Source organism: Pongo pygmaeus, chromosome 1 (assembly GCF_028885625.2).
Source record: "Pongo pygmaeus isolate AG05252 chromosome 1, NHGRI_mPonPyg2-v2.0_pri, whole genome shotgun sequence".
NCBI lineage: Eukaryota > Metazoa > Chordata > Mammalia > Primates > Hominidae > Pongo > Pongo pygmaeus.
In genome coordinates, this window is record NC_072373.2 from 200,613,671 (window position 1) to 200,757,849 (window position 144,179).

Consider the following 144,179-nt stretch of genomic DNA (forward strand, 5'->3'; position numbering starts at 1 on the left):
TGCCTCAGTCTCTCCTTCTGCCTATGCCTCTGAATTGAATTCTTTGCTGAGGAGGCAAGAATTGAGGTTGCTGCAGACCTGTACGGATACCCAAAGCCATGTCCCTAGCACTGGAGCACGGCTTTCTGAGTGAGACTCGCCTGGGGCTGAATCCCAACTCAGCCACACACTGGCTGTGACCTCGGGCAGGTGGCTTTACTGTTCTGAATGTCAGTTTCCCAAACTACTAAAGGTGGATTTTAATAACCACTGAGCAAATGTTATTGTGAAAAATAAATCATACATTTAATGCAAAGCCCCTGGTGTGGTGCCTGGCATGTCTCTGTCCCCTCTGCTCCCGTGGCCCCTCCAAGGCTGCTGTCATGGAAGAAGTTCCAGCTATGAACTTCCAAGTGTACTTACTTTCCTTCCTTTCCTTTCTACTCTAAAGCTTTTTATTAAACTTTCACTCCTGCTCTAAAACTTGCCTCGGTCTCTCCTGCCTTATGCCCCTCGGTCGAATTCTATCTTCTGAGGAGGCAAGGATTGAGATTGCTGCAGACCGATACAGATATGGATTCGTTCCACTGCTAACATACTTTGTAGACCCGTGACTTGGATACTTTCCGCTGCTAACAATTTGTCATGTCATGCATGGCCTCTCCTTTGCCAGGGGACTTTCGTGACACCCGCATCTCACACAGCAACCCCCATACCTCTCTGTCCCTCTGACACTGCTTCATTTTCCTTCGTGGTACATGTCACCTGACATAGTTCCTATTTAATGACTATATTCAGGCATCACTGTCACCTCCACATGCACCCAGAATGACTGGGCCCTGGGTCCTGGGGGCTCAGTTAGCCTTGATCCCTGCTGTGTCCCTGGGGGTTTCCAGGGCAAGACTGAACTTGAGGGCAGGCATTTTTGGGACTTGGGTAAATCAGTTCCCATGTGATCTATTGAGGTCTACCTGGCTAGAACTCTCCTGTGGCTGCTGATTACTCTAGAGATAAGCACCACAGTCCTCCATGAAGCCTGCACTCCTGTCTGCCTCTGCCCAGCCCCATCTGGCACTGCCCGCTCACTTCCTGTCTGGGCCGAGCCCCTCTGGCTGTTTTCCTGTTCTTTGTCCTTGCTTTGCTGCCTCTTGCCCCAGGGCCTTTGCACATGCTCCCTTGGGTTCAGCATGTTGTCTGGCACATAGTAGGTGCTCAATAAATGAGTGGATGGGAGTGAATGGATGAATGAGTGAATAAATGAATGGCATTGCCTCAGGTGCAGCTGGGAGAAGGCTGACAGGTGTGTCCCTGTAACATCTGTGTGGCAAAGCTCAGGACACAGGGGAAAGAGAGGAAGATGGGCATTCGGAGGAGGGGGGCCCAGCAGAGGACAGGGACAGGGAGTCGCCCCCCTCTTTCAGCCTTGCAGGCAAACCCAGTCTCTTCACCCAAGACTGAGTACCAATGAGTTTATCACATCTCCTTTCCCTCTGTTCACCCTCAATCTTGCTGCAGTGTTCCTTAGAACAGGTGCCCAGATTTCATGATACAGATGCTCCATCTGTTCCTTAACCACTGCCTGTCCATGGATACTCGTTTGTTTCTGATTTTCTCAGTTATATACAGGGCTGCAGTGACTGATTCTGGGCATCCGTGCTCAGGTGACTTTTGAAGTGGAGTCTGGTAACTTATCACATAAAATGTCTTTATACATCCAGCACTACCACCATCACTATGTAAGAGGTGTGTGGAGAAGCAGAAAGAGCCCTGGGAAGGCAGACAGGGGATATGACCTCCTTCCTGGCAGTGTCTCATCCTCCCAGAAGCCGCCCCTGGTGGTCCCAGACTGCATGGACTTCATTCCTGCTTCCTTTGCATTGTGTCTGCACCTTCCACACACTTCCCTGCTTGTCCATTTCATGGTAAATGGCAAAACATAATTTATATTGGAACACCCACCAATACCCTCCTCTCCAAGAACTGGGAAGTTCTTCAGGGTAGGAGCTCTGTCTGATTCATTTCTGTATCCTCAGCCCCTGATGATTGTTTGACCCTCAAGTGTAATGAACAGTTTACTATAGACAAGCCACTGCCCTGCCCCATGCCTCAGTTTCCCCTTCTGTGAGATGGGATTCTTCCTGGAGGGCATGTCCCTAAGGTCCTTCCCACTCTAGGATTCCATGGTCTAATTGATAAGTCAGTAACTTCTTGGAGCCTCAGTTTCTCTTTCTGTAACACAACGTGGTAATAACACCCATCTCACCGAGTGCTGTGAGAGGGGCTGGTAGGGTGGCTCACGCATGGAATCCCAGCACTTTGGGAGGCTGAGGTGGGCGGATTACTTGACATCGGGAGTTTGAGACCAGCATCACCAACGTGGTGAAACACTGTCTCTACTAAAAATACAAAAATTAGCTGGGTGTGGTGGCGGGTACCTGTAATCCCAGCTACTCAAGAGGCTGAGGTAGGAGAATTGCTTGAGCCCCAGGCTATAGTAAGCTAAGATTGGGCCACTGCGCTCCAGCCTGGGAGACAGAGCAAGACTCCCTTACAAAAAAAAAAAAAAAAAAAAAAGGCAGTGAGGATACCTGTGTGAAGTGCTCAGCTCCTCACTCAGGAGGACAAGAGGGGCTGCTGCTGCGATGGGCACTTGTTCTGATGGGTGTGGCCACTGCTATAATGGGAGGGGCTGCTCCTCTGGTGGGCGTGGTCACTGCTATAGTGGGAGGGGCTGCTGCTCTGATGGGTGTGGTCACTGCTAAAATGGGAGGGGCTGCTGCTCTGATGGGTGTGGTCACTACTATAATGGGAGGGATTGCTGCTCTGATGAGCCTAGCTGCAGACATCTGTCTGGAGCCTCTGACCTACTTCTCACTCCACCCATCTCCACCCAAAATATTTGCTGTCAGTTCCTGGAAGCTGCTCTGAGTCATCACTGGTCTACGCTTTTCAGCAGCATTTTACCATTTTGTCCCCACAACCCACAGAAGGGCTGAGATAAAGGTCTTAAGCAATTTGTTTGAAATGCAAAACACTCCTGTCCTCCCTCTGTTTAAAGCCTCTCAGAGGCTCCCACTTTTCCTAAAGCAAAGACCCAAACCTTGAGCTCTGCTGTCAAAGCCCTGTGAGGCCCAGCTCCCACCCGGGCCCCTCCAGCCTCATTCACAGCAATTCAGGTGTGGAAACTGAGGCTCACCCAAGGCCATTCTGTCTGGAGATGGCAGAGTCCTATTCAAACCCAGGCCTGTCAGGGATCAGTCCTGGGGAATTACTGGCTGGCAGTTGGTTCTGAAACACCTGCCTCCTGGTACCCATCCTGTGACCCTTTTAAAAGCAAACAAAGGCTGTTTCTACTCGTCTATCTGGGTTTGATGATCACACATGGCTCCAAGGGCAGCAAAAATACTGTCCAGGCCAGGGTGTTTATTGATCAGAATGAATGGATGGCCTCATCCATGTAGGCCCCCTGATGGATTGGTTTCCATGCACCCAGCCGTCCCTGTAGCCCCAGCTCACCCTGATTTGTTTTCCTCCCGACAGCTGCACATCTATTGATTTAGAGGGAATCTGGCAAAAGGCACTGAGAGGCTCTGATCTGTCGTGGCTACGTACAGTAAGAACTCGAGAGTCTTTGAAGGAGATTAGTAATTCATAATCACTGTGATTTGGGTCCCAGGCCCACAGTCCAAGGAGATGCTCCCTCGGCTCCTCATTAAAGAGCTAACTGTGTAATTTGACAGCGCGGCTGTTGTGTCTCCACTGCCCTTTGCTGAGTCTTTAGAGACATTTAGATGAAGGCATGTGGGCAACTCTGCAGCAGTGTATTGGGAGTGGAGACCTCTGGGCAGCCTTGCTGGCATAGACAGCAGCCCAGAGCCCAGCTCAGCTGGCAGGGGCTCCAGTCAGCCCACTAGAAACGTGGACACTGAGCCCGTGGGAGCTCTTTGCTTATGCTTGCTTCCTCCTACAGACCTTCATGCAGCCAATATCCCTGGGCATCCACTGAGCTCCACTGAGTATTAACAAACCAGGATTCGAGGCTGCACACAGCTTCTCTTTTCCTTTGTTCATTATTGATCTGGTAGGGAGGGTGTCCTTAGGCCCTGGGTTTGGGGGATATAGGGATACAATTTAGGGTGTCCACCCTCAGGAGCTCATCATCTGATGGTGGAGGAAGGTGCCTGAGTGGAGAAGCGTGAGGCAGACTGATAATGGGGATAAGAGAGGGATTGTATTTTAGTGGCACTGGAGTGAGGTGGTAAGGCTCAGAGGTACATGGGCTTGAGACAGCTCTGTCACCAGCTGGCTGTGGGAGTCTGGGACAGTCACTTACCTCACTGAGCCTTGGTTTCTCATCCCTACAATAAGGATCAGTTTGGGATTTGAGGGATTTGGATTAGTTGATGCAGTTAAGTGCTTGGCACAGGGGCTGGCACACAGTAGGTGCCTACTAAACAGTAGCTTGCCTTTATGCATCTAGTAAGCAGGTGTTTAGTGAGCACCGGCTGCGTGCCAGGCCCTGCTCAGGGAACTGAGAATTCAATGGTGAAGAAAACTAGATGCAGACCTGGTCCTCAGGGACCTTAGAGTCTAGTGGAGGAGGGGGAGGCCATTGATTAAAGAATCCCAGAGCTGAATTCAAATCACAAACAGAGATCAGCTCCGAAGAGGAAAGGTGGGACCTAGGGGGTGCCTATTGCAAAGGATCTGGGCCTAGCCCTGGGGCAGGAGTCCTCCCCAAGAAGATGACAGGTCAACCAAAATCTGCAGTAATTAGACATTTACTATGTGCAGGGGTGAGAAATAAAATTCTAGATCTGCAGTGCCCCTGTGGCAGAGGAACCCCTGACATCTTCTTGGCTGAGAAGTGGCTGCTATGGCTGGAAAGCAGAGGGCGGGGGTGAGTGGGGAGGGAGGGTGTGGGGAAGCAGGTGCCCCAGGGTGCCTGGGTCACACTGAGGCTTCCGTCTTGTGCTGGGAGCAGGGGGAGAGTGGCGGGGTGGTGTTTCCATACTGTCCCTCCGGCTGCTGTGGGAAATTGGCAGGGGTAGACAGCAGGTGGGGAGGGCGGGGCCAGGTGGGCGCCAAGGCAGTGGCCAGGCCAGAGGTACTAGTAATGGAGAGGAGAGGACAGATTCCGAGACATGAGGGGTACACGGGCAGGACTGAATGCCAGGTTGGGTGAGACAGCAGAGGAAGTATCAAAGGGAGGAAAATGTTCCAGAAAGAAAGATCAGCTCAGAGATGGAAAGAAGTCTCCTGGCTGGGGTGACTGTATGGATGGTGGCACCAGACGTGGGAAGAAGGGACCCAGAGAGGGCTCATTTCTGGGGAACGTGGAGCTCATGAGTCTGGACCTGTGCACGTCCAGTCTGTGATGCCTTTGAGATTCCACACCTGAAGCAGAGTTGGGGGCTGGGTCTTTCTCTGTGGACCCCTAGCTGGGAGGCCATGAGGGTATTCAGAAGAGAACGGTCCAGCTCTGCTCTCAGGGACTCACACATGGGGACTCCATGGATCATCACAGGTAAAGGTTGTTGTTAAGGACAGTGGACACCCCTATGCTATGGGGTTGTGGGATGGAGGTCAAGGTCAGCTCTGAGGGTCACCTCTGAGCTGAATCCTAGAGGATGAACAAAATTCACCAGGCACAGATGGGGAAGGACACCAACGGCTGAAGGGCAGGTTCAAGGGAGACTGTGGTGTTGGTGTCCAGGAGGGGAAGCAGCACAGGAGGCCAGAAGCCACAGGGGTCAGAGCAGGAGGGGCCTTGAATGCCGGGTGCAGGGTTTGCTCGTTATCCTACAGGCCCATTCCAGTTTCAGCAGGACGATGTGCTCAGGGCTGCAACATTTTGGGAAGGCAAAATGTTGCAGGAGGGAGGCTCTGGCAGCAAATCAATCAGTTAAGAGGCCTGTGATGGTACAGGTGACAGACGAGGGCAGGACAGACACTGTGGGAATGGTGTTACGCTGGTGGACAGGAGTGGCCTCAGCCAAGGACGAGAGGACTTGAGCCAGTGAAAGGCATAGTGTGGACTATGTTCAGAGGGCTCAGAAACTGTGGAAGAGCAATAATACTGGAGTGGTCCGTGGGCCACCAGTGGGAATGACAGACACCTTCCTGCAGGGCCACCTTGCAGGGTATCAAGCCATACAACATGGGTTTGAGACAGGACATCATTATATGGACACCTGTAATAAGCCTCCTAGCAATCCTGGAAGGTAGGTTCTGCTGTTACCACTATTTTCTAGATGAGCAGAGACACAGAGAGGTACAGAATCACTGGGAGGGCTAGAGAGCCAGGCTCAGGGGTTGTGGCATCAGTACAGATGCCCCAAATCAACGCACAGACAACAGCATCTTGACCTCCTCCACCAAGGTCTGCCCCCAACAGCTTGCACCACCTTCACTACCACCACTGACCCTGCAGGCTACAGGTGGACCCCTGCCATCTTGTTTCCCATGGACTGTGGTTGGACATGTGCCAGCCTCAGCTGCCATCATCAGCTCCATTGCCAGAATAGGCTCAGCAAGGAAAACCACTTCCCACTGGACTTCTGGCCCAAAGTCTAGACTGGGAGGTGGGGCGATCTGATTGGAGAAGCCTCGTCATGTGACTTCACCCAAGCTGTAAAGGAGGCTGGGAAAGAACATCTCTGGCTATTTCAGGCTTTGTCTCCTAAGTGGAGAATTAACTAATTATAGGGATTTCTGTGGCTGGGCTACTTATGTTTGTGTGTGTATATATGCATATGGGACTGATGGTGGCTCATATTGTGCTGTATCCTCTGTAAATTTGATCTCTTGGTTGAGTGATGGCAGCTGAGGATGCCATCCATGATTCTGCTAACAGACATTTTCTGGGCAGTGTCAGAGACAGAGGTGGCAGCCTCCATTATCCCCTCTGCCCTAATCAGCTGCCTGACTGCCTAGGTGCTGGCTGCTGGCAGGCTGCTCTTCTGCTCCTCTGCGGCTTCTGAGGTATAAAAATAGACAACCACCCCTCCTTGTCTCTCCGCAGGTGAGAAGAAAGCAAGGGCAGGACAATGTCTTCCAGGAGATGCCAGTGTGAATGAATTTAGCCTGAGGTAGAGGTACATATCTATTTCTGGTGTGTAGAAAGACCTAAGCTCCCCACTCATTCATGACTTCATGCAACTGATGTTTATTTTGTGCCTACTATACCCCAGACCCTCAAGATGTCTCTGTTCCTCAATCCACCCCATCCCTGCCTTTTGTCCTGATATCTGTCACCTACAAAATAATTTCCACAAAACAACTACAACCACAAATTATAATTGCTTTGGGACCACACATTGCCATGGAATGCTATGAAGCCTCCTCAGGGGCTTCAGTGCAGGGATAGGGGACAAAGAGGCTGCTGTGGTGTCCAGCAGGAGCTTGACAAACTTGCAGCAACCAGTAGAAGCAGTGATCGCTGGCAGAGGGGGGTGTGTGCATGTGTGTATGTTTCAGTACTGGTGGGTAGGAAAACCGGAAGTAAATGGTAGATGCTACTGGATAGCTCATTGGAAAGTTGACCAGTCCTGTCAGGAACCATGTGAAATATTCTCCAGAGAAGCTGAGGATGCTTTGCTGGAGACTTGGATTTTTTCAGGCATACATAGATGGGACAAAAGCCAAGGAAACATGATGGATGGGTGGTGGGTGGGTGGATGGATGGATGTAATAGATGAATGAATGGATAGATGGGATGGGTGAGATGGATGGATGGTTGGGTAAATGGGTGAATAAATGGTAAGAGGGTTGGAGGAGAGAAAAATTATGGCAGTATGTGAGAAGAAAAATGGAAAAGGAATGGATGAATGAATGAATAAGTAGGGGGTGGATGGATGGTGGGGTGAGTGGATATAGACTTAGATGAAGCAGGAGTGATAATTATCTTCAGATAATGGAAATATAGATACAAGGAGTTTGTAGCATATTCTAATAAAGATGGCAGCATCACGGAGAACAACAACCCTTGCTTTTTAATCATCATCACTCCTTTCCTGCAGTCATTCCACGCAATATTGACATCTGCTCTGTCCCAGCTTGTGGAACAAGCTGCAGCATTAAAGAGGAGCTCACTCTCTGGTGAAAAAAGCAGACAGACAGACAGTGAACCCGAGCCTCATGCTACATGCTGAGACTATGAGAGCAGCATGCTCAGAGCTCCCGGGGAAGTCTGGCGGGCGTGGTGGAGCATGGGCCCGCCCCTTCTCTGAGCACTGCTCCTACACACCCTTTGTCGATGGTGTTGCCATTGCTTACTGGTTATGTGGTTCTCCTCCTTTGGCCACACTGGCTGGCCCAGGAGTGGACCTCTGGGCATCTCTTCAGCTGCATTTCATTTTAGCCATACCAAAAGTATATGTGTAGTGGGACTGTGGCCACCATTTTCAACCATATGCACAATGACATAGAAGATCTGTTGTGAGAAGCAGAGACAAGGCTCTATATGACCCCAAGGGAGAGGGGAAGAAGGAGAGAGACACTGTCTCAATTTCTTTGCCTTCCCACGCTTGGTACCCATGAGGTCCACTTGTGTTCTGTTTCCATCAGAAGTAGCAGCAAACATTATTAAATACCTATGCATTGGAGCTGGCTCTTGACACCAAAGAACCTTGAGTAAGATGGCAGCAGTATGAAGGGGAGACTAATTCCACCAGAGAAGGGGAGGGTTTAAGTGATCGGAGAAAGCCTCATGGGAGCTGTGACATTTGGGGTGGGTTTTGAAGCATGACTAAGAGTTCTGAGAAGAAAGATCAAGACATTTCAGCCGGAAAATACATGCATGGTGAGCACATTCCTTTGGTTGAATATAGTTTGCATTGAAAGTTTAGATGATGAGGAGGAAGAATAAGAAGCTACCATTTGTTGAACTCTTACCAGATGCCACAGATGGCACAAGGTGCTTTTCATATATCATCTCTTTTCATCTTCACAATTGCCCCCTAAGCCAGGTAATTTTTCCCCCATTTTACAGACAAGGGAAGTGAGGCTCAAAGATGTTGGTCAAGGATGTAATAAAGGCATAATTTGAACCCAGATCTGCAGACCGAAGCCCGTGCCCACTCTACATAACCACAGCACTGTGTCCAGGCCAGGGCAGGCAGGCTGGGGCCAACTTCAAAAGGCTCAGCATTCCCCCTCTGTCAACTGCTCTGTAACTTGAGGACACATCCACCCTCTGCAGGAGAAGCCCAAGGCTGGTGGTCCTTCTCCAGGAAGCAGCAGATGCCAGGGCGCAGAGCTGAGTGTACTGCTGAGATAGACTCTGTCTTACTGGACTGATGGATGACCTTAGGTTGAGTTGTTCTGTTCAGAAAAAAGTGTGTTGCACAGGCCCCGTCCAAACAGCCGAAGGCAGTAGCTAATTAGAAGGGAGAGATGGAGTGTCATTTTTTTTCTGGCAGCAAGCCCAGTGGCAGAAGTTTTTAGCAAAGAGCCTTCAGTGCAACTTGAGAGGCCTGCAGGCTGGAGATAAGGGTCATCTCTCCAGAGTGGCCAGAGGGACTCCCTGGAGGGAACAGAAAGAGGAAAGAGAGGAAAGATGGACTAAAGGAAAGAAGATGGAGGTGGGAGAAAGGGAAGAAGGAAAAGACAGGAGGAGAACTAGAGAAGAGAAAAGAGGGTGAGAGGAGGAGAAGTGATGGAAAAGAAGGAGTAAAGAAGGGGAAGAAGGGGGAAGGGACAGGGAGAGGAGGAAGAGGGAAGAAGAGAGGAGAGAAGGAGATAGAGAAGACGAAAACGAGGAAGGAGAGAAAGGGGCCAGTAATAGCAGTGAGAGGAGTAAGAGAAAATGATGGATATAGGAGGAGGAGGGGTGGGAGAAAAAGACTGTAGGAAAGAGGGAGGGGGAGGGGCTGCTACCACAGCTGGCTTCCAAAGGTCCACCCCCGCTGAGCTCTCCCAACTGGGGATGCTTTCAGCATCTCTAAGATGAAATGCTGCATAGCCAGCAACCCAGGCAGCTGGGAGAGAAGGGGCCCCTGTGGTCTAACTGGCACCTGTTTAATGGCTCTCAGTGGCAACAGCATCAGCACCTCCCACTCTGGTCATACTCAGGAAACAGCTCAGCTTGACTCAAGCAGGGTCAAGTCCACCGCAGCCCTCTCCTTCCACCCACGCCAGGACAGTCTGCGGGGGCAGAGCCAGAGTCCAAACCTACAGACACCAGTGGTGGAAAGGGTGCTTGGCTGGGCGTTAGAATATTTGAATTCTAAAACCAAGTCTGCCACAAATTAATAAGGGTGACCTTAATCACTCTGGACCAGTTTTCTGTCCATTTACAGATGGTTCTTGACTTACAATGGTTCCATTTATGGTTTGTGATATCATGATGTCACAATGATACAATGATACACATTCAGTAAAACTCATACTTCAAGTACCCATATAACTACTTTGTTGTTTATTTTTAGTACAGTATTCAATAAATTACATGAGATATTCGACAATAGGCTTTGTGTTAGTTGATTTTGTCCAACTGTAGGCTAATGAAAGCATTCTGGGCACGTTTAAGGCAGGTGAGGCTAAGCTATGACATTCGGTAGGTTAGGTGTATTAAATGCACTTTCAACTTAGAACATTATCAATTTACAATGGGTTTATTGGGATGCAACCTCATTGTAAATTGAAGGGCATCTGGATAGGGTTTTTTTCCCATTTAATTTCTCACAACAACTCTACTACTCTTATTGTTCACATTTTTCAGACGAGGACACTCAAACTCTCCAGAGATGAAGTGTCACCTCGAGGCCACACAGATAATCAACAGAGAAGCAGGCCCTACACTCTGCTGTAGTGTGAGCTCCACAGCAGCAGGGATACTATTGTCCTGGTTCACCCCTGGGTCCCAAATCCCAGGACAGTGGGGGCACCAAGGAGATGCCCCCATAAACTGTGTGGACTGAATAAGTGGCCTCAGTCTGTCCAAGATCAAAATCTGTCCTGCCACTGTCATTCCCCCATTGCTTGCCTGAATCACCCTATGAATTAGTCAGGGTCGAGTCAGAAGACAGAAACCTCACCAGTAATTGGAACAGGGAAAATTTAGTGTAAAGAATTATTAACTTGCGAAAGATGGTTAACGACCAACAGGAGTCAAGGAGGACCCTCTGGAAGACAGGAATAGCAAATGCACAAAACAGCTACTACCTCTATGCTGAGGGAGAGAGAACAAGGAAAGAAAGAACTAAGAACTCAGAGGAGGCCCCCATCACCACCACCAAGGCTGAGGTTTGGGTCCCGTTGGAGAAGTTCTTGCTGCACAGGAACATGTAGCATGCCAGTGGCTTCAGAACGTGATGGAAGGTGCAGTTCAGAGGTGGTCAGTAGGACCAGCCAGCCAGTTGGATGAGACACTTACTAGAGGGTGTAGGACACCAGAGGTGGTTTATAGGAAGTGGCCCACTGGGGTGGCAGAAATATTGGGTGGACACCACTGATCATCTCACATACTGCTGACAGCCACATAGAAGGTGGAGAAATACAACATAACCAGGAAGAGGAGCCCCTTCCTTTGCTACAGCATAGCATTCCCCCTGCCCCAAGTGCCATATGTTGAGAAAGAATAATATTGTGCTGAAGGAGAAATGCTTACAGGGTCCAGCTCCAGTATCAATATACAAAGCAAAAAGGGAGAATTTGGAGCTGAGAGACAATATTTTGATCCGTGGCACAGCCCATCCCTTTAGCTACCTGACATGCAAGTGTGCCCTCTACATACTTCACCTTCCACACAAACACCTCAAGGCCACACAGATAACAACTCATGTTTCCAATTAAGACAATGCAGCTATCTTTTGTATAAGTGGAAAAATTCTTACTCTTTCACCAAAATGAAGAGACAAAGAGTCCTGGCCACTATTGTTTCAATTGCTAACAATACTCATTACTCCTTAAATTCTGCCACAGTACCTAAAGGCTAAATTGAGGTTCTCCTCCAACAACTTGAATATAAAATAGTAAGAGAGAAAGGATATAGTTAATTGATACATATACATATGTACACATAACATGTGCAAAGAGAAAATATGCAAAGCTACAACCGTCCTCTTTGTAGAAACTGCTCACAAGCGCATAGTATTTGTGACTTCCTTCTTCCACTACCCTTTCCATATTTTCTTTGCCCTCAACTAGAACCTCAGTTGGGCAGGTTCTTTATCTGACAGAGTAACCCAACTGGTCATTCCTTAAGAGTTTGTGTCCTCACCAGGCTCAGTCACTTGCACCTGTAATCCCAGCACTTTGGGAGGCCGAAGCGGGCAGATCACTTGAAGCCAGGAGTTTGAGACCAGCCTGGCTAACATGGTCACACCTCGTCTCCACTAAAGATACAAAAATTAGCCTGGTGTCATGGCATACACCTGTAATCCCAGCTACTCAGGAGTCTGAGGCAGAAGAATGGCTTGAACCCAGGAGGTGAAGGTTGCAGTGAGCCGAGATTGCACCACTGCACTTCAGCCTGGGTGACACAGTGAAACTCTGTCTCAAAAAAAAAAAAAGAGTCTATGTCCTTAATGGTCCTTTCTTGGATGCTGTAGTTTTCAGGAACCTTTACTCTGGGACACAGAGGAACTTAGAAGGGCCCCCAGAGAGTCCCCTAAGTTCTAGGCAAAGCCTTCTTTCCCCCAAATTGTATAGCAACCAACCAATTTCCCCTTGGTAATGTGGCTCAATCACTGTAATCAGCACAGTAACCTCTTTTTCTTCTTGTTGATTTAGGGGCATCAGAAGCCCCAAATAGAGAAGCGGCAGTCTCATTTCCAATGCAGTGGAAAATGCAAGTGGGGAAGAGCAAGCCCTTAGGAGCCAGCCAGGTAGGCTGGGCCCACGTATCCGGGGCTTTAGGCACATGTGGCTAATCTGTGCCAGACCGGCCCAACACTGCCTCAGACCAACCTGGGTTCAAATTGTGGTTGTACCGAGGACTAACAATCTCCCTACTGAGACCCTTCTCTGTGTCAGGACAGTGTTGGGGGCTCTAACACAAGTCACTGCATTTAATCCTAAAACAATCCTGTAGGCAGATGCTATTGTTCTCGTGTACAGATGGGAAAACTGATACTCAGCACAACAAGCCAACTCGCCCAGAACCACCCTCCATGAAGTGGCAGAGATGGGATTACGTTCTGGCTGTCTGACCTAGAAGTCAGAGGTGCTTTGACAATAGACCTGGGTGTAGCCATCTAACTGCTCTAAACTTTGCTTTCCCCATCTGTAAAATGGGAGTTCATTCAGCAGATATTTTTTGGAGCAGTCATAGAGCTATGAATAGGCCCAGAGCTTTGGGAATTATAGTCCCTGCTCCATATGGTTTGTGTGTGGATTAAATAAAATGAATTGATAACTTTACTATCCCTGTATCAGACACAAACTGTATTTACCTTCCCTTTTGCATTTTATAACATTTTTTCCTCTACATCAGGATGTGTCATATTCCACAGGAGACGCTGCCAGTTTTTCCTCTTAGAGTAAAAGTAGTTTGAGATTTTCTGTGAAAGATGCTGGTTTGATGCGTGTAGGAGACAATGTAGATTTTGTCTTCTGCTCTGATGGCTAGTAAGTTGGAATAGCGAGAGCATCTGAAACTCACTTTCTGGGGTCCATCTGCCCTCCCACACAGGATTTCCCACCTGGTTTAGTGGGGCCTGTTGAGCCTGCTCCGTCATGGATGCATTCGCAGAACAGTTCTGTACTTGATGTGCTGATGTGGTTTTAACACATTTATAAACATTTGGCTATCTCCTGCAGTCACTATCTTTTAGAGGAAAATAAATTGTCTTCCTGATCTGACAAGCTTGCTGCTGCCTGAGGCTGGAGTGTGGTGCGGCAGGGATGGATGCTCCCAGGAGCTAGGAGAGGCTTGCCTTCACTTCCTAGGGCTGCGGTAACAAATTCACACAAACTGGGGGCTGCAAACAACAGGTATGCTTTCTCTCACAGTTCTGGAGTCTCACGTCTGAAACTGATGTGTGGGCAGGCTTGGTTCCCTCTAGTGGCTCTGAGGCCTCGCTCACCTTCTGGGCGCTGCCTGCAATCCTTGCTGTCCCTTGGCTTCAAGAGGCATCCTTCCCGTCTTTGCCCCACCCTCACAGCACCATCTTCTCTATGTGTGTCTTCTTTTCTGTCTCTTCTATGCACGCTTATCTTCTATGCACACTTCCCTGGACCCTCTAAGCCAGGAAAATCTCACCTTGAAATCTTCATTTTAATTATATCTGCAAAGACCCTTCTTCCAAATAAGATTGGATATTGAGGTTCTCTTTTGGGAAACCACTGTTCAATCTAGGTACCCTGTGTTCCAGTTCGAGCTGGGTCAATACTTTGCTGCCTGGCCTTGAGCAAGTCACTTTGCCTTTCTGGGTCTCAGTTTCTCTTAGATCGTCTCCTACATTGCTTACAGGTAGAATGTGCCAATAGAGTGAGGGGTCCCAGGAAATGGTTCAGACCAAGCTTCCTTCAACAGTGATGCTCCTGCTCTGTACTGGCCTCAGTGCTGTATCCCAGGGAGGCAGACGACCCCGAGCCTTGTACCTCCAGCCATTAAGAACAAAGTTTAGAGGGAAAGCAGACCTTGGAGTAGGTGATTACAACAGACTAGAATGGGTGCTTTGAAAGGTCAGCGCCTTGCTTCATTCACACCATAAAAGTCCTGGCACCATTTTTAATTGATGAATCATTTTAAATGGAAATATTTTGCAGCCAGGGAGAGCTATGAGAGGACACAACCTGAGTGTTTGTTGGAGCACAGAGGAAAGGCAACTGGTCTTGTCTTGGAGGATCCAGATGGGTTCCTAGCAGAAATAGGGTCCAAATAGAGGCCTGAAGGACAAGTGAGTGTGAGATGAGGGAGGGGATGGGGTGCTGCTCCAGGTACAACCATAGCACGTGCATGGGGCAGAGGTGAGAGAGAGCCTGTTCCCCGCCAGGATGGATAAGTGGCTTATAATGACAGTATAACTGCCCAAGGTCACACACCTCTTAAGAGGCAGAGCTAAGACTTGACTCCAAGAAGTCAGATTCTAGAGCCAAAGTATGATAACGTGTTGAGGAAATGTGGTGTTGTCCATCAGAAACCATTTAATAAATTCTATTCAGATTGGCTTAAATGCTCATGTCAACTATATACTAATTAACTGAAATTTATTTTAGTGCACTTAAGTAATTTTTTAAGTTGATTTTAAAATTATTGGAAAAATAAAAATAGAAATGTCTTAAAAATTATCAGCATACGGCCAGGTGCAGTGGCTCATGCCTGTAATCCCAGCACTTTGGGAGGCCGAGGCGGGTGGATCACAAGGTCAGGAGTTCAAGACCAGCCTGGCCAAGATGGTGAAACCCCGTCTCTACTAAAAATACAAAAATTAACTGGGTGTGGTGCCAGGAACCTGTAATCCCAGCTACTTGGGAGGCTGAGGCAGGAGAATCGCTTGAACCCGGGAGGCGGAGGTTGCAGTGAGCTGAGATCACTCCACTGCACTCTAGCCTGGGTGACAGAGCAAGACTCCATCTCAAAAAAAAAAAAAAAAAAAAAAATTGTCAGCATACATTTTTGCCTGGATTTAGTGGTCAGTTTTATCTTTGTCTCTAAGGTGTTTCCAAGGCTTTAAGATGTCAGGGTTTGATCCAAAGGTTATGAAACTACAAACCCAGCCTAAAATAGAATAATCTTTCTTTGTGCAATTCTTTGAAGAGTAACATTAATGTAATATTATTGGTTTAATGAAAACAGCTGTAGCTTCTAAATTATCAGCAAGATATTTATATATTTAATTTTTAGAGTCCTACTTAGGTAACACCTGTTATTCACAGGATTATAAAAATGGTTACCAGGGAAATAGCTTGAAATGATGACTGTCTTTGTCTAATATCTCAGTTTTAATAAATACTGCAAGTGTAATTGTTAAAAATAAATAAGTTATGTAAATGTAAATGGGATGTTTATAAATGAAATTTTTGTGTAATTGAAAACCTTAAAGTTACTTTATTGTAAATTAAAGAATAAATATTCATTAAGTGTCTGTGTCATTTCCAAATAAGAAAAGAACTGAAATAAAATGCTGAGCATACATATATCTTTGTTTTGGCTTCACAAATTTTATAACAAAAGTAAATACATTTGGGTCTATTAATGTGCATTACAATTATGTTACAGCAAAACATTTTTTAAAGAATATAAAGTGGTTATTGTGATAGATAATTCAAAACCTTTAGCTTTGTAGGTTTTCACTGAAAATCAAGGTTACTATGAGTTACATTTCTAATTCATGTATGTAATTCTGTGTACAGAATGTACCAAAAGATGTTTTTAATTTGAAAATTATAAAAATGCACTAAAACGTGTTCTTTATTTTGAAAAAAATAATAATTTTGTCTAATTCAAAGGTTAGTTTGTTTCAAAATATGGATTTTAGGAATTAAATAGAAACAAGAATAGAAAGGACCCAGTAAGTAGGAGGAAGAGGTGAAGAAAGTTATGCATATGAAGATGTATTTTTGGTCAGGAGGGTCAAAAAGAAAAGAGGATAATTTTGTATAAGAAAGAATATTGTGTGGTAAATTCTTTTCCTAAAGTAAAATGACCGGTTATTTTAAAAAGGGGAAGTATAGGACAAAGCAGAAAGTTTAAGCATGTAGTCAATTGTCTGTGTAAGTTATAATAAAGTTCATGAGGGACGAATTTACAAGAGGAATTTAGTGTATAATCAGGTTGGCAATAATTAGAAGGAAATTATTTATGAGCCTTTCTAAAGATTGAGCTTTGATATTAAAAATATGCCAATACAAAACTAAAAATTTGACTCCCTGTATTAGAACAAGGTTTTATTGAAATATTTGTCTGCTTTTAACAAAAACTGCAAGAGGTTTTACATTTTTAATTCTGAAATCTATTCCTTTAACACTCAACTTCCAAATTGTGGCTTTCTTCTATTTTACAGTTTCCATATCATTTCTCTAGTTTTAGGTTAGAAATGCTGTCTTTTCTTTCAAAATAGTAATTTCATTTCTTGAGGTAAAGTTTTTCTTTTAAGTCTACTGAGATTCATATCTCAGAAGCTCAACTTTTGCTCTATCTCATAGCCCATGATTTGTAGGTCATGAATCATTACCATCAGCTCTTTCTCCCTTAAGAAGGTTTAGGGTGATAACTCTCTCCAACTTTTTAATCAGCTACTGTAACTTTTTTCTCTGGTTCCAACTCTGCTGTTATGACTTGACCCTGAAACTTTGTGTCTTGAAAGACCTAGAAAAGCAATGTTTTCCTCTAATATAACTTGATTCTGTACTCTTGGTTTTTTTTAAATATGTCTGAATTTTTCCATGTAACCAGGAAACCTCACATGCTCTTACCTTTACTAAGAGCCATGTATTCCCCTGCTTGAGTGAGCAGTTTTGTTGTTTACATTCCTTTGTAGTACTGTGTACACTTATAACCTTGGGCACACATTCTTCATGTGTCTGATTAAATTCAAGTACTTAAAAAAAAATCAGATTCAATGTCCAGGATATTTAAATGGGCTTTCCATGAGGAGAAACAATCACACTGGAAGAGGTCTTTTTAAACTCTTTTAAATAACTTGCCCCCAAGATAAAAGGAATTTATGTTTTATCAATATATAACTGAGGTTTGAAAGTGTTAAGGTTTTTTAAGTCTATGCAACTTCCTGTATTGCTTCTAAAGCTTTTTGATTAACACTCTGGTTTAATGAATGATTATTATTTCACAGTGACCGGTGATCCGATTTTTATCAAGTGTTTTGTATCTTTTGACAGCTTTGGTAGGCTTCCCCAAGATCAAAATTCTAAATTAAGATTTTTTGACCTAGAATTAACTTTTGGATGTTCCAGTTGGCCTCCTAAAGTGCCTCAAAGAATGCCTCTCTTGTCTTTTAGAGGTATTGAATTTTTAGGATTATTTGGTAAATTGTATGGGAAACTTGTCAAATGATAAGGGACTCTAGATCTTCTTTCAGTTACATTTATGGGCGTGTTCTTGATATGAATGTTCCAAAATTGTTTAAAACTCTTAGAAATATATCATTAGTTATAATTCTGGGTATTATGTTGTATGCCACAAAAGTAACTACATTTCTTTGTCAGTTGCTGATTGTAATGAGCTTTCATCAGAACTTAATCATGGGCATCCTAAGCTTTTGTCATCCATAGTTATTGTTTTGATTTTTCTTGAAAAGTATTTGCAATCAGCTATTATCCAAAATTGCTTTTCGTGGAAAAGACTCTAGCAAGTACTCTTAAATATAGTTTTTTGATAACTTTAAGATTAATGGACTAAATAAGATTTTTTCAAAACTCTAATGAAGAAACTTACGGGTTCATGAAATGACTAATCAAGATCAAGCAGAGCAAAAGTTAATTACATGAGATTAAGCAACATAAATATGTTTTTATGACTTTCATTTAAAACATTGTTGGTTATTTACTTAAATGTTTTATTTTCCACTTTTATGAAAATTTTCTCTCTGAAACTACAATTTACAACAACTTGGTAAAAAGCATGCTTTTGTGAACAAAAATGGAAGCATTTGCTTTTTCTATCTACTTGAGTTCATCAAAATTTGGAAACTATTGATGAGTATTCTTGTAGCAATATATTTTTCCCATAAGTCTAAAAAAATCTGCTCTCTTTTTATAACAATATACAATTGGAAACATTTGTTTTATTATTTTAAGGCTTTGACTGGAATATCACATTTGGGAATGTGTCTAGAATACCTGGCTTCAGGCCAGGTGCGGTGGCTCACGCCTGTAATCCCACCACTTTGGGAGGCCAAGCCAGGCCAGGCGGATCACAAGGTCAGGAGATCGAGACCATCCTGGCTAACACAGTGAAACTTCATCTCTATTAAAAATACAAAAAATTAGCTGGGCATCGTGGCGGGTGCCTGTAGTCCCAGCTGCTTGGGAGGCTGAGGCAGGAGAATGGCGTGAACCCGGGAGGCGGAGCTTGCAGTGAGCCGAGATCATGCCACTGCACTCCAGCCTGGGCGATAGAGCAACGAGACTCCGTCTCAAAAAAAAGAATACCTGGCTTGAAGGGTTCCTAGTCTTATAGTAAGTTAAAAAAAAATTATCACTTCCTGGCAGATCCAAAAACCTTAAGACTTTTCGCTTTAAAAATATTTGTCTTCCTTTACCTCCCTGAATACATAAACAGTTTACTATGGCAAATATATTTCAATTGCAATGTCCTATTCCTGAGTAAATATTATTTTCTTTTAGAGATCTCTCTCTATTTGCTATTTAAGTTGACATTTTCTACGTCTCCTTCCATTGTCTTCTCTGGCCCTCCTGCCTCCCTCTTACAAGGCGTTTTGTGATTACACTGGGCCTTCTCAGATAATCCAGGATAATCTCCTATCTCAAGAACCTCGACTTAGTCACATCTGCAAAGTTCCTTTTGCCACGTAAGATAACATGTTGAGAAGTTCCAGGGAGTGGGTTGTGAGCCTCTTTGGGAGGCCATTATTGAGTCTATCATATGAGGCACAAAGATGGTTAAGATGTACGTCTCAAGATTTAGACCTATAATTAGGATACAGAATGCTTAATCACTGTCCCCCATTTCTTCCCTTCTCACCTACAGGAAAATTCTGATCTGCCTGATGAACCACAGCCTCATTTCAGACTCAGATGGTAGATCCAAGTGTTAGGGTCTTCCGGAGCACCTGGCCAGTGGGGCAGGGCTGACAAATGTTGCAACAACTAGTGTATTTGAAGTGCATGATCTTGCCAAGCTGGGATGTTCCTGACTTAGAGAACTGGCTGATGAGGTGCCACTCCTCCTGTGTGACAGGTTGGAGAGGTGACACCCCACCATGCCAGGAGACACTTCCCAGAGCCACAGGGACCAACTAGACATCCCAGGTACCAAAAGGATTCTCCATAGATCCAGCCTCCATTGAGAGTGGCCCTAAGAACAGGGAAGAATAGGAAAAATATTCCAAGCCTGTACTCAGCAGGCTGCAGAGCACTGGATGCTCATGCTGCCCTTGACAGTTCACACATGCCTTGGGAGAATCCTCAAAACCTCCCTGCGATGTAGGTGAGATGGGGATATTGCTTTCCCCTTGAAGATGTGGCTGTAGCAGGAACATGCACCGTACCCCAGCCTCTGCAGGACTCGTTAAGAGCCTCCAATGTATGCAGCAGGATTTATTTTGTAACTTTGGAAGGGGGTGGGGCAGGGAGCTTTCTGAGCCAGCTCAGGAGCACAGGCCAAAGGGAGAGAAAGGAGGAGAATCAACACCAGGCAGGTGTCAAATGGTGAGTGCAACTCCCCAGCCCAGGTGACATCCTTACTCAGCAGCCCATGGCAGGTCCTAGGCCTTTCTCCTCCCTATGAACCGAGAGTCTGGTCTAAGGCCTGGCACCAGGCAGGGTTCTGTAATGGTTGAAGAATGAATGAATGAATGAATGAGCAAGAGAGGGAAAACACCACGAAGGTTTGGAGAACAGACTCTGGAACTAGGCCTCGGTTTGAATCTTCACTCTATCATTTATTAGTTGTGACCTTGAGCCAGTTACTCTGTCTCCTCCTCTGAACCTCAGTTTTCTCATCTGTAAAATGAGAATGAGAATAATAGCCTTTATCTCACAGGGCTATTTCGAGACTTACAGCAGCCCATGTGTGAAAGTGCTTAGAACCGGGCCTAGCGTATCACGTGCCTTCAGTAAATGCTAGCTATTATTAGAACAAGAACTATTTCTAGATTTTTGCTAAACCTTAAATACTATAGCAACTGATAAATCGCAGCAGAAAGGATGTCCTTCCTGGTGTCTAACCTAAAGTCTTCATGCTGCAGCTTCATCACTGTGCCTCTTCCTTACCAGCTATGTTTTTCAAACTCAGGCCTGCCAGGAGGGCAGTTTTAGAACCAACTGTGTCTGCAGCATAGATCACGTCAAAAGGCCCAATCAATCAATGTGTCTGCAGCCCTGAAGTGACTCCTCCCTCAAATCAATGATGTTTACAAAGTTGGGTGGGAAGGCTATGATGCTTTTTTATTTCCTTCTCCCACATCCTTTCTGGGATAATCAACCATGTCTCTTGCAAATAAATGCCTGTCTGTGCCCACTTCTGCGGCCCTGGAAGGGTGGTGGGCTTTTCTCTCAGGGTGGACCTTCATGTCTTGTTGCCAGCTCTATAACTGGAGTGAGCCCCAGGAGGGGCCTTTCACACACAAGATGTCACCTACTCCCTGCAGCAAGGGGTTTGAGTCACTTACTCAAGAATGCACAGCCAGGAAGCAGCAGTGTCTCAATTTGAGCACAGAACTAACTGATGACACACAGCAGCTAACATTAAGTGAGGACCTCTACTGTTTTAAATACCTGTATTCAGTAATGCTGAGTGGTCATTTTACGCTGACAAAGCTGAGGCACAGAGAGATAGAACACGTTACCCCATCCCCCAGCGGTAAATGGATTTGCCAGCATTCAAACTCAAGCACCTGGGCTCCCAAATCCCTGCTCTAAACCCCCAGGCTTCCACTGCTTGGCAAGAGTCCACGCTCAGCCTACTGGCCCACACCATCCCACCCACTTTTCTCTAATCTAGAATTGCCTCTCGGGAGCCTGTGCTTGCCCCCAGTGACTGGGGTGCTCACCAGTATCTGGAGAGCAGTGGGTGCTTCACAAAGGGCAACTGGCAATAACAGTGATGACACAGGCCTGGCAAGTGAGCTACCAGTTAAGGATGTACAAAGAGTCCAGGATGCCTCTGACTCCCTACCTCCACCAAAAATTAATTCTGCCTTTAAAAAGCTCCATTCCCCTAGAGGAAGAACCACTTCATTAGAGAGGCCCTTCTCCACGAAGATGGAACAAGCAGGCCAATAAAACTCACTGGGTTTTGGCATACTTTGGAAATCAACACGCTATGATTGCGAATCCGGCGTCTGTCAGCAGCTGCCTAATTTTAGCTGGATCTTTGCAAGCGTCTAGCCCTGTTCATCTGCCCCCATGGACGAGCAGAGAGATTCCAAGAAGCATCATCAATCTTTCAGCTAAAGTGTCCTAATGAAATACAAATCTGTTGTCACTTAAAGAGCCGTCTGTCATGGTGGCACAGAAGAAATGCTACCAGGAGGACAATAACCATAATTTCATTTTAAGATCCAGCCTTCTTCCCCTTTCCCTTCCAGAGAAAAATCGATATTTTTGACTGTTTCATTTTGTCACAGAGCAATAGGAGGAAAAGCCATCAATAGGGTGTTAAAGATATTTCCAATTATGTGTAAGTTCCCTATTACAAGGGCTCTTGGCTTCTTGCAGTGAATTAACACCTATTTGCATGAGGTAGAGTTAGCAGGAGGATGATTTAGTGTTGCTGTCCCTGGCATGCAGCACTGCTTACATGGCTAAGGAGGCAGAATGAGTGCAGGGTTCCCAGAGGGCAGGGGTCCTAGGAAATGGAAGCACCAGCCTTAAATAGCATCAGACCATTCCTGGGTGGGGTGGTCAGAACTAGCACACGGAGCCCAGGCAGCGGAGGTTACCGGGAAAGAGGAAGGAGGGAAACTGGAGGGGGAGGGTGGGTGGCACGATATATTCCAGGCAGGGCAGGGTCAACAGCCTCTGAGGGTCCAATCGCCTCATCTTTCAAGTGGGGCCTTTGAGACACAGGGAAAAACAATTGACTTCAATGCCCCCCAGCTAGTTACTAGCAAAAAGAGAGAAGCTGAAGCTCCTTCTCATCTGCTCCTTAATGGGAGCTGTTTCTCTGGACATAAAATGTTGGGGAAATGCAACAGGTTTCCCCAGACTGCATTTTATACGCCCAAGAGTCTGGACTCATGTTGGAAGCCGCTTTAGGTATGTGTTTTTCAAAGTCAGCTTTATTGACATAATGTAGATATAATAAAATGTAGCAACTTTAAGTATATAATTTGGTGAGTTTTGACATATGTATATAGGTTTTTAACCACCTCCACAATCACAATGTGAACATTTCCATTAAACCCCAAATATTTGCTTGTGTTTCTTTTCAGTAATGACTTCCACAAGCCACAGCTTTTGCCACCTATTTTGCCCTCTGCCATTATGGTTTTGCCTCTTCTAAAATTTCATATAAATGAAATCATACAGTATTCAGTCTTTTGTATCTGCTTTTTTAAAAAAAAAAATTCAGGACAATGTCTTTAAGATTCACCCATGATGTTGTGCATATCAGTTGTTTATACATCTTATTACTGAGTAGTATTCCATTGTATGGATTTACCTTGTTTTGTTTATTCACCAGTTGATGGGCACTTTTGCCAGTTTTTGGCTATGATGAATGAAGGGGCTACAATTGCTCACATACAAGTCTTTATGTGGACATGTGTATTCTTTTCTTTTAGTAAATACCTTGCAGTAGAATGGATAGATGCATGTTTGACTTTTTAAGAAATTGCCAAATGATTTCTAAAGATTCTGTTCCATTTTGCATTTATACCACAATGTATAAGAATTACAGTCAACATTTGTTATTGTCAGGTTTTAATTTTAGCCATTCTAGTGGGTATATGGCACTATCTCACTGTGGCTATCATTTACATTTCCCTGATGATTAATTATGTTAAATATCTTCTGAATACTTATTTGTCATTATATATTTTCCTTGGTGAATTATTAATTCAAATCTTCTACCACTTATTTTGTTGTTTACTTACTAATGCTCTTTATATATCCAGATGCAAGTAATTTATTAGCTCTATGCTTTGCAAATAAACTGCCACTTGCCTTTTCACTTTCTTTAAATGTTTCTTTTGAATAGCACGTTTTTAATTTAAAAAACTTTTCTACATACCAAATAAAACCTTTATTACCTTAAAAAATTGGCCTGCTCACATCAATACATTTTAAGAATTGTAAATATGCAGAGAGCTCTAAGTAGAGCCTTTGGGTTTGACTTTCACTCTTCAGGATTAGTTTGGCTTTTCATAGGCTTCACTAGCCCTGGAATGTGGCAGCAGCTCCCATCTCAGGGGCAGCAGCATGGCCTGGGAGACTGTCTCCTCTCCATCGTGGGTGGCCTCAGGTGACTTAGGCCAACCCCATCCAAGGTGCCCATGTCTCAACCTCCCAGCTTCTGTAACAACACATTGGAAAGGCTGTTTTCCCTTTGGTGGTTTAACTTTTACTTGAAACCTCCTTTCCACACCTATGGACTTTATTAGAAGTGTAAAAATCCTAAATTAATTGGCAGGTCCAAGAATGGCTTGGTCAATACGACCTGGGAATGGCCTGAGCACTGGCACTGTCTATGCCCCTTCTGGCCAGCAGACCAGCCAAGGACAGGAGCAGACCATAGGTGGGGCTGGTCCTTCTGTGATAAACCCTAGAGGAGGAAATCCACTCCAGCTTGTGCCAAAGAACAAATATAAACAGCACAGAGAATGCCACTCTATGTCAATTTACACCATTTGTGGTTCTGAACTGAAGGTGACTCATCCAATAGAATAAACGTCCTAGATATGCAAAAGTCTTCAAGGCCTGTGGTCACAATTTAGAAGAAAAACTGTCTTTCTGCAAGTGTAAGCACAGAACTCACAGCTAGGGGCCTACAGTGTTGGGCACACCCTCTCCCACTGAGGTGCAAAGCTCTTCTCAGTGGAACAAACAGTGCCCTAGATAAGGACCTTTCCTGGGATGCTAGTAGCAAATGTGTGCCCCAGCATCTCAGCATGCAATGCTGTGCGTCTGTTGTGCCAGAGACCGTCTTGCACTGGGTGTGCTCCATGGAGATCTCTGTGTCTCAAATCACATCTTCCAAGAAGACCTGGTGATACCCAGAATGCCTTCATGAAGAGCCTTTGGGTATGACCAGCCTTCCCCAGCCCACTGGTGTGAACAGGAGTGAACACGGCGGCCAGGCACTGAAGCAGCACAGGAACATCTACATTTTTTTTTATTTTGATGAAGTCTAGTGTATCATTTTTTTCTTTTAACAATTCATACTTTCCATGCTTTTTTGCCTAAATCAAAGTCACAAAATTTTTCTTCATGTTTTCTTCTGAAAGTTTTAGTTTTAGCACTTACCTTTAAATCTATTATTTATTTCAAGTTAAATTTCTAAGAGGTGTGAGATCAAGGTTGAGAATGGTTGTGTGTTTCCCCCCTTCTCAGTAGTTTGCTGAGAAGACAAACAATTCTTTCCCCACGGAATTAACTTTCCATTTTTGTAGAAAATCAACTTATATTTGTGGACCTTTTTTCCTATTCTCTATTTTGTTCCATTGTTCTATATGTCTATCCTTATACCAATTATGCACTGTTTTGATTATGGTAGCTTTATAATTTACTTGAAACCAGCTAATATAAATCAACTCTTCTACTTTTTCAAACGGTTTTGGATATTCCAGGTCCGTTGTGTTTCCACATGTGTTTTGCAATCAGTTTGTCCATTTCAACAAAAAGTCAGGTGAGATTTTGTCTGTGATCATGTTATACCCATAGATAACTTTTCAGAGAATTTACGTGTTCACAACATTGAGTCTTCAGTTCTGACATATCTCAATCCTCTTTTTGTCAGCAATTTGTTTTTTAGTTTTCACATATTTTGTGAAATTTATCTCTAGATATATTTTATGATAGATATAATATATATTATGATTTTAATGCATTTATTAATGGTTTTTTGACAATCTTAGACTTTTCAGTTGAATTTTTGGATCATTTCATGTAAGATGATAGTAGATAAGGTTAAATTTAAACATATTATATTGCTATTTGTTTCTGTTTGTTCTTTTTGTTCATTGCATCTTTATCCCACTTGTCCTGCCTTCTCCTGAATTAATCGAATTTTTAATAAGTTCATTTTAATCTCCACTATTGGTTTGTTGGTAATATCGCTTTCTTTTACTTATTTGTATTCTTACAAGTTGCTCAAGCATTTAGAATATACATCTTTAATCTGTCAGTATACCTGCAAATAATGTAATACTAGTATGAGAGCTTTTTAACAGTAAATTTTCACTTCCCCCATCCTTTGTGCTATTATTTCTTACATTTTATTTTTAGATATATTTCAAACCCCACAATACATCGTTGTTGTTAGTACTTTAAGCAGTCAATTATCTTAAAGGGTAAAATATGAGAGACACAAAAAATCATCTTTATTGTTCTAGCTTCTATCGTTTCTTTATGTAGATCCTAATTTCTATTTTTATAATTTTTCTTGTACCCAAAAGACTTTCATCGACGTTTTTTTTGAGAGACCATTCTGCTGATGTTGAATTCTTTCATCTTTTTCTGAAGCAGTCTTCATTTCTTGCATGTTTAAGTGACATTTCCACTGGATATAGAATTCTATGCTCCTATCTTAAATTTCTTCTTCTGCTACTTTAAAGATGTTGCTCCATTGTTTTATGCCTTGTATGGTTTCTAACACGACATCTTCTATCTTCTTATCTTTGTTTCCCTGTCCATTTATCTCTCTTTCTTTTTCTGGCTCCTTTTGAGATTTTTCTCTTTATTGCTGGCTTTCTGAATTTGACTGTGATGTGCTTTAGTGTGATTTACTTTATATTTCTTTTGCTTTGGTGTTGTTAAGATTTTGGATGTTCAGGCTTATAATTCTTATCAAATTTAGAAAAACTGTGGCCATTATTTCTTAAAATATTTCTTCTGCCCCCATTCTTCTCCCATATCCTCTCCTCTGGAGCGTCAGTTTTATGTTAGGACATTGGATATTGTTCTACAGGTTACTGATGTTTTGTTCATTCTTCAGGTGTTTCCCTCCTTTGCTCTATTTTGGATAGTTTCTTTTGCTATGTATTCAATTTCACTGACCTTTTCTGTTGCAGAACACAATCTGCATGTTAATCCCATCACGTGTAATTTTTTTCAATTCAGAAATTGTATTTTTCTGCTATGGATATTCCATTTGGGTTATTAAAACTCAGCCTGTTAATTTTCTTTTGTCTTCTTAAACAGCAGAGTGTATTTATAATAGCTATTTTATTATCCTTAGTGGTTCCAAAACAGCCACCATTTTCGGATTCCTTTATATTAATATGTTTTTCCTTCTGATCATAGGTCCTACTTTCTTGCTTCTTTCCACCTAGTGATTTTTTATTAGATGCTGGACATTGTGATTTTATGTTGTTGGTTATTAATTTTGTTCTATTTCTTTAAATAGTGCTGGATTTTGTTCTGGGAAGCAGTTATTTTGAGTCAGTTGGATAATTTTGAAGCTTTAAGTTTACTAGAGAAGATATAGAGCAGAGTTTATTTAGGGTTAATTAATGCCCACTTCTAATCCAGTAGCCTTCTGAGGATTCTACCTGATACTCTGTTTGCTATGAAGTCTTTCCACTGTTCCCGGTGGGAACAAAAGCTACCCCCTAGCCCCCAACCTTGTGTGAGCTTTGAGAATACCTCTGCATCCCCTATTCTGGTGTTTTTGTTTCCCCTGGCTCCAGATACTTTTTTCACGTATGTGTAAATCATTACTTAGATGGATTCTTGAGGGGACCCCTCTCAAGTCTTTGGAGGTTGCTTTCTGTGCAGCACCCTCTTCAATATTCTGTCTTTCAAATTCTAGCCACCTTGGCCTTCTCAAACTCTGTTCTCTTTCTCCTCACATCATCAAAGCTACCAGACTCTGTTGCAGTTCCTCCCTCCTTGCTTTGCAGTCTGGAAGCCATTTCCAGAGAGCGATCTGCGGCAGCTGAAGGGCATGGCTCACTTGCTCACTTTCTCTCTCTGCTTACATGCCTGTGTGGCCAGCTGTTGAATGTCCAACACAGCTGTTTAATGTGTTTCGTCCACTTTTCTGGTTGCTTGAGGTAGGAGGGTAAACTCCATTCCTGTTAGTTCATCATGGCCAGAAGCAAAAATATAACTGATGCAGTTTTCTAATTTTCTAATGCACCTTTGAATACTATTATCATTAAGAGTCAAACACTTTTTTTTTCCAAATTGATTCTGACATGGAACCCCCACCAAATCTAAAGCTGATAGCAGTGGACCTTCTTAGAGTGAAAGAGAGACTGAGGCTGTCTGTCTTTGTTCTCTCCTCACAGGGGCACCTCTGACCCCTGAGGTCCCTCAAGGGAGGCATATCAGTGAAAACCACTGGCTCCCAGGATAACATTTATCCTCCTTAGCATGATATTCAAGGGCCTTGATTGCATGTTCCTGCCAACTCCCTCACCTCATCTCCTGTCCCTCTCCTCCCCTCTTCTCACCCCATACTTGATGCTCCATCCCCACGGAGACTTTTACGATGCTCATACTGTTCCTCCTCTCCAGACTGACTCTACACCCCCAGGCTCCCAGCCTCTGCTTTTCCACCAAGCCAGGGCTTAGAGTCGAGTCTAACATGGGGGCAGGCTGTGAAGTCAGGACATACCACTAAAACTGGCAAAGAGCCTTGGACAAAATTGTCTACACTCCTTATATCACTATATTTTTCTTTTTTAAAATTTTATTTTGCTTCACACAATACAGTTGGAGTCACAGAAATATCCTTCGTGTACACTGGTTGCTGAACTCTTTAGTGTCTGATTCAAGGATCATATTTGCAGCTCCTAACTACAAATCTGACACATAGTAGTTTGTCAATAAATATCTGTAGGATAAATGAAGGGAAGGGAAAGGGAGTTCAGGAGGAAGTAATGATATGAGCAAAGGAAAGCAGGGGAGAATAAACGTGGCTGCATCAGGGAGTGGCTGGAACAAAGCACAGAGCAGATTTGAGACAATTTGAGAGACGATGGGCACAGCATTCAGTCAGCATTCACCCTGACCTGTGCGCATCCAGACTCTGACTCTGTCACTTTCTGTGTGATTTTGGGCAAGTGGTTTAGCCTCTTGCCTTTGTTTTTCATAAAATAAGGATCTTAATGTCTACCTCACGGGGTTATTGTGGTGATGATATAAGGCAATTGGATTGATTGAACAATTGAGCATTAGATTGAACAATATGAAATTGTTGGGTTTTGATCATCTTTGATCTCTAAATGGTATGGAAGCCTAAAGCCCAGGCCACAGATCCCAGGAGGCCGGTGTCCCCTTGCAGCCCTGACCGGCCCTTCCAGGGATGAACTGTGCATTTGAATCATTAAGAGTCATGGCTGCTCTGCTCGGAAGCCAACACATTTCCTGTCCCCGATTTAACCTTCCCCTGCTGACCCACTCAGAGCCTGGTGTCATCTCAGGTGGCACCAAAGAGCCTGTGGCCTGGGAAGCCCAGAGGATTTCCAAGGTGTTCGCACAAGGCAGCTGCCACTAGTGTGGCAGAGCTAGGCTTGAAGGGCTTCTATTTTCTTTATTTTTTCAGACAATGTAAGCCTTTCAGCTGAAAACTCGCCTTGGACCAGGTTAATATGGGAACTGGGAGCAGGCGGGCAAACCCAGGAGGGAGAAGGAAGAGGAGGCAATGGATTCCAAGTGGATCTGGTTGCTCTCATTCATTCCAGGCGACTGTTGAATGGGACAGAATGATCCTCAAATCCCCTTTCTCTCCATTAAGTCCTTCCAGGGATCTACTTGACATTTTAGGGGAAAAAACTGTAAAAGCAAATGGTACATGATACTCTCTGTAGAAACTGTAGGACGGAGAAATCTCAGTGACCTTGTGTTCTATGTGTCCTCAGATCTCCAAAATAAAATCAGATGAGGTGAGAAGGCAAGTCTGACACCAGCCCTCCTGTACCACTATATGCTCCAGGAGCCCCCCTACAGGAGGCCTGGCCCTCATGTTCTCCTCACACCTGCTTCCCACCCCCATTGCAGCCTGGACTGCTTTTCCTTTTCAGCCCCTGTGGCCCTCCTATCCCCTTGGACTGCCTGCAAAACAGTCCTCTTCAGGCTGAACAAATGCACCTCCACCCTCCCCTTTACCTCCACCCTCCCCTTTATTCTCAGTGGTGTTTCAAACTTCATCAAGCAGAGAGGGGTAAGTTCTGGTACTCAGCCACAGCCTCTGGAGTTAAACAAGGGCTTTGTACTTGTGCTGTAGGACTGCTCGGCCAGGTCCCTATCTGTTGAGGGACCCCACAACACCATGAGGCACAGACTATAGACTCAGCTGGAGAAGGGTCTTCAGCCCAACCCAGAGAGAGATGAACTGCTTTGGGGCTTGAGACCCTCTGACTGAGCAGAAAGCATTTTATTTATTTAGAGAATGGCTCAGGTAGTTATGCAGACTGAGAAGTCTCACAGTCAGTCATCTGCAAGGTAGAGAACCAGGAGAGCCGGTAGTGTAATTCAGTCTGAGTTGAAAGGCCTGAGAAACAGGGGGGCTGATGGTGTAAGTCCAGAAGTCCAAAGGCCCAAGAACCAGGAGCGCCAACATCCGAGAGCAGGAGAAGACGGATGTCCCAGTTCCAGCAGATAGAATGAATTTGCCCTTCCTCTGATGGGCTGTGCTATTCAGGTCTTTGATGGACTGATTGGATGACACCTTGTCTACATTGATGAGGGCAGATCTTCTTTTTTCAGTCTACTGATTCAAATGCTAATCTTGTCCAGAAACACCCTCACAGGCTCACCCAGACATAATATTTTACCAGCTATGTAGGCATCCCTTAGCCCAGTCAAGTTGATACCAATAATTAACCAGCACAAGAGCAGTCCATGGAACACATGCTATTCAGTTTAATGAAGTGGTGTCCTGGGAACCATGCCCATGCCCATAGGAGCATTTCTTGGAGGGGAACTTATCAAACTGAACCCTCCAGATGAAGTACCCACCTGCTCCACCATGTATCTGAGTGACTGCAGGCAAAAGATTTCATCTCTCTGATCACACAAGGAAACATATTAAAGATAACAGGAGATATGGTTCTCACCATCAGAGGAAGGAGTGACAAATATAAGGAAGAGAGTAAACTTGGAGCAATCCCAATTACAGAGCTCAATTTCCTCCTTTGGAAAATGGGGATGGTGATAGCATCCATCTCCTAGGGCCGTTGGGTCAACTCATAGAAACACTTGATCATGTATTTGCTGCTTCTTGACCTTCACCTTCCTCTCATACCACGTAGGCCCTCACCCGGTTTCTATCATCACTGAAGTCTACTCCAGGCCAATGAGTTTCTGAATTTATGCATATTAATACGACAGGCGCTCTTCACAATCTTGCTGACACTTTCACATGGTTCAGTGAAATATTGTTCACAGATGCATGAACTTCAGGCCTGATTCATGGTGAATGGTGAGTGACTGGGTTCTGCTAATCTTCCCACATCTATTTGCTCATTTAATAATAATGTAATTATCATAAATCACCATAGGCACTGTGCTAGGGGTTGCAGATAACCAACATTCATTCATTCATTCATTCACTTATTCCTCCAAATAAACAGTTAGTAAATGCCTCCCACATGCAGGGTACAAATGACCCCAGAGGGATAGGGGGCAGCCACACGGGTGATGTGGCATGGCGCATGGGAGACTGAGAAGGCTGCGATAGATTGATTTCAAACAGGGAGATAATGAGAGCCAGGGTTCTTTTCATGTGTCCTAAGATCAAAATAAAATCAGATGAGAAGGAGAAAGAAGTTAAAAACATGGAAAACTAGAGTCAACCCTGTTTACAAAATTCTTCAGTGCAGAACCAGAGGGCGTAGAGCAGTGAAAATGCTTCAAATAACGGATTTTGTAGCAGAGGCAACTTTGCTAAAAATAAGAGACAAACTGGGAAGCGCTGCCTTGACCCGCCCTCAGGTGCTGAGCCTTGGAAGGATGCTGCCCATGGGCAGCTCTCTCTGGGGCAGCCCTGGGGCCCTGACTAGCCCTCTGTGGTTTGACTTCCCAGTTTCCTGACCATGAGCTCTCACAAGCCAGGCGACTCTGCTCCTGCTCAGGAGGGGCTGCTCAGTAGGGGCTCCATGCCTCACCTGGGCTCATCACGTCTCTCCAGGAAACCCTTCAGCCCCAGCCTTGGTCTCCTGGGATCCCTCTTCGTGCAGCTTCCCTGGAGAGCAGGGAATGAAGAATGTGTATTAGGATGTGCTCCTGGGGTCCACACCTGTGGAAGGCAGGGAAAGAAGCAGGCCTGGGCAGGCCAGAGGGAGACCACTGACCCCACAGGGAGCCACAAAGCAAACAGGCTGCTGGAGAGGCCTGCCTGGGGCCTGACCGGCTGGCACGCATACCCCACCTCTGTCAGTCAATCGTAGCATGGGGTACTCTGGGAGGGAGTGGCAGTGGTAGAAGTACTGTTTGCCACTGGGGCAGCCCCTAAAGTGGGGACAGTTAAAGGCTGTGTGGTGACAGTCAACCCTGTCCCCTGGGACAGCGAGTTCCTTCCTGGACTGAGCATCCGGGCAGCACATCACAGTGTCCCTGAGAGATGCTGCGGCCAGTGACTAAGAGGCTCTGCCCTCACGCAGACCTGGTTTTCAGCTCCTGTTCCCTGTGTCTGCTCCAGGCCTCAGTCTCCTTATCCATAAAGCAGGATGAATGCAGGACTCTGTCAGCTACAAATGGGATGACACGGATTCCAGAAGGCTTTGTACACCATAGCGTGCGGCTGTGTAGACTGTAGAGTGGCGAGCACAGTGTGGCCTTGCATAGCGGAGTACGTGGGCAGCCACAGGGAGAGCGGCCAGGAGCTGGCGCCGAGGCCCCTCAGACCTGACGACATCTATGACTGTGTCACTGAATTCTTACAAACCCTCCATGAGGCGAGTTTTATTATTTCTGCTTTTAACAATATTTTCCACTATTTCATTTTTTAACAAATGAATATTTTTAAAATAAAGTAAATTACAGAGAATGATAGAGAATAGAGAGATGCTATAATGTAACAAGTGGTTAAGAACCTTGACTCAGGGGCTAGGCAGCCTGGGCTGGAATCTAGAGCCCTATTGTAGAAGCTGTGCGATCTTGGGCAGGTTACTTAACCTCTCTGTGCATTACCTTCATCATCTGTAAACAAGGAATAATTATAGCACCTGCCTTAGAGCTGTTAATACAGATAAATCCCCTGGCATAGGGAAACCTATGAGTAGTTGTTTTTAATTATCATTACTACTGCAAACACAAATACCCACCAAGGAGATTTCATAAAAGTTTATTTATTCAATTCAGATTCTTCACTTCTTTTCCCTGATCTTGAAATAACTAGTAATTCTGAAATAACTGTAGATTCACAGGAAGTTGAAAAATAGCACAGAGAGGTCCCATGTAACCTATACCCAGCTTTCCTCAAGGCTGATATCTCACATAACGATGATACGATATCAAAATCAGGGGTCCAACCAACCCTGGCATGATTGTATTAACTAGACTACGGACCTTATTCAGATTACAGCAGTTTTTTTTTATATGCACTCATTTGTGTTCCTCTGTGTGTGTGTTGTATGTGAAGTTCTCACAGTTTATCACTTGTATAAATTCATAAATTTACCATCACAATCAACATACAAAACATCCATTGCCATAAAGGAACTTTGAGCACCATGCTGAGTTGTTCACATACAGTGATATGTTCACTCCTTACCACAACCTAGGTGTTGTTATCCCCAGTCTTCAGGTAAGAAAACTGAGGAACAAAGAGGTCAAGGTAACTTGTACAAGATCTCACAGCTGGAAAGCAACAGTGCTGGCCTTGAACCTGCGTCTGTCATCGGTATTCTATCCGGACGCATCGCTTTTTGTCTCATCATTGCGTGCAGGAGATTCACACAGGTTGATACCTGTGGACTTAATTCATGAATGTTAACCACTCTGTAGTCTTAGCTTTTATAATTTTTTTTTTCTGAGACAGGGTCTTGCTCTGTCACCCAGGCTGGAGTGTAGTGGTAGGATCTTGGCTTACTGCAACCTCTGCCTGCCAGCTTCAAGCGATTCTCTTGCCTCACTCTCCCAAGTAGCTGGGACTACAGGCACGCACCCTACACCTGGCTAATTTTTGTATTTTTAGTAGAGATGGGGTTTCACTATGTTAGCCAGGCTGGTCTCGAACTCTTGACCTCAAGTGATCTGCCCACTTTGGCCTCCTAAAGTGCTGGGATTACAGGCATGAGCGCCCATGCCCGGCCCCTTTTATGATTATACAGCTTATATAACCATGTTCCTATTGACGATGTTACATTTTCTCTACTGCACACAATGCAAGTACCAGCCTGTCTGTATCTCCTTCTGCATTTGTGTCTCAGCCCCTCTGTGGTTGATACCTACAGGTGGAATTGCTGAGTCGTTGAGTACATGGGTCTTCAACGTCAGAGGATGTTGCCAGGTCTCAAAATGTTTGCAACAATTTATACTTCCACCTGCTGTGCATGAGAACATGAGATGATATATGATTATTTTAATTTACATTTCTCTGGTTTCTAGTAACGTTGAACATGTCTCTTTTGATTATTGGCCATGCATGTTTTCTCTGTGTACATTTTTCTGTTGGGTAGTTTGTCATTTTTAAATAATGTTTAGGAATTCTTTACATATTCTGGAGGATAGTTTTTTATTGATTATATGCATGGCCAATATCTTCTTCCAGTCTGTGTCTTGCCTTTTTAAAAAACTTTCATTATGGTATCTTTTATCATAGAAAAGCGTTCCACTGTAGTCAGTTTTATCAGTCTCTCCCCTAACAGTTTGTGCTTTTGTGTGTTTTATGTAAAAAATTACTTTCTACTTCATGGTCATAAAGATTTTTTTCTTAATTTTTCTAATTGTTTTAAAGTTTTATTTTTTCATGGTTTTCTGCAGTAGAGTTTCACTTTATACAGTTATTTTCTATGTAAGATGTGAATTTCACCACCCCCCGTCCCCCGCCCGCTCCGCAACATCTAGCCAATTTCCTAGCGTTATTTGTTGAGTCATCCACCTCTCCCCTCCTCTTTGCAGCACCTCCTCCACATATGTGGAGTTTCTGTGTCCATCTGAGTCTGTGTCTGGTTTCTCCAGTGGCCTATTTACCTTGTACAATGCTAACACCCACAATCGAAAATGCTAGAACTTAATCATAAATCTTGGTGTTGGGAAAGGTAAGTTGTTCTTGCCCTTCAAAATTATTTTCCCTGGAAACTTTTGAATCAGCCTATCATGTTCACTTGAAGTTCTGTTGGGATTTTAAAAAATTATTATTGTATTGTGTTTATGGATTAGCATGGGGATAATTGACATCTTTAGAATATTAGTCCTTCCTACCCATTAGCATGTTATATCTCTCCCCCTATTCAGTTTTCCTTTTATGTCCTTCAGTAAAATTTCATAATTTTCCCTTTAAAGGTCTTGCACGTCGTTTACTAGATTTATTTCTTGGTACCTTATATTGTTTATCAGAGCTCTGGAGTGAGGCATAACTCATGTTGTAGCTCAGCTATTTACAATCTGCATGATCCTAGTCAAGTCTCTTAAATGGCTCAATCCTCAGTTTCCTCATAAATAATTGTACCTACAGCATAAAGTAGATGTAAGGATTAATGAAATAAAGAATGTGATACTTTTAGAACACTCTAAATATCCAATAAATGTTAGCTCATCCTGGATTTGGCATAAATTTGGAGTTGCATTTCTGAATAGTTGTGTATCAGTGAATGAATGAGCTTGGGATATGGTCCCCAGGCAGAAACAGGTTAAATGTAACAGAATTTGATCTGTAAGTAATTGGCAGACAACCTACTCCCCCTCCTCCAACACCTAATAAAGTGCTTTCAAAATACATATATAATAAAACCAAAACTCCTACTAAATCTCAAAGCAAGGATAATTAAGTTAGATTTTGAAGCCATTCTGGTTAACTTAGAAAACCAACAAAAAGAGAAAATTAATTGTAAAGATTTTTTTATGTTCAAAATTTAGTGTGGCTTATTAGCATAATTGTTGTTCTAGTTTTTTTCAGCTAAAACTATTTAAACTGGGTTTCATTTTTAAAGGTTTTGTTTTTAAACGATAAATGTTTTATCATAAACATTTCATACATTAAAGTACAAACGTGCAAAAATTTCTCCAAATCATACCACCCAAATAGCATTGCTCACATTTTGGTTCATATCATTTTTTGTCTTTCTTGATGTCAATAAATGGGCTTCTGGGTTCGTGCTCACTTTTTATTTTCCCTCAACAGGATGCTGTAGATGTGTTTCCATTTTAATAGTTGCAGAATTACATCGTTTGACATCATCACATTATATTCCATTTTATAGATTTGCACTAACTTAGCAAATCAATTCCCTATTTGGTGCCATTTGGTCTTATAAAGTAAATCATGCTCCAATAAACTACGCTGCATACTTCTTTTTGGTTAACTTGTGTGACCACCTCCATCAATAAAATCCTTGGGAATGGGATTATCAGGATAAAAAGCATGCTCCCTTTACATTTTCACATGTATTGCCAACTGCCTTCCTGAAAAGGTCAAATTAATTAGCACCATTGTCATCTGTGCCTAAGAGTGTCCATTTTCCAATAAGCTAAGTGGGTTTGTCAGTTTTCTTAGTCTTTACCTGTCTGGCAAGCAGAAAACAAGCCTCTCTCTGCATATGCATTTCCTTGATTAGTAGAGAACCTAAACATCTTTTCATCTGTTTATTGGCTCTTTGAATTTCCTTTTCTGGATTGCCTCCATGAGTGCTTTGCAGCTTTGCATGTTCATCTTGTTGTCTTATAAGAGTTCCTGTTTATTAACATTGTTTGTAACATTGTGTGCATTAATGTTAATTAATCCCTTGCCATGGGTGTGGAAAATATCTGCCGTATAAACCTTGTTTATGGCATATCTTTAATGTTTAATAGAAAAGTGTATATATATATAGTAAACAGCAATATATCAGATAGCATTACCAGGGCCCCAGAAGCCCCTGGATCCCCCACCGAGTTCCTGCATTCTATCAAGAGTAAAGTGGGTTTTTTTGTTTGTTTGTTCTGGTCAATGGTTCCATTGACATACAGAAATTTCCAATTTTGTGTTATTTAATCTCTCTTACCCTTATAGTCTCCAGGCTTCTTGATACGCTTAGGAAGTTGTTTTCCATCCCACAGTTATAAAAATAATCTTCTCTTGCCTGATTGCCATGGCCAGAATTTCCTAATTGTCTCTGTTTGCATATGACATGATTGTATATTTAGAAAACCTCATTGTCTCAGCCCAAAATCTCCTTAAGCTGATAAGCAACTTCAGTAGTCTCAGGATACAAAAATCAATGTGCAAAAATCACAAGCATTTTTGTACAGCAATAATAGACAGAGAGACAAATCATGAGTGAGCTCCTATTCACAATTGCTGCAAAGAGAATAAAACATCTAGGAATACAACCTACAAGGCATGTGAAGAACCTCTTCAAGGAGAACTAAAAACCACTGCTCAAGGAAATAAGAGAGGACACAAACAAATGGAAAAACATTCCATGCTCATGGATGGAATCAATATCGTGAAAATGGCCATACTGCCCAAAGTAATTTATAGATGCAATGCTATCCCTATCAAGCTACCATTGACTTTCTTCACATAATTAGAAAAAAACTACTTTAAATTTCATATGGAACCAAAAAAAAGCTTGTATAGCCAAGACAATTCTAAGCAAAAACAACGAAGCCGTAGGCATCATGCTACGTGACTTCGAACTACACTACAAGGCTACAGTAACCAAAACAGCATGGTACTGGTACCAAAACAGATATATAGACTAATGGAACAGAACAGAGGCCTCAGAAATAACTTGACATATCTACAACCATCTAGTTTTTGACAAACCTGACGAAAACAAGCAATGGGGAAAAGATTCCCTATTTAATAAATGGTGTTGGGAAAACTGGCTAGCCATATGCAGAAAACTGAAACTGGATCCATTCTTTAACTTATAAAAAAATTAACTAAAGATGGATTAAAGACTTAAATGTAAGATCTAAAACCATAGAAACCCTAGAAGAAAACCTAGGCAATGCCATTCAGGATGTACGCATGGGCAAAGACTTAATGACTAAAACACCAAAAGTAATGGCAACAAAACCCAAAATTGACAAATGGGATCTAGTTAAACTAAAGAGCTTCTGCACAGCAAAAGAAACTATTATCAGAGTGAACAGGCAACCCACAAAATGGGAGAAAATTTTTGCAATCTATCCACCTGACAAAGGGCTAATATCCAGGATCTACAAGGATCTTCACCAAATTTACAAGAAAAAAACAAACAACCCCATCAAAAAGTGAGTGAAGGATATGAACAGACACTTCTCAAAAGATGACATTTATGTGGCCAACAAACATATGAAAAAAAGCTCATCACCACTGATCATTAGAGAAATGCAAATCAAAACCACAGTGAGATACCATCTCATGCCAGTTAGAATGGCAATCATTAAAGTCAGGAAACAACAGATGCTGGAGAGGATGTGGAGAAATAGGAACACTATTACACTATTGGTGGGGGTGTAAATTAGTTCAACCATTGTGGAAGACAGTGTGGTGATTCCTCAAGGATCTAGAACCAGAAATACCATTTGACCTAGCAATCCCATTACTGGGTATATACCCAAAGGATTATAAATCATTCTGCTATACAGACACATGCACATTTATGTTTATTGTGGCACTATTCACAATAGCAAAGACTTGGAACCAACCCAAGTGCCCATCAATGATAGCCTGGGTAAAGAAAATGTAGCACATATATACCATGGAATACTATACAACCATAAAAAGGATGAGTTCATGTCCTTTGCAGGGACATGAATGAAGCTGGAAACCATCATTCTCAGCAAACTAAGACAGGAACAGAAAACCAAACACTGCATGTTCTCACTCATAAGTGGGAATTGAACAATGAAAACACATGGACACAGGGAGGGGAACATCACACACCAGGGCCTGTTGGGTGGTGGGGGGCTAGGGGAGGGATAACATTAGGAGAAATATCTAATGTAGATGACGGGTTGATGGGTGCAGCAAACCACCATGGCACATGTACACTGTCAGGCCTCTGAGCCCAAGCCAAGCCATGGCATCCCCTGTGACTTGCACGTATACACCCAGATGGCCCGAAGTAACTGAAGAATCACAAAAGAAGTGAAAAGGCCCTGCCCTGCCTTAACTGATGACATTCCACCATTGTGATTTGTTCCTGCCCCACCTTAACTGAGTGATTAACCCTGTGAATTTCCTTCTCCTGGCTCAGAAGCTCCCCCACTGAGCACCTTGTGACCCCCCACCCCTGCCCACCAGAGAACAACCCCCTTTGACTGCAATTTTCCATTACCTTCCCAAATCCTATAAAACGGCCCCACCCCTATCTCCCTTCGCTGACTCTCTTTTCGGACTCAGCCCACCTGCACCCAGGTGAAATAAACAGCCATGTTGCTCACACAAAGCCTGTTGGTGGTCTCTTCACATGGACACACATGAAATTTGGTGCCGTGACTCGGATCGGGGGACCTCCCTTGGGAGATCAATCCCCCGTCCTCCTGCTCTTTGCTCCGTGAGAAAGATCCACCTATGACCTCAGATCCTCAGACCGACCAGCCCAAGAAACATCTCACCAATTTCAAATCTGGTAAGTGGCCTCTTTTTACTCTCTTCTCCAACCTCCCTCACTATCCCCTCAACCTCTTTCTTCTTTCAATCTTGGCGCCACACTTCAATCTCTCCCTTCTCTTAATTTCAATTCCTTTCATTTTCTGGTAGAGACAAAGGAGACACGTTTTATCCATGGACCCAAAACTCCAGCACCAGTCACGGACTGGGAAGGCAGCCTTCCCTTGGTGTTTAATAATTGCAGGGACGTCTCTCTGATTATACACCCACATTTCAAGGGTGTCAGACCACGCAGGGATGCCTGCCTTGGTCCTTCACCCTTAGTGGCAAGTCCCGTTTTTCTGGGGAAGGGGCAAGTACCCCAACCCCTTCTCTCCTTGTCTCTACCCCTTCTCTGCCTTTCCTGGGGCAGAGGCAAGTACCCCTCAACCCCTTCTCCTTCACCCTTAGCGGCAAGTCCCGCTTTCCTGGGGCAGGGGCAAGTACCCCTCAACCCCTTCTCCTTCACCCTTAGCGGCAAGTCCCGCTTTCCTGGGGAAGGGGCAAGTACCCCTCAACCCCTTCTCCTTCACCCTTAGCAGCAAGTCCCACTTTCCTGCAGCAGGGGCAAGTACCCCTCAACCCCTTCTCCTTCACCCTTAGCGGCAAGTCCCACTTTCCTGGGGCAGGGGCAAGTACCCCTCAACCTCTTCTTCTTCACCCTTAGCGGCAAGTCCCGCTTTCCTGGGGCAGGGGCAAGTACCCCTCAACCCCTTCTCTTTCACCCTTAGTGGCAAGTCCCGCTTTCCTAGGGGGCAAGAACCCCCCAATCGCTTATTTCTGCACCCCAACCTCTTATCTCTTTGCCCCAATCCCTTATTTCTGCACCCTGACCTCTTATCTCTGTGCCCCAATCCCTTATTTCCGTGCTCCAACCCCTTCTCTGCTTTTCTGGAGGGCAAGAACCCCCCACCCCTTCTCCGTGTCTCTACTCTTTTCTCTAGGCTTGCCTCCTTCACTATGGGCAAGCTTCCACATTGCATTCCTCCTTCTTCTCCCTTAGCCTGTGTTCTCAAAAACTTAAAACCTCTTCAACTCAAACCTGACCTAAAACCTAAATGCCTTATTTTCTTCTGCAATGCTGCTTGACCCCAATACAAACTCGACAGTAGTTCCAAATAGCTGGAAAACGGCACTTTCAATTTTTCCATCCTACAAGATCTAAATAATTCTTGTCGTAAAACGGGCAAATAGTCTGAGGTGCCTGACGTCCAGGCATTCTTTTACACATCAGTCCCTTCCTAGTCTCTGTGCCCAGTGCAACTCATCCCAAATCTTTCTTTCCCTCCCACCTGTCCCCTCAGTCCCAACCCCAAGCGTTGCTGAGTCTTTCTAATCTTCCTTTTCTACAGACCCATCTGACCTCTCCCCTCCTCGCCAGTGCAAGCTAGGTCCCAATTCTTCCTCAGCCTCCGCTCCTCCACCCTGTAATCTTTTTATCGCCTCCCCTCCTCACACCTGGTCTGGCTTACAGTTTTGTTCTGTGACTAGCCCTCCCCACCTGCCCAGCAATTTACTCTTAAAAAAGTGGCTAGAGCTAAAGGCATAGTCAAGGTTAATGCTCCTTTTTCCTTATCCCAAATCAGATAGCGTTTAGGCTCTTTTTCATCAAATATAAAAATCCAGCCCAGTTCATGGCTCATTTGGCAGCAACCCTGAGAGGCTTTACAGCCCTAGACCCTAAAAGGTCAAAACGCCATCTTATTCTCAATATACATTTTATTACCCAATCTGCTCCCGACATTAAATAAAACTCCAAAAATTGGAATCTGGCCCTCAAACCCCACAACAGGACTTAATTAACCTCACCTTCAAGGTGTACCATAACAGAAAAAAGTTGCAATTCCTTGCCTCCACTGTGAGACAAACCTCAGCCACATCTCCAGCACACAAGAACTTCCAAATGCCTGAACCGTAGCAGCCAGGTGCTCCTCCAGAACCCCCTCCCCCAGGAGCTTCCTACACATGCCGGAAATCTGGCCACTGGGCCAAGGAATGCCCGCAGCCCGGGATTCCTCCTAAGCCGCGTCCCATCTGTGTGGGACGCCACTGAAATCGGACTGTTCAACTCACCTGGCAGCCACTCCCAGAGCCCCTGGAACTCTGGCCCAAGGCTGTCTGACTGACTCCTTCTCAGCTTAGCGGCTGAAGACTGACGCTGCCCGATCGCCTCAAAAGCCCTGTAGACCATCACGGACGCCGAGCTTTAGGTAACTCTCACAGTGGAAGGTAAGCCCGTCCCCTTCTTAATCAATACGGAGGCTACCCACTCCACATTACCTTCTTTTCAAGGGCCTGTTTCCCTTGCCTCCATAACTGTTGTGGGTATTGACGGCCAGGCTTCTAAACCTCTTAAAACTCCCCAACTCTGGTGCCAACTTGGACAACACTCTTTTATGCACTCTTTTTTTAGTTATCCCCACCTGCCCAGTTCCCTTATTAGGCCGAGATATTTTAACCAAATTATCTGCTTCCCTGACTATTCCTGGACTACAGCCACATCTCATTGCCGCCCTTCTCCCCAACCCAAAGCCTCCTTCGTGTCTTCCTCTCATATCCCCCCACCTTAACCCACAAGTATGGGACATCTCTACTCCTTCCCTGGCAACCAATCACATGCCCATTACCATCCCATTAAAACCTAATCACCCTCACCCCGCTCGACGCCAATATCCCATCCCACAGCATGCTTTAAAAGGATTAAAGCCTGTTATCACTCGCTTGCTACAGCATGGGCTTCTAAAACCTATAAAATCTCCTTACCATTCCCCCATTTTACCTGTCCTAAAACCAGACAAGCCTTACAAGTTAGTTGAGGATCTATGCCTTATCAACCAAATTGTTTTGCCTGTCCACCCAGTGGTGCCAAACTCATATACTCTCCTATCCTCAATGCCTCCCTCCACAATCCATTATTCTGTTCTGGGTCTTAAATGTGCTTTCTTTACTATTCCTTTGCACCCATCATCCCAGCCTCTCTTTGCTTTCGCTTGGACTGACCCTGACACCCATCAGGCTCAGCAAATCACCTGGGCTATACTGCCGCAAGGCTTCACGGACATACCCCGTTACTTCAGTCAAGCCCAAATTTCATCCTCATCTGTTACCTATCTCGGCATAATTCTCGTAAAAACACACGTGCTCTCCCTGCTGATCGTGTCCGATTAATCTCCCAAACCTCAATCCCTTACAAAAGAACAATTCCTTTCCTTCCTAGGCAAGGTTAGTGCGCTCAGAATTCTTACACAAGAGCCAGGACCACACCATGTAGGCTTTCTGTGCAAACAACTTGACCTTACTGTTTTAGCCCAGCCCCCATGTCTGCGTGCAGCGGCTGCCGCTGCTTTAATACTGTTAGAGGCCCTAAAAATCACAAACTATGCTCAACTCACTCTCTACATTTCTCATAACTTCCAAAATCTATTTTCTTCCTCATACCTGACACACATACTTTCTGCTCCCTGGCTTCTTCAGCTGTACTCACTCTTTGTTAAGTCCCACAATTACCATTGTTCCTGGCCCGGACTTCAATCAGGCCTCCCACATTATTCCTGATACCACACCTGACCCCCATGACTGTATCTCTCTGATCCACCTGATATTCACCCCATTTCCCCATATTTCCTTCTTTCCTGTTCCTCACCCTGATCACGCTTGATTTATTGATGGCAGTTCCACCAGGCCTAATTGCCACACATCAGCAAAGGCAGGCTATACTATAGTATAAGCCACTAGCCCACCTCTCAGAACCTCTCATTTCCTTTCCATTGTGGAAATCTATCCTCAAGGAAATAACTTCTCAGTGTGCCATCTGCTATTCTACTACTTCTCAGGGATTATTTAGGCCCCCTCCCTTCCCTACACATCAAGCTTGAGGATTTGCCCCCACCTAGGACTGGCAAATTAGCTTTACTCAACATGTCCCGAGTTAGGAAACTAAAATACCTCTTAGTCTAGATAGACACTTTCACTGAATAAGTAAAGGCCTTTCCTACAGGGTCTGAGAAGGCCGCCACCGTCATTTCTTCCCTTTTGTCAGACATAATTCCTCAGTTTAGCCTTCCCACCTCTATACAGTCTGATAACAGACCAGCCTTTATTAGTCAAATCAGCCAAGCAGTTTTTCAGGCTCTTAGTATTCAGTGAAACCTTTATATCCCTTACGGTCCTCCATCTTCAAGAAAAGTAGAACGGACTAAAGGTCTTTTAAAAACACACCTCACCAATCTCAGCCACCAACTTAAAAAGGACTGGACAATACTTTTACCACTTTCGCTTCTCAGAATTCAGGCCTGTCCTCAGAATGCTACAAGGTACAGCCCATTTGAGCTCCTTTTTATTAGGCCCCAGTCTCATTCTAGACACCGGACCAACTTAGACTGTGCCCCCCAAAAAACTTGTCATCCCTACTATTTTCTGTTTAGTCATACTCCTATTCTCCATTCTCAACTACTCATACATGCCCTGCTCTTGTTTACACTGCCAGTTTACACTGTTTCTCCAAGCCATCACAGCTGATATCTCCTCGTGCTATCCCCAAACTGCCACTCTTAACTCTTGAAGTAAATAAATAATCTTTGCTGGCAGGACTATGCTGAATCTCCTTAAGCACTCTCTAATCAGATGTCCTAGGTCCTCCCAATTCTTAGACCTTTGATATCTGTTTTCCTCCTTATTCCATTTAGTTTTTCAATTCATACAAAACCATATCCAGGCCATCACCAATAATTCTACACGACAAGTGTTTCTTCTAACAACCCCACAACATCACCCCTTACCACAAAATCTTCCTTAAGCTTAATCTCTCCCACTCTAGGTTCCCACGCCGCCCCTAATCCCGCTTGAAGCAGCCCTGAGAAACATCGCCCATTCTCTTTCTCCATACCACCCCCCCAAAAATTTTTGCCGCCCCAACACTTCAACACTATTTTGTTTTATTTTTCTTATTAATATAAGAAGGCAGGAATGTCAGGCCTCTGAGCCCAAGCCAAGCCATCGCATCCCCTGTGACTTGCACATATATGCCCAGATGGCCTGAAGTAACTGAAGAATCACAAAAGAAGAGAAAAGGCCCTGCCCCGCCTTAACTGATGACATTCCACCATTGTGATTTGTTCCTGCCCCACCTTAACTGAGTGATTAACCCTGTGAATTTCCTTCTCCTGGCTCAGAAGCTCCCCCACTGAGCACCTTGTGACCCCCCCACCCCTGCCCACCAGAGAACAACCCCCTTTGACTGTAATTTTCCATTACCTTCCCAAATCCTATAAAACGGCCCCACCCCTATCTCCCTTCGCTGACTCTCTTTTCGGACTCAGCCCACCTGCACCCAGGTGAAATAAACAGCCATGTTGCTCACACAAAGCCTGTTTGGTGATCTCTTCACAAGGACGAGCATGAAATATACCTATGTAACAAACCTGCTGTTCTGCACATGTATCCCAGAACTTAAAGTATAATAAAATATATATATATAAAGGAATTATGCCCATATGTGTTATTAAAATAGGTATTTATTTGAAATTAAAAAAAGAAATAATCTTCTATCAAAGCTTCAATTCTGTTTTTTGTGTTTCACAGAGCCAGGCCACTTGTCACAATTCACATTCAATGACTAATCATTCCCTTGAGTTGAAACATACACATTTAATTTGCATGTCTGTCTATGTACTTAACATATGCACATATCTGAGTGTATTTTTTGATTCTTCATTATTTGTCTGTTCTGTTATTTTGAAAATCATGCCCTGCATCTCTTGCGTTGATAAGCTTTTCAATTGATAGACTGTGAGTCATTTCTCAAGTCTATCAATATCTGCTTTGATTTAATTTCAGTAGGACTTTTCCTATCTATTTTCACATAGTCACTCTTCCATACAAATTTAAGACAATTGTATGAATAAGAGTCTACCTTATTTACCTTCTCTCTGAGGATTAAGCTCTGATTTTTTTTCTTATCTTGCCCAAATTCCTGTCTAACGGGATCTAGGGAGTCATGCCCTACAAACCATAAGTTCTCCTCAGATGGGTTTTATTTAACCCTGTATATTGTGACTTACTTTCCAATCCGACTCTGGTGTAACATGATGTGACAAAGAAGAAAATCAAAATATTTTACCCCAAAACATGTTTCTTTTCCATGTTTTGAAAGGACCCTGCAAAGCTGTCCTTCGTGGGGAAAATTTGCATCTCTAAAGAATCTCTATTAACATAGGTAGAGCTTTTTCTTCCAGGCCCTCCCAATCCTGAAGAGATTAACTAAGAGTCTAGCACCTTTTAAAGGTCTGAATAGGAAGCATTTGTCATCTATTGTCTCTATGGGCAGCCACTATGAGACTTTAAAAGAACCTTGGTCTCCATAATCTTTTATCTTAACCTGAACATTTCCTTTCTATTGATCTTCAGGTCTTTAGACAAACTCAACCAACGTCAACCAGGAAATGTTTAAATTTACCTATAGCCTGGAAGTCCCCCTGCTTTGAATTGTCCAGCTCTTCTGGGCCAAACTAATGTATTTCACAAATGTATTTGATTGATGTCTCATGACTCTCTAAAATGTATAAAACCAAGCTGCACCCTGACCACTTTGGGCGCATGCTGTCAGGACGTCCTGAGGGCTGTGTCAAGGACCATGGCCACTCATATTTGGCTCAGAATAAATCTCTTCAAATATTTTACAGAGTTTGACTCTTTTCATTGACACTCTGTCCACCCTATGAATCTGCACTATAACCTCAGAGAATGTGGAGAGCGCTGTTTCCACATACTGAAGTTTATTGGCATTTTCTTTGGGATATAATATTTGATCCATTTAATAGACATACATTTTTAAAAGATATATTTCTTGTTTGCAGTGTAAAGAGTAATCTATCAATCTTATTAATTATCCTACTTATGTCCTCAAATAATCTTAGTTCTTTCTTCTTGATATGTTACCAATAGAGGAAGACTGGCAGTTTCCCATTGATACTATGTTTCGGTTGGATTTTTCTTTGTATTTCCTTCAGCTATTATTTCATATACTGTATCTTAACTTTATATCATTTGTTCATGTTGATTAAAGGACATTCTATCTTCACTGTGATTATATCCTTAATATAATTTAAAAGTAGTCCTCTGTATTCCATTCTTGCACTGTAACAAAGAACTACCTGAGACTGGGTAATTTATAAAGAAAAGAGGTTTAATTGGCTCATGGCTCTGCAGGCTATACAGGAAGCATGGCGGCATCTGCTTCTGGGGAGGCCTCAGGGTGCTTTTACTCATGGAGAAAGGCAAAGTGGGAACAGGCATCTTGCATGGCAGGAGCAGGACCAAGGGGAGGAGTGGGAAGTAAACAACCAGATCCCATGAGAACGCTATCACAAGAACAGCACCAAAGGGATGGTGCTAAACCATTGCAACAATTTATACTTCCATCTGCTGTGTATGAGAATATGGATGATTTCTCATTATTTTAATTTGCATTTCTATGGTTTCTGGTAAGGTTGAACATGTGTCAACCACCTTTCTCATGAAGGAGGATCCCCATGATCCAATCACCTCCCATCAGGCCCCACCTCCAACACTGATTACACTGAACAGAAGATTAGGGTGGGGACGTAGATCTAAACCACATCATTGTTTCCCTGGCCCCTCCCAAATCTCATGTCCTTCTCACATTTCAAGATATAATTGTGCCTTCCCAATAGTCCCCCAAAGTCTTAACTCATTCCAGCATCAACTCAAACCTCCACAGTCCAAAGTGTCATCCGAGACAAGGCAATTCTCTCCTGCTATGAGTCTGTAAAATCAAAAGCAAGTTAGTTACTTCCAAGATACAATGGCAATAAAGGCATTGGATAAATACTCTTTCCAAAAGGGAGAAATCAACCAAAAGAAAGGGGCTACAGGCCCTGCACAAGTCTGAAACCCAGCAGGGCAGTCATTAAATCTCAAAGCTCCAAAATAATCCCCTTTGACTCCATGTCTCACATCCAGGGCGTACTTGGTGCAAGGGGTGGGCTCTCAAGGTCTTGAGCAGCTCCACCTCTGTGGCTTTGTAGGGGTCAGCCCTTACAGTTGCTTTCAAGGGCTGGTGTTGGGTGCCTGTGTTTTTCCAAGAGCAATGTGCAAGCTGCTTGTGGATCTACCATTCTGGGGTCTGGAGGATGGTGGCCCTCTTCTCACACTTCCACTGGACGGTCCCCCAGTGGGTACTCTGTGTGAGGGCTCCAACCCCACATTTCCCCATCACTCTGCCCTAGCAGAGGTTCTCCATGAGGGCTCTGCCCCTGCAACAGGCTTCTGTCTGGACATTCAGGCTTTTCCATACATCCTCCAAAAACTAGGCAGAGACTCCCAACCCTCAACTCTTGCATCCTGTGTACCTATAGGCTTAGCACCACAGACAGGCTGCCATGGCTTACAGCTTGCACCCTCTAAAGCAGTGGCCCAAGCTGTACCTGGGCATCTCCTAGCCATAGCTGGAGCTGGAGCAGCTGGGATGCAGGAAGCACGGTCCTAAGGCTGCACAGGGAGATGGAGCCCTGAGCCTGGCCAACAAACCATTCTGTCTTCCTAGGCCTCAGGGCCTATGATGGCAAGGACTGTTGTGAAGGTCTCTGAAATGCCTTCAAGGCCTTCTCTCCATTGTCTTGGCTATCAGCACTTGTCTTTCTTTTAGTTATGCAAATATTTGCAGATTGCTTGAATTCCTCCTCTGAAAATGGGCTTTTTTTTTTTTTTTTTCCCACATGGCCAGGCTACAAATCTTCCAAACTTTTATACTCTACTTCCCTTTTAAATATACGTTCAAGTTTCAGGTCATTGATTTGCTCATGCACACGAGCATAGGCTGTTCAAAGCAGCCAAGTCACATCTTGAATGCTTTGCTGCTTGGAAATTTCTTCTGCCAGATACCCTGAATCAAAACTCTCAAGCTCAAAGTTCCACAGATTCCTAGATCAGGGGCACAATGCATCCAGGCTCTTTGCTAAAGCATAGCAAAAGTGACCTTAACTCCAGTTCCCGGTAAGTTCCTCATATCCATCTGAGACCTCAGCCTGGCCTTCACTGTTCATAAAACTATCAGCATTTTGGTCACAAACTTTCAACAAGTCTCTAGGAAGTTCCAAACCTTCCCTCATCTTCCTATCATTTTCTGAACCCTCCACACTCTTCCAAACTCTGCCCATTTCCCAGTTCCAAAATTACTTCCACATTTTAAGGTATCTTTATAACAATATCCCACTCCTTGTACCAATTTTCCATATTAGTCTATTCTTTCACTGCTATAAAGAAATACTTGAGACTGGGTAATTTATAAAGAAAAGAGGTTTAATTGGCTCACAGTCCCACAGGCTGTACAGGAAGCATGGCGGCCCTGCTTCTGGGGAGGCCTCAGAGAGCTTTTACTCATAGAGGCCAAGTGGGAGCAGGCATCTTACATGACAGAAGCAAGAAAAAGACGGGTGGCAGAGGTGCCACACACTTTTAAACAACCAGATTACATTAGAATTCTATTGTGAAAACAGCATCAAAGGGATGGTGCTAAACCATTCATGAAGGATCCACTCCCATGATTCAATCACCTACCAGCAGGCCCCACCTTGACAGTGGGGATTACAATTGAACATGAGAGTTGGGTGGGGACACAGATCCAAACCATATCACCCTCTTTATCCATTTAATTTCATTTTTTTCCCCACTGGCCTGATCTCTCTTTCCTTGAATTCATTATTTACATTAGACTCTTTACATTTCTGGTGTTGCTTTTTGTTGGTCTATCTTTTTGCCCATCATTAGGGGTGTTTCTGGCAGAGAACACAAAAATAGGAAATGTTTTAACCCAATGTGAGAGAATACATTACCAGCTTTATTTATCTTGTATCTAATTACCATTATAGCAGATATTTCAGGTTGTGTTTCTCTCACTAATTTCCATATGAAAAATTTATTCTTTTGTGATGCTTCATTCACCATTTATTTGCTTTATGATTTATTTTTATTTGTCCTTCCCTCTCACTTTTTTTGTTTTTTTGAGACAGAGTCTTATTCTGTCACCCAGGCTGGAGTGCAGTGGCACAATCTCGGCTCACTGCAAACTCTGCCTCCCGGGTTCATGCTATTCTCCTGCCTCAGCCTCCTGAGTAGCTGGGACTGCAGGCACCCACCACCATGCCTGGCTAATTTTTTGTATTTTTACCAGAGACGGGGTCTCACTGTGTTAGCCAGGATGGTCTCCATCCCCTGACCTCATGATCTGCCTGCCTCGGCCTCCCAAAGTGCTGGGATTACAGGTGTGAGCCACCTTGCCCAGCCCCACCCTCCCTTCTTTTATAATTTGGTTGGTATGTGCTCTGGTTTAAATATTATTTTTATACTTTTAAATCATGGGTTTAGACAGATCAGCTTTGTGCCTATCGATTATCCACCATGGAAGAAGAGACATGAAGACACATTGCCTCATTTCCTGCACCATCCCTCTCATTTGTTAGTGGGATTTTTGTTCCAGTGTATGATCATCAAATTATTATTTACTATTGTATAGCTTTTCTTTCAAGAGCCATAAAAATTATGTCCGGTTTTGTAATCATAATTACTGTTTGACTTAATTTCATGTTTAAAATGATTCAGTATTTCCAATCTTTCCATACCACAGCTTTAGCAGTGTGAGTTCTTCATTTTGAATTCTCTTTCAGTTGAGTGGTTCAAGTCTCCATGTAGATTCTTCTGAAAGGTTATGTGAAAGCCCCGTTTCCTGAGTCCTTATTTCCATTGCCTTAGCAAGGCTGGAAGTTTGGCTTTATATGCAACCCTTGAGTAAAACTATTTCTCCCAATGCAGCTTTGCTATTTAAACCTTGAATCCACTGCTTGGAGCCTGTATGTAAGAATGAGGGAAGAGGTCTAGCGAGAAGACAAAACACCTGGTTTAGTCTTCACTCAGGGTGGCCTACTGAAACACTGGCCCAGTTCCTTATCCCTCTCAGTCTTTCTTCTTGCCACATAATTGATTTCCCATTTCCTTGACTTTGGACTTGGCCATGGGGCTTGCCTTGGCCAATGAGATATTAGCAGATGTGATTCAAGCAAAGGTTTTTAAATGCGTGTGGCTGGGTTTTCCCTCTTGAGCTTCTGCCAACCCCATGAAAGTTGATGCCTTGGACAGCCTGCTGGTCTCAGAAGGAAGAGAAACTCACAGAGCAGATCTGAACCAAACCTGTGGTCTGGAGCCAAGCCGAGCTGAGCCCAGCCAAAATCAGCAAAGTCGTAGCTGCCAGCCACATACAGTGTGAAAATAAATGACTGTGGTGTTAAGCCAGGAGTTGGGACTGGTTTGTCACGCAGCAGCATTATGAGAAGGTGACTGATGCACCGTGTCCTTCTCTTGCTCCTGTCATGGTCTTGTACACGTCACCCCCCTTCTCTGGGCCTCAGTTTCTTTGAATATGACATGAAGGAGTTGATCACTGGGTGACTTCTAGGGTCTCTTCTAATACTAAGATTCTGGATTTCAATACAGAGTTGTGAGAGGGAAGTTGGTAGTGAGAGGGAAGGAGAGTGTTCTAGCACAGGGGTGCAAAGAAGGCTATGTTGGAAAGGGAATGGGAGGGGGACGTGTTTGTCCCACTGGAACAAGAGACCTGAGAGATGCAGGCAGGGGGGGTTGGGGGATTGGAGGCCTGATGTGGAAATGCTCGTGCTTGGGCTTCCCAGGAAGCTGTACCTGCTCAATCCCCACCTGCTCCTTAACCTCTTGTAAATCAGCTTCAGACCCCACCATGCTGCTGAAACTGCCTTCTCACTTAGGACTTCTCATTACCAAATCCTCACTCTTACTTGATGCCTCCTCCAAGCCCTCTTCCTTGTCTGCTGCCCCCACACCCTACTGGCACTCCCCTGCTCCATCTGCCCACCCTCTTTCTATCTTCTTCAATGAGTCTACTCTGAAGGGATCTCCCAAGGCTCCTCTGCTTTTCTTCCCAACCTAGGAATGGGCGTGGAATTCAGGGGTATGGATCCCAGGCAGAGAACCTGTGTACCACAGGTCAGAGTTCCAGGCAAGCCACCCAGAGGGTACCAAAAGCAATCATCATCTGGGTACCCCCAAAAAGTAAACAGTCCTTTCCTATTGTTCTAAATAACCTAAAGCCTTAGGAAGAGAGCTTTGGACAAACACAAAGAGGCTCAGTGCTGGGCTCAGATCACTACTGAGTATTATATTTGTACGGCCACTTGGCATCTCCAGCACGATCATTCTTACATAGGATATTCTATGCTTACAGCTACAATAGATGATCTGAGCAGGGGTGGTGAGACTTCTCAGGCCAACTTAAAGCAAAGGTAGTCAGTTTGCATTTCTCTCTCTCTCTCCTTTTTTTGAGACAGAGTCCCACTGTGTGGCCCAGACTGGAGTGCAGTGGCATCATCTCTGCTCACTGCAAACTCTGCCTCCCAGGTCCAAGCAATTCTGTCTCAGCCTCCTGAGTAACTGGGATTACAGGCGTGTGTCACCAGGTCCGGCTAATTTTTGTATTTTTAGTAGAGATGGGGTTTCACCATGTTGGCCAGGCTGGTCTGGAACTCCTGACCTCAGGGGATCCTCCTGCCTTGGCCTCCCAAAGTGCTGGGATTACAGGAGTGAGCCACTGTGCCCAGCCTGCATTTCACTTATTTTCCACACAGGATGGTCTTCAAAATGCTCTTCCTCCAAAAACCTATTTCCCCCTTTCCTCAGGCACTTGTCCCCTCTCTCTCACTGCTGGCCTCTGCCATTGTCCTGTGGTCCTGACTTCTTAGCACATCCTGGACACCAGCCTGTGGCTTGAAGGATGCTCCATGGTTCATCTTGCAATAGCCTCTACCTTGGAACACAGCTTTGCTTAATAAATGTGCTTGCCGTTCTTCTTATAAGCCCCTTTCTACCTGTGTAGGAAACCATTCCTAGACAAAGCCTTTGAAGCCTATGTGCATCCCACAGGTTCTCAGCGATCCCCCACCCCATAAGAACCAGACCCCTCATAATTAACCCTGCTGAAAAATACCTGGGATTTATCACCAGTGGGACTTTCACTTACAGAGCTGATAGGCATCTTCAAGCTTATGTGAGACCGGAAAGCAGCATGTTCAAGGAAAAAAAGGATGAACTTGGAAGCAGATACACCTGGCTTCAGATTCTGGCTCTGTCCTTTGCTGGTCATGGGCACGTCACTCTCAACCCTCTAGTCACACACAACAACGCACAATGTCTGACACATCATTGGCATTCAATACGTCATGGTCTTTCCTCCATAGGACCTAATCCTGCCTCTGGTTTTTAAATTAGCATCAGTCCTATTTCTGCTATTTTAATCTAATTGTCTGCTTAATTGCTTGTACCCTGCCCCAGGTCACTTAGATTCTGCACCCTTAGTCCAGTGCCTGCCACAAAGTGGGTGCACAGTGAAAATAGCCTGATGTAGGAGAATATATTGGAGTTCTGTGAAAAACTCTGTCTGTGTATTCTGTTTTTCAGAAGCACTCTGCATATCCCAGATCTTCTTCTCTGTCTTCCATGTCCCTTGTCCTCACTGTTTTTGTTATTACAACTTCATTCTTTCCCATTTTAAGTTGAGTAATTTCCTCTCCATTTCCCCGATGGAATTTCCAGTGATGATTTATCATCTTGGGGTTGACTTTTACGTGGCATTCATCTCTGTTAATGTTTTCATCTGTTTTGTTTCTCCCCCACAATGTACTAGCTCATTTTTCTCCTCTCATTTTATAACTTCCATGGATAATTCTTCTTTGAATTATGACTCTTTTCTCTGAGTCTGAGTTTTTGTCATCCTGCCTTTGGTTCTTGGGTGATTCCTCTTGGGAGGCAGTTTCCTCCTTTCTTCGCTCTTGTGCTCATCCTCTTTATCAGAGAGGCATTTCCTGTGTCAGGGGGCTGGGGTCCTGTTTTGCTCCTTGCTGGTCTTTACAAATCTCAAGGGGGTGGCCATTTGTTGGGGGGCAGGGGAACTGAGCTGGGTAGTCCTCAACTCCAATGTGGGATCATCATCTCAAAACCTTCAGAGAAAACACATAATTTCCTTTGCCCTGGGTGTGGGGTGTTCTTTCTTCCTCACTTTTCAGGGTCAAGACGTTGTTGCTACTTTTGGCAAAGCTTATTAAGTCTCCAGGTCTCTGTGAACCATGGCCCTGGGTCCCCCCTCCTCCCTCCTTCAGAATTCTCCTCATTGCGTAACCAGGGGGTCAGGTGTGGAGAATGTCTATGGCTTGCCACCCTGGTGCCTCCTCTGCTCATCACCCCTGCCATGCTGAATTGGGGAACTGAGTCCCTTGCAGCCTGCCCCAGATTCACCTCTCCTCTCTCCAATCAAATAGTTAAAAGGTCACCAGACTTTTAATGTTGCAGAACTTAGATTTCATTTTTCCTGCCTAGTGAATGACCACTCCATTGCAACAGTACCCTGGACCAAAAGTCTTGCAGTCATCCCTGATTCCTCTTTTTCTCTCATGCCCACATCCAACCCACCAGTTAACCCTGCTAGCTCCTCTCTCAACACAGGTCCAGCATCTGGCCCCTCTCACCACCACTGCACTGCACTGTCCCACGCTGGCCCATGCCACCATCCTCCCTCCCCTGGCAGCACTGCAGCAGCTTCTCCCCTGGTCCCTGCTTCCTCCCTGCCCTGGTTTCTTCTCATACAATGGGTAGAGTGGCCCTGCACAGACATGAGGCCATGTCCTGACACTCCTCTCTACAGAGGTCCAGGAGACCCTCATGGTTCACCCCTTTGCCCCCAGTGCCTTCTTCTGTTGCTGAATGTCTTGCTTCAAGAAGCTTGCCAGCTGTTCCTTCTGCCTGGAATGCCCTTCCTCATTGCCTGCTGAACTTTAATTCAGCCACTGTTATAGAATGAATGTTCATCTCCCTCTAAAATTCATATAACTAGGGCCCTTTTGAAAGAGACCCCAGAGAGCTCCTTTGCCCCTTCTGCCACATGAGGACGCAGTGAGAAGGCTATGAGTTAGGAAGCTGGCCCTCACCAGACACTGAATCTGCGGGCACCTAGATCTTGAACTTCCCACCCTCCACAACTGTGAGAAATAAATTTTTATTGTTTACTAGCCACGCAGCCTCTGGTATTCTTTTATAGTGTCCCAAATAGACCAATGCAATAACTGTAATGGTTTGCTACGGCTGCCTGAACAAACTGCCATGAACTGGGCATCTGAAACAACAGGAATTTATTATCTCACAGTGCAGGAGGCTAGACATTCAAGATCAAGGTGTTGGCAAAATTGATTCCTTCTCTAGGCTCTGAGGAAGATCTTGTTCCAGGTGTTTCAAGTCTCTCTCCTTTTCTGGTGGTTTTCTGGCAATCTGGGGTTCCTTTGCTTGGAGATGCCTCACCCTGTTCTCTGCTTCGATGATCACATGGTGCTCTCCCTGTGTGCATGTCTCTGAAAAATCCCCTTTTATAGGAGGACACCAGTTGATACGGTTTAGATGTTTTGTCCCCTCCAAATCTCATGTTGAAATGTGATCCCCACACTGTCGAAGGTGGAACCAGGTGGGACGTGATTGGATCATGGGGGTGGATCCTTCATAAGTGGTTTAGCACCATCTCCTTGGTGATGAGTGAGTTCACGTGAGATCTGGTTGTTTAAATGTCTGATGCTTTTCTCATCTCTCTTGCTCCCGCTCTCACCATGTGATATGCTGGCTCTCCTTTGCCTTCCACCATGATTGTAGCCTCCAGAGGCCTCACCAAAAGCAGATGCTGGTGCCATGCTTCCTGTATAGCCTGCAGAACCGTGAGCCAAGTAAACCTCTCTTCTTTATACATTACCCAGCCTCAGGTATTCCTTTTAGTAACGCAAAAACAGCCTACCACACCCTGTGTGATGTGGCTTGGCTGTGTTCCCACCCAAATCTCCACTGGAATTGTGCCTCCCAGAGTTCCCACATGTTGTGGGAGGGACCCAGGGGGAGGTAATTGAATCATGGGGTCCAGTCATTCCCATGCTATTCTCCTGATAGTGAATAAGTCTCACGAGATTTGATGGGTTTATCAGGGTTTCTGCTTTTGCTTCATCCTCATTTTTCTATTGCCACCACCATATAAGAAGTTCTTTTCACCTCCCACCATGATTCTGAGGCCTCCCTAGCCATGTGGAACTGTAAGTCCAATTAAACCTCTTTTTGCTTGCATTTTTGGGTGTGTCTTTATCAACAGCATGAAAACAAACTAATGCAGTACATGGAGCGTTATGGAAAAGATATCCAAAAATGTGGAAGCAACTTTGTAACTGGGTAACTGTCTGGAGGGCTCCAAAGAAGCTAGGAAAATGTGGGAAACTTTGAAACTTCCTAGAGACTTTTTGAATGGCTTTGACCAAAATGCTGATAATGATATGAATAATAAGGTGCAGGCTGAGGTGGTCTCTGATGGAGATGAGGAACTTTTTGGGAACTGGAGCAAAGGTGACTGTTGTTATGTTTTAGCAAAGAGACTGGTAGCATTTTGCCCCTGCCCTAGAGATTTGTGGAAGTTTGACCTCAAGAAGGATGATTTAGGGCATCTGACAGAAGAAACTTATAAGCAGAAAAGCATTCAAGAGGTGACTTGGCTACTGTTAAAAGCATTCAGTTTTATAAGGGAAGCAAAGCATAAAAATTTGGAAAACTTGCAGCCTGTCTATGCAATAGAAAAGAGAAACCCATTTTCTGGGGAGTAATTCAAGCTGGCTGCAGAAATTTGCATAAGTAGCAAGGAGCCTAATATTAATCCCAAGACCATGGGGAAAATGTCTCCAGGCCATGTCAGAGAGCTTCATGGCAGCCCCTCCCATCACAGGCCCAGAGGCCCAGGAGGAAAAAGTGGTTTTGTGGGCCAGGCCCAGGGTCCCCATGCTATGTGGAGCCTACAGATTTGGTGCCCTGTGTCCCAGCCACTCCAGCCATGGGTGAAAGGGGCCAACGTACAGCTCGGGCTCTAGCTTCAGAGGGTGGAATCCCCAAGGCTTGGCAGCTTCCATGTGGTGTTGGGCATTCAAGTGCACAGAAGCTAAGAACTGAGGTTTGGGAACCTCCACCTAGATTTCAGAAGATGTACAGAAACGCCTGGATGCCCAGGCAAAAGTTTGCTGCAGGGGTGGGGCCCTCATGGAGAACCTCTGCCAGGGCAGTGAGGAAGGGAAGTGTGGGGTTGGAGCCCCCACCAGAGTCCCTTCTGGGACACTGCCTGGTGGAGCTGTGAGAAGAGGGCCACTATCCTTCAGACCCCAGAATGGTAGATCAACCAACAGCTTGCACCATACACCTGGAAAAACCACAGACACTCAATGCCAGCCTGTGAAAGCAGCCAGGAGGGAGGCTGTACCTGGCAAAGCCATGGAAGGGGAGCTGCCCAAGACCATGGGCACCTACCTCTCGCATCAGTGTGACCTGGATGTGAGTCATGGAGTCAAAGGAGATCATTTTGGAGCTTTAAAATTTGACTGCCCAGCTGGATTTCAGACTTGCATGGGCCCTGTAGCCCCTTTGTTTTGGCCAATTTCTTCCATTTGGAATGGCTCTATTTACCCAATACCTGTACCCTAATTATATCTAGGAAGTAACTAGCTTGCTTTTGATTTTACAGGCTCATAGGCAGAAGGGACTTGCTTTGTCTCAGATGAGACTTTGGACTGTGGACTTTTGGGTTAATGCTGAAATGAGTTAAGACTTTGAGGGACTGTTGGGAAGGCATGATTGGTTTTGGAATATGAGGACATGAGATTTGGAGGGGCCAGGGGTGGAATGATGTAGTTTGGCTGTGTCCCCACCCAAATCTCAACTTGAATTGTATCTCCCAGAATTCCCATGTGTTGTGGGAGGGACCCAGGGGGAGGTAACTGAATCATGGTGGCCAGTCTTTCCCATGCTATTCTCATGAGAGTGAATAAGTCTCATGAGGTCTTATGGGTTTATCAGGGGTTTCTGCTTTTGCTTCCTCCTCATTTTTCTCCTGCCACCACCATGTAAGAAGTCCCTTTCACCTCCTGCCATGATTCTGAGGCCTCCCCAGTAAATCCAGTTAAAGCTCTTTTTGGTCCCAGTTGCCAGCGTGTCTTTATCAGCAGTGTGAAAATGAACTAATACACTGTGTTAGGGTCATGTTGGATTAAGACCCACCCTAATAACCTCATTTTACCTTGATTACCTATGTAAAGACCCTATCTCCAAATAAGATCACATACCTTACCAAATAAGGTATGGGTGGGCTAGGGCTTTAGCATATGGATTTCAGAGGTGGGGCACACTTCAGTGCTCAACAGTCACATTCCCAATTTATAGCTGCAGAAATGCCGTGAATAGCCATAAGAATTTTGAAAAAGAACAAAATTAAAGGTCTTATACTTCCAGACTTCAAAACTTACTATAAAACTACAGTAATCACCAGGCACAATGGCTCACATCTATAATCGGAGCACTTTGGGAGGCTGAGACAGGAGGATTGCTTGAGCCCAGGAGTCTGAGACCAGCCTGGGCAACATAGCGGTACCTCATGTTGTAACCCCAGCCACCCAACCCTTGGTTCTACTTGTATCATGGAAGTTGGAGTTTACTCCTCCAATTTTTAATTGCTTTTTTGTAGTTTTAATGAATTTCCATCTTAAGTCAAAACAAAACAAACATCACCCATATAGCTCAGGGTCATCTCCCCCAGCCCAGAGCCCCCCACATCACAGGCCCTATGCCTGCCTCGACCCCAGGGCTCATGTCCAGTCCAACTTGCATGGATGCTGCAGGAGGGTGGGGTTCAGGTATCAGTGGCCCTGGCTGAGGGGCCCTAGGGTGGGAAGAGCAGTGGCTTCAAAGCCAGCAGAGTCCACTCATGAGCACTGACCATGATGCTGGCCAGGTCCAGGTCTGCTCTGCCCGAGCACAGTAAATCAATCACTGTGACACAAGTTTTTCAAAAGAGAAAATATTTATTTGCCAGGGCACAGAGTGAGGAGGAAGGACAGCTCCCAAATCTGCCTCCCTGAAGATAAGGCTTAGGAATATTTATAGATTAGGGAAGTGGATGGTCTAAGGTGTGGGGAAGGTGATTGGCAGTGGGGAACAACCAAGTAACAGGTTCGTTCTGCAAGCATAGCTGGAATTCATGGCATTTCATAGGACATGTGTACAGAAAATGGTGGCATTTGCATCATCCGAGGGTGGAGTTTTGGGCCCTCTGATGTCAAAAGGCACCTACTGGGCATGTATGCAGGCTCAGTTGAAGGATCAGTGGTACCAACCAGTTTGAACTGGACAGGAGCTGGCCCAAGTTCCTGAAAAATTACAGAAGCCATCATTGCCATGGTGACCTATAAATGCTGATTATAAAGCAGCCAGTGAAGGTGAGGTTTCAGCATTCAGCGGAGAGGCCTTCAGCTTCATGGAAAAAGGAAAAAAAAACAAAAAGAAGTGAACAAAGCTAGCAGGGCAAGCCGACCTGATCAAAATAACCCCCTTTCTTTTCCTCTTTTCCTCTGTCTTCAACGCACAGGTTAGCCTGATGAAGATACCTTCATTCCCTGGATCAGGAGTGGGAGGGGGACTTTCTCGACAGCCATCAAGTCCAAACCCGTCTCCAAACCCATCTGGCTTCCAGCTCCAGCTGGCAGAGCAGTGACTGCTGGTTGTCATTTTTAGTGCCTCGGCCCCTGGTCGCTGGCAGTGTCTCCCTGTCCTCATGGGCAGAATGAGGTTCTCTCCTCCACCTCCATGGTGACCTGGTTGCCCAGGTTGAGCCTATCAGGAGACCAACCTGCATAGACACGCTCAGCATCCCATGGGATATCTTGAGTTGGATGGCATCACAGGGTCCTCCACATGAACCCCCTTGTGGCTGGGTGCCCAGGCTCCAGGCCTGTGTGAGGAGGGTGGTGGGGAGGATGGGGCATGCCCAGCCCTCAGTCCCAAGAGAATATGGGAGGAAGAGAGATATCAAGTGACAGGCCTAATCCAAATTGCCCTTGAAATCTCCCTTCTTCTCTCACAGGGCAGCACATCTCAGATAATCCCAGAGTCAGCCTCCCTCCGCATGCCCAGAGCCGCGCTTGCCTGGAGCCTGTGCTGAGCCCCTAACAACAGCTCCCAGCTTTCTCCCAGGGCCCCCCACCACTCCGTCTGCTATTCTGTGCTCGGGAGCTCCTGTGGTAGGACCAGCTCCCTCCCTGTGAGAACCGTCCAGACAGAGGTGGCTTTACCAGAGGCTGACGTAGCTTATGTTTCAGGGGCCTTCACTCTCCAGAGTCCCTTCTAAAGCCCTGGTTGGGCCACAAGAGATGTGATCAATGAGCATTGTTAATTTTTTTAAAATTATTATTATTATACTTTAAGTTTTAGGGTACATGTGCACAATGTGCAGGTTAGTTACATATGTATACATGTGCCATGCTGGTGTGCTGCACCCATTAACTCGTCATTTAGCATTAGGTATATCTCCTAATGCTATCCCTCCCCCCTCCCCCCACCCCACAACAGTCCCCATAGTGTGATGTTCCCCTTCCTGTGTCTATGTGTTCTCATTGTTCAATTCCCATCTATGAGTGAGAACATGCGGTGTTTGGTTTTTTGTCCTTGCGATAGTTTACTGAGAATGATGATTTCCAATTTCATCCATGTCCCTACAAAGGACATGAACTCATCATTTTTTATGGCTGCATAGTATTCCTTGGTGTATATATGCCACATTTTCTTAATCCAGTCTATCATTGTTGGACATTTGGGTTAATCATGCTGCTATAAAGACACATGCACATGTATGTTTATTGCGGCACTATTCACAATAGCAAAGACTTGGAGCATTGTTTATTCATGGATTAGTTAGGATTAGTAGCTGTGAAGAAACTTTGCCATGCCATGAAATCTTACAGTTCATATAAAAAGACCCTTGGCAGGGATTTCCCTAATTTAACAACAACCCTGAAAATTTGCATGACATAATCCATAATGGATGGCGAAGGAGAAAGAAACTTTTTGAAACTGTCCATAGCAAAAGCCACTTTGATGAGAATCTGCTGGAGGCTGAAGGAGAGCTTGAACTCACTTCCTATTATCTTTACAAAGAAAAATATGACAAAATCATTGACCAATGAAGAGGTGAACAAAGAAGGCGCAGCCTAAACAATTTATGGCAGAAAAGCATAAAAGTGTGTCGGGATGCTAAGGAATGCATTGGGTGTGATTTTCCTCGATTTTGTGATGTTTTCGGTAATGGCTGGTTTTTGAAATCTGTAATTTATTGCTTTTCTTTTCTCACTCTAAATAAATATTAAATTATGAAGCTAATTTTGAATCCTAAGTCTATGGTTTTTTAAATTATTATTTTATTTTTTATTATTTTTTGAGGCGGAGTCTTGCTCTGTCGCCCAGGTTGGAGTGCAGTGGCGCGATCTCAGCTCACTGCAAGCTCTGCCTCCCGGGTTCACGCCATTCTCCTGCCTCAGCCTCCCGAGTAGCTGGGACTACAGGTGCCCGCCACCATGCCCGGCTAATTTTTTATATTTTTAATAGAGACGGGGTTTCACCGTGTTAGCCAGGATAGTCTCGATTTCCTGACCTCGTGATCCACCCGCCTCGGCATCCCAAAGTGCTGGGATTACCGGCATGAGCTACTACGCCCGGCCGTTTTTTTTTTTTTAAAGGATCCCCCAAATGGTATAATTTTCAGAACCATGAAACCTGGATCTGCTGCATCTGAGGTCTTCCTACTGCACTTAGAATAAAATTTAATTTTTTCCTCATGGTGTGGAAGGCTCCCCGGTCCCTCTCTATCACCACCTCCTAGCACTGTGTCCATCCCTCGCCACACTGCAGACGCTGATTTTCTCCCAGTTCCTCTAACTACTGAGCTCAGCCGTACTTTGGTGACTGCATTTGCTATACCTCCTACCTGGAACCTCTCGGGTGGATTTTCCCTTCTGGTCATTCAGGGATGAGCTCCAGGCCACCTCCCCTGAGAAGTCCTCCAGGATAATCCTGTTTAAGGTGGAGACCCCTTCCCATCCCACCCCACACCCTACCCCAGCCACTGTGGCAACCCTCTGCTTTGTTTCTTTATCTGAAAATACAATTTTCCCTCTACAGTGCCTGTCCCTTCCCCCAACTGGGAAGCATAGTGGTGTTGGAACACATTTGACTGGATCTTCAGCACCTAAAATAGTGCCCAGCATATGGTGAACACTGTGGATGAAGAGACTATTGGTTGCAGTTTGAATTAACACCTTCTTTCTGGAAAGTGCACTAGCAATATGTCTTGAGAGCCTCAAAATGTGCAAACACGGTAACCCCACTTCTAGAAATTAATCCCAAAGGAACCATCAGAAAGGTACACAAAGGAGTTTAGCTAAGCAGTAAAGACCATGACTTTGTAATCAATCTTTGGTTCTAATCTTGGCTCCACCAATTAAATAGCTGCTGGGCGACCCTGAGTACGTTCCTAACGTCTCTGAGTCCTGATTTCCTCATCTCTAAATAGGAATGGTAATGGCAACGTCCAGAGAGGGAAGCTTGAGGCTCACATGAGGTCCCATATGGAAAGTGCTTACACAGAGCCAGGTGTGTGAACACAGCTCAATGCCGACTAGTACTGTGTTCCGTGATGCTCGTTATGGCGTTGTTTATAGTAGAATAAAATCTGAACGAGCCTAAATATCTAACCACAGGGGATTGTCTAGATAAGTGATGTGACACCTTTAGATAAATTACTATACATCCTTGAAGAGTTTGTTTTCAAATATTTAATAATGCAAGTAAAAGCTCCCAAAATGAGATTAAATGAAAAAGGTAGGACACAGTCAAATAAACTATGATCCTACTTTTGGTATTTAAATATATGCCTGTGTTTATTGGAGTGTGCAAGTGGATGTGTATACTGCAAGAAAATGCAGTAAAATCAGGCTGTCTATGAATAATGAAATGATGGTAATTTTAATTTTCTCTTCATTTGTACTATAAGCATGTGTTACTTTCAAGTCAGGGGAGGAATAACACTATTTTTAAAGTGTACAGAGGATGTTCAATTTTCTTACAGACAACATGTCCTGACCACAGCTGTTATTTGTGGATGGGAGATAGTGGATTAAACTACTGGCTCTAATTCTTCACCCTTCCTTGTCCCTATGCACTTGACTGTGCAGTTCCTTCCTTACAGAAAGCAGACTCACCCTCATGGCCTTTTGCCATTGGGTTTGGTGTGTGACTTCTTCTGGCCAGTGGAATGTGGGAAGAAGTGACGGTTGCGAGTTCTGTGTCTTAAGAGGTTTGTGACCGGGCGCGGTGGCTCATGCCTGTAATCCCAGCACTTTGGGAGTCTGAGGCAGGTGGATCACGAGGTCAGGAGATCAAGACCATCCTGGCTAACGTGGTGAAACTTGGTCTGTACTAAAAATACAAAAAATTAGATGCGCGTGGTGGCGGGTGCCTGTAGTCCCAGCTATTCAGGAGGCTGAGGCAGGAGAATTGCATGAACCTGGGAGGTGGAGCTTGCAGTGAGCGGAGATCACGCCACTGCACTGGAGCACTCCAGCCTGGGCGGCAGGGTGAGACTCCATCTCAAAAAAAAAGAAAAGAAAAGAAGTTTGCACGTTCCCAGTGCCCTGTTGTCTGCCATTGTCATGGGAATGAGCTGATGCCCTGGCACATGCAGCAGTCCAGCAGCCCAAACTTGCAGCTGAGAACCACCCAGCTGACCTGCAAAGGAGTGGGAAATGCATGCTTACTATTGTGTGCCTCTCAGATTTTGTGGCTGTTTGTTACACAGCAATAGCTAACTGATACAGTGTGATTGAAATGTTTCACCTGTACTCAGGTCCATCAAGAGGATGCGTTTGTTGCCTCAGGAAGGTACAGCTGGATTGCAATGATAAGCGAACTGAAATCCAAAACATGTAAAAATCAACAAACCAATTCTCAAGGATCTGCAGAAAGAGCCCTGACCTTCCCCTAATGATCTCAGCATATTTTCAGATGCCATTAGCGTCTAAGATTTAAAGTCAAAAAAGGTCAAAATCTCCTTGTCCTTAGATATCCTCCAGTCCTAGGACAACAACATGGGGTTAAAGTATGAAATTGTTGCCTAATTTTCCATTGAATGGGCGTAGCATAAATAACTTTACCTCACTGAGGTCACATGTGCAGATTGTTTCCAGTTTTTAACTGTTATGAGCAACATCCTATGCATTAGATCTACATCCCTGATTATTTGTTTCTAAGGGCTAAATTCCTAGAGGTAGATATCTGGGTTTGGTTATGCATATTCGTAAAGCATCCACTATCTGAGTGTCATTGTCCTCATCTGTTTGATGGAAGAGACTTGACCTCAGTGACCTGCATGATTTCTTCTCCTCTCCCCAGCTTCCCATTGTACTCAAACACCCCTGGGAAGGATGAACCCTGAAACTAACATTATCCAAAGTCCTTAGTTTGATTAACTCAGACCTGAACCTCAGAAAGCAGGGCCCTGAGAGAAGTGGGAGCTGGAAAAGGTGAGCAATGAGGGTGTCAGATCTCCCTTCACCCTCACACAATCCCATACGATGGATCCTCTCCCTGCAGCCTTGTGGGGCAGGTGAGAAAACTGTTCCCAATGAGTACCTGATGCCAACTCTGCATCTGGACTGATTTCACAGCCCAGAGCCCTGAAGCTGTGGCGCTCTGCCCACTACCCGTCATTCCTCCAGGCAACAGAGATAGCAGGTTGACCCCCTGGGCACCTCCTTCCCCCTACTCAGGTGAACCCATGTCTGAGGTCCCACTGGCCACCTGTGACTCTGCCTTATTCTGGAGCACAACATATGGAGGGAAGAGCCTGGGACCCAGGTGCACACGGGGAACCTGAGCTCTAAGCTGGGCTCAGCTATTGACCCTCAGACATAATTTCACCTCTCCAGGTGAAGTGAGACTGTCCAGCTGTTCAACCAAACAAGAAATTTTTTTTCTTCCTGCGCACATAGCACGACTACACCTCCCAGTCTCCTCTGCAGGTAGGTGGGATCATGTGACTACTTCCCAGCCAATAGCATGTGAGCAGAAGCATAGCACATAGCATGTGCTATGTCCACTTCAGGCCTTTGAGAACCTCCCATGAGCTCCTTGCCTTTTTGCTGGTCCAGTGCAGATAGTGCAGATGAGCAGGACCACCTGCCCTTCATTCCTTGCCCAGGGGGACATCACACATAGCAGCTTGCTCCATCAGAGCATGCAGGCTAAGATGGCAATAGAAAGAGTTGGCCAGCAAGATGGAAACTGGGTGTTGACAGGTGGGTGCCCTCCCCAGGGGCTATCCTGGAACAGACCCAGCCTCATTCCATCTCATGGTACCTACCAATCAAGAACACCTGCTTTGGACTTACAGCTTGGTTGCACTGGAGCCACTGTACGTTTGGGGTTGGATTGTTAGTGCAGTTCGTGTTCTCTTGAGTATATTCGGAATTCACTGAGCAATCTGCGCAGGCTCCGTGCTCCCTGCAGCGCACACATCTGCCTTTTCCACCCTCACAACAGCACTGTGATGTTGAGACTATCATCTCTGTTTTCCAGAGCAGATTAAGCTGGGATTCAGACTCGGCTTCTGAATCCCGATCCCATGCCAGGCACAGCTTAGAGGTTCTGGAGGACCTAACACTCCAGGATCCCACTGACCCTTGCTTCCTGCCTGGTGAGCAGAGTGGTGAAGAGCCTGCAGGCTGGAGTCTGACAGGCCAGGGTCCAGGCCCTCAGGGAAGGGCTTGGTTTACCTATGCCTCAGTCCCATCTGTCCAATGGAGCTGCATGACAGGATCCCCGACACAGGGTCTTTGGAGGGTGGAATGAGATCCTGAACATACAGTGTTTGCCACCGAGTGTGGACTCTCGGGGTGTGGGGTGGGTCACATACTCATCTGAAGCCAGTGCCCCCAGCACCCGCCTCCCCTGGCCGCCTCCAGCCCTTTCCACCCCAGCCCTCTGCCTTCCTGACTCATCTTTAAGTAAAGGCTTTTCTTCGCCTCCGCAGCAGCGCTCCGAATCTCTGCTTTGCTGGAGCAATTGGGACACCTCCATCCATAGTTCTCAGGAAGCTCAGATGTCTCAATTATTCATTAGGCTGACTTCTCCATCAAAGGTCCTGGATTCTGGAAAACTTTTCCCCCAGTGGTCTGCTGTGAGAGTCACAAGATCCTACTGGTTTAGTGAGCCAGCAAGAGAAATGAGCCTGTTGCTTCCAAAGGGTGGAATGGCTGCTTGATCTAAGATAAGAGGGGAGGAAGGCTGACGTGGTTTGCACTGTTTTTTGGGTGGGGTTGATGGGGGGGTGCTGGCTTTCCAGGACTTCTCCCCAGGGGCTGGGCCAGGATTCAGGGCAGGAGCAGGGGAGGTGTAGGTGCTGCTGGCACTTGCAGTGGGTGGGTGGGGCAGAGTGGAAAGGCTGTTTGGAGGAGAATGAAAATCTGCCCTGGCCTATGTCCATCTGTGTGTGGCCCCATGTGAGGGAGCCTGGGCTACTAAGGTTTGGTCTCCCCTACCAGCTCTGGTCTCTGTGACATCCCCTAATTCTCCCCAGGGCTCAAGGGCCCCCCATCACCACACACCTCTGCATCTGTGCTCAGCATTCTGGTAGTGGTTCTTTTCTTCATCTCAATGGTTGGGAGAAGGACCAGAAACTAAAAATAGATGCAACCAAACTGAACAAGTCTATTAACTTCTATTCAGTTAAAGCATAAGCTGGCATTGCTGGCTTGTTGCATTTTAAAGCTGAAAGGGGCCTGAGAAGTTATTGGACCTAACACCTTCAATGAGTGTGACTTGCTCACTGCTTAAACAGTGGGTCTCCTTGCCTTAGGAGGGAGCCTGACCCCTTAGCTCTGTTTCAGTTTGGTGGCACATTTGACCTCAGGATGCTTCCAGCCTCCTCTTTGTCACACTCATGCATGGAAACTCTCCTCTGATCATGACACTTGTTGTTCCAACATGTTATGCACCTGCTCAGGTCTAGGTCTTTCTGTCTTTGTCTTCAGTCTGTCAAGTCCTCACTCTTCCCACCTGTGAAATTCTCAGCCCAGGCATCCTCTCCTGCTGATGTCTTCTCCGGTCCCACCAGGTGGAGCTAACTGCTCCATCATCAATGCTTTCCCAGCAAGCTAACCGGTCAGGGCCTTTGCCCCAGGCTGCCCCCTGCCTGGTGGGGCATTCCCTTTGCTGTTTGCATCAGTGTCCCTTCTCATTCTTTAGGTCCCAGAGAACTCTTTCCTGTCCCCCACAGTCCAAGGTTGTCACTGTTCAGGTTGCCCTGAGCCAGACCGTAACATCGCACCATTTTGATTTCTCCGCTGCACCTGTCCCTACCTGGAATAGTCTTGCTGATGTATTGTTTATCTGTCTCTTTCTGCCTCCCCACTCCATGATGTCAGCTCCTGGGGTGCAGGGACGTTGTCTGTTCACTGCTGCAGCCCAGGCCCCACACAGGGCTGCACAGGGTAGAATCACAGTGAGCGTTGGTGGGATGAATAAACCTGAAGTTGAGACTTCCTCCAGATCCCAGGTTCTCTCCCTCCACTGTTCCTGAATGATTGCTGCTCCAGAGCAGAACACCCTTCCTTACCATGGCTGCCTGTACTGGCCATGCTGGCTCTCCTGGGCAGCATAAGGATCTCAGAGCCCCAGGCTGGACCTAGCCAGGCCACCCACTGTGATGCTTTATGGCTCCTCTCCGGACTCCTGACATCAGCCACATTTTGAGAGTTTGGAGAAGGAGCGTTAAGGCCAGTCAAGTGGATAAATCACATTTTTTAAAAATGGGCCAAACATGGATTTACACAATAGCCTTTGACAAACGCAGCTTCAGGGGACAATCTGGCAGGAAACATCCATTTTTTCAAAGGGCACACATGGCCCTGGTAGAAATAATGAGGGCTTTTTTTAGGATTGTAATTATTCCCAGGTGCTGATAGGCCAAAGATCTGATCACTGCCATCACCCAGCACTCACATATACACCCAGCAGGCTCTATTCTTGGGTCTTCAGGTAAGCGTCCTGCTCCCAGGGGTGGCTGGCATGTCCAGTGTACGTCCTTGTGGTTCCTGACCCCTCCTGCCCATGCACAGTCTTGGAGGGAATAGGGCGCGGGAGGCTCCTGTGAGCGCAGGGCCGGGGACACAGCAGGTTCTTGGCCAATGGTGTGTCTTTTCTCCTGCTACAGCTCTAGGGCAGGGGAGGCTTCACAGTCTCCCAAATGTATCCAACAGGCTCATGAGGCTGGGGGTGCAGTGCTTAGAGATTGGGGCTACAAGGCTGTTGCTTAGCAGAGAAATAAGGGCCCCCACTGTACAAGCTGGAAAGGGCCATGGTGGCTGCCCACCTGAAGCCTTGTTGGTCCTGATGGGGGAATAGAGGCCTATGGGCACGCTAAAGCCTGAATGATGCGAGTGCTGGGTTCTGGGAGGATTGTCAGTGCTGAGCTCCCTGCAAGAGGGTTGGACTCACCCATGTGGTGCAGCTGCAGAGGGCCAGGCACAGCCCTTGTTCTTGGCATCTTACTTAGGGTTCATACCAGCCCTGTGATTTAGGCGTTAGCCTGTTTCCCAGATGAGAAAAGTGAGGCTCAGAGAGGTTAAGTGATTGGCCCAGCATCCCACAGCAAATCCCTCCTCCCCTCGAAAGTGGCCAATCTGGAAAAGACACCCAAACTTCCCGGCTTCCACACCAGGAAGTGCTCCCCAGTTCCACTTGCTCTCTGTCCTCCAGGACTAGAAGGGAGGAGGCAGGGCAGGACCAGGGACCTCAGCTGGGCCCTACTCCTCAGGAAGTACACATTGCTGCCCCTCCCGCACTGATGGGGTGTGCATGCTGAAACAATTAGAAGGGGAGAAAGGGCCTGGGTCATGGCACTAGTTTAATGCGGTAATTTAGTGCCGTGTGGGGATGCATGCTGCCCAGAGTTGCAGGACTTTACTGGTTTCTAACATCCCTGTTCAAGGCAGCTCTTTGCTAAGACCTAGAGCAGCTCCCAGCTTCCACTTGGGTCCTCAACCTGTCCTTCCTCTACACTGAGCTTCCCTAACCCTGCCGCCAGGCTCAGCAGTGGTTCCTGGCCCCTCACCCTGGAGTTTCTCTGCAGGTTCAGTTTGTCTGGCGCCTGATCCTACCTGATGTTGGGTTTATCTTCACTGCCTCCATCATGGACCAGATTCCATCAGAGCAGCCCGGACCTTGCAATAGCTCCTACAGGTCCACCGTCCACCTCTGTGTGCCTCCCTAATCCCACCCTGCAGCTGCCCAGGGGAGCCTTCAAAAAAGTGGAATGAAATTCAGTCTCTCCCCTACTGTTTAAGTAGGGGAGAGACTACCAGGTCTCATTAAAATTCAAAGCCAACACCCCATCAATTTCTTGGCATATTGGTCGGTGTCTTGGCATGGGAGAGGGGCTGCCCAATGGGGCTAGGGCCAGAGGAAAGGAACGCAGCCATTGCAGTCATGGCTGAAAGACAGGGAACCAGGGAATAAGCACCCCTGCCTCTCTGTCCTCCCACCCCCTGGTCTCCTCTGGTGCCTCCAGAACCCAACAGAAGCCAGGACACAGGAAGGCACTGGAGCCCTGTTGATGCTGTCCATGCAGGTCAGTCTCCTTGTACAGAGCAGGGAGGGGGTGAAGGTGTGTCTGGACGGCACACAGAAGATAGTATATTTTCCACTCCCCGGCCTGTGGTGGGGACTGTTAGCGCCACAGTAAAGATGTGGGGCCTGATCAGGGAAGTCAGGCTGCTCAGTGATGGAGCTGACTCCAAAGCCTTCAGGCTTCCTCATCCCAGTTGAACCCCTCCCAGCAGAACCACGGATGGTTCCCACCTATGGGCAACGGGCAAGGCATTCAATAACAATGCTGGTTTAAGATGCCACCACCACCAATAATGGTGAACAGCTACTTAATTTCAATGAAAGAAGAACTTTCCAGAAGCTGAAGCTCTCAGTTTTGTGATGAGCCCAGGTGCCTGACCTGGCAGTGAAGTCTCATCTTCCCATGTCCCTGGCTGCCAAGGGCAGAGAGCATCTGATATGGTTTGGGTTTTGTGTCCCCGTGCAAATCTCATGTTGAATTGTAATTCCCAGTGTTGGAGAAGGGGCCTGGTGGGAGGTGACTGGATCAACGGGGTGAACTTTCACCTTGTTGTTCTCATGATACTGAGTGAGTTCTCATGAGATCTGGTGGTTTAAAAGTGTGTGGCACTTTCCCCTTTGCTCTTTCTCTCTCCTGCCCTGCAATGGTAAGACATGTTTGCTTCCCCTTTGCCTTCTGCCATGATCATAAGTTTCCTGAGGCCTCCCCAGCCATGCCTCCTGTACAGCCTGTGGAACTGTGAGTCAATTAAACCTCTTTTCTTTATAAATTTCCCAGTCTCAGGTAGCTCTTTTTAGCAATGTGAGAGCAGACTAATACCACATCCCAGGAGGGAGAGGGAGGCCTGGTGGGCAGGTGGAGACTGCTGAAGCTCCCAGGAGAGAAGTGGAGAAGACTGTGGGCATAGGCGGCCCTCTGAGAGCCATAGCAGTGCCTGCCTTGCAGAAGCTTACTTGGCATTGGAGCCTTAGCCCCACACTCCAGGGAGCTGCCGGGGCACCAGCCTCCCTCCTCAGCCAGCTCCTGCTGCAGCTGCTCCCTGTGCCAATGGAGCTGGATGGGGCACTTCTGGTGCTAATATTGTTCAAGAACAAATGCATATAGTTCTCATCCATGAGTCTCCCTAAAGGCCTGAAATCACGAGAGGCTCTCTGATGGTGGACCCAGCTCAGGCTGGACATACTGAGCTGACCGAGGCTTGGACACAGAGGTTCTGCCCATCACATTGCTGTGTGCCCTTCAGAGAGCCACTGAGTCTCTCTGGGTGACCTCTGGCAATCCCTCACTGGAGTCCCACTTGGGGCCAGACCAAGGAGCATGGCCCCTGCCCTCAGGGACTAAAGCAGAGACGTCACAATATTGCTTGGGGGGTGTGGGAGTGGGGAGGGTTAATTTGACTGTAGACTTACTGACTCACCTCATTGCAAAAGCTGCCCATAGCCGCCTCAAGGTTGCACTCAGGCCTGGGGTGCAGGCTCTGGGCACACTGTTCACCCTTAGGTCAGCTCTGCAGCCAGGATCTGGGCAAGAAGGGAGAAACAGGCTCTTGGGGTGGTTCAGGGCCACTTGAGGGGAGAATTCTGGGGTCCCAGAATGAGGTCTAAAGAGGGCCACAGTCCTGCTGGGCTCTCCGTTTGGCTCTGCAGAATCCTCAACCTAGGGAATGGGGTGCAGTGGGGGAGAGACTAGTTGGGACCCTCCAAAGCAGGGGGGCCTCTGGTGACCTGGTTTAAAGGCAGTTCTGCCCTAAATGTTTGTCATCTCCTTTCCCCAAACCTTACCATAGCTTCAAGACCCAAACGAGCCCATCCAGTGGGCGCCCTCTCACCAGAAATGCGCACCCTCTAGCCCCCTCCTTCAGCTTGTCCCCCACCCCAACCCCTCCCCGCCTCTTCCAGCCCCTGCCTGCCGGCTCTGCCCACTGGTCTGCTGGGTTCTGCTGCAAGGGGAATGCAGCTGATGGAACTTGATGGAATCTAAAAATGAGTTTTCACCGCGTGTCAACCCTTCATCTTGCACTATGCGACTCTGAGCATTTTATAGCAGGAGAGAACGGAAACAAAAAAAAAAGAAAGAAAGAAAAACACTTGTGTTTCTTGAGATAAATAGGGAGTGTTGACAAGGCTGAAGTGTTAAAAACATTTCTTGTCTGCTGTTGACACCGTGAATGCTGCCTGATAAGCTTTCCCTTGTCTTCCTTGAAGCGTCTCCATGCAGAGAGAGGGCTCCATTGCCCACCTCCTCCCACCTCCTGTTTTCAGGCTGCGGGACAGGTCAGCCTCTTCCATCCACACAAACAAACCCTGTAACACCTTTCCGGCTCTGCCGGGGTGCTTCACTTGAACCAGAGTTGATTGGTTTTGCAGGTCTTTCTCTCTTGTGGGGAAGGCACACACACATGGGTGAATAAGTGATAGTTCTCACAGTGCCCCAGCAGCACCCAATGCAGTCCTCAGCCACCAGCTCTACTGACTTCTTGGAAACATCCTCTTCCTCACTCCAGCATCTTTCTACATCACCAGGTAGAAGATCACCAGCCTTAAGCAAGCTTACCAGGCAAAGGGCCTCGGTGAACACAGGGGCCTGAGGTGGTGGTTAGTCCTGGTGTATTAGTCCGTTCTCACACTGCTAATAAATACATACCCGAGACTGGGTAATTTGTAAAAGAAAGAGATTTAATTGACTCACAGTTCCACATGGCTGGGGAGGCTTCACAACCATGGCGGAAGATGAAGGAAGAGCAAAGGGACTTCTTACATGGCAGTGAGCAAGAGAGCTTGTGCAGAGGAACTCCCATTTATAAAACCGTCAGATCTCATGAGACTTACTACCACGAGAAGAGTATGGGGGAAACTGTCCCCATGAATCAAATATCTCCATCTGGCCCTGCCCTTAACACGTGGGGGTTATTACAATTCCAGGTGAGATTTGGGTGGGGACACAGCCAAACCATGTCACCTGGAGTCTGGGGAACTTGACCCAACACTGAACCCCCACTGCAGAATCTGAGCCACCTGGTTCCTGCCCTGAAATTCACAGGAGTAGAACTCGGATTCGTGCTGGGTGCCCTCACTGAAGGGAAGTGATGTAGGGTGGTTAAGGGTGTAGGCTCTTGGTTCAAATTCTGGCTCAGTCATTTCCTTGCTGTGCCACCTTGGGCTGGTCGCTTCACCCCCATGAGTCTCAGTTTTCTTGTCATGAGACACAGATAGGAATTTGAAGATTAGGTGAGAAAATGCCTGGAATAAGACCAACACAGTACCTGAGACATAGTAGGCATTTGATATGTGTCTGCTCTCATCAATTAGTATTCATAGTGATGCAGCTGGGTGACACAGAGGCTCTCTAGGGCTTGATCCTGAACCTCCAGGGAGCATAGGTCACCCCACTCCCACCTCCATGCCTTTCGGTAGGCTCAGGGACAGACACCTTGATTGCCACTTCTTGCAGGCAGAAGCTGCATGCAGGATGAATACAGATGAGCTGGGGCCCAGCTCACAGGAGGCCAGGCTGACCCAGTGCATTTCAGGAATGGCCTGTGTGATTGTCCCTAAAGAATCAGAAGGATCATGGGCTGAGTGTGGTGTTAGGTGGGGTCACATCTCCTGCCAGGGGAAGGCTGGGGTGACCTCTGCTGCTGTCTTATCCTTCCAGGTGCTTAGAGGGAGAAAAAGGAGACTGGATGGAACTGGAAGACTCTGTTCTTACCCACGTGGGTTCCATGAGTGACACATCCTCAAAGTACAATTTGCAGATGAGGACACTAGGGGTTAGAGGGATCAGTTCAATCCCCAGTGACCCCACAGTGAGTGAGTTAGCTAGAGCGTTGTGGATCCTGAACAACTCCCAGGCTAGGACTCCTCCACTACTATCCCTCTGCAGCAGGTGACACTAATCCCCTTCCCCTGGGCAGTGATCCTCCAGTGTGCCCACTGGCCATCTTCTTGAAGCCCCATCATTTTTCTTGTCTTCAAAGCCTTTCCACCAGATATGCGTATGTCCCCTCCACCTGCCCCAGGGCTCAAAGTTGTCCCTGAGAAGTCCTTCTTTGGAGGTAGCTTTGTAGGAATGTTGAAGTATCTTCCACTTTAAAAATGGGAGTGGAGACTGGGAAACATGCCAGCATCGGTTTCCTCAGCTGCTCCCACTTGACTCAGCCACCATAATCTTTTTCTCCACTTGCCTTGGAACCTCCCCCAACCAAATTACAGGGATATCAGTGCCAAAGGTGATTTGCACTTAGATTATTGACAAGTGGCCTCCCCACTGTGCAGACGTGGAGCTTAGAATGAATCAGAGTGTATATGATGAAGAGAAAGTAGGAGGATTTGCAAGTAACTGTGTGTGGGTTTATATTTACATAATTCCTTCGAGTTTTAGATTTTCCTCTTCTTTATGGGTTTGTGGGTGAATTTTATGTCTTAGCTGATCTTGCAAGTCAGTAAAAAGAAGAAATAATGCACAGCACAGGTTTCAGCTCAGACAAACCCAGGTTTGCCTCCCAGCTCTCCCATGAACTCCCTACATGGCACTGTGCCTCAGTATCCCCATCCCCAGAAGAGGCTAATCAGCATGCACTCCACAGGGCTATTGAGAGGATTTGATGGGATATGCATTAGTTATCTATTGTCGTGTAACAAATTATCCCCCAAATTTAGTGGCTTAAAACCACACATATTTATTACCTCCCAGTTTCCGTGGGGCAGAAATCTGGGCACAACTTAGCTGAATCCTGTGCTTCAGTGGCTCTCACAGGTTGCAAAATCCAAGTATCAGCTTAGGCTGGGATGGCACCTGAAGGCTCGACTGGAGAAGGATCTGCTTCCAAGCTCCTGCACTTGTTGGCAGGACTCAGTTCCTAGAGGGCCAATAGGCTGCAGGCCTCAGTTCTTGGCTGGTTCTTGGCTGGAGGCTGCTTCAGTTCCCTGTCACAGGGGTGTCTCCCATATAGCAACTTGCTTCACCAAAACCCAGAAGACAAGAAGGCAATATAAATACTCAGCCGGCAAGGCAAAAGTCACAGTCTTTTGTAACCAAATCATGGAAGTGACATCCTGTCACCTTGTTGAAGAAATAAGTTGCAGGTCCTGCTTACTCTGTCATCCCAGGAGGCTGGGATCTTTCAGGCCACCCCAGGCTTCCTCCCATTGGATAATTCATTACAGTGCTTAACACAGAAATTACCTGGCCTCCCACTAAATCCCATTCAGCCTCTCCCCACCCTGCCTTTCACCACTGCTCATTCTTCCACTCAATCGTTTACTCAGCAGGAGTTTGTTTCACACCTGCTCTGGGTCAGACCGTGGGTTGGACACTGGGAACAAGAAGACTCAGGCCCAAGCAGCCCCAGTCTATGGGAGAGGTAGGAATTCACAGTAATGTCATCCCCCAGGCCACTCAACCCTCCTCTGCCCACCGTGAATTCCACTCAGCCCCCTTGGCAGAATGCAGATGGACATGACACTCTGGCTCCCAGAGAACTAGATAATTCTGAGGACCCCCTCCCCTCTCTCCCCACCTCTGCCTAAACTTTCTCTAAGAATCATAAAATAAAACTTGTTTATGCCAGGGCTTTGGTGCTGGGAATGCAGGCAGATGGCACCAAATTAGCAGCCTGGCAGACACAGAAGGTTCTGAACACAATCAGCTGGAATGGCCCAGATCTTCCCCCATCTCTGAGCCCAGTGTGGAGGCAGCCCTGGGAGCCCTTTCCTGCTCCCCTCCTGACCAGGCATCCTGTCAGCCAGAGGCTCAGAGAAAGGAACTCAGGGGCCTCAGGAGGAGGCCCAGGGTGATGGGGCATCATCCATCACCACCGCAGAGGGGCAGAGACAGGCTTGCTGTCCAGAGGCTCACACTCCCCTTCACAGTGCAGGGCCAGTGCTGGGCAGGGGCTGCCTAGCCAGGGATGACTTGGCCCAGCCCCATTGCATGTAGGTGGGGCCACCGTGTAGCTCTGGCCAGTGGAATGTGGGTGGAAATGATGTGGACCCCTCTGGCCGAGGTGGTTAAGCATCTGGATACCTGCTCCTCTTTCACTTCCCCTTCTTTGATTCCCCTGGAGGCCATGCATGTTGATGACGTCATCCCAGATCAAGGAATCTGGATCCCTGCATCACCACTCAGAAGAGGCCCCCCCGGGAGGAATCGCCCCAGGCCAGCAGCAGCCACTTGGGCTTTGCCTGGGAGAGATATCAACTCTTCCTGGATGAAGCCACTGGGATGTGGGGGCTGTTTGTTATGCACTTCACCATACTGACTGATACAGCCCAGCCCCACTCCTCGTCCCTCCATCCAGCAGGTATTGATCGGGCTCCTTATGTGCCAAACTCTGTGCTAAGGATGGGGACACACTGTGACTGAGACCCACAAGGTCCTTGCCACCACGAGGCTCTTGACTGCAGAAGCAGCCAAGCAAAATGAGCAAATGAACAACCAAATAATTCCATGCTGTGAAAAGGACCAGGAAGGAAAAGAGATGATGATGAGAAACCAATGCCAGATTTGGGGAAGTCGTGGTTGGCGGGAGGGAAACTTGACAGGGAGGCTGGGAAGTGCCTCAGGGAAGGAGGGAGATGTAGGGCAGAGGAGGTTCCTGCAGAGAGGACAGAGGGGCAGGCCCCACCAGGCCTGGCCACTCCCAGCTTTATGCAAATTACTTCCCTCCACCCTTAGGATAATTGGGATAAGGGGCTGTTATTATCCCCATTTTACAGGGGAGGGAACTGTGACCCCAGAGAGGTGGGGTGATGGGGCCAAGTCACAGAGCCAGGAAGTGTGTTTGTCTTAGTTTTTGCTCTTTCCCATGTGGAGATGTGTCTGTGCGTGTCAAAGTCACCCTGGCAGTCGCTGGGTCCCTCTGGGGAGAAGCAGGCCTGGTTGTCCCTGCAGCCCTCCTGCAGGCCTCTGACAGCTCTGTCTCCCCCACCAGCTGGACCAGGGCTCCTCACACTTTAAAGTGGCCACCCACCACCTCAGGTGTGTATTAAGTGCAGAGTCAGGCTCATTTGAGGTCCGGGGTGGGGCATAAGAGCCTACATCTCCCCACTGATGTGGATGCGCTGTCACCTTCTGGGGCAGCAAAGACCTAGAATGGAGGGCAGCTTGGATTGAGCCCAGCTGGCCTGACCTCCCAGCCTGGCTTTCAACCTTCCAGTCTAGAGGATGGGCCGTCTAGATGACTTTCAGGAAGAGGAGGGGGCCCCACCCTAACGATGGCCTGAGGCCAGGGAGGGTGTGGAGGAGGAGCAAGAAAGGAAGGGAGAGACTCCCACTGTCCAGGTCCTCTGGGTGTTTGAGTGACTTGTCCAAGGTCACATGCTGGATGGAGCAGCCACAAAAACCCAGCCTCAGGTCAGGACCTCTGCTCTTTTGCCCAGGCAGCGGTACTGGAAAAAATTTCTCTCTGACCCATGGAATTGGGTTGGATGTGGCTCAGCATGAGGCAGGCCCCGGGAGAAATGTTTCATTCCAGAAAGCTCTTCTGAGAGAAAACTCTGAGTAGCTCTCAGATCTACCTGCAGTACTAAGTAATTTATTCCTGATTGAGCAAAATGTCATAGGTCACAATGTGACCATTTTTAATGTTCGAGTGTTTCTGCTTCCCTCACCTCTCACAACCTCCGAATTTGCGATTTTCTTCTCTGTCTCCTTCCCTCATGCTGTGCCTAGGAAGAAAGGCCTCTCTCTTTCTTTCCTTCTCCCTTTTCTCTCTCCCTAACTCTTCACAGTCCCTGAGATGCACACAGCTCTGCACCACCCTCCTGAAACCTTCAGCCATCTGGGAAGACAGAGGTGATTAAGATGGGACCCTGGCCTGCCCTATGGAGACTGGCTGTCTCACAGGATCCTGGGGGTGGACAGTGGCACATAAATCAGCAGTGACAATCGAGAGTCCCTCCTTCCCTCCCAGCCAGGATGCAGCAAAAGCACAAAGTGTGTGGGCAGGAGAGGGAAGGGGCACTAACTGCATATCAGGGAGGGCTTCCTGGAGGAGACATTTGAACTGACTGTTAAAGAATGAATGGGCATGACCAGTAGAAGACAATGCCAGGGCAGAATAAGAATGAATGGGCATGACCAGTAGAAGAAAATGCCAGGGCAGGATTCTCTTCCAAGGTTGTTTACTGAGTGGATGAATGGATAAATAGGAGAATGAATGAATGAATGAGTTTAATCCAGACTCACCTTTTGCCAACAGAGCTAGGCCTAATGTCCGAGCTCTGACACTTGCTCAGGTGGCCCTCTGCCCCTCTGGGAGAGAAAGGCCCTTCTCCTCCAGCTGTCAGAGTCCTCACTAGGGCTTCAGGGTCTCCCTTAACCCCAGGAGTCTCCTGCTCAAGATCCTGGAAGCTTGAGGTTCTCCCAGCCCTGGGTTTCTCTGTCTGTAGTTTGCTCACAGCTTTCAAGATGCAGCAGAGCCATGGAGAAGAGCACAGACCTGGGCATAAAACTCACCCATGCCCCCTTGGTAGCTGTGTGGCCTTGAGCAAGCCACTGCATCTCTCTGAACTTCAGTGCTCTCATCTGGGGAGTAGGTTGATTATGATGATGCCTACCCCAGTAGCCTACCAATCTTTGCATATGACTTCCCCTATGAAGAGGTGGCATTTCTTTACTACTGCCTCAGTATGCACGGTCCTGTGACTTGCTTTGGCCAATAGAATATGTTGCACGTGAAGGTGTCGATTTGAAGCCTGCACCTCAAGGGACTCCCCCATTTGGAAATTTGACGTCTCTGTTTAAACAAGCTGAGGCCAGCTTGCTGGATAATCAAAGACTACACAAGGCCCTCAGATAGGAGAGAAAGCCAGGCAACATCAGCAAAGCCAACACACAGATGAGCTAATAGCTGACTTCAGAAGGTGGAGAGAGCTTGGCCAATGCAGCAGAATTGTCCAGCCCACCCAAAGAGTTGGGAACTGAATCAGTACCCATTGATAGAAGCTACTCACTCTCATGGTTGCAGCACGCCATCACTGTGGCAATGTGGTTATATATTTGTACTCCAAAGGGTTATTGTGAAGATGAAGTAAATCAGTAGATAGAAGGGCTTAGAGCCTGTGCCTGGTACCCAGGAGGCTCTAAATGGGTATTGCTAGGGTTATTGCTTCAGCAGTGCCTGCCCTCAGGTGGAGCTTGTCCTTGTCACCAAAGTAAAGGTCGGGATGAATGGCTTCCTCCATGCTCATGATGGGGCTCCCACATGTCATCACCAGCCTGGACACCAGGACATTGTTACTTAGTAGCTCTTGGGGAAATGTCTTCACCTCTCTGATGTTGTATTTGCTCATTTGCAAAGTGGGGAAGGGGACGCCAACCTTGCAGAGTTGCTGGGAGCCTCCTGTTGTGCAATCAGCCAAGTTGAGCCCACTCAGGTTCCTGCTCTGGGAAATATTGACCCACGATGCAAAATGAATTGTTGTGGGAGCCCAACTTGAAGGGCACCATCCTGGAGGTTGCACAGGGAAAGAGGGGGAGACAGGCTTGGGTGACTCTCAGTCCTGGAGGGCCTGACTCTGTCCTGTGTTCCTTCCTCAAGTCCCCTTGATTTATTTGGGGTGATTGGTTCATATCCAAACATCCCTGGCTGGTCTTTTCTCTCTCACCTAATAAGACTGATTATCACAGCAGCCCAGACATTTCTCAGTGAGCTGGCCCTTCCTGAAACCAGGAAAATATCTGTCCTTCCCCTTGTAAGATCCTTGCGGACAGTGACTTTGTTGTTCTTATTTATCTTGTCACCCCCTCACTGAATATGGGATCAGGCATACAGTTGGTGCTCAATAATCACGTGTCAAATAGCTAAATGAATGCCCCACAGATGCCGACACTCATCATTCCCATCTCCTGTTTCCTGGAAGCTGTCCTTCTCCCTCCAGGATGAGCCACAATGCTCCTACCTTCAGATCACACTGTCCAACACTATCTCCATCATGGTCCACTGTGCTATGGCCTAAGGGTTGATTTGGAAACACAGATCTGATCACATCAACCTTGCTTCCTCTTTGCCCTCCACTGTCTCCTTGCTGTTGGGATGAAGACTCAAATCCTTAAAGTGGCATTTGAGACCCTTGCCCAGTCTTGGGTCCTGCTCTTTCTGCAGGCTCCCACCCACTCCCTGCCTTTTAGCCACGTAGGCCTTGAACTTCTTTGTGGTTGCCAAGAGCCCTCCAGCCGGTGGGCCTTTTCACGTGCTATTGCCTGGTCTGAACACTCTCTCTGAGCTCCAAGCTCAACTGATAACTCTGCTTCATTCTTCAGATGGCAGCCGAGGGGGTCACATCCTCGGGGATGCCCTCCCGGCCTGCCTTGAAATCCCCTTGTCATGTGCTCTCACACATCCTGAGCCTCTCCTTTGGAGCACCTATCATTTTACGCTGCTTTGTGTGATTCTAGATTAGATTAGTCTCTGTCTCCTCTAGACTGAGCTCCAGGAGGGACTATGGCGGTTTTGCTTACTGTTGATTCCCCTAACACAGTGGCTGTCCCATAGTAGGTGGTCAACACATGTGTTACATAAAGAATGGTGACACTGCAGGTTTCAGAGTCCCTCCAAGGGTGGGGACTATGACTCAGGCAGATGGCTGGTACTAGGGTCAGGCAAGAGAGGCACCTAGGCCACAATATTTAGGGAAGCATTCAGCCATCTCCAAATCGCTGGTGCCAACCTCAGGGTCTGCATTTCATTGACATCACCAAATGCCAGCCAAAGGGAGTGAGGGTAGACAAGAGGGAAAAGACTTGAGGTTTCAAAGAATTGCCGGCTCAGCTTCCTGGGCCTACATCTGGAAAGCTGATCTGTGCAGAGGACGGATGCATCTTCCACGCACGCAGGCATCTGGCTCCCAAAATAGTCTTAAGAATACCCCTCGGCAGCTGAGCTGATGTGTATTTTCATACCCGCCTGATGTTGTTTTGCTTCTGCAGGCTCATTACAGGAACAGGAAAGAGAAATGGACTAATTGTCCCAATTGTGGACATAATGGGGGGATTCTTACCTTTGCAAGCTGCTGCTCACATGGGGAATTTGCAATGGAAATCTCAGGGCCCTTTGGTTACACAGTTCTCAGCTGATGAGGCGCTTTGCAGCAATTGTCTGTGTGGCTGGTGGGGCTGACTGGCTGATGGAATGTGGTCTAATGGCCTCATCAGAGGCTCTTGTGAGACCACGGTCCCCCTTACAGAAGACGAGCAAGGGTGCCGCTCCCATTCCAGTGCACCTGGGCCGGGAACCAAGTGAGCAGGAAGTTCCCAGCAGCTCCTGCTCTACCCGACACACCACCCCCTATCTGGGAGGTGCCTCCCATCCTGACTGGATGCAGCTCCACCTGCTCTCGGGAGAGGGTCTTGGGGAGCCTGTCCCAGGAAGACCTTGACCCTCCTGGTGGAGAAATCCAGGCTCGAGTCCTAAAGATTTGGGGGCAACAAACTATGGGCTGTGCCTCCCTCCCTGCATGCTATTCCTCTCCAGTGTGTTCTTCAGGGCCCAGATTGGGCTCCCCCTCCTTCAGGAAGCCCTCCCTGATGCCTCCAGCCCATGCTGCCCTCTTCCTTTTGTAACTCCTGACCCAAGCTCTGCAGGGCAGTGTAGGGCTAGGGAGGAGCATGGACCTTAGTGGCAGAGGCTTGGGTTTGAGCTTCCTCTGGCCTACCAGACTGTTTGATCTTGGGCAAATCATTTGACTTGTCTGAGACTCCATGTCCTCCAGATAGAATGATGCATTTGAATTCACTCATTCATACAAGCATGCACGCATGCATTCTGTGATAACGGAAATTAAGGTAGAGTTTTGTTAAGGCAAAGTGGGAATGTGAGGAATGATGTTCTGGCTCAGCTCCCCTCCAAGGACACCTGCCCTCAGTGTCCTCGGCAGAGTGGCCACCCTTCTGGGCATCCTGGGGCCCACCTGATCACACATGTTCAGGAAGCTGGATCTCTGGAAGAATGTGGGGATTCTGGGATCTCTGCTCCCCTGGGGAGATACCAGGCAGTCCCCTCTCAACCTCCTCCTGAGAGCCCAGGATGCAGCGGATGGAGCACTGGCCTGGGAGTCACAGGGCTCTGGCTTCAGACCCTGCTTTTCCCCACTGCAGCCCCCTAGGCAGGCCACCGGCTACCTGTAAGTCCCTGTGTCTGTGCCTCTACAGTGGGGCTAATAACACTTGGGTACTGGCTATGGATTGCACATTTACGATGTGCCAGTCACAAAGTTGAATTCTTATCCCAGTGACTCCTCGCCACAGTCCTGTGAGCTGGGTCACTCTGCAGATGAGAAACCCCAGCCCCAAGGAGGAGACATGATTTGCCCAAGACCACACAGCTGGTAAATGGCAGAGTATCAAAATCTCACATGTACTCCATAAATACGTACACATATTATGAATCAATATAAAATTTAAGACAAACAGCCAGGATTTCAGAGTCTCCTCCTCCAATGGGCTCATCCATTCTGTGTGGACACATTGTGTAAACCTCGGTGGACATGTGTGGAGTTACTGTTACTGTCCTTCTACCCCAGTGTCCGCTGGCCAGGGGAACAGGGTCCCAGACCTCATCTCTGCAGCTCTGAGCCCATTTCCGATATCTCCTGGGGTTGGTGTTTCTGCACAGAAATGCAACCACCTCCCTGAGCCCTGCTGTCCTCCTCCAAGGGCCCAGTGGGCAGACGCTGCTGCTGATGGGGAAGCAGTTGATTGTTCAGCAAGTTTTAATTCCCAGAGCCATGGTCCCCATTAGGCTGTCTGCAGCTTGTGTGCAGTGGGTGGGAAGCAGAGAGGGAGAAATGGCCAGGCTCATTCATTTTTTTTCCCTTCGTTGCCCAAATGTTTACTTGGCATCTGTTATATGTCAGGTACTATGTTTTCTGGTGGTGGCTACAGAGCAGAACTGGGACTCATTCATTGGTTTACGGGTGACAGAAACACATCGCAAACTGACCCAAACAGAAAAAGAAATGCATTGGTTCATGAAACTGGAACGTCTGGGAGACTGTTGGCTTCAAGTGTGCCTTGATCCAGGGGCTCAAGCAGTTGTACCTAGTCTGTGCAGGCAGGTGTACAGTAGAAAGCAAAACAGACAAGGGTCTCTATCTTCTGAGGCTCATGTTCTGTCTGCCCTGACCATCTACCTTTTTCTATTTTACTCCATCTTTCAGAGATTTGTCTATCTGTGTCGGCTTTCTTTTTAGACAGCCTCCTCCTACAATGGGCACCTGCAATGCCAGTCTTACATTCTACCAGCTTAGCAACCATAGGAAAGGAAAGAAAGAGCCTCTTTTATGCTATTTTCAGCAAGTCCAAGGGCAAACTCTGATTGGATTAACCTGGATCACATGCCCATCTCTGAGCCAATCACTAAATTCAGTGGAATGGAAGTCACTGATTGGCCAGGCCTGAGTCACATGTTTATCCTTAGCGCCAGTGGTGGAGGGCTGGGCTCTGTCCTGGTCAAAGAACCTAGACAAAAAGTATGTGGTAGGCGAGAGGCACAGTTTCCAAAGGAAAAGTTAAAGAATGTTAGACGTGGTGAGAGGATCGTGAGCAGGTAAACACAATGTTATTGTACGGAGTGAACCTAATTCCTGCCTCTTGCTTGGCAGCTGGGCTGGGATGGCCAAACTCAACTGGACTTATGTGGGTGACCCTGAGGAACCTCCACAATTGGAGGGAGATGATTCACCTGCAATCTAGCACCGCCCCTGGGCTCCGACATCCTGGCTCAGGTGACCATACCTGCCTTCAGTCCACCCCAGCTGACCGGCCTCCATCTGAGGGGTGAGGGTGGGCAGAGCTGTCCTGATGCTGCTGGGCCCACAGAGTGCACGTTGGCTCAACTACTCCCTGGCCGTGAGACCGTGAGTAAGTTTCCCAACTTCTCTGAGTCTCGGTGTCCTCATCTATAAAATGGGAATGATTAAACTGACCTTGTAGCAGATAGGGTTGCTGTGAAAGTTAATGACAACACCTGTGACTCTCCTGGCCTCAGCACACAGTAGATACTGAGTAGAGCTGTCGACAGCAGGTGCTCATGAAATGGCAGCCATTGCTGTGTCCTCTTGTCTGGTGCTTTGCAGATGGATGGTGTGTGTTGCTGACGGGTCTGCCTCTGCCATCTGGCCATGACCTCCTCAAGCACAGAAACATGAGCGATCTTTCTCTGAGCCCAGAGCCCTGCACACGGCCTGGTACTCCATGGTGGATCTGCCGAGTCATTGGAAACTAGCTTTGGGAGGATGAAGGACAGGGAGGGAGCTTCGTGGTCATTGTCCAAACAACAGCCAGGCCCTGAACCTGTCTTGGTCGTCTATTCACAGTGCACGTGTCTCAGCAGGACACAAATTTCTTGGCAGCAGAGAGGAGTTATTTAAAGTCCCTGTTAAAACAGCTGAACCTTGATAGAACAGAGCAGTTGTCAGCTCTGGGACCCCAGAGGTGCCTGAGAGGAGTAGGACACATGGGCAGAATTTATTCCCAGCTTTTCGGAGACACTTTGCTTTATATTGTGCTCAGGGTGTGAAGATGCCAACTGGCCCCAGTGGCGTGAAAGGGCAGCCTTGCGCTTACAGGAGGTGGGCCTTCGTGAGTGACACTTCTGTCTTGGGGATGTGGGCAGCCTTATCTGACTTTTCCTTTAATCTCTTCTTAGAAGTTTGCAGAGAGCTGGGCTTTGAACTGCAGAAATGTAAGGAGATGCTGTTTTGGCAAAAGCAAAAAATAGACATCACCAGCAGCCACTGGATTAATCTGTCCGACCAGCATAGACACCTACGGTGTGCTGGGCCCTGGTCTTACTGCTTTACAAAGAGCTCTGGAGAAGGAGGCTGGTGCATAGGAGGCTCCTGATAATTCTTAGCTGTACTCTAATCATGATGACGATGGCAATGACAATTAATACCAGTGATGGTGACATTTGCTCCCCCATTCCACTCTCCCATGCACATCCACTCTCCCGTCATCAGGTGTCAGCCCCTCCTTACTGGTCCATGTCCCCCAAGGCTCTGTCACCACAGAGGGGCTTCATTCTTTCTCACTGGCTTAGTTGATCCTGTGACCCACATATCAGAGGAGGGGGCACGTTTGCTTTGGTCAGGACTTCATCTTGCTGAGCTCACACTGGGAACTAAAGCTCCCTGGCCCAGGCGAGCACTGACCAGCATGAGCTTGTGTCTTTCGGTTTTTGGTGGTGATGCTCACAGTTCATAATCTGACCGAGGTTTATTCTCCTTTCTCACCTCCCGAGGAGAGACCATCATAACAGACCTAGCACCATTTTCCTATGACTATCTGGGCACAGCTTTCCTATACAGACTTATGGATTCTTGGACCACCAAAGGAGGGAGGAACTAGGGGATCATCTGGTCCAATCCCCTCATGGTACAGTTGGTAAAACTGAGGCCCACTGTGGGTACATGATCTGGCAGGGGTTACACAGTACCTTGGTGGCAGTGCAGCAGCCAGGACTCACTCTTCTGACCTGCAGCCGATACTCTCCCAGCTCTACCTTAGCCCACGGATTTTAGGCCTGGAGTGCAGGCTGGGCCCGGAGTTTCAAGTCTGGAACAGACAAGGGAGGGGCAAATTTAAATAGAAGTTGTCTTAGTCTGTTTGGGCTGCTATAACAAAATACCATAAATTGAGTAGTTTATCAACAACAGAAATGTAATTGTCACAGTTCTGGAGGCTGAAACATCCAGGATCAAAGTGCTGGCAGATTTGGCATCTGGTGGGGGACAGCTTTCTGATGCAGAGATGGCACCTTCTTGCCGTGTCCTGACATGGCTGAAGGGAAGGGACAAGGGAGCTGTCTGGGGTTCCTTTGATAAGAGAGGTAGATGGGGCTGGGCACAGTGGCTCACGCCTGTAATCCCAACATTTTGAGAGGCTGAGGCAGGTGGATCACCTGTGGTAAGGAGTTCGAGACCAGCCTGGCCAACATAGTGAAACCCCGTCTCTACTAAAAATACAAAAATTAGCCAGGTGTGGTAGTGTGCACCTGTAATCCCAGCTCCTCGGGAGGCTGAGGCATGAGACTAGCTTGAAGCCAGGAAGCAGAGGCTGCAATGAACTGAGATCACGCCATTGCATTCCAGCCTGGGAAACAGCAAGACGCTGTCTCAAAAAAAAAACAGAGAGAGAGAGACTGTGAGGCTGTCACTGTGGAGGCCATGTCATGATGGGCTGAAGTGTTCTCAGTGGAGGGGAGATGGGGGTGGGGCTGGCAAGGGCTCCCATGGCACAAACCCCATTCATGAGCGCCATCTCCATGACTTAGTCACCTCTCAAAGGCCCCACCTCCTGATACCATCATCTTGGGGCATGAGATTTCAACATGTGATTTTGGGGGAACACTAACATTCAGACCACAGCAGGAGGTGTGGACCTTGGTGGAAAGCAGGAAAATTAAGCTTTGTTAATAAAGGCCTCACACTAGGCCCCTAATGCTCTGAAGGGGCCAGTGAATGAGTTTCTCCAGTCCTGACTGGGGCCAATGAACAGACTTACCCCAATGAATGCCATGGCAGTCTGGATGAAATTGTGATGGATGGGCTGGGCACAGTGGCTCATGCCTTTAATCCCAACACTTTGGGAGGCCAAGGCAGGAGGATTGCTTGAGACCAGGAGTTCGAGACCAGCCTGAGCAACATAGCAAAAGCTCCATCTCTACAAAAAATAGAAAAGTTAGTAGGGTGCGATGGTGCACACCTGTGGTCCCAGCTACCTGGGAAGTGAGAGTAGGAGAATCTCTTGAACCTAGGACTTCAAGGCTGCAGTGAGCCGTGATTGCACCACTGCACTCCAGCCTGGGCTACAGAATGAGACCCTGTCTCTAAAACAATAAATACATAAAATGAAAGAAATTGTGATGGGCTCACGATGAAATGAGAAGAATAAGGTCACTGTAGCTGTAGCTGTCAGTGTCAAGTAGCCATGTGTCCTTTGTTGGAAAGGCCATTTACCATGAAATGTGTTGTTTTTATTTTTGGTTCAACTTTCCCTTTTTAATGAAAGGATTGTGAGAGCCAGTTTTAGTTGCTGCTCTGGAACTTTCTTTCTTTTTTTTTTTTTTTTTTTTTTTGAGACAGAGTCTCACTCTGTCACCCAGGCTGGAGTGCAGTGGTATGATCTCGGCTCACTGCAACCTCCACCTCCCGGGTTCAAGCAATTCTCTGCCTCAGCCTCCCTAGTAGCTGGGATTACGGGTGCACACCACCATGCCCGGCTAATTTTTGTATTTTTAGTAGAGTCGAGGTTTCACCATCTTGGCCAGGCTAGTCTTGAACTCCTGATGTCGTGATCCATCTGCCTCGGCCTCCCAAAGTGCTGGGATTACAGGCATGAGCCACCGTGCCCGGCCCTGCTCTGGAACTTTCTTTGCAACCTCTGGAGAGTTTTCTTAATGCAGAACATCTCTAAGTGTTCAGGACACTGTGTTTTACATGTTATGTTCCTCAAACGTATTCAGCCATTGTTCTCAAAACACCAGTTACCACCACCCAGAACTTGTGTTCTCCTGGCCTTTAAAAATCAGTGTGATCGGTGAATGAACATTCACAGCATTGGCTGGGCTTTTCTGAGCGTCTGCACCCAGTATTAGGAGGTGTGAGCCTGCGAGCACGTGCCTACTCTGTTCCTCTGTCATACGTGGTAATGAATCTTCCTGCAGAGGCACAGTGATTTTGGAGTCTCATCTCCCAGATCCCAGCTCACCCAAATCTGTGAAGACAAACCAAATGGGCAGGGGAAACAATATCCCAAGAGATCCGTGGGTTTACCAAGTTGCTCTTAGTAATTCACATGTTATCAGTTTCATAAGAATGTTTCTCATGCATCTGTGCTGCGGGTCATGGGATCAGGATCTCGTGGCTGGAATTTTAGGGCGACATGAATCTCACTGGTGTCTCTAGAACTCCTATTCCAGGGGTCTCTGAGGCTTGAGTTTTGTGACAGGTTTGGTGATCACATCATCAAGGAGGTTGAGTCACCCCCACTGTTTCACATAAGAATTGGCCCAAGTCCCTCCCAACCCAGGGTCATCTGGCCTTCCATCACCGCCCTTCAGTTAGCACCCTCTACTCTCTGGGTGAAAAGTAGTCATATGACTGGCCCCCTGGGACCTCACCATGCCAACCTCTCTGGCTTCATCCTAGCCCTTGCCCCATTGGTCACCAGCCTCCAGCCACCCAGGTCTCCACGCAGTTCCTCCGGAGAAAGAATCATGCTTCTTCTCACCTCTAGGCCTTTGTACATGCTGGTCCTTGACCTGATGTTCCTTCTTCCCATCTCTCCCCACACTTTATCTAGAACACTCTCTCCTTTTGTATTGCCACTGAAAAGCCACTTTCTTCCTTCCTCTCCTGCCCCTGACATGAGGGGACACAGACCCCTTGATGAAATAGTCAAATCTGTTCTTCATTGTTCGATGTCTGTCTTCCTCCTAGACTGTAAGTTTCCTGAAGGCAGAAATTGCTTCTGTCTTGTTCGCCTGCTGCCTTCTCAGTGTTAAGCCAGGGCCTGACATACAATAGATGCTCAAGGAAGTGTTTGTTGAATAAACACAGGAAAGAATGAGTTAATGAGTTACCTCTATCTGCTCCGTTGCTGACAATTTCCAGAGCTCTGCAGGATTTGTAAAGATTCAAACCTCTAAAGAACACAGTCCCAGCTATGGGACCCCCTGCCTCCCTGCCCCTTGTCTTCCCTCCTCTCCTCTCTTTCATGCTTCCACCAGTTCATCATGGCCCAGTCCATCATGGCCCAGCCCCAGCAGTCAGTCCTCAGAGGGTGTTGCAGGGAGTTCTTCGTATACACAGAAGTTACAACTCCTTCCTCCCTGGACCTCTGGAGCTTTCTAGACTGGAAAAGCAAATATTCATCCTCTGCACCCCTTCCCACTCACATCCACTTAAAGAAAAAGGAGGCCAGGCTGAGGCGGGCGGATCACGAGGTCAGGAGATCGAGACCATTCTGGCTAACATGGTGAAACCCCGTCTCTACTAAAAAATACAAAAAAATAGCCGGGCGTGGTGGCGGACGCCTGTAGTCCCAGCTACTCGGGAGGCTGAGGCAGGAGAATGGCATGGAGGCAGGAGAATGGCATGAACCCAGGAGATGGAGCTTGCAGTGAGCCGAGATCCCACCACTGCACTCCAGCCTGGGCAACAGAGTGAGACTCCATCTCAAAAAAAAAAAAAAAAAGAGAAAGAAAAAAGAAAAAGGAGGCCAGTCCAGGATTCAACTTAGAGCCAGCTGTTTGTGGGCGAGTAGGTGGGAGTGTTTATTAACACTAACTGAGCATTTACTTTCTGTCAGGTACTATTCTAAACCCAGTAAAGGTTTCAAATCATGCAACCCTCTAGAAAACTCTATGAAGTATAAACTATAATTTCCCCTTTATACATGGGGAAACTGAAGCACACAGCAATCAAATAAGTTGTCATAGTTGGTGCAGTGGACATTTGAACGTGGGCTTCAGGGCCAGGCTCCTGAGCACCGCATTGCAGGGCTTCTTCATGCTGCTTACAATGGTGTCACCAAGCGCTGAGCCAGGTGACTCTTTTCCTGGGCCTTTAGGAATATGCCGAGGGCAGGACTCAGTGCCTTGTACTCAGCAACAGGAAGTCAGAGTTGGGGCGTGATGGCACGAGAGCCGGGAGTATGAGGGGGATCTGGCATTTAGGGGGATGCTGGAGAGAGCCTAGGAGGGTTGATCAACACCAGAGCAGCAGGTCAGGGCCACAGAAGGGAGAAGCCAGCCAGGGAGATCTTCGGAACCCCAGGCAGGGGCATCTGTCTTTTTTGTTTTTTGGTGCTGCGGTCCCCTGCACTTTGACCTAGGCTTCTGGAATGTCAGTGGCGGGTCACAGCCTCCTCTTTGTGGTCCTGCAGGAAATGGAGGAGGCTAGTAGGCTTCCTCACCTTGGGTAATGTGGGGCAGAGAAAGGCCAGTGGTTGCAGGAGGCCGGACAGAGAGGGTTTGGAGGATTCAGATGAGAGCCAGACCTAGGAGCAGCAGGTGCTAAGACACTGGCCACTCCTGGACATTCTCAGCCAGGAACCCCACGTCTCAGGGGTTTCGGGCTGAGGGCCCGTGATGTGCACATGAAAGCCTGGGCCCCTCAGGAAGCCCTTGGCCCTGGGGACATGGGAGTTCTGCCCTGCATGTACACAAGCTTCTCTTCCAGCCCCACCTCTGACCTCCCCTCTCTTAGCAGCCTCATCCAGGGAAGCGGGAATCAACTCCCCCCGTCGTAGTTTTATTTTCATCCATCTCCACTGAGATATTTGCCCAGCGAATGAAAACACTGTGTTCATCAGAAACTTGGGAGCCAAAACAAATGTTTCCATTTATCTGTCTTCCAGTGCCTCACAGAGCCCCAGGGAGGGGCAGAGCTCAGTGGCTGGAGGAACCTTGGCCATAAGAGGGCGATCTTGCATCAGCAAAAGGATGCTGTGCGATGTCCCGGAGTGTGCGCTTTTCTGGACCTAATCCACCTCCCCCCTGCCGCTCCCCTCCCCACGGCGATCCTGATTTTTAGGATGACTTCCCTATAGAGTCCAGGCCACCGGGGACAGGAGGACGGATTTGATGAGGCTTCACAAGCCCCCCTGCTTTTTATTATTATTATTATTATTATTATTATTTTGTGATTATTTTTCTGGAAGGAATGGCTCAGACCCTGACTCTTTCTGTCAGCTCGGGCCTTCTCAGTGAAGCTCTTGCCAATCATTGATCGATGTGTTAAAAATAAAAAAAAAAAATTCACCCAGGACAAGCCACAGACTCGGAGAAAATATTTGCCAAATACATATCTGGCAAAGATATGCCCAGAGCACATAGATAACCCTCAAAACTCAACCATAATAAAACAAAGATCCTAATTATGGCAGATTTTCCTCTGAGCAGACACATCACCAATGAAGAGCTAGGGTGAGAAGTAAGCACATGAAAAGATACTCAACATCGTTAGTCATCGGGATGGACAAAATAAAACCACAGCGGGATGTCACTTCACCCACCCAGGATAAAAGGGCAACTGCCTACACCAAGGGCTGGGGGGACCAGGAGTGACTGGCGCTCTTTTCGGGAATGCAGAGTGCAAAGCCACCTTGGGAAACAGCTTGGCAGTTTCTTAGAAAGTTGAACACACGCCACCATATGATCTGGTCATTCTGCTCCAAAGTGTTTACCCGTGAGAGAAGAAGACATATGTCCATGCACACATTTGTGCACAAATGTTCATAGCAGCTTTATTTATAGCCACAAACTGGAAATGATCCAAATACTCATCAACAGGTGAATGGAGGAACAAAATGTGATTCATCCATACAATGAACATTCTTCAGCAATAAAAAGAAAGGAAATGTTGATACATATCACCTAGAGGAATCTCAGTGTAATTATGTGGAGTGGAAGAAGCCAGACAAGTAAGAGAACATAGTGTATGATTCCAGCAGATACAATTCTAGAAAATGAAAACTAACTGATAGTCATGGAAAGCAGATGAATTTTTGTCTGGGGCAGAGGAGGCAGGTATGGTGGTGAGTGATGGGAGGCGGGCTGACCGAGGGGCAGGGGACTCACCTGGGGGTGATGTGTATGTCTGTTACCTGGACTGTGATGGTGATTTCACGAGTAGATACATATGTCAAACTCATTAAATCGGTATGTTAAATATATACGGTTTATTATTGTAACACAATAAAGCTGTTAAAAATTTTTAAAGGTTACTACATCGTGGAGTCCTGAGAGCTTTGAAAGATGAATGCGTCTTGCTCTGTGAAAAAGTGCATCATTGGTCCCCAATTTCTCATCCCCTCTCGAGCAACCACCCTTTTCCGTATAACTTTGCGGTGCTGTAGGCGGGCAGCATGTCCTGTCCCTTGGCAGAAAACAGATGGTTCCCCATATGACTTGCTTTGGGCAATGGGATGTCGGCAGACGTGACGCTACTGTGACGCACTTGGGCTGGCTCTTGCATCTTACCACTGCTGTGAGAACATGGCTGGACAGCCTTCTGGAGGATGAGAGCCACACGGAGCAGAGCCAAGTTTCTCCCGTCGCCCCATCCAAATTCAACTACATCAGCCAAGGTCAGCCAACATCAGCCAGCAACGATGGAACCCCCCAGACATGTAAGTGAATCCAGCCAAGAGCAGCAGGGCTGCCTAGCCAACATACAGCCAACCCCAGAGGAGCGAGCAATAAAGGTGTTCTAACGTTAGCCAGTGAGGTTCTCTGGGTTTTGTTACGCAGTTTTATTGTAGGAATAGGTAACTGATCCAGGCCCTATCAGAACAAACAGTCTGGGGCTATCTGGGAAGACTTCCTGGAGGAGGTAAAGCAAATTGTTTTGTTGTTGTTGTTGTTAAGTACGTATTTTATTTTACCCACTGTTTTTTAATTTTTTTATTTCCATAGGTTATTAGGGAACAGGTTGGTGTTTAGTTACATGAGTAAGTTCTTTAGTGGTGATTTGTGAGATTTTGGTGTACCCATCACCCAAGCAGTATACACTGCACCCAATTTGTAGTCTTTTATCCCTCACCCCCTTTCCAAACTTTCCCCCTGAGTCCCCGAAGTCCATTGTGTCATTCTTATGCCTTTGCCTTCTCATAGCTTAGCTCCCACTTGAGTTTTAATAGTGAGTGTGAAGTGGCCAGAGGGATAACAATGGGAGGGCAAAAGAGAAGGATGTACAAAAGTCCATAGGCTTGAGAGAACTTAGTTCAGGAAGCTGGGACCATTGCTCAGTGTGGCCAGAACCAAGGGTAGTCCCTGGAGGGGGATGGGATGGAGAGAGAAACCTGCCCCCATCCCGAGGGTCTTGAATGCGAGGCTAAGGCATTTTTAGAAAATAGGGAGCCATGGCAGGTTTTCAGTGAGGCTGGCCTTCTAGAATGATCATTCACATGGCCAGGGCAGAGGGTGGATTACTGCCAGCAAGAGTTGAAGCTGAGGCTACAGTGCAGGTGAGCGAGGATGGTGACCTAGACCCTGGCTGGGATGGAGACCCCGTGAGAGCCATTTGAGGGACAATGATCCCACAGCGGGTCCAGGTGGCTGGTGCCGCCTTTACAGAATATTCCCCCATTCCCGCCTCGTCTCAACTGGGTCATGGAACTCGTGGCCTGGGTCAAACATACCACTCACTGTGGCCAATTAATTTCACCTGGCCATCAATTTGTGAAGATTTACTAATCAGTAAGAGCTGGGCAGTATCTTGTAAGGCTCCAAGTGCAGAGGGTGCAATGAACTGCACAGGATGCTTGCAAGGTTATTGTATTGATAAGAACCCTGATTTACCTCCTGTGTTATTGTGCATTACATGTGACTAAATGCATCCTTTCATAGTCAATCCACATTTAATTACCATTACAGATTGATTAAATGGGAAGGATGCACTCGGGTGGCAAAAAGGAGGAGGTTTGTACGAAGGTGCAGTTGACATCAATGAATGGGGCTTCAGCTTCCCACTTGCTGCTCTGTTAACTCCCACAAGCTTTGCAGGAGCTTTGTAGCCAGGAGAGGGTTGCAAGTTACTGGACTGCTACCTTCTAGCTATGTCTGTGGCTTCAGGCAATTCACAAAACCTCTGTGGGTTGCAGTTTCCTCTTCCTTAAAATGAGGGTAGTAATATTAACAGCAAAAAAGCATGAGCTAGTTCTTTCCTTTCAGACCCGCTGGGAGACAGTCTCTGTCCTACCTTGTCCCCACCCCAGCCTGTAGCCTGTGCAGACAAAGGGCTCTTCTCAGTCCCTGGGGCAAGAAAGAGGAACTCTATTCCCTCTTCTGGGCTCCCTGTGGCCCAATCACAAGTCGCACCTTGTAGAGAGTGCAGGACTAGTGCCCTGTATCAAAAACCTACCTGGAAGACTTAGCTCTTCTACATATAAAAGAATCTCCAAAGATTCATCATCATCTAATATTTATTCCGGAGACTGGAGCATGCGGATAAGGTGAGTGTGTGATGGCAGAAATGCAGAAAGAACCGACAGTGTCTAAGCCACAAAGTACCACACTCACATGGTGTATTGTGGGTTTGGCTGGGGGACAGAGCAAGAGGGAAAAACCCACTCTAAGATGATGGCATATTCTGATGGGAGTTTCTCCAGTGACAGAGGACACTTCTGAGATTGGCAGCATTTTAGAGCCTCACAGTCATCAAAACCTAGAATCTTATAGTACTGAGTCTTAGAATGTTGACTTTAATAAGATCTCAAACTATAAAACTGAGAGTCAAATGTCAGAATCACAGGATTTCAGGATTTCAGGGACCTCAACCATAGTCTTGCCCAAACACCCAAACAGCATCCAAGTCATTCCAACATGTGGGGGCAAAGCCCTCCAGGCAGAGGGAAGAGCAAGTGCAAAGGCCCTGAGGCAGGAGTGTGTGGGATGTGTTTGAGGAAGAGAAAGACCTTGTTCAACCTCCATGGGCTGCTAAGAGCCCGAGATTTTTGGGCACATCAGGAATAAGGAGAGGATGCTCCCCACAGGGCTGGGCAATTTGAGGGCAGGTGCCCAGTACACAGTGGGTGCTGATTAAAAGCCTGCAACATTCAGTTCAGGGCCCTACATGGTCAGAGAGATCCTGACATTGGGAGAGATGCCTGGGTGTGAGAAGCCTGACTGGGAACCAGGTCGGGGAGGGTAGGGAAGGGTCCTGAGGTGTTTCCTTTTGGAGAAGAGAAGGGGGCGCCTTCCAGGGGCCATTGGTGTAAGGTTTGGGCTGCACATGGAGGCCCCAGGTGTGGCCCTAGATCATAAGGAGGTGGGTCTGGCCAAGTGGATGGGAAGATTGCCAAGTCACACAGACCCAAACTCAAGGCCAGGCAAGGTCAAGGACCCCCTGTGTGGCCCTGGGCTACAGGGGGCACCAAGAAAGTAGAGGACAGCCTGATGAAGGGGCTCGGGATTGTTCAGGATTTACTTCTGTAACATGTGAACAAGCTCAGAGAGTACCTGCCAAAGGCTGGGGCAATACCAGCATCCTCGGGATGCTTTTGAAGGACAGTGCTCATCTAAATGTGGACATCTGGGAGGCTCCATTTTGGCCAGTAACCTCAAGGTCATGCTGCAGAGAAACACCACGGGAGGCAGAGGTGGGAGGGCTGAGGGGTGAGGGAGCATGGAGTCAGGAGAGGCTTTGGAGAGGTGAGGAGAGGGTCACCGAGGGACATGTGTATGTGAGCCTCTAGAGGATTCAGAGAACACTAATAAATGTCCACTAACTAAGCACCTTGTCTACTGTGTGCCAGTTTATGAATGCATCCACTTGCAACTTTTCATACCTACTATGTGCCTGGCCCCATGCTGTGACTTGAAAAGACAGCTGGGGTTGAGACAGATGTGGTCCATATCTTCATGGGGCTGTTGCTCGGGTGAAGTAGATGGAGGCAAAAACACTTCAATAAACAAACAGTGAAACTGATAGAATGAGGTGCACGCCATAAAGAAAACCAGAAAGGGCCAAGATGGAACTTTGCCTCCTCACTCAATCCTCCAAAGCATCTTGTATTTTACAAGATCCTATTATAAGCCCATTTTACAGCTGAGAAATCTGAGGCCCAGAGAGGTGAGTAATTTGTTCCACACCCATGGCTGGAAAGCAGCAGAGCCAGGATCTAAGCCTGCAACCAGCAGACACAACAGACTGGCTGGTCAGCCCCACCTCAGGCCTCTCCCTGAGGACATGGTGTTGTCAGTGGTGTTGGGAACCCGCAATCCACCACGGGGACCACAGAGCAGGTGCTGCCCTGTGCTAAAGGGGCTTTAGAGTCAGGGGAACCTGGGTCTGAATTCTGCCTCCTTCACTTGCTTGCTGTATGATTCTGAGTGTGTTTACAGCATTTCCCTGTGTCTCAGTTTCCTCCTCTGTAAAATGGGAGTGATAACCTCTATCTTGGAGGGCTGTTGCAGGGATCAAATATGAGAAAGATGTAAAGTGTTTCTAGTCAGTGTTGAAAATGCTTTTCAGACACATAGGGCAGGAGTGGTAAAAGATGTGCTTCATGTATTTGAAAAAGGCCTATGTTCCCCCCCCCCTCTCTCATTGCTTTCAGAAGCTCTTTCCTTAACCACACACGGGGTGGAAAGAACGCCTTGTCCAGAAGCTGAAGGACACTGAGGCTCTAAACTCCTGCCATGTGGGCTGCAGCAGGCCACTGCTCTTCTCCGACCCTCAGTTTCTTCATCTGCAAAACTGGAACATGGTGCCCCACTGGAAGGCTATTGTGAGGGCTGGACACGATGATGTAAATCGAGGGCCAAGCGTGGAGCCGGCACAGAGTGGACACTAAAATACACCAGGCTGTTTCATTTGGCAAAAGGGGTTCAGTTCTGTCTTTTAAACTCATGCACTCTTTTTGGCTTCTAAATATGCAGTGGGGCAGGAAGAGCAATGAGTCTGGAAGCCAGAGATTCTCGTGCCTCCCTTCTCTCCTCTGTCTCAGCTTTGCATTCTACCTTGGGTCAGCCATTGCACCTCCCTGACCCTCTGTGTCTTCATCTATCACAGAAATAATTATGCTTACTCCTAAACCATAATGTTTGGCAAGACCCAGTGAACCTCACAAAGCACCCCCAAAAGGCAGGCAGGATGAGGAGTTCTCCATGTTGAGCTGTGTGAGCTGCCCAGATTGATATGCCTAGAAGGCACCCCATTTGGAAGTAAACACAGGCTCCATTTAAGGATGCACGGAAGGTTGGAACACTTTATTCCTGAACACATTTATGTAAAATTAATTGCATCACCTGTTCTCTGCATCTTTTAATTGCAAAACCAATTAACTTTGAAATGCTCAGCACAGTGTGGCCAAGGGAAGGGAAGGCAAAGACCAGGCTGGCTTTGCAAACTCTGTGCCATTTGTGGTGGCCACAGTGGCCCTAGGAAGTCCCAGTCATTCCCATCTGCTGGCCAAGGAGGCCCTGTGGGATGCTGGGAGACTCTAGGAGATGAGCAAGACCCTCAGAGCCTGGGGCTGGAAACTTCCTAGCACAAGTGAGCTGAGTGGCCATGGGCCAGGTGATGGAGTGGACATTCCCCAGTGGTGGCCAGAATGACCCAATATCAACTGCCCCTCCACCCAGCACCCCCATTCCCTTTACCCTGTATTTTGTTCCCCTCTGCCCTTTTCACTGCCCGACTGGCTGTGTAGCTATTTGTTTATCATGTTTCTCCTCAGTAAAATGTTGACTCCACAAAGACATGTCTATTGTACCTCCTGCTGTGTGTCTGGGGCCTAGAACTGTGCCTGGCACACAGTAGGTGCTCAGACTGAATAAATGAATGAATGAATGAATGAATGAATGAATGAATGAATGAAGTAATGGACTTCAGCTCATTGTGAGAGGGGATTTTCACAGAATTGAAATGGTCCCTGGTGGGGTAAACAGTCTTAAGGCAAAGGGTGTTCACTCCACCCCTGCAGCCATTTGCGAGTCCTTAGGTTGAGGGAACACAGGCACTGGCTGAGGGGATATATTTGTTCTTAAAACCTTTTACCCAGCCCCACATATGCATCCCTTTCTGTGTGCTCTGTCCAGAGATTTTAGGCTCCTCTCTCTCAGGGGAAGGGAGTGATTTGGTATCAATCAACCCTGAGCTCAGCTCATGTTTCTTAACTAGCTGGTTAACAGCTTACTTCTTTGTGACTCAATTGTCTCATTTCCTGAGACTTTCAGGGCTGCAAAGAATGGGGAGAAAATATGCTTTGTAAAGGAAAAATGCACACACACAGAGTTCATTGACTTCCCCCCAGTTTCCAGCGTCTGTGAATGCACACGGTACCAGCTGACAGCTACCAGAAGGGGTCTGGCTGCAACCGAGATTGTACTGGGAAAGAGGCCCAGGCAGCAGTCTCCAGTAGCCAAGGCACCCGCATGGCCGTATTAAAGCATTCAGTTCCAAGCACCCCCCCCAGGAGGGAGGTGTGGGCAACAAGGGGCAGCAGGGAGTGGGCAGGTGCGGAGAATCATGTATGAATCCCCCCTCCTCCTTCCAGGAAGCCTCACTCCTCTGCTCGGGCTGCTGTACCACATTTCAGAGACTATCTTGATCTCTCAACACAAGCAGCCGATGAGATATTCACACATTCGGGGTGGGGAGGATGAGATCCAGGTGGCCTTATGTGATTCCTTTTCAGTGTGTGAACGGGCACATTGGTCTGGATGGAGAGCCTGCCAACCAGCCCCGCTGCTGGTTTTCTGCAAGGCCTAGGTTTGGCACAGGGGATGCAGGTACTATGAGTTAGGGGTAGGGGTGCTGGTGGGGTGTTTGGCAGAAATCAGTGTTGAGGAAAATTTCAATGATTCATCGGTGAATCAGGGACAGAACTGCAGCTTCCCCATGTGAGGAGCCCTTGAGTGATGGATGGTTCCTGGATCCTCCTGCCCAGGAGTTTGCCTTTCTCTGAAGGTGATGGATTCAAAAGCAGCTCTAATGAGCCTATAGTGGGTTACAAGGCAGCCACTGGCTGGCTGCCTCCCCTCCTCCTGCCCGGCCTTCACCTGCTGGGTACGCTTATAGGAGAGACACTTGGATAAACTCAAAGACTCTGCAGGGACAGAACCAGCCAAGGGGAGTCACTGGGGCCGCCCCAGGAGGGGCTGGGTCAGCCTGGGAAGATGGGGTGCCAGGGTGAGCTCTCTACCTCAGTCGCCCATGCCCAGAGCAGTGCTGTGAAGGCCCAGTGACCACCTCCTCCTCCTGGGTATGATGCTGTGGTGGTCCATGGCTGTTCCTGCCCCTCTCTAGCCCCATCCAGCCACTCACAATAGAGAAAGGAACATGGGAGGTACAGCCCATGAACCTGGTCCAGCCCCATCACCAACACCAGGTCTCTGAGTCATTGTCCATAAGACGGGGCTGGTAGTGACATCAATCTCAGAAACGAGGAGCAACTTGCAATGAACACGTCCTCCAAGGAGCTCTCGGGGCGCCTTTCACAGCCGGCCTCACACCCTGCCTGCAGCCTGGCAGACACGGAGAGTGGTAGACAGGACAGAATGAGTTTCAGAGGCACCCAGACCTGGGCTCAAGTCCTGTCTCAGCTGTGTGCTCCCTGGCAGGTCACTAACCTCCTCTCTGCCTCATTCTCATCTGTAAAATGGAGTTATTGCCACTGCCATCGCGCAGGGGCGGGATGAGGTGAAATGAGCTAACAGAAGTACAAGCAGGCACACAGCAAGTGCTCAATAAATAGCAGCTCTGATGATCACCGTCATCATCATTATCATCGTCATCATCATCATCTGATCTTTCTCTCTGCAGTACTGAAATATTATGTAATTGGGACCATACTGTATACTCATTTCTCTTCCCTTACCATTCTATCATCAGCATTTTCCCACATCATTGAAAATTCCTCAAAAGCATGATGTTAATAGCTTTGTAATTGTACCTCATTTCGATGCACCATCATTTACCTCACCATCCTCGACTGTCAGATGCTCGGAGGCTTCCGGGGCTGTTCTCATACACATCAGGCTGCCATGAATATTTTGGGCACTGTTTGCCTGAGTCCCTGACCACCTCCAGGAAGGATTCCTGCAGGTGGGATCAGGGTATCAAGAAATGGAATGCATCCCAGACTGGGGGTCTTTATCACCCGCTCGCTTTCCTAAAGTCACCCTGACTGGCACCCCCAGCAGCCCATGGGGTTGCCTGTCCCCCCAGCCAGAGTCCCAGCCTGGGGCCCCTGACTCCCAGCAATGTGATCGTCAAATCAGATCCCGGGTGCCCAGGAACTCTCATGACAAACACAAGAAGCAGGTTGGGGCCGGCAGCCCTCAGCAGGGAGTCAGGGCAGCTGGTCCCATCCCACCTGCCCCTGTGCTCCAGGTTCAAAATCGTAGTTGGGAGTCCCCAGCATGAGAAGGACCAGGGGGTGGTAGCAGAGGCCCACCTGCCTGAGGGACTGGAGCCTCACAGGACAGGACGTTTGCTCCTCAGACGTCCGGGTCCGAGTCCCTGTGGGTTCACAAAGTAACTCCTGTTTGCTGGGCCTCCTGGACAAGGTGCAGTGTCGGGGCTTTCCGGGACCCCTATGGGCTTCCTGTGACCCCCAGGGGCTCAGGCCCTGTGAGGGGGAGTGAGGATGCCCAGCTACAGACAAGGACACTGTGCTCACAGAGGTCCGGGGAGGTGCCCATGGCCAGCGTTGCTTTCAGACACAATGTCACAATAAAGCTGGTCCCCAGGAACCCTCGGGAGGTCTTCAACAGCCAAAGGGGGAACCCTGAGGAGGATTTCAGGCTGTAGAAGAGGCTGGGGAAGGGAAGGAGGTCAGTGGCTTGAAAGTCTGCAGGATGAGGACAGCCTCCTGTGGGCAGGGTCATCCCAGCTTGTGGGTGGGGCCATCCCAGCTTGTGGGCGGGGCCAGCCTGGGCCAGAGAATTAACCATTTTAGTGACAGAAATGGGATCACAGCATCCAGTCATGTGAGAGTCCACCTAGGAGGACCCAGGCTCACTGTGAAGGGAGGCTGCCCTGGCCTACCTTCTCCCACCACCTTGAAAGCCTCTGCCATGGCCTAAGAAATGGGGCAGACACCCCTTTCTCTGGGGAGGCAAAGACCCCATTTGCAAGTATAAGGTGACTGCCAGTTTCCAGCATTATTCATTGTTTGAGACGCCCATGTCCCTTCCTGGTTGGTATGACATGTGTGATTTGAAGCTTGGGAGGACACATTGCAGGGTCTGGTCTGGGGCTGCCTCGAGAGGAAGATGCTGTGCTTTCCACTGTGCCCCCTGTTCCGGAGCCATGCCCCTCCCCAGGCCCTTCCTCCTTCCCTTCCCTAATCACTCACTGAGCTGCTGCTGGGCATCCCGGGCTACAGTGGCTGCCACAGGGTGGTGGACGTACCATCTGTGGCCAGGGACAGCTGTGATCCCTCTTGGCCCTGAAAGCATGGCTTGGGAGGAGAAGGGGGGCTGCCCCGAGGAAGGAGGGGGAAAAAGAGGCCTCGAGATGCAGAGGTGGAAACAGAATCCATCAGGCCCTCCCTCTGGGCGGCCGCAGATGTGCAGCCCTGGACAGTTCTACCTCCTCATGCCTCCGCTGCGATTGGCTCCATGAACACTCACCTTGAGAATTCACCAGGGAATGGGGTGAGGGTTCTAGGCCCTCTGACCTGCGGTGTGACCCTGTGCAAGTGCTGTCCCCGCTCAGGCTGTCCGTGTCTCCGTCTGTACAATGAGGTGGTTGGGGCAGCTCAAGGATTCTCAACTTTGGGTGTGCTTTAGGGCATCCGAGAATAGGGTGGGACTTTTAAGGACACAGATATCTGGGCCCTAAGCCCAGAGGTTCTGACTCTCAGTCTGCAGCTGTGTGTTGTGACATCCCTGTCAAGAGCTGGGGCTCTGGAGTACGGCAGCCCTGGGCTCCAATGACTAGTCAGCCTCTCACCAGCTATGACCTTGGGCAAGTGCCTGCCCCTCTCTGAGCTCTTCTGGTGACTGAGGACAGTCATAGTACCTGCTGCCTGGGGATGTGGGAGGATGTTTGGGACCAGTGACTCTGAAGTGCTCACCCAGGGCTCACACTGGAGCCCAGTATCTGTCAGTGACTGTCACTGGAACCCTGGTCATGTGGACTCAGCTGTGCCCAACGGTCTCATCCTAGAAGGACGTGCTCCGTGTCTTCTGGGGACCTGTCCCCGCCACCACGGGCTCTCTCTGCACACTCTCATCGCACTTGCTGGTCCGGTTGTGTCTCCTTCCCCAGGGTCTGCAGCAGCTCTTCCTGCTCGCTCCTCCTGATTAATCTCCCTGTTCTTCTCCCACTTAACAAACAGTCTCACTTAAAAAGCCATCTGGGAGGATGGATGACACAAGGCACAATTTGCAGAATAAGTTTTCAGAGAAAAGAGCTAAGGAGATAAAGGCACTTAGAATTCCAATCTCATTAGGCACCATAACTCTGACTGTGGAGGAGAATCGCATTCCTGCGTTCTCTGCTCCCCCTGTCTGGCTGCCTTCCCTATGTTCTGGGCTCCATCACCATTTGTCTTCTGGGGGGCCTGCTCTGGTGTCTCTGGTTGCTTCCCTCCCTCGGGTTAAACCCCATCTTTCGCCAGGATGGGCGGCATCGGGGCTTTTCTAATTCAAATCCTCTCTCCTGCGTAGTCGCTGCCCCATAGCAGGTAGATGCACCCTCCCCCTCCAGGAGTCCTGGAAAAAGGTTTGTCCTCTGCGTGGTCTCCCAAGACAGATTGGGGGCCAATGGGTGAGAAGAAGGGATGTGTCAAAAGTTGGGATGGATGGGCAGCCCTGGGGAAGGTAATGAGCTCCCCGTCACTGGAGGTGTGCATGGAGGATGGGTGAGCACTCAGCAGAGAGGTCTTGCAGTAGGCAAAGTAGCAGAGAGGCTGAGACCATGGGCTTTGGAGGCCCAGAGATCTGGGCCAAGCCCCGACCATGCTGCCTACCAGGTGCCTGACCTTCAGCAACTGACTTACCCTCACTGAGCCGCAGTTTCTTCATCTGGAAAATCAGGCAAAATAATCATTTCTACTTCCCAGGGTTGTCATGGGGACTAACTGACATGTGTGCAAGGCGCTGAGTGCAGAATGCATATTATCATACCCAGGAGGAGGAGGTGGTCAAGATTTTGACACTGAAGAGATTTAAGATTCAACATTTCTGTGATTTTAAAAACCAAAGTCTCTGAGAGTCTATGATTCAAGTATCCTAAAATTGTAAGACTTCATTAGATGCTAAGGCTTTCAGATAGTATGATTTCATTTTGCTTCTCATCTAAGGCTGGAGAAATCTAAGGCTATGTGATCCCAAGACCATCTCTTCATTTCCCCAGCAGCAGCACCTGTCCCTGCCCTGGGCCGTCTGCTACATCGTGAGCATCCAAATATTTCTGTCGCTTGTTCCTCTTCAGATCTTCTCTTTTCATTTCCACTGGCCTGACTGCTTCTGTTTAGTGCCCTTTGCCCAAATCTAGCCCTGTCTACTGAACCCTTTGTCCTGGACGTACCAGCTCCCTCAGCATTCCAGCCCTGTGTCCTGCATGTCCCACCTCACCCACCACCCCATCTATCTCCCCAGCTCTGCCAGTTGCAATCCTACCCCACCTTCTTGGAAGCCAAGGTCAAAAGGAGAACTTCTATGAGGCTTCTTTCAATTTCAGTGGAAATCAATGTCATGTGGCACAAGCCTCCAGTGCACCTTGTTTAAATGACTGCATAGCAGTTATCACAGTCTGACTTCTTAGTGTTGTTGGGGAAGAAACTTCTGCCCTCATCCCCATGCTAGACCCACATCTGGTGTCCTTCCAAGACTCTGCCACCCTATCCCAGACTTCTTCCTCCTCTTCAGGCCCACTTTCTCACCTCTCTTTCTCTCCGCATTCCTTATAGCTTGGTGCTCGCTGTGGACTGACTGTGTCCCCTCAAATTCATGTGCTGATCCCTAACTCAAAATGTGATGGCATTTGGAGATGGGAACTTTGGGAGGAAATTAGATTCAGATGAGGTCGTGAGGGTGGGGCCTCATGGTAGGGTTGGTGCACTTGTAAGGAGAGACTCCAGCAAGCTTGCTCTCTCTCTCCCTCCATCATGTGAAGACACAGCAAGACGATGGCCATTCACAGCCAGGAAGAAAGCCCTCGCCAGAACCCAATCACACTGGCACCCTGATCTTGGAATTCCAGGCTCCAGAACTGTGAGAAAATAAATTTCTGTTGTTTAAGCCACCAGTCTGTTTCTGTTATGGCAACCTGATATGGTTTGGCTCTGTGTCCCCACCCGAATGTCATCTTGAATTGTAGCTCCCACAATTCCCATGTGTTATGGGAGGGACCCAGTGGGAGGTAATTGAATGATAGGGGTGGTTCTTTCTCGTGCTGTTCTCATGATAGTGAATAAGTCTCAGGAGATCTGATGGTTTTTTAAAGAGGAGTTCCCCTGTACAAGCTCACTCTCTGCCTGCCGCCTTCCATGTAAGATGTGACTTGTTCCCTCTTGCCTTCCACCATTGATTGTGAACCCTCCCCAGCCATGTGGAACTGTACATTTATTAAACATCTCTTTATTCCCAGTCTCGGGTATGTCTTTATTAGCAGTGTGAAAATGGACTAATACAGCCCCAACTGACAATGTCCCAGTTCTCCCCAGCACCCTCCTCTCTTCTTCTTCTGTGTGAGCTCATGTACATCCATGGGTCCCCACTACCCATGCCCAGAACACCTCCTGTTGAAGCTCTTCCTGAGCTGTGGTCCATATCAAGGGACTCTAAGTGCTACTCATGCAGTGCTGAGCCAGACAGGCCACCCTGCCTTCTGGACCTTTCTATCTGGGGCTCCTGCAGCTGCTGCCCTCTGGGTGGCCCACAACCTCTTTCCACTGGACACATTCAAAACCAAACCTTCATTTTCCCATCAAATTGCTCCTCAGCCTCGTGCCCTGCAGCCCCTGCTCACCCCAATCAGAAATGAGCGGGCATCCCCAAATCGCCCTCTCCCCACACTGTGGGCACCATCCGGTCCTGCCAGTTTTAACACCTTACACCCTTGGGATTCCCCTCTCCCTTACCCCCTCCCTCTCCCCCATCTCAGAACTGGTGATCTCTGGCCCAGGCATCCCCATGCCCTCTTACTTGTTCCTCAGCCCCACCTGCCCTGCAATCCATCCACCCTGCACACCCTGAGATCTGAGTGAGGGGGGCCCAGGTTTAGGAGCCCCTGCTCTAGCTCCAGATACCCCAGCCCCAGAATCCCTGCCTGCTCCCAGGACCCACACTGCCTCTTCTCTGTGCCATTGTGCCCAGCTGTTGACCCCAGACGTGCAGCTGTGTGTGAGGAGGTATACAAATAGATCATCGACCTTCAGGGTGGGGTGTCACACACTGTGTGAGACTGTGATGTGGGACTGGGGCATGGGAGGGGAGGGGAGGGGGGCTGGTCCCAAATTGGTCAGTCCCAATTTCTCAACACCACCATAGTGCAAAGCAGAATGCTGAGGGCTCCAGGAATTCCAAATTCAAATCTGGCTTTCCAGGCCCTTTTGAAAATGTGTCGTCCGAGCAGGGGAATGGGGCATGTTGGATTTAACAGATGTGACTTGTGAAGTTTCATGCTCAGTCACTGGCCCGTGCCCTCCACTGGTTCTCATGCCCTGGGCTGCACAAATGCTGGGGACAGCTGGATCACCAGGCAGAGTGATTGTCCCAAACACAGGTCGATCACATTGCTTTCCTGCCTAACATCTTTCGTGGCTTCCACAGCCTGGGTGGCTTCCTCCTCAGACTGGGGCGAGGAACAGGCTGGCGTCCAGGACCCAACCCTGCAGGCCCCAGGTGAGTGCCCAGGGCTGCTCCATATGGTAGCTGTGGTTGGCAGAGCAGAAGGAGAAGGTCCTGGACACACTGCCCCTGCTTCCCTCTGACCGTGATGCCCCACAATGGCCCAGCCCCTAATGCCATGATAGGGCTGGGCTGGGCCTGCACAGTGCCATCTCAAAGCTCCTAGGTGATCCTGTGTGCAACTGGTGAGGACGCTGCTCCAAAGCGAGGGTTTGGGCTGCATAACCCGGGGGCCAGGGGCAGGGGTGGTCACCAGTATCTGCTTCCCTTCCCTACCCTCCCTGCCTCTCCCGTCCCCTCCCCTCCATGCCTCCACAGCTCAGGAGGTCTAGGAATTCATTGTTGTATCCCCCACTGCTCTCAGCAGGATGTGCTGTCAGCGCTGGTCCACATAGAAGGAGCACGTGTGTGTGTGTGTGTGTGTGTGTGTCTGTGTCTGTGTCTGTGTGTGTGTGTAAGAGAGATCCAGCTTCTTACCTGATTCGACAAGGACTCAGATGCCCGACACCTCCCTGTGGGGTCCTCCAAGGCTCATCCCAGCCACTCCATCTGCTGCAGAAGACCTAGAGGGCCTCCTTCCTCACCACCATAGCAGAAATCCCAGCAATGGGTTTCCCTGCCTCAGCTCGGGTCGCCTGCCCGTCACGGATCTACTCACTGCACGGGGGATGGAAGGAAGGACTGCCTGGCTGTGCCCGGACCCGCCCCACAGAACTGCATGAACTGAGCAGGGTTGGGAGGGACCGTTCCCAAAGAAAGATGGGGGAGAGGAAAGGGGGCTGCTGGGCAGAAGGACAGCTGGGGCCCTGCAGGGCACTCAGGGTGGCCAGTCGCTCCAGGGAGCAGACAGGGCCAGGAAAGGCTGGCTGGGCCCAAGTGCTGCAAGGGCAGCTTGGACACAAGGTGACAGCTGGCAGCTGCGGGTTTCAGGATCCAGGACCAGACTTGGCCACATGGGCAGAGGGTCTGGAAACTGGGACTGAGCACTGCTGTGCACTGAAGGCCAGCGGGACACACGGGGCTCCCCCTTGGCCGCAGCTCAGTGTTAATGTAGCCAAGCGAGGCCCAGCTACTTGGGATGGAGGCAGGAGTGGCCAAGGCCCCGAAAGGCCTGGCCGGGGTTGGGGCTTTGTATGTCAGGGAGAGGCATCTGTGGGGAAGTTGGGGCTGACCTGGGGGACTCTGAGGGCACTTCCCACCCTCCTAGGTGGGAGTCCTGGCACCAGACCCCTGGCTCCTCCCTGGCCCACCCCCCTGCTTCTGTTCTGGAAGCCGACCCTGCCCTGGCTCCTCCCAACTGTGCCCTGTTGATCCATGTAGGGCTTGGGTTTTGTAGGCAGCAGACTTGGGTTGGAATCCTGGTTCTAGGTCCAGGTCTTGCATGAGCCTCTTCCTTACCCTGCAGCCTCAGTTTCCTCATCTGTAAAGTGGGGATGATGAGGCCAATCTTGCAGGGCCTGGCTGGGTCCAGTGGGTGACCACCGTGAGGGGCTGGGGAGCCGTGTGGTCAAGGCACAGGCCCTGGGCCAGCCCAAGGGGACCAGCACAGCCCTACCACTCAGCAGCCAGGAGGCCTCCACACCTGGCATAGCTCCTCCTTGGCGGTGTGACCTTGGACACATTGCCTCTCTGTTCCTTCATCTGCAAATGAGATCAGTTCCTTCATCTGCAAATGAGATCAGTGTCCTGGAGACGGTGAGCATGACAGGCAGGTGGGGTGCTTGATACCTGATGGGGGTGGCTGGGCTGTGTCTGATCCCTGGCTGGGGAGCCCTTCCTAGAAATAGACACATGCCTAGGCATTTGAACAGAAACAGGAGGGTGTGGTTTAAGGAGCTGGGAGGATTAAATCCATACCATAGAGGCATCTGGAAATACCCCCATCAGGTGAGGCCTCCCACTGCCCACCCTGTTCCCCATCTGAGATCCACACAGGCACTAGGCCCCTACCCTCAGGTCTGTGCCAGGGCTTCTGGTTCACTCTGTGCCCTTAGGCCTCTGCAGGAAGAAACCCCATCCTGGGGCACTGTTTGGGAGATGGGGTGTCTGTGGTAACTCATGTTGATGATCCTGGGAGCAGCTGCCACTGATGGTACATCTGCTGTGCATAAGGCCTGTGCCAGGACTGCCCTCTTAGCTTTGCTGTGTTACAAATAAGAAACCAGGACTCAGAAGGGGCCAGCAGTTCTCCCCAAGAGGCACAGGAAGGGCAGAGCTGGGAGCTATCTATGTCCCCTCCAGAGCTCAGCCCTGACCTGGCCACAGGCCCTGCCCTGTCCCCCTCACTCTGGCTGATGCTGGGCTGAGAATGAGCCCCCAGCCCTGCTTGGGACTGCCTGCCTCCCTATGGACTGGCTCCTATGGCCAGGCCAGCTCTCCAGGGAGGGATGGCAGAGCATCTGTATTGAGAGCTGCTGACCTGGACTCACAGCAGAGCCTCTCTGAGAGCCAAATTAACACTTGATCACAAATAAAAAGGGCTGCAACTCTGAAATGCTGGCAAAAAGAGAGGCTGGGCTCAGCATGGGGCTGGGGACTGATGGGAAGTGGGGCACACAGAGTCTTGCATCTGTGGGGACGGTGGGCCCCAGGCCAGATGGGATTTGAGATCTGCCTGGGAGGGCCTTCCTGGCCTCAACCGCCTCGCAGGGGGCAGCAAAGGGGCCAGGCCATGCTGGACAGACTGGTGCCACAGCGAGGATGTGGCACAGGAGTGAGCACTGACTTCCCCTGGCCCAGTCTCTGTGTTTGGGGTTTGGTCCTAACAGCCCACCCCCTAGAACCTCACTCATGGCCTGGGATTCTGTGAACTGTGTCTGACCCTCTCCCGGTGACCCCGTTCCCCTACATGCAGCCTTGGGTTTCTTTATCTCTTTTGATGGTTATGGAAGGTGTGGCCTGCCAGCTCCAATCTGACCTGGGCTCTGGGACTTATGCACACAGAGCATCAGCCTCCACCTTCCCACTCTCCACCGCCACCAGCAACACTTTTAGTTTCACTGTCCCTCTGCAGAAATGCCCATGGGCCACCATCCATCACTCACTCCTTTGGATGCAGCGTCACTTTTGCCTCCCCATGTCATAGTTCAGGCAACATCCTGTTTCTTTATCACTGGGACCTGCTGCATTACCTGAGGTCCACAGGCCCTCTAGGGCAGCCCATCTAAATCTAGACCCCTCTGACCCCTTGAGCTTGCCCTGCCTCCCAAACAGCCTCTGAGGTCGGCAACTCAGTATATCGCCCAGCTCCCTACATCCCCAGCCAAGCAGGTGCCAAGACCTCCTGGGCTCTCCACATTGCACCCCTTCCTGGCCTCTCCACTGCCACTGCCATGGTGCAGAGCCATCAGCTCACACCTGTTAAATATGGTGAACCCCAAGTTTCTCTTCAAAGAATCAGTATGTCAGCATGTTCAGCTCTCTTATTCTTTGATTCTCCATTTTAAAGCTTAACTTCCTGGTTCTCTTACCCTCTTGCTTCTAGTTTCAGTAAACAACTTTTTCCACCAGTTTTAATCAGTAGTTCACATCTGTTCCCCTGGTCATCTGCTCTGTCCTGACTCATCCCAGTCACCTGCTTTGACCTGAATCACCCCTGGTCACCTGCTCTGACCTAAGTCACCTTTAGTTACCTGTTCCTAACCATCCTTCCCACCAAACTACTCACCTCGCCACTCTGGCTCATACCCCTGCTCTCTTTAAAATAGCCAATAGGAATTAGCTTAGACTGTGCACCCCAGCCTTAGCCATTCTTTTTAAAATGACCCCTAGCTCCTCCAGGAGGTCAGAATGGGAGCAGGGGCCCAGTGAGGAGATGGAGGGGGACGTCCAGGCAGAGCTGATGGCAGCTTGGACCAGAGCAGGAATCATGAGGGTCTGGGAATGAAGAATTTGTCCACGCAACTCCCAGGTTTCTGGCTGAGAAGCCGGGTGGATGGAGCTGCCATTTCCCGAGTGGAGAAGTGGGGAAGGCAGGAGCAGGAGGAGGCTCGGGGCTGAGAGGCCAGCATGGGGCGTGTGACTCCAATAGGGGAAAGACACAGCAATAGGGCCCTGGGTCAGGAATAAGAACTCCTTCCCCTCCCCTGTCCAGTTGTGCTCTCACCATTGTTCCATCTGTGAAGAGCACCCTTTCTGCAGAAAGTAAAAAGTTGCCTTGCTGAGAAAAATAAATTTATGTTTGAGTGCTATTTCTTTGTGGCACCGGGGAACAAGCATTTTGCATTTCTAATAAGTCTGAGGGGGCAGCACAGCCTCCTCGCTGGTCACCAGCCTCAAACCTTCAATTTGGGCAGGAGATCTTCCTAAATCAGACCCTGTAACTTCCCTCCTTCAAAACTTTGGCCAACTCCCCTGAACTCTGAGGATAAGCTCCCTGCTCCTTGGCTTGACTTACAAGGCCATTCATTCAGTCATTCTACAAATACCTATTGCATCACCTTTGGGGATTCAGCAGTGATCAATGAGATACAATCCTCGCCCTCCTGGAACTTTCATTCTCCCAGATGAAGACAGGCAATCAACAGGTGAGATGTCCATGATGTACACTGCAGGGATGATAACAGCTAAGAGAACAATAGAGCAGGAAGGGGAAGAAGGTGTGGGGAAGAGCTCAGACATAGACTGCTTAGTTGAGGATCGGGGGAAGGTGACATTTGAGCAGAGGCCTGGAAAGCATATGCAGGAATGAGATATGCAGATATCTAGGGAAGAGCATTGCAGGCAGAGGGAAGAGCAAGTGCAAAGGTCCTGAGATAGGAACAAACCTACAGTGTTTGAGGATCAGCAAGGAAGCCCCTTCCTCTCATCCTGGCTAGGCCTCCTTGTTCTGGTTCCCTCCTGCCCCACCCTTACCTGACTACCTCCCCTCTCTACTCCTGCCACCTCCCACTGCCAAAACGCCCAGGTTCTTTCATTCCTCCATGACCTGTGTCTGTTTCTTCTTCAGAGATGCTTTCCATACACTCCCCAGGTAGCCAACTCCTATTCATTCTTCAAGACCCCCTGAATGCTCATCCACCATCACCCAAGCAGGGCAGAGCTTCCTCTGAGTTCCCAGATCTCCCTGTGCCTCCTCTGTCGGCAAGATCATTAAATTTCCCAATCACTGCTGTTCCATGAGCATGGCTAGCATGATCCCACCCTGGGGTCTTTGCACTTGCTGTCTCATCTCCTGGAAGCCCCAGATGTTTGCAGGACCCATGCCCTCCCTCCCTTCAGGTCTCTGCTCAGGTCTCTGCTGCAGAGAGGTCTACCGCCACAGAAAGGTCCCAGACCCTCCATCCTCTGCAACCCTTCCCTTCCCCTGCTTTCTTTTTCTTCCCTGGAGACCATGCCCTGACAGGTTATGGACTTGCAGGTTTGTTTCTCATCTGTCTCCCTACTAGACTGGGGATGCCATGAGACAGTGGTGTATATAGTTTGTTATGTTCACAACATAGCCCCTATGCCTAGAAAAGTGCCTGGCACACAGCCATCCGTGCATTTATTGAATGAAGAATGAATGAATGTTGTTGATTCCACCATGCTGTGATAGTCTATTTCTGCCCTGACCTCCTCCCCGTGCCCAACCACACTGTGCGCTCATCCGGGACGTCCAGTCCTTGGTGTCTCTGTACTCTCAGCCCTCAGTTCAAGACCAAGCATATTGTGCACATCAGCCAGTGTTTCTGCCAGAGTGAGGGAGCTGATGGATGGACGGACTGGGTGTCTTTCAGAGCCCAGAGTTTAAAAATAAACCTGCTCTTAGCTTTCCCATGTGTCATTTGTAACTTCTCATAAAAGTCCTTGGCAGAGCAGATTTCACTTGCTTGAGGGAGATATTCAGGTTTGAGAAATAGAAAGCTTATAAATAAACACAGCAAATCAAATGAAACCGATGGGCAGCAGCCCCTCGTAGCCCTGGGAATGCAGACATGTTGCAGGGAGAGAGGGATGGAGATTTGGAGGGTTTATCTCCATACTCACTGAGAGATATCTAGGGCAGCTGAGGGCAGGGACACGGGGAGGCCAGGATTACAGCTGCAGATGGGCTGGGAGTAAGCGGCCCTTCACCTTAGCTCTGGGCCTGCCCTCCACAAACCTGGCCCCAGCCATTCTGGGAGTCCGAGCCTGAGCAAGGGACAGAGTTGGGCCTTGGCCAGCCATCGGAGGGCTGGCAGGTGACAAAGTGGGGAAGAAACAGAGCTCAGCAGACCAACTGCAGCAGCCCCAGGCCCTCCCACCAGCCAGAGCCCCTCCACAGCCACCCCCAGGGGCCTCTCTGGAAGCCAGGGAGATGGGGGGTGCTGGAGGGGGTGAAGGCAGTCACCACCCCTTAGCCTGATCCTTTCTGTACCCTCTGCCCACTCTCCCAGGAGGCTTACACTGCTGTCCAGAGAAGACACTCACACAAGGTCTCCAGCAGCTTCTCCCTGCGTGCCCTCAGGATGCTCCGGCTGCCGCTCCCTTTCTCTGGGGATGCAGCCCTGGAGTCATACGCCCCATGCTGGCCTCTCAGCCTCAAGCCTGCTCCTGCACCTGCTCCTGCTCCTGCTCTTGCCTTCCCTGCTTGTCCACTCGGGAAATGGCAGCTCCATCCACCCGGCTTCTCAGCCAGAAGCCTTGGAGTTGTGTGGACAAATTCCTCATTCCCAGGCCCCTACGGTTCCTGCTCTGGTCCAAGCTGCCATCAGCTCTGCCTGGACGTCCCCCTCCATCTCCTCACTGGGCCCCTGCTCCCATTCTAACCTCCTGGAAGAGCTAGGGGTCATTTTAAACACAACAAATCAGACCAGGCCACTTCCTTGCTTAAAACCCTTCTATGCTGCTCAGGGAGCCTTGAGTCAAGAGGCCCCGCAGGGCTGGGTGCTGCCTCCTCCCCATGCTTGCCCTTCCCCACACATCGCCCCAGGGCCTTCTTTAGTCCCTCCAACAAACACATTGCCTCCCACCCAGGGCCTTTGCACACGCAGTTCCTGCTACCTAGATCACTCTGGCCCCCACTTTTCAGGTAATTCATTTTTTCAGTCCTCAACTTGAATATCAGCTCCTAACATCACCCCCATCTGAGTTAGTCCTCCCATTATCCTCTTAAGTAATCTGTTGCACATGGCGTGTTTGGCTCCATCCCAAGGTAGGCTTGTCTGTGTGAATTGTCCTTGGACGGCACAGTCCCCTCCTGACTCTGAGCCCCAGCAGTGCGGGCACCTTGAGGTGTTTCTTTCTCTTCCCTGCACCCAGTATATGCCTATCACATAGTAGGTGCTCAGTAAATGACCTGGATGAATAAGTGGAATCATAAGAATAGAGAGTAAAGAATAAACAGCCTGTGCTCCCTTCAAAGAAAAGAGAAATAACTCAGAGTACTGTTAACTATTTTATTGCTGCAAGAGTTTTATTTTATTGTATTGTATAACTTACACTGCTTTAATCAGAGCTAGTAATTACAACTCTTGTTTCTGGTTCATGCCTCCTTGACTCAGGCCCCAAGGGCAGGAACCATTCATATTTAAGCAGTGTTAGTTCTGGGATGCCCTCGGGGGAGCACGAGCATGCTCCAGTGTGCAGTTTAATTCTCAGCGATGCTAATTAGATCAAGGAAGCAGCCCGGGTTCAGGGCAGGGCCGCTGGAGGAGACGGTCTCCCTCTAACAAGCCCAAGAAGCCAAACTCCACCTGCCATAGCCCGGCCTGAGTCTGATGGGAGGGTTTCTCCAGCAGACTGTCTGTTCTGGGCACAGTGCCAAGACCTAAGGACTCTTAAGGGCCTGTGAAAATGTTGAAGGTCTGGGAAAACAATTTATTTGGCTTCAAATTAAAAAAGGGAAGCTGTGAAGTCGAAATAGATCAATGTTTAATCAAATATCTACGAAGTATAACATTATCAAATGGTCACCTTCCTTTTCAACTCAGCTTTTGCACAGTTGCGTATAATCTGTAGTTAATGTGGGCTGTTAGGGATTTTGCTATGTTTGATCTGATGGGGGAAGGAGTTTCTACAAGTGAGAATGTCTGGGGCTGGGAAGATCTTAAAGAGCTATGTGTAGGCCAGGCGTGGTGGCTTACGCCTGTAATCTCAGTACTTTGGGAGGCGGAGGCGGGAGGATCACTTGAGGTCAGGAGTTCGAGACCAGCCTGGCCAACAAGGTGAAACCTCGTCTCTACTAAAAATACAAAAAAAATTAGGTGGCGTGATGGTGCGCGTCTGTAGTCTCAGCTATTGGGGAGGCTGAGGCAGGAGAATGGCTTGAACCCGGGAGGCAGAGGTTGCAGTGAGCCGAGATGGCACCACTGCACTCCAGCCTGGGTGACAGAGCGAGACTCTGTCTCAAAAAAAAAAAAATGCTATGTGTATATGAGTGTGTGGGTTGTAGAGAGCAGCCTCAGAAGACTGCACGGAGGAGGGAAAACATGGCTGGAGGGATGAACGGAGAAGGGCATTCCTGGCAGGGAGGCAGCATGTGCAAAGAGGCAGGGCATGGAGGGGCCTGGCCTGCAGAAGGAGCAGGGACCAGCCATTGCACCTGCAGCATAAAGTGGGCGGGGCAGGGAGGAGACAAGGCTAGACCACAGGCTGTTCTTGCCCTTTTTGAGCCTCTCTCTATCCTGCGCCTTCTTTCCCGTCATTAAAGCCCAGCACCACCCGTGTCCTCAGCAAGGCTAGGCTTGACTTCCCTGGCTATCACAGAGGCCCCAAGCCTGGCTGGGTCTCTCCACTGGAAGATCTAGTCTGGCCCAGATGCCTAGTCCTGTCACCTCCATTTCTCCTCACATGGCATCATCCCTATTCTAGTCACGATAAAGCACAGATGTAGAAAGGAAGGAAGAAAAAAAAAAATCCAAAATCACAAAGCAGATTCCACACTTGCTTTCTGGAGCATTACTGGAAACAAGTCAATTTTCTCTCATTTCTTTCTCTCCAACCCAGTGTTGCAACAGAAACAACGCTCTGGCTCAGTTAAGGGAAAGGTGTGCAGTTGCAAGTCTCATTTCAAGATGACACCCATTCTCGGCCCAGCCAAAGAACACCTCTAGGCTGGTGACGAGCTCTTGAAAACCCCTGTCTTCCCAAGGCTCTCAGAGGCAGAGCCTGGGGCTGGATTCTCAACACTATAAAGAGGTAGATTTTGCATCCCACCTTCAGTGCAGATCTGCCAGTGCCTCCACCAGGGGCAGTAGCTGGGCAGTGGTTCCTCTTTCTGGAAATGCCAAAGGCTTCCTGGGGTGAGGATGGAAAAGAGGCAACCTTAGCCAGGCCTAGGGACTCGACGCTGTGGGACGGGCAGCCCCAGACTGCTGATCCAGCCAGCTTGTCCCCAGCTAATGCCCGAGAGCCCAGCATGGGCAAATCATGGCTTTGGGTTAAATGTTGCTTTCTCCAGGCCCTTTGGTTTTTCTTCCAAACTACAAATTGCCTCTGATCCCTGGGGAAACAGGTGGAGGTGCTTTTCTCCTTGGGAGACAGAATCTAAGAAAAATTAAATTGGAAGTTTAGGGGTGGGGGTGGGCCAATGGTGCTGTGAAAGTAAAGAAAGCTGGCTCTGGAGAGAGGATGCTCTGTCATTCAGTAGCTGAGCCATCTTAGATCTAAGTTATTTAACGTCTCTGTGCCTGTTTCTCCAATCGTGCCTACCTCACGGGGCTGTCATAAAAATTAATTCAGTCAATAGAGGTAAAGTGCTTGAGAGAGCACCTGGCAGACAGAAAGCCCTTAATAAGTGTTAGTGGCTATAATATTAATAGTAATAATAATAATTTGTATGATTGTTGCTATTAGCTTATATTGTATCAGTACTGAATATAGATACAGGGCTAGCAAAAAGCACCCACAGTCCTTTCTAGTCTGACACCTGATGGTCCCCCCACCTAACCCCCCCTTTCCCCTCCATTTTCAGCCACACAGAACTCCCCATCTCTGAAAGCCTCTGCTCTTTCCAGCCTCCACGCCTCTGGGCACCCGCCCCCTGCCTGGAACGCCCTTCCCCTGCAAACTCTTACTCCACCTAGATGAACCGGCCCAGATGCCACCCACTCTGAAGCCAGTTCAGAGCCCCCTCCCTCACGCTTCTGATAGCCCCGCCGGGGTGCCAGCACCTTCTCTGGGCCCCCGCAGGAATTGTCACAGGCCAGTGTCATAGCTTCAATCACCCAGCGCTAGAACTGTACCCCACTGTCTTTTCATCTCTGGGTGTCTGGTCCCAGGGCCCGTTAGGTTCAGGGTGATGTCCCTGAGTGATCCTGGATCAATTACGTTGGTGCAAAAGTTATTGCGGTTTTTGCCATAGATGAACAAGCGCGCGGCGCCAGGCTCTCTTAGGCCATCCTAAGCGATTCTCCCCTCACTGCCCGGGCTGAGCCCCCTCGCCATGTGTAAGAGGGTGTAGAACCCCCGTGGGACCCCACCATCCCAGGACAGCAGAGATCGCTGCATCCTCAGGCCAGCGGCCCCCCGGAGCAGGCCGTGAAAGGGAAGGGATTCTGTTATTAAAGTCATCAGTTCTGGCGCCTGGGCCTGGGGGAGCCGAGCTTGGCTGGTAATTAGAGTCGTTAGGGGAGACGGAGCCGGCTGGGGCTTATGCTGGCGTGGGCGCAGAGCAGGCAGAGCTCAGGCTGCGGGGCGGGGCGGCCTCCGGGACCTCCGCCACCTCCTCCTGGTGGGGCACCCCGCACCGCTCCCGGTCGCGGCCTAAAGGTGGCGCCGCAGGTCCTCACAAGCGCGGCTGGGCGGGGCCGGGAGGAGGTGGGGAGGGGTCTGCAGAGAGAGGGAGGGGAGTGGGGAGGGAAGGAGGGAGGGAGAGAAATGGGGGAAGGGGGAGTATAAGGGAAGGAGAGAACAAAAGAGGAGAAGTGAGGGGAGAGGAGGGGGGAGAAAGAGGGAGAGAGGGGAGAGTGGGTGGCATCTGAGCCGGTTCATCTAGGTGGAGTAAGAGTTAAAGAGGAGAGAGAGAGGAGGCCAGAGGGAGGGAGGAAGAGAGAAGCCTCCTCCCCTCCCCGCCATTCAGGGGGTCTGAGGAGCCCAGATCCTCTTGGAACACCCCCTCCCCCATGCTTACAGAGAGGTCACTTCCTCCCATAGCCCTCCCTATGCCCTCTGTGGTCTGACCCAGGTGGACCCCAGCCCCATCTTTCCACACCTCCCCACCCTCCTCTTCTCCCTCCCCACCCTGCCCTGGCCACGCAGAACTGCCTGCCATTTCCAAAGGCGCCAGGCTCCCCCTCTCTGCCCGTGCCCTGCCTGCCTGTGCTGGGCTGCTGCAGTAACCTTCTCCCCCTGAGCCCCTTCCCCTGGCTCCCCGACTTCTCCTTCAGGTCTCAGCACAGACACCACCTCCTCTCAGAAGTCCTCCCCTTCTCCATGTCCAGGGCCTGGCCTGCCCCTAGCTCCCCAGCCCCTCCCGTGTCTTCCGCCATCTCAGCACTGGCCAGGCTGGGCTGTGATTGATTCTGTGTCTGTTTTGCCAGCCAGACTGGAGGCTCCCTGAGGTCAGGCACACGGCCTTGTCCCTCTCTGTGTCCCCAGGGTGGCCAGCTCAGTGGATGAACAGCCACAAGTGGGCTATAGATGATGCCTGAGGGATGAATGGATGATTTCAGGAAGGGCTGGGTGTGGGAGATGAGGAAGGAAGGGACATGGAGCAGGAGGGAGAAAACAGCAGAGAGGAGGTTAATTAGGAGAAAGGCCCCAGGACACCCCAGCCACCAGGGTGCAGGGCCTGGGCCCCAGCACCGCGGGTTTCCTGCCCTCCCGTGGACCTCAGTGATCTCCCTCCTGAGGTCAGCGCCCACCTGGCTCTGGACCCTTCTGACGATCAGGAAGTTCTTCTTCCTCGTGGGAATCAGGGCTGCTTGAGTCACAAGTGACAGAATCTGCTCAGCTGCAGAGGAGAGGGGGGTTTGGCATAAGGACCCTGGTCTCTCAGATGCAGCCAGAACTCAGGAGGGACCCGGACCAGAGACAGGAGCACCAGCCAGAATGCAGACTGACTCTCTTCCACCCACCTCATAAGACTTCAGGTCTCTACTTTTCTCATTTCTCACGAATCAGAAATGTATGCATCATTAGTTCACACAACCAGAAGACCCAACCAGGCTCTTTGTCTCAATTTCGAATTGGTAGCACAGGTACTCTGATTGGCCAAGCCTGGGCAGGTGTCTTCTCCTAGTCCAATGCACTGATGGGGTGGGGAGCAGAGCAGGGTCACCAAGCAGAAACAGGGCTTTGGGAGGCGGTGCAAAGCACACTGGGAAGTGGGGGCAGGGAAGACCACTGGCATCCTCACCGTGACTTTGCCCTCACCGTGATGAGTTTGTGCAGCACCTGTTCTTTGCCAGACACTCAGAGGGGCCATTTGACATCTCAGGGAAACATCCTCAAACCAGTTCCTGCTTTCCCATTTGACAGATGAGGGCCAGGGGCCCACAGCCCTGTGCTCTTTCCATTTCCTGTGCTCCCACCTTCTGTTCGCTCCTCTGCCACCACCCTGCTGGGTTTTCTTGGCTCCCTGTCCTCTCTGGACCTCAGTCAAATGGGGAGGACGGAGAGAGCTGTGAGGCTCCCTTTCACTCTGGCACTCAGAGTCTCTCTGCTCCATTTGAAGGCAGCTGCAGACCCGGCGTATCTTTCATACCCTTCCCTCACCACGATCCTTTTGCTGTTTGGGGCCCTTGGAGAAGCCCCTGGGTAAATATTAATAGCACAGAGTTATGTTTATGTTGGAGAAAGAGGGTGAGTCATTTCCTGCTTTTCTCCCAGACTCAGGATTGTAGCTAAGAATATGCCAGATCTTTGGCACGGCTGTGTGAGACCTGGCTCGATGGGGTCGCGCTGGAGTGAAGCCATGGAATGGCTGCCCCACCGACCACCATCCCAAAGCCAGGCCTGGAGGCTTGGGGTCCAGCCCCGGCCCAGCCATGTCTGTGCTGTGTGGCTGGCTCTACCTCTCAGGAAGATCGTCGCATCTACCCAGCAGGCACAGAGGAAGCAGGCATGTGGAGCCTGGCACGCAGAGGGACCCAGGGATCCTGGTTCTCTTGCTGCTGCCTTCCCCGTGCCCTGCTGATCACACTCGTCTGTCTTCCCTTCCCGGTGTGAACTCCTCAAGGACAGGGTGCAGGCCAGGTTTCCCTTGGTGGCCCAGAGCTGGCACAGGGCCTGGAAATTTGGAGGGGCTCTGTCCACCTCATGTTGACTCCTTCACAGTCCTCAGCACCTTCTGGGGGTTCCTCCCAGAGGCCAGGCTTGTGCCTTTTTAATGTGCTTCTAGATGAGAGCAAGCAAGCCAGAGTAGACAATCAGAAAACAGATCCAAGTCAGACCAAGTGGAGTCCCTCTGCCAGAAATCTGGGACTGAGAGAATCTGGTTCTATCTGGGCTGTTCTGTCAGATGGAGGAGACATTCATGCTCAGGACCTGAAGGCCACTATCTTCTGTCCTGCAGATGGAGCAAGGAGAAGCCAGGTCTGCTGTGTCCTGGGCCTGTCTCCTTCTGAGGCCAGCTGCCTTGTCATCCTGGGGTTCCAGGAGATGTCCCTTGTGTTCTGCTTGAGCCAGTTTGAGTTGCTTCCTATACATGCACCACAGCGCCAGCTAATCTGCTCACAGAAGGCCTTCGTGTGCCAAGCACCAAGCCATTTCATGCCATTATCTTACAGAGCCCTCGCTTCCGACCTACCAGGTGCACATTAATGCACATTATCATTCTCCCATCTCAGTGGGACAAAATCACAAAGTCACAAAGCTGGCACTGGGCAAGTTCAGGTTGATTGCCTGAGGTCCCCTGGAGTAGAATCTGATTTTTCCCCATAGCCCTAGTAGGATCTTCTGCCACCCAGACCTTCTACAATCAAATGGACTGAGCACCCATCAGAGCCCACCGACTCAGGCCTAGGTGCTCAGCAGACCTACGGGGACCTGCGAGCTTAGTGAGTCCCTGGGGCAGCCCTGCAGTGACCAGTCTGGAGCTTGGAGAGGGGATAGCTGGTGGGCGGCAGAGCGGGGTGGGGTGGGGGGCACTGCACACGTTGCTATCCAAACAGGACAGTCTGGCTCTCCATTCCGAGTCATTTGAATGATCCGAGGATAATTGGAATCACAGAGCCATCTACTACTTCCACTCTCAGGCCACAGATGATTGTCTGGTGGCTACGGGCCCCGCCTGGTGCAGAGACCGAAATGACCTTCCATTTTTCTCTCCCAGATGAGCCAGTGGATTCTTTCCAGGGCCAAGGCTCCCACTCAGACCTGAAACCCCCTCCGCATCAGCCCGCCAGGCACTGAGAGTAATTGGCTACCTGTGGCTGTCCCCAGGGGAGGGTGACCCCAGTGCTTTCAGGTAGAGCTATTTATAAGGCGGGCATGGGAGGCAGAGGCACCTGAAGCCTGTCCTGCTGACATCAGCAGACTGTTGGCAGTAGCTGTCTCCGCCGTTCAGGAGCTGCCTTCAAAAGTGAAGGGGAGTAGCAGTGGAGGACGCTGGAGGCCATTGTCCCCAGCTCCTTCATTACACTGCCCGGGGGAACTCTGTTCCAGAGAGGAATAGACACAAGCCTAGTGTCTCACAGCAAGGCTGTGACATGGCCAATGATACTGAGTGGATAGAGATTCCATAAACAATACTGAGTGGATAGAGATTTTATGAACAATGTTGAGTGGATAGAGTTCTGCCAGGCATTATACAGAACTCTGGACACAAGTGTAAGTCAGACCGACATAGTCCCCAAACTCATGGAAGTCACAAAATAAGCTGGGAAAGAAGCCACTCATTCTTTGCAAATTGTGTAGTGTGTGCCTGGGTCTCGGGCTCAGGGAGGGCTTCCCTGAGAGAGAGGAGAAGGAGCAAGAGGAGGGAGGGGCATTCCAGGTGGAGCAGCAGAGCCAGAGGTGTTTGGAGGCTGCTGCAAAGCTGTGTGGGGGAGCAGAGGGAGGGAGGGGCAGAGAGGCAGAAGGGCCAGTGGCAGCCCAGAGGTCTGCAGGGCCCAGAACACACAGCATGGTCAGGGAGCTTGACTCAAGCTCAGAACTGTGGACTCTAACTCCAGGCTTGGTTGGTGGATCTATCCCTCAACATGGCTATTTCTTCACAGTGGGCCTTCATTAAACCAAAGAAAGAAAACACAGGTTAAACACTCAGGTTACCAAGGGACACAGAAAATGAGAAGGAAAACAAGCCAGCGTTTGAGCAGTGGTTTGCCCTTTGCCATTTGCAAAGCCCTTTTCCCACCTGTTGTTTCATTTGGTTTTTACCATAAGCCGCAGGCTGCAGAGTGCTGTCTTCATTATGCAGATGAGTAAACTGAGGCTTGGTTAAGGGACTTGTCTAAGGACTTCCAGCTAATGAGGGGAGAAAACAGATTTGCATTCAAGCCTGTCTAATTCCTAAATTCCATTTCCACATTTTTCACCAGACTGACGGGCAGGATTTTAAATAGGGGAGTGACTTTTAATCTGGTCATAGAAAGCAGAAAGGAACAGGAATCAGATGGTAGGGAAAGGAGAGAGAGGAAAGTCCGCGGGTGGGGCCTGGGCAGAGGCAGTCTCTGCAGGTGCAGTCAGCATGCCAATAAGAACAACAGCAGCTGCATTTACTTGAGCATTTACTATGTGCCGAGACTTTGCTAGCACCTCATTTACTCTTCAAATGGCCTGTGATGGGGGTGCTATCACAGCTGGCCTGTGGTGGAGCTGGGATCAGACCCAGGTCCGTCTGAGCAGAAACTGAGGGCTCAACTGCCACACCCCAGATGGAGCTTCTGCTGCCAAAATCTCTCCCTGGCTGTGACCTCTGTGTCTCTGTTTCTTCATCTGTAAAACAGGGATACCTGTGGAACATGAGGAAGACATTTATGTCCATCAGAATTTTTCTTAGGAAGAAAAATGCAATATTTATCTGAAAGTAGGAACCCATGTGGTGACAAAAGCCAGCACCCCAAGGGTGCAGGACCAGCTGGCGCCAAGACTTTGTAGCAGGAAGCAGGTAGAAGCAGTGTGCATGAGGTGGGATAGAAGGCTGCTTCCTCCAGAGAAGGGGGCCGTGGGGAAGTGTAGAACAGCCAGTGAGGGGGTGTAGTCTATGCCTTCCCCTCCAGTCACACATTTGTAATAAGCAAATGTATTCAAAATGCTTAGCGTGCGCACATATTTTAGAAACCAGGGATGGAGCTGGGCTTTGCGTTTGAAATAACCCAGGATGAAAGAGACCCATCCAGGGGGACAGGGGAGCCCAGCAGGAACCCTGGGAATCAAGATAGTGTGGCCACGAGACTGCCCAGGTCTGGAGCTGGTTATACCAGGTTCTCCCAGGGCCAAGGGTGCCCCAGCCGGCACCTGGTTCCCCTGAACTTGCTAGTCATATCTACCTTCGAATCATCCTCCGACGCTCCCTGCAAGCCATGATCCTTCAAAGGATGAGCCTCCTCCCTCTCTCCAGACTCCAGTGCCCAGTGTCCTGCATCTTCATCCTCACGCCCTCCGTGGTATCATCCTCACGCCCTCCGTGGTATCATCCTCACCACGTTTACAAAGTGAGCTCTGATCCTCCGTGTGACAAGCAAAGCAAGGCAAGGCTACAGGAGAAGGGAAGGGGAGGGAAGGGGAAAGTTAGGTTGAGAAAGTTTTTTTCTCTTCCTGGTTTGCTGGGAGCTCTTATCAAGAATTAATGTTGAATTTTGTCAAATGCTTTTTTTGTATCTGTTGAGTTCTCCATATAATCTTTCCTTTTTAATTCTGTGAATGTTAAACCAATCTTGCATTTGTGGGCAATCACTACTGGGTTGCGATGTGTTCTCTTTTCTATTTATTGTTGATTTCTATTTGCTAAAATATCATTTAGAATTTTTACAACTATGTGGCCGAGTGCGGTGGCTCACACCTGTAATCCCAGCACTTTGGGAGGCCGAGGTGGGCAGATCACAAGGTTAGGAGATCAAGACCATCCTGGCTAACATGGTGAAACCCCATCTCTATTAAAAATACAAAAAAATTAGCCAGGCATGGTCGTGGGCACCTGTAGTCCCAGCTACTCAGGAGGCTGAGGCAGGAGAATGGTGTGAACCGGGAGGCAGAGCTTGCAGTGAGCTGAGATCACACTACTGTACTCCAGCCTGGGCAACAGAGCGAGACTCTGTCTCAAAAAAAAAAAAAAAAAAAAAGAATTTTTACAACTATGTTCTTGAGGGTTATTGGTCTGTAGTTTTCCTTTTTTGTGACATCTCTGTCAGGTTTTGGCATCAGGATGATGCTGGCCTCATAAAAGAAGTTGGGAGATATTATTTGTAAATATCTTCCTTAAGTGTTTGATAGAATGTACCTGACAAACTTTCTGGTCCCGGAGTTTTATGGGAGGGATTTGTAACTAAAAATTCAACTTGTTAAAGAGATATAGAGCTATTCAGGTTACCTATTTCTTCTTAAATAAGCTTACAAAATTTGTGTCTTTCAAAAAATTTGACCATTTCATCTAAGTTTTAAAAATTTATTGTCGTAATATTTCCTTATTATTCTTTTAATATCTGTATACTCTACAGTGATGTTACCTCTCTCATTACTAATATTAATTGTTTGTATTTTCTCTATCCTTTTTCCTGATCTTTCTGGCTATCTACACTCTCATTTCATTTGTCTTCTCAAAGCACCAGCTTTTTGTTTCTATTGTTTATCTGTCTTCAATTTCATAATGACTGCTGTTGTCTTCACTCTTTTTCTGATGCTTACTTTGGGTTTAATTTGCTATTCCTTTTCTAGTTTCTTAAAACTGAGGTCACTAATTTGAAAATGTTTTCCTTTCTAACATAGGCATTTAGTACTACACATTTTCCCCCAAGTACTGTTTTGTTGCATCCCCACATTTTGACATGTTATATTTTCTTTCTCTTTTAGCTCAAAATATTTGCTAGGTGCTCTTTCAGCTCCCCTGGCCCATGGGTCACTGTGTCACCTGGGTGTGGTAGAGAGAGTAAGTGGCTGTGACGCTGTGGTCTACCATTCACTTTCTCCTGAGTGAGTTCTACTAGACTTCAGTTTTTCCACCTGTTCCATGAATGGGTCCCAATGGGTCTTCCAGCTCCACTGTCCTCTGATTATGCTCAATTTAATCTCTTTGTTCCCTGGGTGAAAAACCGGACCCCTAAGAGTTAAGTACCTCATTTGTGGTCAGGACCAAAGAAGGCATAAAACCCCTGCTTCCTGACTCTGAGGGAAAAGCCTTTTCTCACCCCAAATTATAGTTTATGCAAGAGCTTATTAATCAGTTCCCTCATTCCAGGCACTAAGTGCTAAGAACTTCATATGTAATATCTCAGCCTGTGACGTAGGTGCAATTCTCATGGTCATTTTACAAATGTTTAAATCAGGGCTTGGTGATATGATGTCTCTTGCTCCAGGTGTCACCTGAAGGAAGTAGAAAAGTCTGGGTTCAAATCTGGGTCTGTCCAACTCAAGTCTGGGGCCTTAATCACTTGACTGTTCTGTCACCTTCCATTTTACCACCACCAGCTCTGTTCCCTTTCTGACTCAGTCTGTGAACACAGCCTTGGGAGTTTTGGGGCAAGGTAGCAGAGGAGAAAAACCCAGAGCAGGCAGCAGGGGGAAGACAGAGTGAAAGGGAGAAGCTTTCTAATTATGAAAAAGTCTTTTGACCTTTTCATATTCGTCCAACTAAGTCAAAAGGGGTTGCACTTTGGTGCACTGTCTTTAAGGATAAATGCAGATTAATGAGGAAAATCTGCTGTGATAAGCTTGGAAAACATAGAGATCAAATTGAGCATGATATTAAGTTTGATAATGCCAGGTCACAGGCTGGAGTCAGAAGCAGAGCATGGGTCCTGCTCATGCTCCCAGCCATGTCCTCAGATCCTACTATGAAGCAGAGGCCTGGCTTCGTTACAGATCAACACCAGGGAGAAGGAGCAGGGCAATTTAAACAGGAGTCTTTGTAGTCCACCCTCCTTTCTCTGTCTTAAGACCAATTCATGGCCTTGTAAATTTCAGCAAAGCTTGAAGTAGAGGTTTTTGGGGGCTGGTTCCTGTTGGGTACTATGGTCACCGAGAAACACTGCAGAGCAGAACTCAGACATTTAATATGTGGGCAGGGGATCAACTGGAACTCAAAAAAGTCAAGAGTGGGGGAAAGAAGGTGACTCCTTGTTCAATTCCCACCAGCCCTGAAATCTCAGCCAAAGTGTCTTCTCTCTCTGAGCTTCAGTTTCCACACTTCTATAACAAGGCTCACCTTTCCTGCCTTGCAGGGTAGGGTTAAGTGAGATAATGTATATAAAGGTGCCCGGTTCATCTCTTCAATCATTCAATAAATGTTTATGGATGCCAACCATGGAATGGGCCCTGGGGAGACATCAGGCAGGAAAGCAGGCCTGGAAGGCCACTTGGTCACTGTATTAGTTAGTTCTCACACTGTTATAAAGAACTACCAGAGACTGGGTAATATATGAAGAAAAGAGGTTTAATTGACTCACAGTTCCATAAGCTTAATGAGAAGCATGACTTGGAGGCCTCAGGAAACTTGCAATCATAGCAGAAGGGAAGGGGAAGCAAGCACATTCTTCACATGGTGGCAGGAGAGAGAAAGAGTGAAGGGGGGAGTGCCGCACACCTTTAAACCATCAGATCTCGTGAGAACTCACTCACTATCACAAGAATAGCATAAGAGAAATCTGCCCCCATTATTCAATCACCTCCTACCAGGTTCTTCCCTCAACATTTGGAATTACAATTCAACATAAGATTTGGGTGGAAACGCAGAGCCAAACCATATCATTCTGGACCTGGCCTCTCCCAAATCTCATGTTCTTCTCACATTTCAAAACACAATCATGCCTTTCTAACAGTCCCCCAAAGCCTTAACTCATTCCAGCATTATCCCAAAAGTCAAGTCCATAGTCTCATCTGAAACAAAGCAAGTCTCTTCTGACTATGAGCCTGGAAAATCAAAAATAAATTAGTTACTTCCCAGATACAATAGGGGTACAGGCATTGGGTAAATGCTTCCATTCCAAATGGGAAAAATTGGCCAAAACAAAAGGACTGTAGGTCCCATGCACTTCTGAAACCTAGCAGTGCAGTCATTAAGTCTTAAAGTTCCAAAATAATCCCTTTTGACTTAGTGTCTCACATCCAGGGCACACTGATGCAGAAAGTGGACTCCTAAGGCCTTGGGCAGCTCCATCCTTGTGGCTTTGCAGGGTACAGCCCCCCACCGCAGCTGGTGCTGAGTGCCTGTGGCTTTTTCAGGTGCATGGTGCAAGCTGTCAGTGGATCTACCATCCTGGGGTCTAGAGAACAGTGGCCCTCTTCTCACAGTTCTATTTGGTGGTGCCCCAGTGGGGACTCTGTGTGGGGATTCCAACCCCACGTTTCCCCTCCACGCTGCCCTAGTAGAGATTCTCCATGAGGGCCCCACCCCTGCTGCAGACTTCTGCATGAACATCCAGGCATTTCCATACATCCTCTGAAATTTAGGCGGAGGTTCCCAAACCTCAACTCTTGTTATCCATGCACCCACAGGCCTAACACCACATGGAATTCCTACACAGAAAATGGGTTTTTCTTTTCTTCCACATGGTCAGGCTGCAAATTTTCCAAACTTTTACACTCTGCTTCCCTTTTAAATATAAGTTCCAATTTCAGACCATCTGTCTTTTTATGCAAATAAGCATAGGATTTTAGGAGCAGCCAGGCCACATCTTCAATGCTTGGCTGCTTAGAAATTTCTTCTGCCAGATATGCTAAATCATCTCTTTCAAGTTCAAAGTTCCACAGATCTCTAGAGCAGGGGCACAATGCTGCCAGTCTCTTTGCTAAAGCATAGCAAGAATGACCTTTGTTCTAGTTCCCAATAAGTTCCTCATCTCCACCTGAGACCACCTGGACTTCATTGTCCATATCAGTATTAGCATTTTGGTCGAAACTATTCAACAAGACTCTAGAAAGTTCCAAACTTTCCCACATCTTCCTGTCTTCCTCTGAGCCCTCCAAACTGTTCCAAACTCTGCCCCAAACAGTTCCAAAGTCACTTCCACATTTTCAGGTATCCTTATAGCAGTGCCCCACTCCCAGTACCAATTTTCTGTATTAGTCTGTTCTCACACTGCTATAAAGAACTACCTGAGACTAGATAATTTATAAATAAAAGAGGTTTAATTAACTCACAGTTCCACAGGCTTAACAGGAAACATGACTTGGAGGCCTCAGAAAACTTACAATCATGGTGGAAGGGAAGGGGAAGCAAGCACCTTCTTCACCTGACGTCAGGAGGCCAAAAAAGAATGAGGTGGGAAGTGCCACACATTTTTAAACCATCACATTGTAATATAACTGCCCAGTGGGTTCACCTTGCCTGCTGCCTAGATAGAGTCAATTTATCAAGACAGGGGAATTGCAATGGAGAAAGAGTAATTCATGCAGAGCTGGCTGTGTGGGAGACCAGAGTGTTATTATTACTTAAATCAGTCTCACTGAGCATTCACATTCGGGAACCAGAGTTTTTGAAGTTAATTTGGTGGGTATGGGCTTGGGAAGTGGGGAGTGCTGATTGATCAGGTTGAAGATGGAATCATAGGGGATTGAAGCGAGTTTTTCTTGCCATCTTCTGTTCTGGATGGGATGACAGAATTGGTTGAGCCAGATCACCAGTCTGGGTGGTGTCACCTGATCCATCAAGTGCAGGGTCTGCAAAGTATCTCAAACACTGATCTTAGGTTTTACGATAGTGATGTTATCCCCAGTAGCAATTTGGGATGGTTCAGACTCTTGCAGCCAGAGGCTGCATGACCCCTAAACTAATTTCTAATCTTGTAACTAATTTGTTAGTCATGCAAAGGCAAACTTGTCCCCAGGCAAGAAAGGGATCTTTTCCGGCAAAGGGCTATTATCAATTTTGTTTCAGAGTCAAACCATAAACTGAATTTCTTCCCAAGATTAGTTTAGCCTATGCCCAGGAATAAACAAGGACAGCTTAAAGGTTAGAAGCAAGATGCAGTCGATCATGTCTGATCTCTTTCACTATCATACTTTCCTCAGTTATAATTTTAGCAAAGATGGTAAAGATCTTGTGAGAACTCACTATCACAAGAAAAGCATGGGGGAAATCCACTCCATGATCCAATCACCTCCCACCAGGTCCCTCCCCCATCATTGAGAATTACAATTCAACATGAGATTTGAGTGGGGACACAGCGCCAAGCCATATTAGCCACGGTTCACCTGTCCAGGACTGACACATATCCATGATGTGATTCCCACTAAAGCCATCTAGAAGCTGGTGGTTAAGTGGCCTGAAAACTGGGTGGGGCAGGGTATGAACCTGACTCTGCTCTTAACCTGCTAGGTGGCCTTAGGAGCTCCCTCAGCCTCTCTGAGCTTCAGATTTTTTATTATCTGTGTGGAAGGTGAGGACCACAGATAAGGCTGAGAGGGCTGGACTGTCTAAGAGTGGGCTCAGCTTGGACAATGTTGTGTTCTTCTCAGAGTCTGCTTCTAGAGGCTTCAGTACCACAGATCTATCAAGGTATTTGGGAGTTATTGCAGCACAAGAGCAAGGATGAGAATTCTTCCTAATATGCAACTCCATACCATTTCTCTAATAATGGTTTCCCTGCTGGGAACAGACTGGATTCCATGGTATAGAAAACCTCAAAACTTGTCCTGCTCAGACAGCCTTACAGAGCTAGTAATACAAACCTGAGTTCAAATTTGGGTTGCATGACTTTCTGCAGGTCACTCCCTCTCTGAGCCTCAGTTTTCTCATTTATAACATGGGAATAATTACATCGCAGGGCTGATAGAGTATTTGAAAACTCATAATCTGGTCCAACTGAAGCCTTTGCTATGCATTTGTGTCCTTCCTGAAGAACCTGGGAGGAACTGCAGTTTTTCTACTTTTTAAGATCCCTCCCACATGCCCGCACCCCACCTAGAACAGCCTAGGTTATAGAGACCTCTAGAGGCCTTTCTGATCTCTTGCCAACTTCTATTATCCCTCCCTGTTGGTAATTCCCAAAGCCCTCACCCACTAGGAGCTCTGACTGCAGCTGGGCCTCCTACAATGACCACATAGGCATCTGCTCTGAGCTGGGAGCTTTGATGGTTTATAATGGATGCACCCAGAAGCCCTGTAAGGTTGGCCTGATCTCCTGCTTACAGATGGGAAACTAGGGTCCATAGGCAGGTCTAGCACTTGGAGCTCACACAACCAGCATGCAGCAGATCCACGGTCCAGGCCATTGCCTTCCAGTCTCAGAGCCTGCACCCACCCCCTGCACCTGCTGCCTCTAGGTTCTGCCCCCGAATGGGTCACTAACATTACCCAGCACTGACTCCATGCCAGGCACGCCTCAAAGTGGGCTCCATGGGCCAATTCATTCAATCCTGACAACACTCCTTAAGGGAGGGGTTGTTAGGATATACAGGTAAGGAAATGAAGGCACAGAGAGGTGTTGACCACCATGATTAAACCTCTGCCCACCTCACCCCAAGGTCCACACTCCTAACCCAGATGCTTCAGCAATGACCTGCTGCATCCTCCGCCTGGGCAGCCTTAACCCCACCCTTTATCCATTTCCATCTGGAAAAAATACATTCTTGGTTCAAAGGCCAAATCAAGTGCCACCTCCTCTGGGAAGCGTCCCCTGACCTCCCCTCCAAAGCAGCCCCAGAACTGGGTAGAGTCCCTCTGTGAGCACAAACATCTCCCACATCCCTGGGATATTCCCCAATTGTCCTTACCCTCTAGATCTGAAGGGTGCAGCACAAGGTGGCCTCAATAAACCCTGATGAAGGACCTGGCTATTTAATAGAAACTACTGGCCCAGGGAGCCCAGGGGCTGGACATCCCCTTACTGCAATAGTCTTGGGTGCCTTTGGTTGAATCGTTTTACACCGTGAAGAAGGAGTGTCAACTTCAAGCTGCCTCAAGCCAAGTGGAATGGGGATAGCTCATCTCCTGAAATTCCTTCTAATGAAACATTTATGTTATTCACTCTGCACAGACTGCCATGTTCTGGCCCCTCACTTCTCTCTGCCCTCTCACACTGCTTTAATTTCTTCACAGCCTTTCGCAGCAATGGATGCTGTACACTCAAGGTTTATTTTCTTTTCCCTGCAGTAGAATATCAGTTCTACTGGGGCAGGGAACTGGGTCTATCTTGTAACGCCATGGGATTCCTTTGCCTAGAATGGTGCCTGCATCCAGTGAGGGCTCAGAAAGTGTTTGCTGAATGAGTGACCTGATGAATGAATGAATGAATGATGAATGCCATGCGGTCTGAGGTCAGGCAGATCTGGGTTCAAGACTTGGCTCTTCCCTGAGCTCTGGTATATGCCTGAGCTTTTGTCTGTGAATCTCCATCCTCTTCTTTCTAACGCGGAGCATTAACAGCAGTGCCTCTCTCATATGATGTGCTTGCAACAGCATGAGAGAAGGTTCTGGAGGGCTGAGCACAGCACCTGGCACACAGTGAGCTCTCAGCACAGGTTCTCTCTGTGGCTACATACAAGCTACACTCATAGGCTCTGAGCTGTGGGACTTGGGGCAAGTGGCTGTCCTCCGAGTCCCAATTTCCTTATAATCATATCACCCATCCTGGAAGGTGGTTGTGAAAGCTCAGTAAAATAAGAATGATAATGATGCTATGATGATAGCCAAAATAATTAAGTACTTCCTATGTGCTTAGCCCTGGTTTCATACAAATTCATATATTTTATCATTATTATTATATTAGAATGATATAATTATATATTAATACAATATTATTATTATAATAATGATAAAATATGTGAATTTAATACAACCCTAGGAAGTGGTATTATCATTATTTTTTTTTACACTTGAGAAAGCTTAGGCACAGCGGGGAAGTAATGGGCCCCGGGCCACCAACACATGAGCAGTGGGCCCAGCACGCTGCAGGCCTCAGTGGCCCTCAGTGATGCACGTGCCGCAAATGCCCACGCTCAGCCCTTGTCCTGCAACTCGGCTGGGCCAGTCTCTGCCTAGCTGCTCTGTACCCCACTTGGAGGCAGGTGATGTTTTATCAACTATTAGTTCTTCAGTCATTCTATTGTTTTTTTTAAAAAAACAAATGGGGCCATTTGTCCCGGAGGAAGGCAGAAGGAGGCCACAGAAGGCTGGAGATTGGAGGGTTGGGAAAATGAGACCAGCACTTGGATGGATGACAGAGAAGTGGAGGAAGACAAACAGTGTTTTTAGGTGTGTGTTTCTTTATTTGAACTCAAATAGATTTCCAAGTCTCTACTGAGACTTCCGGTATCAGAAGGGAAGAGGTAGAGTGAAGTCCGGAGCTTGGGGGATGTGACTGCCCAGCTGCAGAGAGATGGGGAAGTACAGCAGCAAATGCTGGGCCTGCACCAGCCCACGTAGTTCATGGTAGCCAGCAGGGACGGCCTGGGGGTTCTGCAGGGAATGGACATTTATTGAGCACCTGTTTGTGTGCCAGGCCCTACAAATGCAGCAGAAAACAAGGGAGGCAGGCCTTGTCCTCATGGAGTGCTCATGGGGGATGATAGAGGCGGGGACACATCAGACATGTGAGCTAGAATTAGTTGGTTCATTGACATGGTGCCACAGTGGCATGATAATGCAAATGCCTCTGGGGTTACTGGTCATCTGGGTAACTTGCTCCACTGTCATTAATGTAAGTGAGCATTAAAGTAAGGAGATGTGTGCTCATCTCCATCTGCCCAGATCTTTGTGCTTAGCAAAGAGCTTCTTAGATGTTACTGTCTGGCTGTGTGGGAAGCAGGGAGGTCCAGGGTCCACCATGTCAAGGGCAGAGGTGACCCTCCCAGGGGCCCTAGCTAGGTTCTTCTGGTATCAGAAGGGAAGAGAGTCTTCTGCAGGGCCAAGGGGGCAGAGCAGGGGACAGTGAAAGAGGCGGGGTAGAGGTGGGGAGTGGGACCAAAAGAGGAAGACACTGATCTTAGGCAATTAGCCAGGCAGAAGAGGCTGTGTGTGTCAAAAAAGAGAGAGAGAGAATGCTTCTTTGACCTCCCAGACTACACACACACACATACACACACATGTGTACATGGGCACAAGATGCACACACAGGCATGTGCACAGTGGTACATGCATACACACATGCACACGCAATGACATAGGCACATGTGTACACACTCACATGTATGTTCATGTACTCGTGGGTACACACGGAGACACAAACCACAGCACATTTCTCTTCTTCCTGGAACTTGTCACATTCCAATTCCACATTTTGCTGTGGCTATTGGATAATTATGCCCCACCTGCACCCAGACTGTGAGCTGCTCTGGGACAGCAAGGACAGGCTGGATGGAGGCATGGCTCAGCAGTGCAGGCCCAGCAGTGGCGCAGTACCCAGCACATAGTAGGCGCTCAATAATCAATTTCGGTGTGAGGGCGCTGAGGCTGACAACAAGTTAAAGAGGAAACTGCGCAGAGCCACTTGAAACAGAGCCAGGGTGACTTCCGGGAGAAGGCCTCTCATCTCACCCTAATTGACACTTAAGTATCCGAGGTTTGTTTTGCTTTTTAAACACAAATCAGCACAGAATTTGGGACATGGAACTCCGACCGAGGGCTGGGAAGAGCCGTCTCCACACTGAGCAGGCTTCACCTTGCTGTCTTCAACTTTCCAATGGCTCTCACCACTACCACCCTCCAGCTTTGATAAGGAGTCTCCAGTGCACTCAACACTCAGTAGGGTTTCCAGGGAGCAGAGCAACCGCGAGCATCTATTGATCGCTTACTGTGTGCCCAGTGCCTAATCCAGCACCTCACATATACTAACCCATTTAATCTTCATATCAGCCCGTAAAGGTAAGTACTATCCCCGTTTGACAGACAGAGAGGCTGGGACACAGAGAGGAGAGGCTGCTTGCTCAAAGCCTCACAGCTGGTGAGTACAGGGGTGGTTGAAGCTTGGGCTCCAGAGAGACTCTGGTCTAGTTTAAATACCTTGGCACTTGGGTGACACTGGATGTCTTGTTTGGAAAATGGGGTCACAGGAACGGTCCCTGGAAGGACCATGGTGAGGACTGAAGGAGGAAATGAAGGTGCTTGATCAATGTCCCTTCCACACGTAGACTCATAGTAACCACGGAGATGACTGAGATGAGCCCAAGGAACCAAAATATTAGCACTGGAAGGGCCCTTAGAGCACTGAATTTAATAGTCCCATTTTACAGACTAGAAAACTGAGGGAAGCAATTGGTCTGAGGTTGCTGGAACTGACTGACATCTTCTTATTCGTGGCCTAATATCCCTTCCTCAGCCACAGCTGTGGTTCAATGTTGCCTCTAAATCAAAATAATAATCCATCAAATAAAGGGAAAGGCAAGAATGAGGGTCCCATCTGACTTGCAGGGACTTGGGCTGTGCTTACCTGCTCATCCTAACAGCAGGAGACGAGCAGGGGGTGGGGGCGAGGACAGGGCACCCGGGCCGGCCTTTCTACCACCAAACCACAGGCATGGCTCCCCCAGTCTGGGGCCCTCTAGGAGCACCTCAGGGCTGAGCACATGCCTCGGCTTCCCTCGCAGGCCTGTCCGAGCCTCCCCCTCGGCAGCATCTCCTGCCACACCCAGCCCTACCAGACCCTGCACCCTTCTCTGAGTCTATGTCACTCTTCTTCGGGGTTAGGACAATTCACTGAAAATTCATTTCTAGAGCCCAACTCTCAGATAAACAACTCCTCATAAACTAGTCGGCAAAGTTGACATGCTAAATGACTCATTTCCCAAGAACGGTGAGACAAATAACTTGGCACACAGGTGCTTGAGCAGCTCATGGCACAGGGTGGTTCATCTGCTGAAGGACTCTTTATTGAGCACCTGCTGTGTGCCAGGGCAGTATAGTGCAGTGGTTAGGAGCTAGAAAAGTCCTTCTCCCTGCCGGAGGCATAAATGGGGCAAGAGGCAACAAAAGCAGTGAAGAGAGTGGAGAGTGAACTGGGACTGTTCATGCCTTCTCCTGTGGCCCTGGCTGGCCTGGCAGCCCTGTCCACTGTCTCGCTACCCCTCTCACCCGCTACCCCTCTCACCGGAGCACTGCTGGGGGTTCCACACTAGGCCTTCCCTTTGCCTCCACTGAACATGGCCCTGCATTCACCCCAGAACCCTCTGCCTCTGCCTGCAGACCCAGACCCCTCCCCTAGTGCCTGCACCTGTGCTCAGCTCCTACCACCAACCCTGGAGAGAGGCAAACACCCCCGCCTCAGGCCTTCCCAATCTAGGACTCGTGGCCAGGGTGATAAGCAGGTCCCGTCGCCTGCCCTCTCAGGGGGTAATGGCCTCATTAATATGGGAGAGGATCTCTGGCTGTGGTTATAGAATTTCATACCCTGCTTCTCTCACCAAACAGCATCTATTACTTTAAGCAAATAAAAATAGACAGGGATAGCATTGGGAGATATACCTAATGCTAGATGACGAGTTAGTGGGTGCAGTGCACCAGCATGGCACATGTATACATATGTAACTAACCTGCACATTGCGCACATGTACCCTAAAACCTAAAGTATAATAATAATAAATAAATAATAAATAAAAAAATAGACACAGCTAAAGCAAGTTGGAAAAATCAATAAGTAATAAAAGTTAACATGAAAGCAAATACATGAGCTCAATCACAGAAGATCCTGAGAGGGTGTCTAGTAAATCGAGTCCAGCTATGCACCCAAGGGGCCAAGAATCCTAGCAGAGGTGTGGCCTTGATTGGGAGTTGGGGGCAAGCTCAGGGGCTCCCCACTTCATCTCTGCTCCAGCATTTCCCTGCAATCTGAGGCAGTGGTGGAAGGAGCTGGACTGAAAGTCTGTGTGTTCCTGAGCAACTCTTGCTTCGGGTCCATTCGTTACTCAGCAACTATGCACTGAGCGTCCACCATGTGCCAGGGCACTATCAATAGCACAGTAGTCAGGAGTGTGCGTGCTGAACGTGGACTTTCTAGGTTCACAACCCATCTCTGTCACTTACCAGCTGTGTGTCCCAGAACGAGTTACTTAGCCACTCTATGCCTCAGTTGTCTCATCTATAGAATTTGATAATATTATTTATTTCCCAGTGTTCTGGGAAGAACTAAGGTAGATACTTTATGCAAAGTGCTCCCATCAATTGCTGGCAAATACTAAGCTCTTGATGAATGTTAGGAATTGTTAGGCTTGTATGGGTTCTTCACTGAACATGATAGATATTGTCCCTGCCTCACAAAGCATATCCACAAGGTAGCAGTCCATTGAGTAGATGATGAAAGTGTGGCTCACAAGCTAAGTGACTTGTCCAAGGCCACTCAGCTAGTCAGTGATAGAATAGGGATCTGTCTAGATCTGTTACAACTGTGTTTGGCTGTAACAGAAAACTTGACTAATAGCAGCTTTAACAAATACAGGTTTATTTTTCTCACCTGAAATGAGGTCCAGAGGACAATTGCTGGTGCTGGGCACTCGTGATGCCATCAGGTACCAGGTGCTCTCATTCTGCTTTTCTGTTCTGTCATTCTTGGCATGTTTGGCCTTGTCTCTGTAGTCTTACCTCATGGTCACAATGGGGCTGCCACAGCTCCAGGCATTTTGTCTGGGTACCAGCTAGGAACAAGGAGGAGAGCAAAAGGGCACAGAATTATTTTAGACAAGTCTATCCCTTATCCCGGACCAATCACTGGCCAACAGAGATGAGATTACCATGGCTAATTTAGACCAATCAGAATTATTCCTGACAATGGACACCTATCCTCCATGAGAGCAAGAGAAGGAGGAAGAGAGGGCAGGTGGGTGAGTGAGTGACAAATGGTGCTGGCCACACATTGTGACCACTGGGACACGCTGCCCCTCCACACTCTGCCAGCCTGACATTCTTCATGCCTCTGTCAATGTGCACTGAAGCCCCTGACTTTGGGCCAGGCCTGAAGCCAGCTCCTGGGGCTACAGGGGTGAGTGAGATGTGTCTCTGTCCTCAGGTGGCTCCCAGTCAGATGGGGGAGGTGGTGGAGAAATGGGAGGTCCATTTAGGTGGTCAGTTCTCTGATGAGAATGGAACTGTGGGGCACAGGGGAAGCCCCTCTTGGCATTGGACAGTCAGGAAGATCCTGGTCCCAGTTGATCCCATTCATCTCAGGGTGGAGACCTGGAGGCCCAAGGGCAGGGAGCTCAGTGAGGAGGGAGGGGCTTTCAGGACAGGGGGAAGAGATCCTACAAAGGCCCAGGAGAAGGCAAGTGAGCAAGATGCCAGCAGGACGGCAAGTCCCCGAGGCTCCCATAGGTCATGGGAGGTGAGGGGTGACCAAGGATTGAGAAGATAAATAAGGCAGCAGGGGCTGCACCCCATGGGACTTTAGGAGCCACGAAGAGGGATCTGATCTTGACCTTGAGTGCAGTGGGGAGCCTGGGGGACAGGAGGCCTTGGGGAGACTCTGGGATGTGCATTTTAGAAAGATCGCTATGCTGCTGCATGGAGAGTGGGCTGGGAGGGGTGGAGTGGAGGGAGGGCTAGGGGAGGAGTGGAGTAGGGGATGGGTTAGGGGAATGGTGGAGTGGAAAGGAGGGGGTGGGGTGGAGTGGAGAGGAGGGAGAGCTGGGGGAGGAATGGAGTGAAGGGTGGGCTGGAGGAGGGGTGGAATGGAGTGAGCTGGGGGAGGGTTGGGGTGGAGGGGGGCTGGGGGAGGGGTGGAGTGGAGGGAGGGCTGGGAGAGGGGTATAGTGGAGGGAGGGCTGGGGGAGGGGTGTAGTGGAGGGAGGGCTGGGGGAGGGGTGTAGTGGAGGGAGGGCTGGGGGAGGGGTATGGTGGAGGGAGGGCTGGGGCAGGGGTGGAGTGGAGGGAGGGCTGAAGTGGAGGGGTGGAGTGGAGGGAGGGCTGGGGGAGGTGTGGAGTGGAGGGAGGGCTTGGGAAGGAGTGGAGTGGAGGGAGGGCTGAAGTGGAGGGGTGTAGTGGAGGGAGGGCTGGAGGAGGGGTGTAGTGGAGAGGGGGATGGGGGAGGGGTGGAGAGGATCAAGGGGTTGAGCAGGGGTGGAGTGAAGGGAGGGCTGAAGTGGAGTTTGAGCTGGGGGAGTGCTGGCACTGGACCCAGTTGGGTGGCTTCCGTGTTCATCAGGGCTCTGCATGGTAGTTCCCCCAGGAAGGTAGCAGGGATGGGTACACAGGCCCTGTTAGTGAGGAAGCTGGGAGGTGGTAGATAAGCAGGGATTCAGCGGTCACCTGGATGTTGGTGAAGAGTGGATGGTGGGTCTTGATGAACAGGTTTTTAGTCCGGGTAGCTGGGTAGACATTTATTGACAGCTAGAAACACAAAGGAATCTCTTTGAGATGCTGTTATTCTAGCGTTCATCTCTCAGCATGGCCCAGGCTGGTCCCAGTTGATCCCATTCATCTCTGGATGGGTTTCCTGTGCAGTTTGCTGTAACTGTGGGAAGCAACCTTAAAGCCTCCCAAAGTCCCCCTCCTGGCCTTGCCAGAGGCTCAGGGATCCTCCCAGGAATGTGGGGGGCAGTGCTGTCCTGCAGTTCCTAAGAACAGCTTCAGTCCTCTGTTGTACTCTGGTTACAGGTGGGTCAAAGTTCTTCACTTTCTGTCCTGCTCAGATCAGGAAACCCTCCCCTGGCTCACTGCCGGGCTGTCTCCTGGAGTCTCCTATAGATACGGTCCTCCAGGAGGGCTGGGGCCCCAGGCTTGAGTCCCACCAGGGTTCCAGGTTCTTGTGGATGCCAAGGGCCGCTCTTCCCTGAAAGTCTCTGCCGCTGCCTCCTGCGCTGTGCGGAAAATGCATGAACACAATGCTGAGAGAGCTCTTGGCTTTCTCCGGGGCACATTTCATTCCAGATCTGTGTTTTCCTTTCCCAGTTGCTCAGAGAAATGGACACTTGGAGCCCTGGACCTCGGGCTGTCCATACCGGGAACAGAGGCAGCAGGAGCTAAAACAAAAGGCGAGGTCAGGGACTGAGAGCCAGGAAAGACACAGACACTGAACACTGATAATTTAGCCCTGTGTTCCCTGATTTTCACTTTACTTGCTCTAAATCTTTTTAATATCATTTTGATAACCTGACAAACTACCCAGGAGATGGGGCCCTGGGAGGATAGTAACAGCTGACATTTACAGGACACTTGACTAGTCAGACCCTGAACTAAGCACATCCCATTTGTTTCCTTGTCTCAGATTCACCAAAACCCTGTGAGGCTGGTACTATTACTACCCCACATGTATGGATGAGGAAACTGAGGTATAAATAGGTTAAGTCACTTGAAGGTCACACCTTTTGTGCATCATGAGTCAACCTCCCCACAACCCACACTTCCCTCCCCACAGCTGCTAAGAAGGCCCTCTGTGACGATCTGGTCCTTCCCTTATTATGCAGAAGGAAAAACGAGGCCCAGAAAGGATAAGCGACTTGTCCAAGGTCACACAGCACTTTCATGGCTAAGCCAGGCCTCTTGTTTCCTGCTCATGCCAACACCTACAGGCTGCTCTGATCACTTTCTCCTCGGTGGAAGAAAAGTGAACCAGAGGCTGAAAGAGGCCAGGTGCAAAGAGGCCCAGGCTGCCCAGGCATGGAGGGTGCCATATAGATGGGCAGTGCTTACAGCTTGCAAGCTTCCCAGGGACCCTGGGATCCCTCCTTCCTCCCACCCACACACTGCAGAGAAATACATCCTTTAAAGATAAAAAGTTGTCTTGAAGTAAACAGGTTAGTAGTGGTTGTGTGCTAGCACTTTATTAATTAAGTGACCTGAATATATTTAAACCTGGGCATTTAATTTAGATTTATAGGATAATTTAGATTTATAAGGCCAGTTATTATGCATTAAGTATAGAAAATGCCAATTGATTTTCACAGGTGATATTTATTGGAGTATTAAAAAAGAAAACTATGTACAATGTAATTACCCTTCCATGGAATGTAGGAGCTGGCAGGAAGTTAAACAGCACTGGCAGGGGAGGTGTGACTCACTTCGGGAGCCACTCTCTTACTCTATGGATGGGAACTTCATCTCCCCCTTGTTGGTCATCAAAATAAGAAGTGAACATCATGCCACAAATGAGATATGCACAGAGCTGTGGTGCAGGATGCTGTCCAGGCCACTTCTGTGCCAGCATCAGGGCTGGTGGGCACCCGGGGCCATAATCTTCTTATTTCCAATCCTTCCATCTTATTCTTTGCAAGTCCCTCGTCATTCAACTGAACAATTAGCCACTGCCTATGAATCAGATCTTTGCCTCTGGCCATTTTCCCATCGCAGCTAAGTGGACAGAGAGATGTGCTGCTTGAAGACCTGCCCACTGGGAGAACTTCTCTTTCTCCCTGTCTCAGATCCCCCTGGATTGCTGCAGAGTCCCCTCTGGCCAGTCTAGCATATGTCAGCTGATGTGGGTCAATCGGTTCCTCCTCTCCCTCTGCAAAGGTGTGCCCACCCAGACATCAGAATCTGAGCTTATTTGGAATAAGGATCTTTGCAGACATAATTAAGGTAAGGACCTCAAGATGAGATCATCCTGGATTAGGCAAGCCCTAAATCCAATGACAAGTGTCTTTATAAGAGACAGGAAAGGAGAAGACAGAGACACAGGGTGGAGAAGGCGTGTGAAGGTGGAGGCGGAGACGGGTGTGATGCAACCAGGAGCCAAGGAGTGCTAGGAGCCCCAAAACTGGAAGAGGCAAGGCAGCTTCTCCCTTAGAGCCTGCAGAGAGAGCCTGGCCTTGCTGGCACCTGGATTCCAGATTTCAGAACCGTGAGAGAATACATTGCTCTTGTTTTAAGCCACCAAGTTTGTGGTCATTTGTTCCAGAAATCACAGGAAACGAATATGGCTGGTGAAGGAGAAGTCTCCTCGAGGCTCGGGTGTGGGTCGAGGGAAAGATGGCAGTGCCACTGGAGAGAGTGCTCTGAGACTCTCACCACTGGCCCATGTAGCAGTTTACCTGCCTCCGGGATGTGCTCAGGCCCAGACCGATGATGGTCTAATGCTGCACCTGCTGAGTCTGTAACCCAGTGGACGAGATGATACCCAGGCCAAGATGGGCTGCCCGGGTTGCAGTCAGTTGGTGCCTTGGGTCAGGCATTCTGCCTCTACTAGTGTAACCGAAAAGCAGATTACTTGGTAGCTGCATATAGAGTCCAACTAATAAGAGCGAGGTCTGCTAGAAGAAAAGTGAACTTATTTTGAAGCCAGCTTGGGGAAGAGGCAAAAAGTGTCCTGCCTTTAAATGTGATGCTTCACCTTTGGAGCAGAAAGCGGACATTTTTATAAGGTAAGGGGGGAAGTGTGCAAGGGAATGGGGTCCCCCGGCTAACCTGGTGTCTTATCTACCGGACAGCTGAGTTGGCACCTTCCTGGGCAGAAATAAGTTGTAAAAGAGGTCAAGCAGGCATGCTTTCCATATACCTTCCTGGTGGATGAAAGTCTCAGGCAAGTCCTGGAGGGCAGAAGCTCGGAGGCCATCTTCTGGAGGTGAAAGGTCACACCTGCATTTCTGAAGGGCTAAGTAGAAAACAGGGACTAGGGAAAGGGGAGAGGAGAAAAGAAGAGAAAATCATTAAAAAATAATAGTAACTCATTTCCTTTTTCTTAGAAAAACGGAAGCCACTTGGTTACACCAGGGCTCAGTAGAAAGCCAAGAGCTATTTCTCAAATGCAGAATAGTTATCTACAGAAGAGGACATGGCTTTGCACCAAAAAACTGGGGCAACTGTGCTGCTGGTGTCTCCTGCTGGGGCTTGAGTCTCCTACTGGGGCTTGCTGCTGGCCCCATACAGGATCCCTACTTGTACAGAGACTTGGGTTCCACTAGACAGGCTGGGTTATAGGCCCAGGTGTCAGGGCACTGGCCTGGAGATCAGCATTGCTGCAGGGCCTTTCCTGGCTCTAAGACTTGCTCAGTTTTACAAGTCATTTAGAAAATGCGTTGGGGCAGCACACACACGGCACACACCTCATTCTTGGAGGCCTTCTGCTTCCCAATCAACGCCTTCACTTTCAAGGAACAGACAGTAAGCTTGTAAGTCCAACGTATGATGCAATTCTACAACCCACAGGATGACATTTTAGATCTGATTTTCATTTGTGTCTGCCCTATAGCTAGAAAACAAAAGCTTCCTTGAGGGCAATCTAATCACTGGTTATCTATCCGTGCTCTGAGCAGAGAGTTGAAACAGCGCTTGTCATTTTCTTTCTACAAACTCTCCAGTACTGTCATAAGTAGCCATTGTGCTCCTCATTCCTTCTGATAGTCATGATTACTACCTCAGAGGCCAAGTGCAGCAGCCACTTGGGCTGACAATTCTCAGTGTTCAATAGGCACTTTGTCCCAGGCAACCGTAAGTGATGATTTAAGTGATTTGATGTCCCTGCACACCAAGGCATACTACAATCTCATTGTCCCTGGCCATGAGGTTCTCACTGTGTTTAAGCCTAATCAAGTCAAACAGCCCACCCCCAAATCCCATTATTGAAGGTTTGTTTCCTGGTAGCACAGCTGATACCAAGTGCTATATCATTCAGGGTTCATTTAGAAAAAACAGGAATTACGCTAGAAATTGCAAACAGAGGGGAGTGAATGCAGGGAGCTGATTATAAAAGTGGTGAACAGGCTGAAAGGGCAAAAAGAAAAAGATAGGAAGGCCCGGCGTGGTGGCACACACCTGTAATCCCAGCACTTTGGGAGGCTGAGGCAGACAGTTTACTTCAGGTCAGGAGTTCGAGACCAGCCTGGCCAACATGGTAAAACCTCATCTCTACTAAAAATACAAAAATTAGCTGGGCATGGTGGCAGGCGCCTGTAATCCCAGCTACTCGGGAGGCTGAGGCAGAAGAATCATTTGAGCCCAGGAGGCGGAGGTTGCAGTGAGCCGAGATCACACCACTGCACTCCAGCCTGGGCAACAAGAGCAAAACTCCATCTCAAAAAAAAAAAAAAAAAAAAAAAAAAAGTAAAGAAAAGAAAAGATAGGAGCCCTAGTCCTGGAGGCACAAACCAGAGGAGGTGGTGCTGCAGAGCTCAAGACTGTGTGTCCTGCTGATGTAATCCATCACTAGGCCACTGCTGCCAGAGCCACCCACACCCTGGGTAGCTGCAGCTGGCCACTGTAGCTATTGCCAGAGTCACCAAAGGGCCGTTGAGCTGGTAGCTACCTGGTGCAGCCAGAACCTCTTTCAGAAGCAGCTTCTCCCCAGCTCCCATCTTTTCGTCTTCACTAGCACTTTCCGTTGTCGGTGCTAACTGGAAGCCAGCAGGCATGGGAGTCTAGGAGATGCAGCCAGCCAGGATCCAGCATCACACAATGGTGTTAATGGCACAGAGAGCAAACGGCCAATGGACAAATGACCTGCACAGTGCTTCAGCACTTGGACTTTTGTGCTAATCAAAGCAGTTTGAAACTCAGCTCTGTGCCCTTGAGCATGGCATTTAATTTTTCAGAGCTTTCTTTTATCCAAGGATAAAGTAGGGATAATAACACCCACGGCACAGGGTCATTGGGAGGATTAAATATGCATGCAAAAGTGTCCGTGCCAGGACCTGGACATGAGACACCCTCCCTCTAGGGGTCCTGATGTTCTCTGGTTCAGCCTCATCCTTGACTTACTCTCTGACCTTGAACAAGTGTCTGAGTCTCTCTGGGCTCTGTTTTCTCATCTATAAAATGAATGAGGTTGGAATAGAGGCTCCACAAGGTCCCTTTAGCCCTGTTGAGCTGTATGCTGTGAATCACTCCTTAAATGAAATGGACAGGTTGGGTCTGGCAGGAGGAATAGGAGGGTCTGATTGCTAAAAAGGAGCCCAGGGAGAAGGGAAGGCATGCAGAGGTTGTGGCTGAGTCTGAGTGCTCTGAGCTGTGTGCTTCACTGGAGAACATGCTCACATGTCAAACAGCTCGCACTTCAGCCATCTTAATGTTCCTTGCACCTCCAGGTTGCCCCTGGCAGCACTGACATGGTCTCTGTTCCCTTTGATGCGCTCAATCCCAGCATGGCTCAGTTGACAAGAAATTGCCAGGAGCATCATTTTCCTGCACTCTGTAATCCAGAAGGAAAGGGGCCTTAAATTACATCCATCATGAAGATTAGGTTTGTAAGCCAGGGGCCTGTGAAGGACTTGAATGTCTGAGCTTGGAGAATCTTCCTATTTGGGCTGGAATTATGCGTTGAAACCTGCTGGAACTCAGGAGGTGCTGAGATGCCTACAGAGGCCGGTATTCCTGGGACGTACCGCCGTCCATGGGCTAAAACATGGGGCACTTTTGTCCAGCAGAGAAGGGTTGAAGGGTCTATTGTGCCACTTGCTAATTTATGCTCTTTTCTTAGCTTCTCTGAGACTCAGTTTCTTTATTTATAAAAGGAAATCATAATATGTACTGCAATTTGCACTTGGGCTGTTTTGGTTTATCCGGCATCTCTTTCTCCCTCTGTTCTTGGCACCTATCACTCCTGTCACCCTTGCTTTGGGAAAGTAAGCTTCCTGCACTCCCCAGGCCCTGATATTCTGACCAGATTATCAGTCAGTGACTCTATCCCACCCCTCTCCTTAGAGAGAGGTATCAGCATAGACTAAACCAATCACAGCAATCCATTCCCCCAGGAAATAGTGATTTGTCCAAGAAGAGCATGTGACCAAAATCAGCCTATTAGAATCCTTGACTGGGACCATATATATGGCTATAAGAGAGAGCAATTCTCTCTTCCCTCTAGAATCACTAGACGGGATGATCTAAGCTTGGAGCTGCCAATGGTTATGATTCCCCTTCCACCTTCCCTTTCCTGCTTCATGAATAAATCCCATGGCAAAGAGAAAGATGCTCCTACAGTCAGAAGCAAAATGTTGAGAAACATAAGGAGTATGAGCGATCCAGTGATGTCATTGGAGCCCCTGAGTCCAGCTGTGCCTGAGGCTATTCCCTGGTGACTCTCCCAGCTCTACAAGCAACTAAATTTTCTCTTAGGTTAAAGCAGCTGGACTCTTTTGGTTGGAAGTCGAAGGCCCAGGGGATTTGGTAGCTCAGTAAATATTGCTTTTACTCCAGTGGTGGTCACTGCATGTCCTACCACAGCTCTTGTCACCCTAATCTCTGGTGCCCAGGGGAGCCCCTGTCCCTCCGTCTTGGCTGAGAGCTCCTCAGGGGAGGTACAGGGTCTGACATGCCCAACATTTACTTCCATCTCAGTGCCTGGGGCATAGAAGGTGCCCAGGAAATGTCTGATGATTGAGGGAGGGAGGAAGGGAGTGATTGAGTGTTGACCCAGGTCCGCCCCCTTCCTGTCCTGGATCCTGCTCAGGCCCCTCCTCCATGACTTCTTAAACCACCCTTATACCCATAGGGTGATTGACTGAGTGTTTGCCATCCTCCTCTAATGTCTTCCAACATCATCCTCCAAGCTGGGGGCTCTTCATTTGTCCCATCATCCATAACACAACTGTATTTGGACTGTGTGCTTTATTAAGCACCTAGAGGTGCTGTTCTAGGAACTAGGAGTACACATGTGATCAAGACAGACTCAATCCTGCCTTCATGGCATTTGCAATGTGGTTGGGGAGACCTATTAAGAACAAAGAAAGAGACAATGCTAGGTCCCGAGGAATTCTCTGCAAAACCTAATGCAGGGGAAGGGGAGGGAGGGTGGCACGTTGGGGAGGAGCTAAGGAGTGAAGGAGACTCCATCTCTATCATCATCTCCCCTGACCATTACTGCCTGCTCCTTGCATAAGCCTGCACCTGCAGACATGAAGTTGAATCCAGGAGGGAGCAGGAAAAAATACCCTGACCTTCTCTTCTCCTATATTCTGGTCTCCTGGCAGCACCTCCCATTGGCTGAACCCAGCAGAAGCCAGCTGTCACTAGAATCCCTGACATAGTGCATGCAGGGCAGCCTCGCTGGTGCAGAGCTGGACAGGAGGAGATGGAGAATGAATGAGGGTGTGAAGAACAACCAGCCAGGGATGATTAGCAAAATATTCCCCCAAAAGCTAGTGGCATTGCTTCAGGGTGCTCATTACAGTCTGTTTCTTTATATTTTGGTATCAATTGAATGTTTCACAAACAGTGTGAATCATTTGTTTTATGAAGCTATTTTAAAAAAATAATCATGGCCTGGTGCTCAGGGACAGAAGCAAGGTGACCTTGACATCATGACCCCACCTGGAAATCGGGTCTCAAAGCTACATTTGAGGCTGGGCAGGTGCAATCAAGCTGCGGTGAAAGAGCAGAATCCAGGAGCCCAGACACCCGGGTTCAGGTTCTGCTTCAGCTCCTCACCTTCAAGGTGACCTTGAGAATGTCCCTCCTCTCCCAGCCTCAGTTTCCCCAGCATGCACTAGTGATCCCTAATGGGCTTCCCAGCTCTGATGGGCCAAGAGCCCTCTGAGAAGTGAGAAGTCACTAATACTGTCAGAAGTCCGGTGTTCACTGATTATGGAAGACAGATGACTCTGAACCTACTTATATGGAGGAAGAAATTTGAATAAATGGCTCCTGGAAAGCACCCCAGGAGCATTTCCAAGATGATTCAAATGCAATGATGAGCACGCTTATTAATGTCTGCTGGGACATGAGGGAAAATCAAGGGCAGGTGCTGCCATAGCAGTTTGTGGGGGGAAGGAAGGAACCCGGGAGCTGCAGCAAGGAGCCTGGCAGTGGGGGAGGTGGGAGACATCCGGCCGGCAGCTGGGTTGTGATTCCAGCTGTGGCCTTACTTCAGGACATGACCTTTGGTAAGCCCCTTTGCCTCTCAGGCCCTCGGTTTCCCCAGCTGTAAAGTGAAGGAGTTGAACAGATCATTGCTGTGGCTGCATCCAGCCCTGTGCCCACATGGACCAAGGGATCTGGCAGGAGGCAAAAT